Source organism: Salvia splendens, chromosome 6 (assembly GCF_004379255.2).
Source record: "Salvia splendens isolate huo1 chromosome 6, SspV2, whole genome shotgun sequence".
NCBI lineage: Eukaryota > Viridiplantae > Streptophyta > Magnoliopsida > Lamiales > Lamiaceae > Salvia > Salvia splendens.
The window spans coordinates 25,613,780-25,757,958 of NC_056037.1; the positions used below are offsets into that span (position 1 = coordinate 25,613,780).

The 144,179-nt window shown below is 38.7% G+C and overlaps 5 protein-coding genes and 3 long non-coding RNA genes across 8 annotated transcripts; 4 read left to right on the top strand and 4 right to left on the bottom strand.

Annotated features, from left to right (window-relative positions):
* Positions 1 to 45,115: 45,115 nt before the first annotated feature.
* LOC121809019 lies at positions 45,116 to 46,224 on the bottom strand. The gene is made up of 2 exons (XM_042209572.1): positions 46,015 to 46,224; positions 45,116 to 45,961 (listed from the first exon to the last, which is right to left on the bottom strand). The coding sequence occupies exons 1-2, from the start codon at positions 46,222 to 46,224 to the stop codon at positions 45,116 to 45,118; spliced, it is 1,056 nt and encodes a 351-aa protein (XP_042065506.1).
* Positions 46,225 to 67,050: 20,826 nt separating this feature from the next.
* LOC121809020 (pectinesterase inhibitor-like) lies at positions 67,051 to 67,542 on the top strand. The gene has a single exon (XM_042209573.1). The coding sequence runs from the start codon at positions 67,051 to 67,053 to the stop codon at positions 67,540 to 67,542; it is 492 nt and encodes a 163-aa protein (XP_042065507.1).
* Positions 67,543 to 80,987: 13,445 nt separating this feature from the next.
* Positions 80,988 to 81,479, top strand: LOC121809021 (pectinesterase inhibitor-like). The gene has a single exon (XM_042209574.1). It carries the CDS (start codon positions 80,988 to 80,990, stop codon positions 81,477 to 81,479), a length of 492 nt encoding a protein of 163 aa, XP_042065508.1.
* Positions 81,480 to 86,607: 5,128 nt separating this feature from the next.
* On the bottom strand, positions 86,608 to 88,180 carry LOC121808606. The gene is made up of 2 exons (XR_006052229.1): positions 86,963 to 88,180; positions 86,608 to 86,877 (listed from the first exon to the last, which is right to left on the bottom strand). It is a non-coding gene; the product is annotated as an uncharacterized LOC121808606 (long non-coding RNA).
* A 4,621-nt stretch (positions 88,181 to 92,801) lies between these two features.
* Positions 92,802 to 93,370, bottom strand: LOC121807337. Its single transcript, XR_006051804.1, has 2 exons — positions 93,237 to 93,370; positions 92,802 to 93,101 (listed from the first exon to the last, which is right to left on the bottom strand). It is a non-coding gene; the product is annotated as an uncharacterized LOC121807337 (long non-coding RNA).
* Positions 93,371 to 98,355: 4,985 nt separating this feature from the next.
* On the bottom strand, positions 98,356 to 99,176 carry LOC121806983. The gene is made up of 2 exons (XR_006051724.1): positions 98,765 to 99,176; positions 98,356 to 98,629 (listed from the first exon to the last, which is right to left on the bottom strand). It is a non-coding gene; the product is annotated as an uncharacterized LOC121806983 (long non-coding RNA).
* Positions 99,177 to 108,964: 9,788 nt separating this feature from the next.
* Positions 108,965 to 109,456, top strand: LOC121809022 (pectinesterase inhibitor-like). The gene has a single exon (XM_042209575.1). The coding sequence runs from the start codon at positions 108,965 to 108,967 to the stop codon at positions 109,454 to 109,456; it is 492 nt and encodes a 163-aa protein (XP_042065509.1).
* Positions 109,457 to 112,156: 2,700 nt separating this feature from the next.
* LOC121809023 (pectinesterase inhibitor-like) lies at positions 112,157 to 112,648 on the top strand. Its single transcript, XM_042209576.1, has one exon. It carries the CDS (start codon positions 112,157 to 112,159, stop codon positions 112,646 to 112,648), a length of 492 nt encoding a protein of 163 aa, XP_042065510.1.
* The last annotated feature ends 31,531 nt before the right edge of the window (positions 112,649 to 144,179 follow it).

Here is a 144,179-nt window from a genome sequence, read left to right on the forward strand (position 1 = left end):
AGTACTATAATAATACACAGTGGACTCATGCCGAAAACGTTTTCAATAAAAGTATTATTTATCATGCCATACATAAGTAACCATCGGGGTTTTATCTTTAGAAAGGCCCGAGGCACTCAAAATCATTTCCCATTGTAAAAGTCGACTGATCAGTCATTTTCCCATAGACGTTAGCCATATCTGCCAATACATGACTTGGAATGTGGCCACAAACCAAGTCACTAGACCGGCCAGCCCGTACGCTAGAACACGATCTACCATAGGTGTACACTAGTCCAAGTAGGGTTTGCGGCCCTACGAGGACCCAAATTCGATTTAAATAATAATGGCATAAAGCCATATCAGATACGCACGTTAAAATCAAACAAGGCATGATAAACACGGTTTCATTCCCATCGATAAAACATTTAGAACATCGTCCTTATTTAAAAGAAAGCCCACCTCGCTTGTTTAGATAACACAATACACAACTCAAAGCAACCCTCGTTCCTTGTTCTCACGTATGCACGACAACTGGAGGGACTAGGAAAGAGATCGAAAACACGAATAGAATGCGGATCAAGTTATATGGAGTGATAACCGAACCGATTGGATCAGTTAGCAAATGCCGTTGCCACTTAATCAATGCACTCTAGCTCTCACCCTTTCCGCCTTGCCAAAGTAATTTATAACTCCCAATTTTGCACAACTTTAACAGTAAAGCGGCAAGTTCGGGGTCGATCCCACAGGGAAGTTGGTGTGTCGAGTGTGTGAGTAGTGAATAGGGGGGGTTGGCGGCTACCACGCTTTTATTTGGGAGTTTTAACTACTGTTTTAATCTAGACAGAATTTAAACTAGCTAGCTTGATCAACTGAATTCTAACTACTGGGTCAAGTGATATGCAGGAAACAACAGAAAAGTAAATGCGCGGATTTAAAGCGAAAATAGCTTGATTAAACTAAAAACTGATTACATCGTGAAATTAAACTAAGCTAACACTTGGAATCTAAGAAAGCGGTAAACTGAGAAGAATCTCAGCGGGAAACTTAAGTCACGCTAACAGAAATGAGTATTCTGCAGCGCTCCCTTTGGTCGCCCTTCTAACTAAGCTAGAGAATTGAACTAAACTAAGCTAGAGAGCTGGACTACGCTAGATAACTATGCTAAATTAAATTAGGCGGAAAGTAAAAGTGTCTCTCCTTTCTTGTGGTGGTACACCCTCTATTTATAAGCTCGATTCGGCCTCCAGCTGGATAACGATCTTGTTAGGGAATATTCACTCATTCTGAGAATGAGCGACTCATTAATTGCTACGTGCTGTTCTTCTAGAATGTCGACGCTTTTTGGTAACAAATTCGTGACTCAGCTTCGTCCTTGCGTCTCATATTCCAGCACGTGTCCCCTTCTAGAACGTCGTCCTTGATAACAGAATGGTGCGTTGTATCCAGCTCATTTCCTCACGTGCTCTTCGTCCAGAAGCCTGTGGTCCCCTCCTAACTGCTTGATCGCTCCCCTTGATCAACTCCCCCGATTCTGAGCCTTTTATCGCCTTTGTGCTTGCTTGATCAGGTCGGCCTTGAAGCCTTGGTCAAGTGGTAATTCTGCACATTTAACACTTGTTTTGCGCGATAAACCGATCAAGTAGCATGTATTTCACCCTTAAATCGATACATGAAATATGCCCTATCAAACTGCTCACACTTAAAACATACTTGTCCCCAAGTATAAAGAAAAAGAAAAGAAAAAGATAGGGCAAATTTCAGGCATGGTTTATTTATTTTTTAAGTAAAAGAAAAGACGAAAAGAAAAACAAGACCTTAAGATAAAGACACGTATTCACATGTATGCATTAGACCGAATAATTTTCCAACAATCATACCCGATGTCGAGGTCAATCCATTTGTCAGTATCTTGTGTTCATTCTCTTTCGCCTTTGCTTGATCAAGGTGTCAGCTTGTCAAGATTGCTAAATTCAAAAACCACAGTTGGATTCACTCAGTCACTCATTCATCACCTGAGAAGTTAGGACTGTTCACTCGATGTTGCCATAAATTTAATACCTTGAATCGGACTGCATAAGATAGTTCCTTAAGGTCTTTGTTTTAAGTTTGTAACGAGGCTCAAGGTTAGTAATGTATTAGGGTGGGGTCCTAGGGGTTCTAAGTTCAAAAATAAAAAAAATAAAAATAAAAAATTTTAAAGAAAAATCACATGAGTCAAAAAGCCAAAGATTTACCTAGACTCGCTGGATCAGAATTGGGATATTTTGTTTTCTTTGGTGCTCCTTCTTGGTCAGATTTCGACCTTCAGCCTTATATTACTCTTTTGCTTTTGATTTTCTGGGTCAGGTTACAACTATTTCCTGCCCTTTTCTCTTTTTTTTATATGATCAATGATCAACCCGATTGTCTAACTTGATCAACCTGGCTGGCCCTCCTTTTTCTTGCTATCCCCTTTCGTTACCCTTGACAAACTCCATCTCTTTGACCATCTTTCCTCATGTGAGATGAAACTTTGAATTTGGTTTTAAGGCTTCAAAGAAAGGGAAAGAGTGTATAAGCTCGAATTGGCTAACTAGGGGGTGCCTTGACTAATGAGGCGGGTTTGTGGAACGAAGGAAGAACACGGCTCAAATGGTTAAGTCCTAATGCCTTTAGTCATTACTACTTGTGCAATTTTCATCTCAATATTAAAAATCAGCCTCTCATAATTTTTCTTTTGTAAAAATAGTAGAAAGTGTTCTACTTTTGGCTTAAAACTCACATATAGAGAGGCTTCACAGTTGGTTTAGAAATTGAGCGTTTCTATCATACTTGCGTCATTCAAATTGATCAAACTTTTGCAATCAAGTTTTACATGTGAGCATACTAAATCCTTTTTCTAACCCTCCCAAGAAGTAATCAAGTCTTCCATTTATCAAATTTCATGCATATTCCCTATTTTATTACTATGTGGAATCTGTTATTTTTCAAAAAAAATTTTAGCATGTATGATTCTACTGTAATTAACCCGTCCCCCCTCCCCACTGCATATGAACTCGTCCTCGAGGGGCTGGATGTAGTGGAAAGAAGGGTTAGGCACAGGCAACGACATAACAACAATCAAGGAAAACTTCTCACACTTAGACTGGACACTGGGCTAAGTGTGAGATAGTGCCAGCAATCAAAACATGCTAATAACCACATAGAAATAAAACAGATATAGGCAAAACAGAAAACAACTTCCATAAACTTCTCACACTTAGTCCAGACACAGGACTAAGTGTGAGATTGGAGTACACAATTTACACAAAGAAACACGGTTAAGGGTGATAGTACTGCCTTCTAGATAGTTGAATCAGGGGAATGTTGCGCTCCTTCCTTATTGCCTCCATTACACAGGCCTTCCTTATTGACTCTACGGCTTCGTGCTTATCGGAGCTCCTCCTCCTTGGTATTTTTATTCTTTTCTCCTTTGGGGAGGGGAAGCAAAAGAACTGCTGGCAGCTTTAGTAAGCCTCATACCTTAATTGGTATGGTGGCCCATATTAGGGGGAGGAAAGATACTTTCTTCCCCCTTCCTCTTGATCCCTTTCTCTGCTCTCACCTGGTTGCTCTCCACAGTCTTGCTTGCTTCAATGACTGCTCCGGTCTCTTGAATTTCTCCTTATCCACTTGCTGTCTTGAACCCTCAGCTTCAAGAAGCAGCTGGTTCATTACCTGGTGGCGCGTTCTTCTCGGGATGGAGTCTTCTTCTGTGGTCGATGAAAGGTTAAATTCTGTCTCCTTTAGTCGTAAAGGGAGATCACTGGGACGAGGTAGCCCCTTTGTTGGTGGTGGCGAAACAGGGTCCTTAGACCGAGAAATCCTTGGGCGAGCCTTTAGGGCGGTGTGAATTTCCACGGGAAAACTTCTAAGTACGGAGTCCACACGCCTTATGTCAGTCGGATCCACATATTGGAGTGGGCCGATGAATCTAGGAGGCGATAATGGGGTTCTGGTGGTTGGTGGACTCGGTGGTGAAAAGGATCTCTAATTATTACTGTCGAGACCGGCTCCTGAAGAAAACGAGGAAGTATTGGATGTCTCGAGTTTATGGCCCTGCATTTCTTTCCGAATGAAGACAGCACAAAGGTTCTGAAGATATTTGATGGAAAGTGAGATCCGGAAAACCCTCTTTTATACTCAAATTCCGACTGTTGAGATCCCCACTTATTGATATCTCTGCGACCATTCGTGTACCGGCGCTCCTTTTTAGAATGCCAGATGGCAAAGCTTTCCCGATACGCTTCCTTCCTCTCTCCAGAACGTCCTTTCATTTCAACAGTCGGCGCCGTCTGACACCTCTCTACTTACTGCATATGTCTCGTCATCACCTGTTCTTATCAACTCAATCACTGTTCCAATAATTAAATTCAAATTGCACTGATCACGTGAATCATTAAATCTCGATGACAGCTCACATTATTCTACTTGATCAGTTCCTTTCCTCTACTTCCGACTTTTGATTAACGAAAATAAAACTAAACACACTTAATAAAAAAACTATTTACAAGGATTTAATCGGGTTTCCTTGGAATGTTACTAGATCAGATTTAGAGATTTAGAAATTATTGCTTGATCAAGCAGACCATCCATGAATACCCGATCACTCCTTATACCTGTTTACTGGTACAAGCTAGGCATTGGTAGTGAAATGTCGTCCACTACAAACGCCTTCCTTTCGTTCCTTCCGGGTAGCTCGCTTTGCTCCAAACCGTTGGTCCTTCCTGTGAACTTTGCCCTTTTAGGTTTACGTTGCTCCCAGTTTCTCTGTTTACCTTGATCAATCCTCCTTTACTGATGGATCTTTATGTTTTCACATTTTTTTCTGTCAACTGCTTCCCATTCAAACTCCTGTAGAAGGAGTAACCATCTGATCAAATGCGGGTTTGATCCCTTCTTCGACGATAGGTATTTGATGGCCGCCTAGTTTGTATACACCGTCACCTTGGAACCGAGTAGGTGCTGCCTGAACGCCACAAATGCAAAGACTATCGATAACATTTCTTTTTCTGTTACATCATAGTTCCTTTGCGCCTGACCCAATGCTTTTGATTCGTAGAGGAAAACATAACTTTTCCTTGGATTTTCCGACTTAGTGTTGCTCCCACAACACAGTTACTAGTCTCACACATCACCTCAAGGGAATGATTCCAATCAGGACCACGAATTATAGAATAACTCATCAATTGTTCCTTCATGAATGGGAACGTGGCTTTGCAGTCATCAGAAAGTTTAAACTCCATGTCGTCCTAGGAAGCTTTGTCAGGATCTGCGTTCCCCCAGCAAAATCCTTGATACGTCCTCCACGGCCCTTAGCGTGCCTTAACAAGATTCTGATCTTCCCCTGGTTAATAAGGTACAGAAATTTTACCACATGTGTATGTCTTGCCATGACTGTCCCATGTTCCGGCCAGTTTGAATTTTGCTTCTTGGGCATCAGCTGGGGTTGATGTTGGAAGAGTAATTCTTCCTTTTTCTGCAATCGAGGTTTGACTGTCTTGTGATCTTTCTGACTGGACAGGTCCTTGAATGCCATCGGTGATGCTGGTACGGAAAATAGTTGCCTTGTAAACGAGGGATCCTTCTTCAGCATTTCTTTTAATGGAGCGGCTTGGTCAGGTGGTTTCTCGACCCTTCTTGGCTGAGTAATCTCTCTTGCCTCAGCTGGTTGTGACGGCTGGCAAAACACCATAATTGCCCTTCCAATTGCTTTGTCATCCATTGCTTCAGCCATTGTCGTATCATACCATTCTGCTGCCTCTCTCTTCAGTTGTTCGCCTTCAGCAGAACCAGACGGTGGCTCTTTGAGGGATTCCCTTTTTGGATACTCCTTTTTTCGAGTGCTGATAGCGGTTACTGTTTGTATGCTCTCTCTGTCCTGTGGCTCTCTTGCAGCTGCATTAATGCCGACTGTAAGTCGCTCTCCTTTAAACTCCAGATTAATTGTCCCATGGCGGACGTCAATAACTATGTTAGCGGTGGATAGGAAAGGCCTCCCCAAAAGGATTCCAATAGACTCCTCCGCTCCTGGTTCCGTCATTTTTATAACAAAGAAGTCAGCGGGATACATGAATCTGTTCACCTTGACGATTTCATTTTCCAGAACTCCCTCGGGGTAGATGCAAAACCCGTCTGCTAGCTGTATTTCCATATTGGTTTGGACGAGCTTAGCGTTCTCCAGCTTCTTGTATATAGAATACGGCATAATATTGATGGAAGCCCCTGGGTCGGACATTGCGTGCTTCATTTGAACGTTTCTGATAGAAATTGGGAGCGTAAATACTCCTGTGTCAGTTCTCTTTAAGGGAAGATCATCAGGTTGGATCTCACCGGTTACTTCCTCTGCTTCGACCCTCCTTCTCTTTTCAGCACCATGTTCACATATGTTAGACTCTTCTTTCGCTGTGACTTGATCAGGGGCGCTAGATTCAAGGCTTTTACTAACACTTGCCCTGGATGCTGGAAAACTTGCAGTTGAGCTCTGATAAACTCCTTCTGATTTCAGAGTGACTGTGTTAACATTCTCTCGCCCTGCTGGAGGTTGCACAGTAGCCGGAATCTTTCCATCATTACCTCTTAGCTCTCCTAGTGACATGGCGGCCTGAGATAACTGCTTTGTAAGCATTTCTAATGCGGCTCTCTGTTCATTCTGGGCTTCCTGTATTTCCCGCACAGCATCATGAGGCTGATGTGGAACCATCATATCCCCTGGAACTTCATTTTGCTGCCTGTTATTTCTCTGATTAAATCGGCCTCCTCCATGGCCTTGCTGGTAGAAACCGGAAGATCCATATTGCTCTGGTTGGTTCTGGGACAGATGGTTTTGTTGATTTCCTTGGTAGTACTGTAGGTTCCCTTGGGATTGTTGGGTTCCTCTGTGGCACTGCGGGACATAACTCACCATTTGATTACTTGGTTGCCTACCCTGGTTGCCATACTGAGGAGCTTGGTGTTGGTACCCCCATTCTCCTTCTTGTTGTCGGTTTGACCAGTTAGGCTGTCTTCCACTTGACCAGTTCCCTTAAGGTCCACTTGACCATCCTGCCTGACCTCCCTGTATTCTATTTCCTCCCGTGGTTGGTCTATCCAAGATTCGGGCTGGTCAGTTGGACTGCCCGTCTAAGGGTTGTACTTGTTGAGGTGCAGTTAGTTGTGGCTGGCTTTGATTCTGATCAGTCCATCTAAAGTTGGGGTGGTCCATCCACGGAGCATCTCTCTGCTTCCCCTGGATCCAGTTTCCATTTTTGTTCCAGTGGCCTACTGCGTTCACTTGCTCTACCTCAGGGGGAAATTCACAGTAATAGTAATGATGTTCTTCTGGAGGTGGCGGCTGCGGTACGTACTGTGTCTCCTTTGGTGCAGGTGGTGGCGGTGGTCTCGTTTTTTCTACTGCTTCCAGCAGTTTCTTCTCCATCTGCTCGAATCGAGCCTCCAGCTTTTCATCGTTGCGCGCCTCTGCTGCGTGCACTGCTCCTCTCCTGTACTGCCCTCGAGAGGTTTCATACGACCGCTTAGCCTCAATCAGCCTCTCCAAAATATTCTTAGCTTGGCTAAAAAGGGTTTTTGAGAAATCCCCTTGTGCTGTGAGGTTGAGGTCGCTTTTGCTATCCACCATGAGTCCGCCATAGAAAATCGAGTAGATTTCCTTCTCTCCCAATTTGTGGTTAGGGCATGCTTGAAGTAGCCATTGGAACCTATCCCAGTACTGGATGAGGGGCTCGTCGTATTCCTGTCTGGCTTCTGTAATTTCCCTTTTTAGGGCACTTGTTTTTGATGTTGGAAAGAAACGATCGAGGAATATCATGCGAACCTCAGCCCACGTTCTGATGGATCCTTCCGGCAGCCTTGACAGCCAGACACCCACGTCGCCCTTCAAGACAAAAGGAATAGCTTTGAGTCTGTAATCTTCGGATGTGGACCCAGCTGGCACGGGCTGAATATCACAGTACCGGCAGAATTCATCCAGAAAAGCGTACGGACATTCCTTCGAAAGGCCATAGAGAACCTGATTTGATGGCAATGGTCCGCATCCCAGGAGTAGCGGTGATGGCATGCGTGGGCTCTCTCTCATCATGAGCATGTAGAGAACCGATCCCCGAGTCGTCGATGACAACGACCATCTCTACTTCCGTTCGTTCTGGTGGTGGTGGTTTTTTTTTCTGCTCGGTGGCTGCTGCTACTTCTAATGCGGCTCTGCGATGAGTGATGACAACGTCGGCTTCCTGGACTCTCCACTGAGTGTTAGTTCTTCTGTATATCAAGGGATGATTCCAATAATCGCCTTGGTGGTACCTTCTCATCAACAGCAAAAATAAAAATGAGAAACAAAATTATATACACCTACGTACTACGCACAAACATAAAGTAACACCATGCTTCCCTGGCAACGACGCCATTTTGGAGGGACTAAGAAAGAGATCGAAAACACGAATAGAATGCTGATCAAGTTATATGGAGTGATAACCGAATCGATTGGATCAGTTAGCAAATGTCGTTGCCATTTAATCAATGCACTCTAGCTCTCGCCCTTTCCGCCTTGCCAAAGTAATTTATAACTCCCAATTTTGCACAACTTTAACAGTAAAGCGGCAAGTTCGGGGTCGATCCCACAGGGAAGTTGGTGTGTCGAGTGTGTGAGTAGCGAACAGGGGGGGGGTTGGCTGCTGCCACGCTTTAATTTGGGAGTTTTAACTACTGTTTTAATCTAGACAGAATTTAACCTAGCTAGCTTGATCAACTGAATTCTAACTACTGGGTCAAGTGATTTGCAGGAAACAACAGAAAAGTAAATGCGCGGATTTAAAGCGAAAATAACTTGATTAAACTAAAAACTGATTACAACGTGAAATTAAACTAAGCTACCACTTGTAATCTAAGAAAGCGGTAAACTGAGAAGAATCTCAGCGGAAAACTTAAGTTACGCTAACAGAAATGAGTATTCTGCAGCGCTCCCTTTGGTCGCCCTTCTAACTAAGCTATCTAACTAAGCTAGAGAATTGAACTAAACTAAGCTAGAGAGCTGGACTACGCTAGATAACTATGCTAAACTAAACTAGGTGGAAAGTAAAAGTGTCTCTCCTTTCTTGTGGTGGCACACCCTCTATTTATAAGCTCGATTCGGCCTCCAGCTGGATAACGATCTTGTCAGGGAATATTCACTCATTCTGAGAATGAGCGACTCATTGATTGCTACGTGCTGTTCTTCTAGAATGTCGACGCTTTTTGGTAACAAATTCGTGACTCAGCTTCGTCCTTGCGTCTCATATTCCAGCACGTGTCCCCTTCTAGAACGTCGTCCTTGATAACAGAATGGTGCGCTGTATCCAGCTCATTTCCTCACGTGTTCTTCTTCCAGAAGCCCGTGGTCCCCTCCTAACTGCTTGATCACTCCCCTTGATCAACTCTCCCGATTCTGAGCCTTTTATCGCCTTTGTACTTGCTTGATCAGGTCGGCCTTGAAGCCCTGGTCAAGTGGTAATTCTGCACATTTAACACCTGTTTTGCGCGTTAATCCGATCAAGTAGCATGTATTTCACCCATAAACCAATGCATGAAATAGGCCCTATCAACAACCCTTGTCAACACCACAATACAATCAGCCTTTCATCACAAAAAATTATCATGCATGCCCTAACGTTCCTTCCATCGTCTCTTTAATTTACCCATCCCAAACTTTCATCAACACCGGGAAACACACCATAGCTTACATCAACGAACAACACATCACTTCATCATAGAATGGGTTCCTTAACACATATGCATCATGTATATCATTCAAAACTTAACAACATAGATTATTTTTGTATGATAGAAATCTGGCAGAATAGCGCAGTCATATTGTAAAAATCATTAAAAATTCATCCGACCTCCATTGGGGCTGAAATTTTACCAAAATACAGTAGACACATAAAAGATTATCCAGTTAAAACATCACATCAAAATCACATCTTTAGGTCGGTCGAATCAAAAACGAAACTCACTGGACGAGAATACAAATTCTGGCAGAACTGCGCAGTCGACTTCAAAAATTCATTAAAAGTTCATCTTTCGTCCAGAAAGGCTGAAATTTACTCACAACACAGAAGATACCTTGAAGTTTACTCAGTTAAATTTCGCATCGAAATAAGATCGTTTGGTTAGTCAAACACATGTCGAAATCTACTGTCCGAACACCACAGTTGTCATGCTTCCAAATTTCGAATTAGGGTTTATCAAATATTCATCCAAACACATATATTCATGCTTCCAACACATAATCATGTTTCAAAAAGATCTCACCATCATGTTCTCATATATTCACATAGCATTCACAACAAATCATCCATAAGTTCATTCATAAACAACCATAAACGCATATACATATCTTTTTCTCATTCAACCATCAATCCCACCCGATTAAATCTTAGATCTACGATCTCTACACTCATTATATGCATGAAGGAATCAAAATCAAGGTTTCAATGGAGAGGATGAGGAAAATAAATTCAATTATACCTTTCTTGATCGAAACGATCGGTAGAAACAAGGTAAAATCTTGATTCTTCAACAATTCTTGAGGCTTCAACTTAAATTCTTCTAAAAAAGGTGAAGAATTCTTGGAGAGAGATAGAAGAAAAATTGAGAGAGAGTGGGAGAGTGGAGAGTGGCGTGCAGTTAGTGGCTAGGGTTAGGGTTTTCCTCCCTTATTTATAGAGATAATTTCCAAGATTTGATTCTCCATAGTTAATTAAATGAATAATGTGGAGTTAGAGAAAGAGAGGGAGAGTGGCGTGAATTATGGGAGAAGAGTAAGGAGGAATTCAAAATCAAGGCTATTTAATTAGCCTATGATTTAATTTGGTATTTCACGGAGTAGAATAAAATAATAATTTCCACCATTAAAATAGGGAAGTAGGCGATTTTTATTCCTCTCCCACAAGGAATTAAATTCAAATCCTAATTTAAATAGGATATGTCAAGATCTCCTTAGATATGGTAAGATTGCTAGGATATTTGTATTTATTCATGGAAGGAAATAAATAAGGGATCAAATAATATAATAAAGTAATTTCCTTCTCCCATAAATAGCAGATTTTTTAAATCTCCCTTGGAACAAGCATAGGGGTCGAATTCTCATGGAGAAAAATAAGGAATAATCGGGTTTTGGATTTAATTTGGATAAATATCCCAATCAATTAATTAAATCCAAGGAAAAATAGGATTTCTTCTCCAATAATAACAGGGGTCGAAAATGCCAAATGAATACTGATGCTCCTATTTAATCTCACTCATCCCTTAAGAAATAATTCGCCACAATATATTTCACCCCGCATAGATTATTCACACAGCCACGTCACAATTTCAACCATTTTCACTTCCACCACATATTCTCAACACTTTGACCTTTCAATGGCCATGTCATATATTCCACATCTTTGACTATTCAACAGCCATGTCATATGCTCAACGGATTTGACTAATCAAATAAAATCTAAATTCCAAAACGCAATTAGGTCACACAGAAAACATGCAATTAATCCACTCATCATTTAATTCACATACTTCACGGCATTAAAAGCATTAAGTGCAAAAAATTTTATTCTTCGCAAATTAGGGTTCCGAAAGTGGGGCGTTACATTTTGATTCTGGTGTGGGTCAGTGAAGATATGCTAGTTGACATTATGTTCTAGTTTGAATTGATGTTCTGTTGACATGATGTATGTTACCTGTTAAATATTCTATGTAGCTATACTCTTTGTTGATATTTTGTTAACATACAAAATAGTTGTATGCAAAATGCACCCTCCCCTGGCTGAAGAACCCCTGCTGTGGTGTTTGTTGGTGGATGAAGGGGTTATGGGTAGGGTTGAGAGTCCATGATAGGATGTCTGATATGTTGGTGCTGCTTATTTTGAGATTTGGATTCTAGATTCTGGTGTGGGTCAGCTAAGATATGCTAGTTGACATTATCTGTTTTAGGTTGTTGACATATTTTCCCATTATGTTGTAGGATCTGTTATTCTAATTTGCAACGCTGAGTTGAGGCCTTATGAAGGTAAAAAATTTTCTTCACTTGAGGAGGGAATTTCCTTTTATGAAAAGTATGCTCAAGAGGCTTGTTTTGATTGTCGAAGATTTGGAAATAGGTCTAGTGGTGGTGTTATTACTTTTCAGTATGTTGTTTGCAACAGACAAGGTTTTCATACAGTTGATCCGTTGGATGTCGATATAAGTATATCTGAGGATGTGAACGTGTCAGATGATGATGAAGTAACTTCAAAGAAGAAACGTATACGTGGCACAAAAAGGTGTGGATGTGGAGCAAGGATCAATTTCAAGTTTTTTTTTTCTGATTGTGGTGTTAAATATTATCTTGTACATCAATTCATTGAGGAACACAATCATGCTATGGTTGACAAAGATCATAAGCAATTTATGAAAGGAAATCGCAGTATGAATGATGTTCATCACAAGTTTGTTGAAGATTGCACCAAAGCTAACATCGATCCTACTTCAACTTTTAACTTAATAAAGGAGTTTTTGGGTGGTTATGATGTTGTTGGGTGTACGTTGAATGATATTAGGAATTGTTCTCGTGATATTAAAGAGAAACTGAAAGAAGTGGATGTTCAAATGATCCTAAATCAGATGCAAGAGAAGAAGAGAATTTGTGAAGGCTTTTTTTACAAATATCAATTATCACCTGATGATAATAAGTTAGTGAGCTTATTTTGATCTGATGCTGAGTCTCAGAAACATTACCATGTGTTTGGAGATGTTGTAGCATTTGATACAACATATTTGACAAACAAGTAGTTTATTTATTATACTTGTTAATTGACATACATAGTAGTTAGTTGACTTAGCAGTTGACATAGTAGTCAACATAGGATATATCTGTAGCTGACATTGGTTATTATTAAAAATTTATTGATGTTTTGTGTTGATCTATTTGTTCAATAGGTATCGTATGGTGTTTGGTCTATTTACCGGGAAAGACAATCACGAGTGTCCTATTGCATTTGGAGCTGGTTTCGTATCTAGTGAGAATTGTGATGCATTCTCATGGCTTTTCACTGTGTTTGTTGAATGCATGGGTGTTGCTCCACGGATCATAATCACAGACCAAGATTGGGGAATGAGGCTTGCAATTGAGAAGGTTTTATCTGGTACAAGGCATCGTTTGTGTATGTGGCATATTATGAGAAAGTTGTTTGAGAAAATACCTAAATCTTTTTCTGATAGAGAAAAGTTTAGTAAGGAGTTTAAGGCTTGTGTTTGGTCAGAATTGTTAGATCCAGATGAGTTTGACATATTATGGACTTGTATTGTTGAAAAATATGGTATGGAAGATCATAAATGGTTTAAGGACATGTTTGCTATTAGACATTTGTGGATCCCAACCTACTTTAGAGATGTTCCTATGGGTTCTTTAATGAGAACAACATCTTTTTCAGAATCTGAAAACAGTTTTTTTAAGAGGTACTCGAAACCGTTGTTTAATTTTGCTGACTTTACTCTTCAGTATAATAATGCCATTGATGCTCAAAGGAATCAAACTGAAAGGCTTGACTATTATGATCTATAATCTCTCCAAAATATGCCACTGATTTAGCATTTGAGAAGCAATTGGCATCTGTATACACGGATAGGATGTTTAGAGTGGTACAAGAATTGATTTCTGAGGCTGATAAGAGTTGTCGGATGATTAGCATGTCCACTTTGGAGAACATCGAGCTTTTTAAAGTTTATGATGCTAGAAAGAAGACCTTCACAGTTTACACATGAGATAGAGACTGAGTCATTTGATTGTGAGTGTAAACTATTTGAAAGGTGTGGTTATCTATGCAGCCACATTTTCTTCATCCTTAGAAACAAAGATATCAACAATATTCCAGAGAAGTATGTTGGTAACTGGTGGCTGAACAGTGAATTATTGAAGGCAGTTCATGGTCTCACGAGTGATGAAAGTGCGTCTGACAAAGGTATGTGAACTGTTTCCTATAGGTATTTCAGTTTATTTGTTATATGTTGCTCAAACAGGACGACGACATTCTCTGTATCTAACAAAAACACTCATGTTTAGTATATTTCAATTTTTTGTTGACATAAACTATATAGGCTGTTGACATGTTACAAATTTAGTGTTCATATAATTTATATAAGATATTGACATGTTATATGTTTGCAGGTTCTAACGAAGATGACAAGCTACAGATTGGTAACAGGTGTCATGGACGTTACTTTGGTCTATATCAACGCGGTTTTCAGAATAAAAATCATCTGATTGTACTGGATGATTTGCTTGCGGGTATTGGTCCTCAAATTTTTACTGATGACACAACTGGATCTTCATCAGTTGATAAAAATGATTCCATCAAGAACATATATGGTATTGTTGTACCTGAAGAAATAACTGCACATGCTCCAAATGTGGTTAGTACAAAGGGAGGTGCAAGTGACAAGAAAAGCAGGATTAAGTCGAACATAGAGAAAGCAATTGAAAAAGCAAGTAAACTTCATAGGCATTGTGAAAAGTGTCATAAAGTGACTGATCATAATGCCAGGAGTTGTGGCAGAAAGTAGACATAATTGTTACTTTTTAACAAACAAAGTTGTTTTTTAGTTTTAACATATGCTACAAGTTATTGACATTTTCTTATTAGTTGTTGATATTTGATTTTTCACTCTGACTTCTGGCACTGGAATCTCCCAGAATGGAACAACATTCTATTGTCAGTGCAATAAAATTCATGTTAGTTACAATTAAAATTATGTCAAATATATATACTAGCCATGTCAGCAACTAATATAATTATGTCAACTATGGTGCATCTCATGTCAACAGCACATACAAGTCATGTCAACTACCGTACATATCGTGCCAACTACATGTACAAGCCATGTCAACTATGTTACATACTATGTCAACTACACAGGGAACGATGTCAGCTATAATTATAAGTCATGTCAACAACAATCATAAGAAAAAATAGCTGTTGACATTTAATAAGAAAAAATAGCCGTTGACATTTAATTCTAGCTGTTGACATTTGATAACAAAAAATAGTTGTTGACATTTAATTCTAATTGTTGACATTTGATACATTACTATAGACTGGATGGTTTAAAAATCAGTTTGAGATAATTGTTTTACATATCCATTTAAAAAACATGATAAGATCAAATATCCAAACCACTTTTTGTTCAAAATCAGAATAAAACAGTTGTTTACTTCTTGCTTCTACAGCTAAACCATTCCTTGAACTTGTTCTAAAACAAAGGCAATCTTTGTTTGTTTGTTGTCATCCAGTCGTCAGCGACGCGTACTATATCCATACACTTCTTGTTGCTCCCTGATGTAAGCATCGCTTCGTAATATCTTCCTCTGAGTATCTGTAGAATCTTTGTGCCACGTGGAAAAAAGCAAATATTCCATTCCCTTCCCTTTCTGCCAAAGTTTCCATGTGTCTCATCAAATATATACCACTGTCTTCTTTATTGCTGCTTGTGGCCCAATCTAATGGAACAACTTTGTATGGAGACTTCTTTATATTTTCTGATAGCTCTGATATGTTCTTCACTTTGAAGTATGCCTCAAACATATCTTTCTACAAATATATAAAAAAACTAAACTAAACTATTTATACAAAGCATTTCGACAAGATGCATAAATTATGTCAACAAAATGTAAACATAATGTCAATTTTATTGAAAAAAGCATACCAGTATTCCAACATCAAGGTTATACTTTTCCAATGGATCCTTGTCTTTAGGTGGTTTGACACTATCTATTATCTCAATTTTATTGATCTTCATCCAAAATACCACAAGGTAGTAATAACCACTTGTAAAAACTGGGAAGAAGACCTGTATAACACGAGAGAAAATATTAGAGAAAAGAATTTGACAACACCTGTCCAAATTTATGTTGTTGACATTGTGAGATCTCTGTACAAAAATAAATTTGTTACCAAATCAATTTTTCTCCAATCGAAATCTTGTATTCTACTAGTCTCTTGATCAATTCGTGACATAAAGTTGTTCTTGGATTATAATGGATTCCAATGAGGCTCCCGATTTGTTATATTCAAATATTGCATTCAACATTTTTTGTGAGTGAAATATGTCATTCAAATAGTTTTCATATAAATTTAGATTACTCACGCATGGGGATGTTGTTAGAAACATGTGTGGATGTGACGTTTCTGCCCTTTCTTTTTCTCTGAAGTTCAGGTATGTTGCCCATACATCAATTACACCTATACTGATTTATGTATGGGGTTTCAGAGATGAAAACACTCATTTGCTTGCCCAAACAAAGCCATTAGTGTAAGAACGTGTATCACTGAAATGAAAGCGTGCACACAACATTTAAATATCATTCATAGATTCTGTCAACTGCATAAAAATTTAAAAGTTATTCAAAGAATTAAATTATGCATACTCATTTGTTCCTTCAGTTTCTACTATATAGTAGTAGATATCTCTTTCATCCGGGTTCAGGGTTGGTTTCATATGCACAACTCGTATTTCAAATGGTCAACTATATTATACTAACCATATCAATAACTAACATAATTATGTCAACTACGATACATATCGTATCAACTGCACATACAAGTTATGTCAACTACTCTACATGCATTGTCAACTACACATACAAGCCATTTTAACAACTATTACAAGCAATGTCAACAACAATTCAGTCATTTTTTTTAAAATAATAAGGTTAATTTTACTTATTTTACATGGTAGACAGTCATTCTTCTCTCTGCGTTTTTAGAAGTTTTTTTCTTTTTCCTCATGCATCTTCTCTTTCCCTTTATATCCTTGTTTTTGCACGTTCCATTCAGGAGGTGTGTCATCCATTGTTTCAAGACCCTCTTGCATCATATACTCAACAATTGAGCATGCAACTGCATCCTCCCTGTCTTTCTGAAACTCCATATATACAATTTGTATTTACTACTGAAACTCCATGCTATACCATGTCAATTATATATTTATCTATGTCAACTACGATATCCACAATGTCAATAACTTATATAAAATCTATAAAATTTATATACAGAGCTTCTAGAGTTTAAGATAATCATTATAAATTGTACTTGTTCATTTATGATATCAACAATGGTGTTTGTGGCCTTGATTGCTTCTTCATTGTTGTTGATTTCACAGTCACCACATACTTTTGATAATATGTGCAAGGCATCTTGTGTTCTTAACTCTCTATCAGCTTCAACTTCTTCTTGAATTTCCAACTCACTTCCCCTGTTCTTAGATCCTATTAGTGATGTCAGTGTGTTGTCATGCTCTGAAGCATTGACTTCTTGTTGTTGGAGAGATGGGGATGCTGTCCGTGGAGATCCTAGTATGGCTGTCGAGATAAGAGAGTTTGATTCGTTATGGTCATCACAAATCATGTTCTCCTTTCTTTGTTCGTCTTCTTCAACAGACTGCCTGACCTCTTCAGGATCACCAACTGGTGAGGTAAGTAAGTTATTTTTGTTTCTTTGTTCTACAGCCTGTTCAAAAATGAGTTCAACAATGTTACTTTCTAAACTGTAGGAATAATCCAATGTCAACTAAGAGAAACATATATCAACAAAATGATGTATTAATATCATTATAGGTTGTTTGTGTACTTACTTTATAAACTGTAGGAATAATCCAATGTCAACTAAGAGAAACATATATCAACAAAATGATGTATTAATATCATTATAGGTTGTTTGTGTACTTACTTTATCAGGGAAATCTCCCAATCTGAAAGTTGGAAATTCATTCAAATGTTCAATTGTTTCGTTTGCTTTTTCATCATTTCGTATTGAATCAAACACAACTTTCCAGTTATCAACAGCAACATCGTTGTCTATATTATATGACTGCGACAAATGGAGAAAAGTGTCACTCACAGAGGCAACTGGAGACTTTTGGCTTCTAATTGCACTTCTAGAAATATCACGAATAAATCTGAGTAAATCATTATTCTTGATCTGTGACGAAGCTTCTTTGAGGACTCTCACAAGTATGGTCCTGCCATCATTTATCTGCTTGATGAATTTTACTAAATTGGCCACCATATGTGATGGGAGTATGTTCTGAGAAGAAGATCCAACTCCACTTTCATTTACATCAAGGCTTTTTTTCTTCATTCCCTTGCTGCTGCTTCTCCTGTATGAAATCTTTTGGGAGTAGGTTTTGGGAAGACCCAACCGCACAGTCATCAGGAATCTGTTGTTGAGGCATCTGCTCCTCCTCCTCATCCTCCTACTTCTCCTCTTCCTCCTGCTCCAGAGTACGGACATATCTCTTCTTTATACGTCCTAAACCAAAAACTCCTTCACTGGTCTCTCTATCTTCTCTAGCCTGAAGATGCTCACTTTTCCATCATTTCATTAATGGAAATGTGCGAGGAACATGACGCTTGTCTTGTGTAACTCTGTCTAAGTAGCAGAGCTGCATATGTTAAAAAATGCATGTCAATTACTGGTGTGTAGTGTCAACTGAATACACAAGCCACTTAAATAACTAATTCAACTTATGTCAACCATAGTACAAGCTATATCAACTACACATACAAGTCATTTCAATAAGTAATGTAATGCAAAATGTAAAACATACCATGAGGAAGGGAAGTGGTCCTGCAAAGGCGTTCTTCTCTGTCTTCGACCAATTTCCCATAGCAAACTTGAGCACAGAGATTGTATATGAACACCAGTTAATATTTCTCACGTTATCCAAATCATCAATTATCTCTCCAATCTTAGATTTTATCATTCCACATGTTGAAGGCTCAATCAATGCAGATTCTAATAGGACCAAGAACAATCTCTTGAACTGTGGTCCTCCTTCATGATCTGCTAACATAAGCTGTTCAACAGCTTTATGGTTCACGTTTCCTGGTTTCGTATCACACTGTTCTGCTAACTCCCTCATGAAAGGTGCATTACTTTTCCACTTCTCTCTGCAGTAAGTAATGTCACCTTTTGGAAATCCATATACAAGCTCCACTTCCTCTTCCGTGATAAGAATTTTTTTCCCATTATAAAGCTTTATCTTACACTTTTCTTCATCAAAGCTCTTCAACAAAGAAAACGCTAATCTACTAGGAATGTACTCAATTCTGTAATGCAAGACACTGTCAAAACCCATCTTCTTCACAGAATTAATCTGTGCCTCATTCAATTGGCTTATTGCAACAACAAAAAACAAAGGCTTCCTTTTCACTAGAAGCCTTTGACTCTGTTTTCAGCAATCTGACTCTGTTTTTCATCCTCTGTTTTTCATCCTCTACATTTTTCTTTTGTTTTTTCTCAACAATCATTAATTCTTTCTGAGATACCGAGGTACTCCTTTTTCACTTTGATATTTTTCTGTTTTCTGGTTTAAAATGAAACACAATAAATCTATATCAATAATAAGTTTGGGCATTAAGTATACTCAGTTAATAAATCCAAAATGAAACACAATAAATCTATATCAATAACTCTTTCTGGTTCAATCTACAGCCATCCTAACAGCCATTCAAACAAATCCTTAACTGGTTATTATAGCTATGTCTATAGCTATGTCTATAGCTATGTCAATAGGTATGTATGAAATGATCCTTAACTATGTCAATAACTATTATAGCTATGTCAATAGCTATGTCAATAGCCATGTCAAACAAATCATATACTCAGTTCAAACAAGCATATACTCTATTTTATGGCTATGTCAATAGCTATTGTATGAAATGAAACACAATAAATCTATATCAATAACTCTTTCTGGTTCAATCTACAGTCATCCTAATAGGTATTCAAACAAGCATATACTGTTATTATAGCTATGTCAATAGCTATTGTATGAAATGTCAATAATCTTAAAAATTTAAGCAAATCCTTAACTGGAAGGTGATGCTTCCAATTGCGATTCTACCATGGCTAATCAACAAAAAAATTCATCACAAATCGAATTCATAAGAAAACAAATCCAGATTTGTTTTAATACACTAAAATCGAAGCAATATACTTAAAATTTGAATCAATTGCTGAATCTGAAGAAGTCAGAACCACCGCGGAAGAAATCGGAACCACCGCTAATGAGGAACGCCGATTCTCTTCGATCGACGCTTCAACCGATTCAGCTACAATCGGCGCTTCAACCGATTCAGCTACAATCGGCGCTTCAGCCGATTCTCTTTGAAATTGGTCTTCAATCGTCATTGTAGAAATTTATGTTTGAAGGTTTACAATTTGAATTTTGAAGATCAGCAAATTTGTGTTTGCACAATTGTATGAATTATATGAAGATCAGAAGATATTCAGCGAGAGTTTTAGAGAGGGTTTTAGAAAATGATTTCAAATCTAATTTTATTTTTTTCCACCATTTGATTATTGAAATGACACTTATACCTCCGTGTTGACATAATGTGATATCTGTTGACATTTAGTTAATCTTGTGGATTAGTGGCTGATATTGCATCTCATGTCTCAATTTAGCTAAATAATCTCAAGCTAAGAGGACCCTATATATATATATATAGAGGAGTGATCAAGGTCAGTGTATAACTAGAGAACAAATCTCAGCCACATATTATCTTAATCCAATGATTAATAAAAGTACACATTATTAGTTAATAAAAATAGCATAGGGGTATTTTTGGAAATAAACTTCGTTCCCATATTCTCACGTACACATTCCATTCACACATGATCTCTCTCTATTTCTATTATCATTATATCTCTCTCTCTGTGCCGATCTCTGGCCGCCACCGTAATGCATCGGAGGCGCTTCGGCGGAGGAACGTGGAGCTAGAGAGGGACCTCCGGAGCAGCCTGGAGGGAGAGGAGAGGGTGGAGGAGGAGTTGCGGATGACGTGGCAGCACGTACGATTGGTGGAGGAGTGGTTCTGCAGCGAGCTTGACGAGCTGGAGGCAGAGGTTGTCGATCACGCCATGGAATCTAGGGCTCAGATCACGCTTCTTATGGAGAAGCTTTCTGCTTCAAACAAACTTCTTCAATCTCTCTCCCTCAATAATCTCTCACTCAATAATGTTCCCACACTCAATAATCTATCTCTATCATTGTAGTTCTATGCGTGTGATGTAGTTAGAGAATGAACAGATTTACATTTTGTAGTTTCGTTTGGATTTGAAATCATTTGGACTTTTAGGATTTTCCGTGGGATGAATTGTTGTAACGGAGATGCTCTATGTATTGTGGTGTTGTTGATAGAAGATTGAGCACTTTAAAACATAATTAGATCACTTTGAACTCATTTTTAATGTAGTGAGCTATATTTTGTCAAATACGTGTTCATCTGTGAACAAAATATACTTCACTATAAAGCCAATACAATTCACTATACACAAAATATACTTCACTATATTTTTATTATTCTTTCGGTGATCTCCATGCCCGCATTGGTTAAGAAAAATATACTACTATATCATTTCTTTGTTTTGTTTCTGGGCCAAGGATCATCAATCCTTTCCTGTTGACGTGGTGTATGAATCACGTTATTGTTTGCAACTGCAGGAGAAATTTGCGACGATGATTGCAGAAGCTGGTTTTCAAAAGGTTGAATATGAAAACCTTGTGGGAGGCGTCGTTGCCATTCATTTAGGGCTCAAGTTTTGTGATTTGGGGATTTTCTGTCTGTGTATGGTATTGATTACTCCTGTTTTGGCCGTCTGATGAAATAGAATAGCTCGCGAAAGTGGTGCATGAAATGTAGTGAAGAGTAAAGAATAAACGCTGAGGTGGAGATTTAATAAACACGTAAGCATGGATGCATGCGTGCGTGGAGGAAACATGGATCAAATCATCACGCGTTGTAGTCCTTATTTGTTATTCTTAGTTTGTTAGATCTGAGATCGAGTCTGTTATTTGTAATTCACAGCTATATAAGCTGAGGTCTTTCAGTTGTAACGATTATTATTGATTATTAATGCAAGATTCCCCTGTTCCCTCTTCTCTACTAACTCCGCGTAGCTCAATTCGCGTGGGTGCTATTCCGGTCACCGTTCTTACCTCCGGCGACCCCAATACCGCACCAAGTGGTATCAGATTCACTGATCCGGACTCTGTGATGGTGGAGACACGTTACGGCGATCTGCGCCGTCTGGAGGAGCTCTTCACGACCGCCTTGGCGGAATTTTCTGCGAAGTTCGCCGATGCTGATCGACGGCGCGAGGAGAGCGATAAGCTGCGCGATACCTCCGATGGAGCTCGCGATCTGACCCTGAAGGCGCTGCGTGAGGAAATTCTCGCCATTCAGTTGCAGCAGAACGAGATGATGTCTCGCTTTACTCCCACGGCTGCAGGCGCGCCTACTGGTCCGTTCGGGCCGAATGGTGCTTCGCAGCGTCCTCAGTACTTTGCCACTCGTCAATCAAAGGTCGGTTTCCCGATTTTCAATGGTGAGGATCTGGCGGGGTGGCTTTTGCGGTGCAACCACTTCTTCACGGTGGATCTTACACCGGAGGAAGCGAAGGTGCGTCTGGCGGTGATCAACTTTGAGGGCCGCGCCCTTCAATGGTTTCAAAACTGGTCTAAGTATCATGATCGACCAATGTCTGCTCCATGGCCGCTATTCCTTCAGACGTTGGAGGGCAGGTTTCGGCGATCAGCTCCTGGGGGATCCGATGACAGAACTTTTAGCTCTCAAACAAACAGGTTTGTTTGCCGATTATCACGATCATTTTGAACTCCTGCTTGGTCGTGTTTCACTTTCAGAATCCTATGCTATTAGCCATTTCATAAATGGTTTGAAACCATTTGTTCAAAAAGCGGTGCGCATGTTTATGCCGCAAACTCTCGTACATGCGTATGCCTTGGCTCGTTTACAAGATCTGTCCAACCCTCCACGTGAAGGGTATTCTCAGGGTTCTAAACGGTTTGGCCCGATTGATTCTAAGCCCTCCCACGTTTCTAACCCGCTGTTTCCTACACCTACTATGCCGGTTGTGAAAAACAGGAGATTACTGACCGAAGAGGAGATGGCGGATAAGAGAGCTCGGGGGTTATGTTATGGCTGCAATGAGAAGTTTGAAAGGGGGCACCGCTGTGCGAAGAAGCTATTGTACTTATTGGAGATCGACGAGGGTGTGAGGATTATGGAAGCTGATGAGGAGGCTGGTGCAGAGGACTCTGTGGAGGAGGAGAATCCTCTTATTTCCATTCATGCTCTCAATGGTTCTTCCTCTAGGGGATTTCGAACGATGTGAGTTACGGGTAGAGTTGGGAAAAAGGCTGTGCATATACTCATTGATTCGGGTAGCACGCATAATTTTCTGGACGTCCATTTGGCTAAAAAGGTGGGTCTCTACCTCACTCCAGTTAGCCCTGTGATGGTGGATGTAGCGGATGGTAATAGGTTGGAGTGTAACTCGATGTGTAAGGGTATGAAATGGTCTCTGCGTGGCACAACTTTCATCACTGATGTGCTCTTACTGCCCTTAGGGAATTGTGACATGGTGCTCGGTATTCAATGGTTGGAGACTTTGGGTATTATACAATGGGATTTCAAAAATCTCACAATGGACTTTCATTTGGATGGCCGTAGACATATCTTGAGGGGAAGCCAAAGTGAGCACAAGGTGCACACTGTTTCTGAAAAACATATGAATAAATTACTAGCTTATGGTGAGGGTGTTCAGTTGTGTTGCATCAAGGTAAATAATGAAGGTAATGATGACTTATTGGCTGTCAAGAACACTGAGGAACAGTCCAGTGAGCTACCTGCCTCCATTCGCTCCTTCTTGAACTCTCAGACATCTGTTTTTGCCGAGCCTAGCTCTCTGCCTCCAATGCGCTCCCACAACCATAAGATAGTTCTGATGCCTGGGGCTGCTCCAGTAAACTCTAGGCCTTATAGGCATTCAGCTATACATAAAGATGTCATAGAGAAGCAAGTCTCTGATTTACTGCTGCAAGGCTTCATTCAGCCGAGTTCTAGCCCATTTTCCTCTCCCGTCGTCTTGGTGAAGAAGAAGGATGGAACGTGGAGGATGTGTGTGGATTATAGACGGCTGAATAAACTGACCGTGAAGAATAAATACCCCATTCCACTGATTGAGGAACTTCTTGAAGAGTTGAAAGGAGCAACTATTTTTTCGAAGATTGATCTTCGAGCTGGCTACCATCAGATTCGTATGGAGCCTAAGGATATTTCAAAAACAGCATTTCGCACTCACGATGGTCACTATGAATTTGCAGTGATGCCCTTCGGCCTTACCAATGCTCCCGCGACGTTTCAAAGTTTGATGAATGATATTTTTCGGCCATTCTTGAGGAAGTTCGTGCTGGTTTTCTTTGATGACATATTAGTCTATAGTGTGGATGTGGATACTCACTTGAGTCATTTGGAGCTGGTATTTGCTAAACTTAAGGTGCATTCTCTCTTTGCTAAGGAGAGTAAGTGTGATTTTGCTAAGAATAAGATCGAATATCTCGGCCATGTTATCTCGGCTCAAGGTGTTGCTACCGATCCTCAGAAATTGAGGGCCATACAAGACTGGCCGACTCCTACTGATGTCTCCAAATTGCGGGGATTTCTTGGTCTAACGGGATATTACAGGAGGTTTATATGAAACTATGGCATTATATGTCGACCTTTGACGGATCTCCTCAAGAAAGATGCATTTAAGTGGGATAAGGCCGCCGATGCAGCTTTTACTGAGCTCAAACTTGCGATGATCTCCCCTCCGGTTTTGGCCTTGCCGGACTTTTCTGTGCCTTTTATAGTGGAGACTGATGCCTCTAGCTTTGGCATAGGTGCGGTGTTGATGCAAAACCACCATTCCATTGCCTTTATCAGTAAAACGCTCTCTGCTAAACATAGAAGCCTCTCAGTTTACGATAAGGAGTTGTTGGCTATTGTTTTCGCGGTCACCCACTGGAGTCACTACTTGAGCCACCAACCTTTTGAGGTGCGGACGGATCATAAGACTTTAAGTCATTTATTGAATCAGAGGCTAACCACACCTGGCCAGCTTAGTTGGCTATCCAAGTTGATGGCATTCGACTTCGAAATCACTTACAAAAAGGGCGTGGATAATGTAGTAGCGGACGCCCTCTCTAGAGTTCATTCTTCGGATATATTCTGTATGGCAATTACCTCGGTTTCCACTGACATTTATCCTCTGATTGAGGCTACTTGGACCTCCGATCCCACACTAAAATCCACCATATCTGCCTTGCAGCAAAACCCCTCGACTGCATCCAAATTTTCTTGGATAGGCAACCAACTGCGGAGAAAGGGTCGTTTAGTAGTTGGTAGTGATCATGCCTTGCGACTTAAGATTATACACTTGTTCCACAATTCTAGTTCAGGGGGACATTCCGGCATTTTGGCTACGTACAAGCGGCTATCTTCTCTATTTTATTGGCCGAACATGGAAAAGCAAATCCGAAATTACATACGCGAATGTGATATTTGCCAACGATTCAAGTACGATCCTAGTGCGTACCCAGGCCTTCTACAACCACTTCCTATTCCAGAGGAGGCATGGTCACAAGTGAGCATGGACTTCATTGAGGGACTTCCCCTGTCCCATGGGAAATCTTCTATATTGGTTGTGGTCGATCGGCTGACGAAATATGGTCACTTCATCGGTCTTGCACACCCTTACTCCGCTCTTACGGTGGCCCAGGCCTTCCTAGACTATGTCTTCAAGCTTCATGGGTTGCCTACGGTCCTTATTAGTGATAGGGATAAGGTATTTCTTAGTAACTTTTGGTCAGATTTTTTCAAGCTTCAAGGGGTCGAACTTCACATGTCGACGGCCTACCACCCTCAATCCGATGGCCAAACGGAGGTGGTTAATCGTTGTTTGGAGACGTACTTGAGGTGTATGTGTGGTGATCAACCCGATGATTGGAGCAAATGGTTGAGCCTCGCTGAATTCTGGTACAACACATCCTTCCACTCGGCTATTGAGACCACCCCATTCGAGGCTTTGTACGATTATCCACCTCCCCTTCACCTTCCTTATTTTCGGGGGGATTCAACAGTCCATGATGTCAATGAGAGTTTGTTAGCTCGTGAGGCAATGATAGAGGTCCTCAAGCATCATTTGGGTCGGGCACAACACCGCATGAAACAGCAACATGATAAACACCGCTCTGATCGGAAGTTCGCGGTAGGCGATTGGGTTTACTTGAAGTTGCAGCCCTATCGTCAGAACACCTTGAGGGACCGCCAATTCCAGAAGCTCAGTCCTAGATTCTTTGGACCGTTCAAGGTGGTGGATAAGTTTGGGGAGGTTGCTTATAAACTACTTCTTCCCCCTGATTGCAAGATCCATCCAGTCTTTCACGTTTCTCAGCTCAAGAAGAAGATGGGGCCTCTCTCGCAGCTCCACGGTACCCTGCCTACTGCGGGCAACTCCACATTCCTGGAGCCTGCTCAAATTCTCGAGCGTCGGCTGGTTAAACGGGGTAATCGGCCGGCCACTCAAGTCCTTGTCCATTGGGATAATTCCTTCCCGGAGGATGCTACGTGGGAGTTCCTTCATGATATTCACGAAAGGTTTCCACACTTCCAACCTTGAGGTCAAGGTTTCCTTTGAGGGGGGGAGATTTGGTGCATGAAATGTAGTGAAGAGTAAAGAATAAACGCTGAGGTGGAGATTAAATAAACACGTAAGCATGGATGCATGCGTGCGTGGAGGAAACACAGATCAAATCATCACGCGTTGTAGTCCTTATTTGTTATTCTTAGTTTGTTAGATCTGAGATCGAGTCTGTTATTTGTAATTCACAGCTATATAAGCTGAGGTCTTTCAGTTGTAACGATTATTATTGATTATTAATGCAAGATTCCCCTGTTCCCTCTTCTCTACTAACTCCGCGTAGCTCAATTCGCGTGGGTGCTATTCCGGTCACCGTTCTTACCTCCGGCGACCCCAATACCGCACCAGAAAGTTGCGTAGAAACTAAAACGGGACTGTGAATCTAGGGACGAAAGTTTTAAACCTAGTTCAGAAACGACTTGTGTAACAATACCAATAAATATGAAATTAGAATTATTGCCTTTTTTCGATTGATATGATCTTGTTGAGTTGAGGTAGTGGAGGAACCAGTATCTTTGAAAGTGAGTTGCTGATTCAGTTATATGCTAATCATATCGTCAACAAGTTTCACGAATCAAACTAAGATGATAGTAATATTAATAAAACACATAACTATTAACTTGATTTTACTTCATTGTTGTTAACAAAACATATCACTATTAACATGATTTTACTTCACTGTTATTAACAAAACACATCACTATTAGCATGATTTTACTATGCTATTATTAACAAAACACATCACTATGCTTATATATATTGTTTATTTTTTACTGAAGCCATTAGAAATCATCACAAATATCCTCTTGAGACTCTCTGTTCGAAGCATCACAAATATCTTCTTGTGATGTTAGAAATCATCACAAATATCATCACAAAGGAAAAGAGGGAACAAAAAATTATTCATCAGAGTTTCTCTTTGAGGAGAGCAGCTAATCCGGTGACCACCGCTTTATTCCCTCTCTCGAAACTCTTCGGCTTGATCGCCGGCAGCTGCCACGTCATCACCGCCGGAGCTTTCTTTCCCGGCGATGAGGGCTCCTCCTCACCGATGATCAAGTCTAATTCTCCCCTCTCGCGCTCCAAATCCAGCACCTCCTCGCGATCGTCGGCGGCGAGGCGGAGGTGAGGGCTGAGCCACTTCGATTTCATGTAATCGGCTTTCCTCCATGGCGGGATGTGCATGCCTTTCTTCTTCCGGCTCTGCCGCGCCGCCCCTGACTTGATCGCCACAATCTGAATCAGACGGTCGGTTTTTCCGACGAAAATGTAGGGGAGGCTCTGCAGAATCGCCTTGTAACTGCTCGTCGATCGGGCGATCTCGAACTCCGATCAAAAATACACGTCGATTATCACTCTCTCGCCTTCCACCACCACATCGATGTATTCATACTCGCCTACACAATCGACACCAGTTTGATGAGTATTGAATTGAGAAACAAAATCTACTCCGATTTCGAAAATCTAGCGGAATTTAGGGGAAATTGGAATGGTGCGAAGTTCAAATGAGAGCATTTTACTTTCTGCCGTAATTTTGTCTATAAAGTGACCATTATACCCTCGCCTTGTTATAGTGAAATAAATTTGTGATAACAGTGAACTAATTCTCTTTTAAATTTCAAAATCACATGTATTAATACTAGCCCTTGATTTTCTTGATCTTATGGCTGTGATCTGTTCTCTAGTTATGTGCTTAATGGGCACTTGCCCTAGATCACTACTCTATATATATATATAGGTTAGTGATCAAGATATAACTAATTTTAAGTGTATAACTAGAGAACAACTCTCCGCCACACAAATAAATGGAACAAATATTATTTAATTTAATAATATAAAATAGGCCAAGGGTATTTTAAGAAATTACATTATGAAATTTAAATCAATTACGCGGTTTCCTTTCCTTCTCCTTCCAAATCTGCGACCAAATCTCATTCGATTTCCTTCCAAATCTGATCGCTTCATTCATATCACGATGATTGTATTTGCTCCATTTTTCTCCTTCAAAACAGTAAACGTAATTCCATCAATCAAGGTGCATATCCAATCCAAGACAGGTGAAGAAGCACGCTCCACACATTCTTCTGAAGCCATTGATTGAAGGAAACAGAAGGAACTTATGGAGCTGAAATTCCTGAAAGGGCGGATGCCATTTAACAAACTTGGATATGCAGTAGCGCATGCTGTTATCAAAATCAAAACTTGGGCAACCAATTCCTATGGGGAAAGAAGGATTATTGAATATAACCAACCTTACATAGAGGAAATAGATTACATGATTAAGTAGAGCTGTAGGAAAAGATTGAATGAGTGATGCGAGGGGCGAGTTCAAAAGGGGAATGAAGGAAGCATATGCATAACAGGTGATTTTCGTATGGAGCGACGAATCCAGCCTACAACTGCCACCAACAACAAGAGTTGTGGCTCAAAGGTCACTACTGCTTTGATTGATGTAGACAGACTCACAACGAAAATATGAAGTTTTGGACAATTGTATTTCTCTTTTCTCTTTTCCTTCACATTTTGACATGATTTGCTCATCCTTCTCAATCGGTAGAAATGGAGTATATGGCGGAAGGTACCTGTAATATTTATCATTATATCAATATAAAATATTGGTGACTATAATGTCGACTGCTTATATGACGTCATAATATTATAGACTATATTTACTTACGTCCATAAATAATAATTTTAATTTTGGATAATACGAGTTTAATGCAAAATTGATAAGTAAGAGACAGATAAAAAAATGATTAAGGTAATTTTAGTAAATGAGACTTATCTCATTAGAGGGAAAAAAAACATACTACTATTCGTATTTGCTTATAGTGATGTATTTTGTTAACATCAGTGAAATAAAATCATGCATTATTAGCATGATTTTACTTCACTGATGTTAATAAAATACTTCAATATTAGCATGATTTTACTTCACTGGTGTTAATAAAACACATCACTATTAGCATGATTTTACTTCACGGTGTTAACAAAACACATCACTATTAGCATGATTTTAGTTCACTGTTGTTAACAAAACACATCACTATTAGCATGATTTTACTTCACTGTTGTTAACAAAACACATTATAATTAACATGATTTTACTTCACTGGTGTTAATAAAACACATCACTATTAGCATGATTTTACTTCACTGGTGTTAATAAAACACATCACTATTAGCATGATTTTACTTCACTGTTGTTAACAAAACACATCACTATTAGCATGATTTTACTTCACTGTTGTTAACAAAACACATCACTATTAGCATGATTTGTGTGTGATGTTGGCATAATCACACACAAAACAAAATTACATTCTACATTTAACCATCGATTTTCTTAAACGCACACTTAACCATAAAACCCACACACAAAAGCTACAACCCCATCTCAAGATATGACGACCTCGATCGACTTAGATTTCGGCAGCGACGCCAGCTTCTCCACCACCACCTTCAACACTCCGTTCTCGCACTTTGCGCTGATCGCCGACAAGTTGCAGTTATCCGGCATCCGAAACTTCCTAGTAAGCTTCTGCGGCGGCCTCCTCTCCAGCCCTATATACTTGCAACCTTCCTCCTCCCCTTCCTCTCTCTTCCTCTTACCGTTGCTCTTTATCACCAGCGTGTTTTCCTCCTCTGCCGTCCCCTGCAGAAATTCCGCACCAAATTTATAAATAACTTCAGCTCGAGCGAGCTATTTCGCATCAATTTCATGAATTCCTAAAGAAATTTCGTTTCAATCATGCAACTGAGCTTAATTTCTGGTGAATTTCCAGAACAGAGAAGAGGAGAAGAGAGAAGAATAATTGCGGTTCTTTTTCAAATGAATTCAATGTGCCGACATAATCTAATTTTAGCTATGCAATGACTATTATACCCCCGCCTTGTTATTGTGGCGTAAATTTGTGATTGAGGGAACTAATTTCTCCTTAAATTTGAAAATTAAATGTATTAATAATAGCCATTGATTTTCTTGATCTTGTGGCTGCGATTTATTTTCTAGTTATGTAGTTAATGGGCACTTGCCTTAGATTACTACTCTATATATATATATATATATATATATATATATATATATATAGGGTCCTGTTAGGTTGAGATTTTTTAGCTTAATTGAGAATTGAGATGCATTTTCAGCCACTCATTTTGAAATATCAACTGCAAGTAGATTATGTCAACTAAGGGGTATTATCGTCATTTCATTTCAATAGCCAAAATATCAAATGTCAACAACTCGTATTAAAATGTCAACAACTAAAAAAAATGTAATTTTTTTTTATTTTTTTAAAATTTTTTTTAAAATTTTTTAAAATTTTTTAAATTTTTTTAATTATTTTTTTAATTATTTTTAATTTTCGCGCGATGTCAACTACGATGTGTAGCCTGCACATCAAATGTCAATAGCCTGCACATCAAATGTCAATAGCCTGCACATCAAATGTCAACAGCTTATAGTTGACATTATATATGTGTAGTTGACATGAATTGTATATGTAGTTGACATTATATATGTGTAGTTGACATGAATTGTATATGTAGTTGACATGAATTGTATATGTAGTTGACAAAAAAAAATAAAAAAAAAATGAAAAAAATGAAAAAATAAAAAATCGAAAAAAAAAATTAATTTTTTTTAAAAAAATAAAAAAATATTTATTAAATAAAATGTATGATGAAATTACAAATCTGCCCTTTCATAATTAATTAATGTAAAAATATTTTCCATGTGGCAAATTCTGGACCACTCATTTAATAAAAATGAGTGGCTTATAATGCATCTCAATTCTCAATTAGGCTAAAAAATCTCAATTGATCAGAACCCTATATATATATATATAGGTCCATGATCAATTGAGATTTTTTAGGCTAATTGAGAAATGAGATGCAACATCAGCCACTCATTTTTATTAAATGAGTGGTCCAGATTTTGCCACAAAAAAATATTTTTAGATTAATTTATTATGAAAGGGTATAATGGTAAATTTAGTTGAAAACAAATGAAAACTAACTTCTCCCATCCCATTCTTCTTCCCTTACGCCTCCACCTTCTGCTCATCTCCTCTTCCACTCTTTTCCGACCCTTCTCGCTGATGCTCCGCCTCAAATCACGGCAGCGCTCCTCCTCACCCCGTCACCAGCTCCTTCCTCGCCGGAGACGCCGCCGGAGGTGGAATCCCTAGCTCGTCGTCCGACGCCTCGAGCAGATAGCCTAGATCCGGCCGCGATTCGCCGGAATCCGACACCAATTCGACGATTCCTTCCTCAACCTCTCCGGATTCGCCGCAATCCGACGCCGATTCGACGATTCTTTCCTCAGCCGCTCCGGATCCGTGACTGGAAGTGGGAGATGTAGTGTTTTCCTCCTCGAAACTCTTCATGAACGAGTCGAGGCCGTGGATGGAAGTGCAGAGATCGGAATCCTCGTCGATTCCGTCCAACAGATCCTCCCTCAGCCGCTCCACCTCCGGCGAGTCAATCTCCTCCGACTCCGTTTCTGTTTCTGTTATGGAATTATCAATTAAGCTATTGCATAGTTGTATATTATGATGCTTAGAGAAGATTAAGTCAAATAGTTGTTATTTTTTAATTACAATAATGGTTTTTGAGTTGTTGACAATATATACAAGCTTTTGACAAGCTGTTGACATTTGATATACAAGCTGATACATTTTACTATAAGTTGTTAACATTTGATATATAAGCCGGTGACACTATGACAACTATGGTGCATATCGTGTCAACGACACATACATGTCATGTCAACTACGGTACATATCGTGTCAACTACACATACAAGCCATGTCAACTGTGTTACAAGCCACGTCAGTTACACGTACAACCATGTCAACTGCACATAGAAACCATGTAAACAACAATTATAAGTCATGTCAACTAGACATACAAGCCATGTCAACAATCCGACACATTAAAACACGAAATGACACTTATACCCCCGTGTTGACATAATGTGATAGCTGTTGACATTTAGTTAATCTTGTGGATTAGTGGCTGATATTGCATCTCATTTCTCAATTTAGCTAAATAATCTCAACCTAACAGGACCCTATATATATATATATATATATATATATATATATATATATATATATATATATATATAGGGTTGTGATCAATTGAGATTTTTTAGCCTAATTGAGAATTGAGATCCATTATTAGCCACTCATTTTTATTAAATGAGTGGTCCAGAATTTACCACATGGAAAATATTTTTACATTAATTAATTGTGAAAGGGCAGAATGGTAATTTCATCATACATTTGATTTAATAAATATTTTTTATTTTTTAAAAAAAATTAAATTTTTTTTTCAATTTTTTTTTTTTTGTCAACTACATATACAATTCATGTCATCTACACACATATAATGTCAACTACATATACAATTCATGTCAACTGCACATATATAATGTCAACTACATATACGATTCATATCACCTATACACATATAATGTCAACTATAAGCTATTGACATTTGATGTGCAGGCTATTGACATTTGATGTGCAGGGCTATTGACATTTGATGTGCAGGCTAAACATCGTAGTTGACATCGCGTGAAAATTAAAAAAATTTAAAAAAATTTAAAAAAATTTTAAAAAATTTTTAAAAAAAATAAAAAAATAAATTTTTTTTAGTTGTTGACATTTTAATACGAGTTGTTGACATTTGATATTCTGGCTATTGAAATGAAATGACGATAATACCCTTAGTTGATATAATCTACTTGTAGTTGACATTTCAAAATGAGTGGCTGAAAATGCATCTCAATTCTCAATTAAGCTAAAAAATCTCAACCTAACAAGACCCTATATATATATATATATATATATGGGTCATGTTCTAATACTTATAACACCATAATCTAAAACTAAAACTAAATCTATATCCTTGGATTTGAAATGAGTGGATGAGATTAAAGCTCACAAATTTTAATAAATAGTAACAAAATATCAACAAAAGGTCGTTATTATATTATCATATGATAATTTTCGTGGGTGTTTTTTTATATCAACATAGTGCATTACAAATATCAACAATATGACATGAGAATATCAACACAAGTACAAGAAAAATATCAACACAGTTTTATTGATATTTTGATATTTTACCTATGTTATATTAAGATTTTGCATACACTATATTGAGTTTTTGTTGCATTAGTTGATAAAATCAGCTTATCAACATGTACGAAAATTGAAATATAATTTATCAAATTTCATCACCCGAACATCGTCGGAACATATGCAATTGAGATCTCGTTGAAATATTTATAAAATTATCTTTAATTTGATATTTTTTTGTGAAAAAATAATTTAAATCGAGAGAGTTACGTAAATTTAATGTTTTGAGATGATTTGATGAGAGATAATTGACACTAATACCCTTTAAGTTTATTTAATAATTATTTTAATGCAAAATATAAACCACTTGGCATTATTTCAACCACTATATCTCCTAATATAATGGCTAAGATTTGGTCTTAAATTGTGATTGCTAATTAGTTAGCAATTGATCAATCCCCTATATAGGTAGGGGTGCATTACCCTCCTTATCACCCCTAGTATAAAACATAGGACTAATATAATCCATTGGATTTATTAATCTAATGGCTATGATTAAAAGCATCGCCGTACATTATTATACGATTTTCGTACATTAAAGGGAAATTTGGGTATATTACGGTTACATCATTTATATGGATTAACTTAATGTATACATTAATGTGATTTTAATGTATACATTAATGTATACATTAAAATCACATTAATGTAACATTAATGTGTTTTAATGTATATGTCCCTTCTACGTAACGTAGATTATAATTTATTAAATGAGTGGCAAAAGTTATATCCATTCCACAAGGGTTTAGCAATCCATGAGGCTAGGGTGTAGTACCGACTCAGTAACACAACGTTCACTAGGGTAATCTTGTGGATACTTGATGCACTTTTTATTAGCACTATAAATACCTGCAAGTATACAGAGTAGGAATAGTATAGCTAAAGGTTAGTACCAGATATCGATCACGGGGAAAGCAAACACAAATTGTCAATCTTCTACTAAAACTCCATTACTATTTGGAAAACTGGAAAATTGGAAGATTTTTTTAAACAATTAACTTTGAAAACAAAGAAACAACTAATTGCAAATAAATCACAGAGATAAATAATAGAGATAAGGGGAATTCCAGGGATGTGCTTTCACAATTATGTTTATACAAATTCCAACTACAACACCCTAGCACAGTTCTTAGTTTGATAGAACGAGTCACCTAGCTTATGCTCATGCGATGCAAACGTTGATTACGGACATTAGGGTTGTCAATCCTAAATATGTAACTCCTAGAAGCTCCTAAGACCCTTGAAAAGTCCTCACTCTCAATTAACAGCGCCGTATTAAAGGAAGCTAATTGTAGTGTCTATTAAGTGGATCTAACCCGCCAACCTCCTCACACGATTATCTAGCAAGTTGGTCGAGCCGAAATGAGAGTTGCGTATGCGTGGATTGGATCAAGTTATAAGGAAGATAACCGACCAGGTGGATCAGTTAGCAAATGTCGTTGCCACTTGATCAAGGCGTTCTCTCTCGTTTACCTAAATATATTTATAACTCCCAAACTTGCACTACTTTAACAGTAAAGCGGCAAGTACGGGGTCGATCCCACAGAGAAACTGGTGCGTTGAGTGTGTGAATAGTGAACAGGGGTCGACTGCTACCACACTTTAAGTTGGGAGTTTTTAAACTACTGGATTACGTTAGGCGGAATATAAACTAACAACTTGATCAAGGGACTCATCATGCAAACAACAGATAACAGACCAAGTAAACGGCAGACTGGAATAACGACTTAACTACCTAATCATGCTACGAGACTACAAACCATTCTGTCATTCAACATAATGAAGATTCAAAAACTTTATCTGGGATTTCAAAACGAAACTAAGCTGGAACAGTAAACAAGATCCAGAAACAAAATAACTTTGATTTTTATAAAAGATTTCAAACTTGGAACTGGAGAGTACGGAATACAAGCAAGAGTCTTTAACTACGAAACAAAATGAAATTTAACTAAGCTAACAAGTCCAGAAAACAAGAAAGTAGGAAAGCGAATAAAGCCTAGAAGCTCTCGGTCGGAACTTGAGACAACGCCGAACAGATATTGATTTCTCTGTCGCGCTCCCTTCGGTCGCTCTCTTCTAACTAACCATTGCTATTATCTAACTAAGCTATCTTTGGAACTGGGGAAAACTTGGAACTGGAAACTAAACTGAAAAGGAAAGCTAAACTAGAAGCGGAAGGAAGAAGATCTTTTTAATGGTGCTGCATCCTCTATTTATAAGCTCCCCGCAGCAATCTCCAGCTAGGATAACAACTTTGGCACGAATTCTCGTCCTTGCTGGGATTGGGAGCCTCATCGATTGATACGTGCCCTTCTTCTAGAATGCAGCGGTTCTTCAATAACGGAATGGGGATTCGGCTTCGTCCTTGCATCTTACGCATCAACACGTGCCCCCTTCTAGAATCCAGTACTTCATGATCGCCATCCAATGCATCAGTCCCACGTGTCTTTCTTCTGGAATGCAGTGGTCCCCCGTCTAAAGTAAAAGAAAACGAAAATAAAGAAACAAGATTCAAAACAAAAAAAATATTCACATAGATGCATAAAACCGAATAAACTTCCAACAATCATACCCGAAGTCGAGGTCAATGCATTTGCCAGCAGCTTATGTTTCTTCTCTTTCGCGTTCACTTGATCAAGGTGTCAGTTTGTCAAGAAAGCGTAATTTAAACCAACTGTTGGATTCACTCAGTCACTCATTTCTCACCAGAAATGTTAGGACTGTTCACTCAGTAATTGCTAAACATTTAATACCTTGAATCGGACTGCACAAGATAGTTCCTTATGGTCTTGCTTTGGTTGTAATGGGGCGTATAGAAGTAACGTGTTGGGGTAGGGTCCTAGAGGTTCTAAGTTAAAAATTCAAAAATATAAACTGGAAAAAGAAAGAAAGAAAAACATGAGTCAATGGACCAAGATCTGAACCACTCTTCTGGATCAAGCTGGGTTATTATTTTACCACTTGATGTTTCACTAGGTCAAGTTGCGACCCTTAGCCCTTTAACTTTTGTCCTAATTCTCGACTTACTGGGTCAGGTTACAAACTTTTTCCTGCCCTCTCTTTTTCAACTTTTCTCAACTTTTTTTTTCAATATATATATATATATATATATATATATATATATATATATATATATATATATATTTTCAAACTGATCAACTTAACCGATCAACTTGACTGACTAAACTTGCTCAACCTGGCTACCCTTTTATTTCGGCTTTTCTATTGCCATCCCTTTTTTCTTTTGAAACAAAATATCAAAATTTGGTTTTAAGGCTTCAAAAGACGGGTGAAAGTGTATATGGCTCAACGTGGCTTTCTAGGGGGTGCCTTGTTTGATGAGGCGGGTTTGTGAAACGAAGGAAGAAATGACTCAATTGGTTAAGTCCTAATGCCTTTAGTCCTTACTACTTGTGCAATTTTCGTCTAAATATCAAAAAGTAGCCCCTCATATTTTTTCTTTGTAAAAATAGTAGAAAGTGTTCTACTTTGGCTTATAACTCACATTTAGAGAAGCTTCACAGGAGGATTTAAAAATTGAGCATTTCCATCATACTTACGCCATTCAAACTGATCAAGTTAGGCAATCAAGTTTCCACATGTGAACATACTGTTTCCTTTTTCTTACTCTTTCCCAAGCATTCATATCTTTCATTTATCCAATCCATGCATACTGCCCTAATTATTTCTATCTGATTGTTTTGCATTTTTTATAATATGGCATATATGATTCAATTAGGCTAACCCTCCCCCCTCCCACTGCATATTAGCTTGCCCTCGAGTGACTTGATGCAGTGGAAAAAGGTTAGGCAACGATACAGGTAGAACAAACCAAGGAAAACTTCTCACACTTAGACCAGACATTGGGATAAGTGGGAGATAGTGCCAGTAATCAGAGCATGCCGAAAACAGAGAAATAACACGAACAAAAAGACATAGGCAGTTAAGAAAAACAGTGAAGATCCATAAACTTCTCACACTTAGTCCAGGCACTGGACTAAGTGTGAAAACGGATAAAAATATATACAGAACAAAATCCAAAATAAAAAACATAAATTGTTTAAGTTTGAAACGAGCTGAGTAAGGGGGGGTATACTACTTCCGGGGTGGCTGAGCAGGTGGAGCAGAGGATGGCCTGGTGGGAGTGGAGGTACACCGTCTTTGAGGAGATCGTGTAGAGGGAGGTGGTGGGCGCCTTGCGCTGGGTTGTTGCGCCAAGGGGCTAGCTGGATCGCATATCGCTTCCAGCATCCTCTCTCCATCGCCGTCCCAACCCTTTTCATCAGGACCAGTTGGGCGTGGGAGTTCTCCACCAGCTGCGCCATCATTTACTCCATGCGGAGCTTCCATCCATCGCCGCCTTGAGCAGCCTCCTTTTGCTCCGTTCTCTGAGTGGCTCGTTGTGCGTTCAGCCGACCGCTGCCCCTCCTTCTGCTGGCCCTTTTGTTGCTCCCTCTGGCAGGTAGCGTAGAAGCGAAGCTTCCCACCACGCGCCTTCTCAAGTACCTGTATTCTAACAAAGAAATCCAGGTCAAATAGTTCAGGTTTGGGGCATCGGCGGGGGCGCCCTACACTCTCTTGGATCCAGGATCCAGTTTCTCCTCAAGTATTCTCCTAGGAGATGGCAGATGTTTAAGTGGCGGGCAGGTCGGGTAGCAATCTGATTGATGGAGTAGGCCAGCCAAAAGCCCAGATGGACTTTCCTCTGCTCTCTCATGCTCCACATGAAGTAGAGCTCCGCCAGGGTGATGATAGCCATGGTATTGGCTTGACCCAGCAGGTTGTAGCCTAGGTAGACCTGGGCGAGGTGAAGCGCTGGGTCGGCGATGTGATTTCCCCTGGACTTAGAGGCTTTGAAGGTTAGCGCTCTCTCGTGGCTCAGGGCCTTCCAGACGGTTTGTTGATCGAGTCGGGCTTCCTGTGCGGGAGGCCGATATCACGCCTGAACCACTCCCCGTTGGCCACTTGGGCATCTGTATAGAGTCCCATCCTGATGTAGAACTCATTTAAACTTATCTTTTGGCCACGGCCAAACACCCGGAAGGTGATGCTCCTGGCCTCCAGGTTTGTGCGCCGGTAAACCGGAAGGAAGTGAAACATTCCTTGGCTAGGACCTCCAGAACCGGGGACTCATCCACCTCCAGGAGCCATTCGAATCCAATGCCGGTGATGTACTCGGCGAAACTATCCTCGACTTGTATTTTCTTTAGGGAGGGTTGGTGGAGCTTCTTTCCTGCCTTCAGCCTCTTCTGCGTAGTCACCCGCTGGTTGACCTTCTCCTGCCACATAGGATGTCGAACTTTAGCATCTGTTGGAGGAGGCCATTGGTCAAAACCACAGTTTGTTTGGAGTAGTCGGCGGCAGGGGGTGTTACAGGCTTTCCTTGTTGCCTCCTGGACGTCCGGGTCCAGCGGAGCGCATGCCCCTCGGTGTCACTGCCTTCGTCTTCTTCTTGCACCAGTGGGGTGGCAGGCTGGTCGGTGTCTGGGATCACTATGCCCTGGTTGGCAAGGCGGCTTTTCTTAGGAGGAGGGTGAGCAATCTCCTACCCCTTCTTCTTCCTCTCTCCCTGTGTATGGTTGTCATCGGCAGCCTCGTCTTCGTCCACCAGGCGCCGCACGACGTGGGGCCTCTGTTCTGGCTCCTCCTCCCACCTTGGTCTATTGGCCCTCAGGGCCTCCGCTTCCTCCAAAAGCCGGTCCATACTCATACGGCTAGTCCGGCGACGCAACGGTTGCTCCTCCCTCTCCAGTACTGGTTCATCCTCCACATTCGGAATGAAGTTCCATTCCGCCTCCCTTTGTTGTAGTAGAACATCGCTGGGAGGAGGCGGAAAGTCCTCCATATCATCATCATCGATTTCCACCACCTCTATCTGTGGTGGCCCTTGGACAGGGGGAGTTAGAACCACCGTCACTCACTGATGACCCCTTCTTCGTCGGAGTCATCCCCGTTGTACTGTACTAGCGGGAAGATGGGGGTAGGTTTAGGAGCGAGAGGGGGAGATTGTGTTTTGGGAGGGGATTTTGTTTTGGGGGGAGAAGGTGGGGGATTTTAGGATGTGGGAGTTGGAGCTGGATTGTCAGACCAGGAAATTCCTAACTTTAAGGGTGTCGTAAGCCGCCGCGGAATCTGTCCCGGTGGGTATGCTGCGGAGGAGACGCTCTAGTCGCCTCTGGAGAATGGGGTCCACTGTACGGGGTGGAACGCCATCGCTGCGTTGTGGCGGCGGGATCGCCGTGGCTGGCGTGGAAGGTCCACTGCCACTGTTGCTGGCGCCGGGAGCCTCCTCACTGGATGACATGGTGATCTCGGCGATCTTCATTTTTTCTGATATCTGGGAGTTTTCTCTTTCTTTCTTTCCGTGGAAGTGGTGGTGCTTTGGCTAGGGTTCTGAAACTTGAGAGAAATGGAAGAGAGCAAACAAGTGTACTGTAGGCGGTTGGGAGAAAAAGTGAGGTACAGTGCAGAACACTCCCTTTTATAGCCAATGCAGACTGTTGGTATCCGTGCGACTCTTCAAGTACCGACATGCTTTTTCAGAGGGACAACTGGCTTGGCTTCCTTGATACGCTTCTTCCTCTAGTATGACTTTCCAACACAACAGTTTGCCTTCTCAGACGTTTCGTCTTCCGCGCTTTTTCAATTAAGCGCGTCCTTTCATCACCCTGCCTTGATCAATCAAACCACTTCAACCACATAAATTAAATTCAAATTCCAACTGATCAAGCGGACAAGTGATACCAGATGAATACTCAAATATTAACCACTTGATCAGTTTCTTCCTTGTTCCAATTCTTAATTTCCTAAGTTCTTAAAACTAATAATACAAAAAATATTTACACTAACTACCAAGGACTTGACTGAGTGCCCTTATGACGCCACTTGATCAGTTTGTATGTTTAGAATTTAGTTGCTTGATCAAACAGACTACCTAAGAGTACTCAGTCACTCCTTATACCTGCTTTCACTGGAGAGAGTTAGGCATGAGCAGTGGAATGTAGTCCACCACGCAAACCTCGCTTCCATCTCTGTAAGGCTTCACTCTATGCCCATTTACCAAAAAGGAAGGCGAATCAAGGTCGCTCCCTTGGAGTTCGATTGCTCCATTTGCTCATATGGCGATGATGGTATAGGGGCCTATCCACCTTGACCTTAACTTCCCAGGCATCAAACCGAGTCTCGATTGGAAGAGCAGCACCCTTTGGCCCACCTTGAGCTCCTTCTTTCGAAGGTTCTTTTCATGCCACATTTTTGTCCTCTCTTTATACCACATGGCAGAGTCGTAAGCATCAAGGCGGAGCTCCTCAAGCTCTTGCAGCTACAACTTCCTTCCTTCAGCACAAGTCTCAGCACTCATATTCATTTCTTTGATCACACAGAAGGCTTGATGCTCGATTCCCACAGGCAAATGGCACATTTTCCCGAATACCAGACGGTAAGAGGACATTCTGATCGGCTTCTTGAAGGCGGTCCTGTATGCCCAGAGCGCGTCCTCCAGTCGACGGCTCCAATCTTTCCTTGTGGGGTTCACCGTCTTCTCCAAAATCGCCTTGATCTCCCTGTTAGACACCTCAGCTTGGCCATTTGATTGGGGGTGGTAAGGTGTGGACAATCAGTGGTGGACGCCGTATCTTCGCATCAAAGCTTCAATGGCCCAGTTGACGAAGTGAGTCCCTTGATCAAAGATGATGGCTCTTGGTACTCCGTAACGGGTGAAGATATTTGACTTTAAAAACCGTGTCACCTCCTTGGACTCACACGTCCTTGTCGCTTTCGCCTCTATCCATTTGGACACGTAGTCCACTGCCACCATAATATACAGATTTCCTTCAGAAGATGGGAAGGGTCCTATGAAATCCATTCCCCATACATCGAATATCTCGCAAACTATCACGGGGCTTGTGGCATCTCATCTCTCGCCGAAATCCCTCCAGTAAGTTGGCATCGGGGGCATCTCTTGCAGAACTCGTAGGCGTCTTTATGGATTGAGGGCCAGTAAAACCCACTGTCAAGTACCTTCCTTGCTGTCTTCTTTGGACCGAAATGACCACCACAAGCTAGTGTGTGGCAGTGGACCAATATGTCCTCTTGTTCCGACTCTGCTATGCAGCGTCGGATGACTTGATTAGCCCCCATCTTCCACAAATACAGATCATCCCAATAGAAGTATCGGGACTTTCTTTTGAGTTTCTGTTTCTGTGCTCTCGTGGCTTCATCATTTCCGGACAGCTCGCCCCTCACCAGATAGTTGGCCATGTCTGCAAACTATGGCTCCTTCTGCTTGTGGGTTTGTTTTCCTTGGTCAGCTTGATCAAATCTCTCAGCTCGGTTGATCCACTAAAGGCTGTATTTTAACTTGATCAGGTACAAGTGCTCTTCAGGGAATGCGTCAGGAATGGCTTCCCCATTGTCTTCTTGCATGATCCGGCTCAGGTGATCAGCCACTCTATTCTCACTGCCCTTCTTGTCGATTGCCTCCCAGTCAAACTCTTGCAGTAGGAGCACCCACCTAATCTAGCGTGGCTTCGACTCTTTCTTCGCCAGAAGCTATTTGATCGTCGCGTGGTCGGTGTAGACAATAACTTTCTAGCCCAGCAGGTAGGGCCTGTACTTCTCCAAGGCATAGACTACTGACAGCATCTCCTTCTCGGTGGTATCGTAATTCTTCTGCGCTTGATTGATAGTCTTTGAAGCGTAGAAGATAACTGTCACTACCGCACATCCTAAGGATAGAAAGCCGGTTGATCGCGACTAGGGGAGGATGAAAGAAGCGGGAAAGAAAGGGGAAATTGTGGCACAACTGAAGCTTGAACCGAAATAACTCACATAATATATATCAGAGTGCACGATATAAAGAGTGCAAACTCAACTTTTGCACTGCAGCGGAAGAGTCAAGAGCAGATAACGTCGTGTATGGAGACACGTCGCATCCGAGTACTATTCTATCGAAGGATCTTCATCGTCTATGCTCAACACTGCCCGCCGTCATCACTGCTCAACCTCGTTCACTTAAAACTCCTTAACTTGGATTTTCCTGACTCCACCCTTAACTCGCGGAGATAGCCTTGCTTGGTGATTCATTTCGGTTACGGGGCTGCTCCTATCTCGCTGCCTCTCCTTCCTCCCTTGCTACTCCATTGTTCCTTGAACCTTTGGGAGTCAAAAAGTGTGAGGAAGAGGGTGGTGATGGGTGGTATTTATAGCCGAGTCCTTGGCTAGTGAGGGTTGATCCTTGGGAGCTGGATTCTCCAAATCCAGTTAGGGGTTGTCTCCCCTTTCATATTTTCTTAATAGGCTTCCATGCCTAAATTGGTGAAATTCTTGGAAGCTGATCTCATTTTGTATTTTGGGAGAATGTGGTTCCTCTCGTTTGGGTTTGAAGATAAGCTCATCTTTCTTGCTCTACTTGTCACTATTTCCACTTTGGTGAAACTTTGGAAAGGTGGCAAAAATGGCTGATTTCATTCCCTATAATGCAGCCCCTGATTGCCCTATTTCGCCTACCTCATCCCTTTCTAAATTAGCCTTGTGTCTTCTTTTTCTTTAATGTATGTGCTCACTTACTAACCTCACTTTTGTGTATTCTTTGTAGATACATGGCTGCCAACTTTGGAGCCTTATGGGGTGCCAAAACTGAAGGGGGAAGAGAGAAGAGGAATGGGATTTTGTGTGCAGCTAAGAGGTGTAAGGTGGCTTTGAGAATGTGTTGTCCATATCACATATGTAATCATGCACTATTTGTACTTCCATCACTCTTATATATATATATTTTTTTTTCCTTGAAGTGTTCATCTAATAAGCATATCATTTACCTTTCTTCTTGAATAAATTTGCTTGCACTTTAATTCCAAGTGTCTCTTCGTCAAAATTTTTTTTTACTCCAAAATCCGTGCATGAAAACTTGGGGTGTTACAATATCATAGCTCTTCCCATCGATTTAAGACCCAAAACCGCCCCTACTGCATAATCGCTTGCATCGCACATCACCTCGAAGGGGTGACTCCAGTCGGGGGCGCGTATGATCGGAGAGCTGATCAGTCTGTCCTTCAGTAGTTGGAAAGCGGCCTTGCAGGCATTAGAAAACTCGAATTCCATATCATTCTGGAGTAGCCTTGTCAAGGGCTGGTCTATCTTCGCAAAATCCTTGATAAATCGCCTGTAAAAGCCCGCATGACCCATGAATGCTCGGATCTCCTTTTGATTTATCGGGTATTTGGAGCTTCGCTATAACTGCCACCTTGGCTTGATCCACTTCTATCCCTCTGCTTGACACCACGTGGCCCAGGACTATTCCTTCAGTGACTATGAAATGGCATTTTTCAAAATTAAAAACCAAGTCGTTCTGCCGGCACATTTCTTGCACTCTGTTTAGGCTATGTAGCCCTTGATCAAATGTGTCCCCATAGACGGTAAAGGCGTCCATGAAGATCTCTATACAGTCCTCCAACAAATCAGAGAAGATGCTCATCATGCATCTTTGGAAAGTGCCTGGGGCGTTGCAGAGGCCAAACGGCATCCTTCTGTAGGCGTAGGTGCCGAAAGGGCAGGTGAACATGGTCTTTTCTTGGTCCTCTGGATTCACCGCGATATGGAAGTAGCCACTGTACCCATTGAGAAAACTGAAGTATTGCTTCCCAGCCAATTTCTCAAGCATCTGACCAATGAATGGCAACGGGAAGTGATCTTTCTTTGTGGCTGCGTTCAGCTTCCTGTAATCAATACACATACTCCACCCAGTGACTGGTCGTGTAGGAATCAACTCATTCTTCTCGTTCTTTACAGGTTGGATTCCGCCTTTCTTCGGCACCATATGTACTGGACTGACCCAATTACTATCCGGGATGGAGTAGATGATTCCTATGGAGACCAGCTTGACTATCTCCTTGAGTACCTCTTCCCTCATGTTGGGGTTGAGTTTGCGCTGCTTGTCACGATGGGGCTTAGCTCCTTCTTCCAGTCTGATATGGTGCATGCATAAATCTAGGCTCTTGCCCACCAGATCTGTCAGCTTCCATCTGATGGCCTTCTGATTCCGCCTCAGCCCTTCCAGCAATTTATCTTCCTGCCCCTGGGTCAACTGACTGTTGATGATAACTGGCATTGTTTCGTCCTCCCCCAGATAGGCGTACTTGAAATGTGCTGGAAGTGGCTTTAACTCCTTCACGGGTTTCGACACTTCAGTAGGCAGAGGATTCTCTTCCATTTCTCTTCTCAATGGCTTACCTTGATCAGGCAGCTTCTCGAGGCTAGACACTAGAGCGATTCCGCTTGACCCAGCTGGTCGCGGTAGCTCGCAAAAATCCATCACCGTTTCGCAATGGCTTGATCATCCATTTCACCGACATTCATGGCTTCATACCATTCGAAGACTTCTTTCTCAACCTCCTCTCTTGCGGCGGAGTCTGTGAACTGCCTTTATAAGAACTCCTCTTCCAGATACTCCTGCACCAGCGGCTCGGTCACATCCACTGAGTACACATTTTCACTGTCTGCCGGCCTCTTCATTGCTTTGTCGATGTTGAACGTAAACTGTTCTCCGTTGAAATCCAAATTAATCTTCCCATTACGGACGTCGATTATAGTGCTGGCCGTAGACAAGAACGATCTTCCCAACAGGACTCCACTTGACTCCTTCGCCGCAGGCTCTGTCATCTTGATGACGAAGAATTCGGCTGGGTATAGAAAGTCATTCACCTTCACTATTACATCTTCTAGAATTCCCTCCGGGTGAATGCAAGATCTGTCGGCCAGTTGTATCATGATGTCTGTATCGACGAGCTTAGCCTCTCCCAGCTTCTTATAAATAGCATACGGCAGAACGTTGATGGATGCCCCGAAATCGCACATTGCGTGCTCCACTTGAATATCCCCAATTGAAAGCAGGAGTGTAAACATCCATGGGTCGGTCTTCTTTGAGGGGAGGTCGCTCCGCTGGATTACTGCAGAGACATTCTCTTCTGTGATCATTCTCCCGTATTCATTGACCTTCCCCGCCAGGTAGTCCTTGATGAATTTACTGATCGGGGGCATCTTTAATGTCGTCAAGAGTGGTACTTTGACTTCCACATCTTTGAACGTACTGGCCACATTGATTGTGGCATCTTTCTTCCTGGTCACCATTCCGCGGTATGGGTACGGCTTGACCTTCTCGGCTTCTTCTCCTTGACTCTCTCCTGAGGTCTCGCCGCCCACTTTCGCTTTCCCTTTATCTCTTTGTTTGGCTTGATCAGCTCCACTGGACTCTCCTTCTTCTTGGTGGCTCTGTCTAGGTATAGACACTGGGGACACCGCAGGTGGGTTGGGCTCTGTTATACCTTCCCTGACCTCAGGGAGACTTCACTTATGTTCTCCCGCCCAGGCTGCTGCACCGTGGCAGGGATTTTCCCTTCGTTTCCTCTCAGCTCTCCCAGCGACATGGTGACTTGAGATAACTGCTTTGTAAGCATGCCCAACGCTGTCCTTTGCTCCTTCTGAGCCTCCTGAATTTCTCGCATCGCATCATTAGGTTGGTGCGGAACCATCATTTCTCCTGGACCTTCGTTTGGGTGCCAGTTATATCTTTGATTTGATTGCACCCCACCGTGGTTTGGCTGAGCGTAGTCGGACGGCCCGTAGTGGTCTAGTTGATACTAAGGCTGATGGTATTGTTGGATCCCTGGGTTCTGTTGATTTCCCCTCTGATGTGGCCGAACATAGCTCACCACTTGATTGTTCGGTAACCTCCTGGGGCTGCTTGACTGGGGGCCTTGATGTCTGCCTGACCAATTGGGCTGCCCTCCACTGGACCAGTTACCCTGGTGACCGCTTGACCAATTACCTTGTGGTCCACCTGACCAGCTCGCTTGACCACCCTGCATTCTATTCCCTCCGTTGTTTGATCTCTCTTGGTTCCGAGCGGGCCAATTAGGTTGCCCTTCAGAGGGTTGTATCTGCTGTGTCGATGGTTGAGATGGTTGGTTTTGGTTCTAATCACTCCACCTGAAATAGGGATGGTCTCTCCACGGAGCATCCCACTGCTTTCCCTGGATCCAGTTGCCACTTGCGTTCCAATGGCCAATGGCATTCACCTGAGGTTGCGGTTCCACTTCAGGAGGAAACTCGCAATAATAGTAATGGTGCTCCTCCGGTGGTGGTGGTACGTACGGCTTCTCCTTGGGTGCAGGCGGTGGAGGTGCTCTGGACTTTTCTACTGCCTCTAGTAACTTCTTCTCCATTTGCTCAAATCGAGCCTCTAGCTTCTCATCACTTCTTGCCTCCGCTGCGTGCACGGCCCCTCGCCTGTATTGGCCGCGGGAGTTTTCGTATGATTTCTTGGCTTCGATTAGCCTCTCCAGAATACTCTTCGCTTGACTGAATGGGGTTTTTGAGAAATCTCCTTGGGCTGCTAAGTTGAGGTCGTTCTTGCTATCCACTGTGAGTCCGCCATAGAAGGTTGAGTAAATCTCCTTCTCCCCCATCTTGTGGTTGGGCATGCTTGAAGTAGCCCCTGAAATCTATCTCAGTATTAGCCCAGAGGCTCATCATACTCTTGCCTTGCCTCTGTACTCTCTCTTTTCAAAGCACTCGTCTTCGACGCTGGGAAGAAGCGGTCTAAGAATATCATGCAACCTAGACAGCCAGACTCCTGTGTCGCCCTTCAAGACAAAGGGTATAGCCTTGAGCCTATAATCTTCGGATTTGGAACCAAAATTTGACAATACTGCTAGGACCCCTGATTTGATCGCGATCATCCGCATTCCTAGAGTAATAGCGATGGCATGGGTGGGCTCCTTCTCGTCGTGGGCATGTAGGGAGCCAATTCCTGAATCGTTGTCGACGAGGGCCATCTCTGCTTCTGCTTGCTCAAGTGGTGGTGGTTTAGGTGGCGCGTTCTGTTCTCCTTCTTCCTCGCTAGTCAGTTGGTCAGTGGCTGCTGCCTCTAACGCGACTCTGTATCGAGTAGTAACAACACCGGCTTCCTAAGACTCGCCAATGAGCGTTTGTATCTCTGTATATGAGAGGATGATTCCAGTTTCCTCCGCGGTGGTACCTCCTCATGAACGGAAAGAAAAAAAATTAGAAAAGAAAGAAACAAAACTATTTACACCTATGCACTAAACACATCCAAGTAAAAACACCAAGCTTCCCTGGCAACGGCGCCATTTTGGTCGAGCCGAAATGAGAGTTGCGTACGAGTGGATTGGATCAAGTTATATGGAAGATAACTGACCAGGTGGATCAGTTAGCAAATGTCGTTGCCACTTGATCAAGGCGTTCTCTCTCGTTCATCCAAATATATTTATAACTTCCAAACTTGCACTACTTTAACAGTAAAGCGGCAAGTACGGGGTCGATCCCACATAGAAACTGGTGCGTTGAATGTGTGAATAGTGAACAAGGGTCGGCTGCTGCCACGCTTTAAGTTGGGAGTTTTTAAACTACTGGATTACGCTAGGCATAATATAAACTAACTACTTGATCAAGGGACTCATCATGCAAACAACAGATAACGGACCAAGTAAACGTCAGTCTGGAATAACGACTTAACTACCTAATCATGCTACGAGACTACAAACCATTCTGTCATTCAACATAATGAAGATTCAAAAACTTGATCTGGGATTTCAAAACGAAACTAAGCTGGAACAGTAAACAAGATCCGGAAACAAAATAACTTCGATTTTTATAAAAGATTTCAAATTTGGAACTGGAGAGTGCGGAATACAAGCAAGAGTCTTTAACTACGAAACAAAATGAAATTTAACTAAGCTAACAAGTTCAGAAAACAAGAAAGTAGGAAAACGAATAAAGCCGAGAAGCTCTCGGTCGGAACTTGAGACAACGCCGAACAAATATTGATTTCTCTGTCGCGCTCCCTTCGGTCTCTCTCTTCTAACTAACCATTGCTATTATCTAACTAAGCTATCTTTGGAACTGGGGAAAACTTGGAACTGGAAACTAAACAGAAAAGGAAAGCTAAACTAGAAGCGGAAGGAAGAAGATCTTTTTAATGGTGCTGCATCCTCTATTTATAAGCTCCCCGCAGCAATCTCCAGCTAGGATAACAACTTTGGCACGAATTCTCGTCCTTGCTGGGATTGGGAGCCTCATCGATTGATACGTGCCCTTCTTCTAGAATGCAGCGGTTCTTCAATAACGGAATGAGGATTCGGCTTCGTCCTTGCGTCTTACGCATCAACACGTGCCCCCTTCTAGAATCCAGTACTTGATGATCGATATCCTGCGTATCAGCCCCACGTGTCTTTCTTCTGGAATGCAGTGGTCCCCCGTCAAACTGCTTGATCACCCCTTTGATCAACCCACCCGATTTTTGGCCTTTTTTGCCTTCTGCGCCAGCTTGATCATCTTGGCCTTATTGTCTTTGTTCAAGCGGCATTCCTGCACAATTAACACTTATTTTGCGCGATAAACTGATCAAGTAGCATACATTTTACCCCCCAAACTGATGCATGAAATAGGCCTTATCACAAGTTATATTAAATCATCACTGAATGTGTCACTCAAGCGTGAAATATTACGGAATAACTTAAGGAAGAAACAAAGTAAGAACAAATGGATGTTAAATAAAAATAGGAATTGTATAAACCAATAAAAGTTACTAACACATCCCTAGAATCCTATGAGTTTAGTTACACATGATTGAATAAGCTAAAAACATAGATTGAAGGGAAGACAATGAAAACATAAGAACTAAAGCAATTAAACCCACAGGTTGAATCTTAGATGATCTTGAATCCATCCTCAACTCCTTGCACAATGAAGTACTCTAACTTTTTGAACTCTGGAAGTATTTTGCAAAGAGAGGAACTTATTTTTGATAAAGCTTTGGGGGCTATTTATACGGAAGAAATTGCCCTTTCTCAAATAAGGAAAAAGGTTGCAAAATATGGTAAATCTTGGAGACAAAGTAGGGAAAATTCGCTCGCCGCTTTTTCCTGGCGGGCAGCTGCACCTTGGGCAGCGGTCGCCATGAGTTGATCCAAGGCTTCTGACCTTTGGCTGGCGGTCGCTGCACTTGTTTCAGCGGTCACCATCCATCATCCCGTAACTCTCTGGACTCTCGGTAGCGGTCGCCACGCATACTCCAACGGTCGTAGGGCGTGTCTTGACTTCATGCACAACTTTCCCGGAGCGTTGGACTCCAGATTTCCAACTTGCTTAGAGGCCGTTGGACTCCAGATTTCCAACTTCGCGTTTTGACTCCCTTTTTATGCTCAAATATACACATTTCTCACAAAACATGTCAAAATACCAAAATAGACAAAATATGCAAATAATGGACATGTAATGCGACTTTGACATTAAAAACGGACCAAAAGATAGTCTTAAAACCGTGCAAAATCCGAGCGTATCAATACTATACCATAGCCCTATGGATAAGTTAACCCTAGGGGCCTAGATTTAACTTCCTCCGGTTAGTGAACGTTATGTTAATATGATCGTACTACACCCTAGCCACATGAACTGCTAAACCCTTGATGAATGATGTTAACTTTCGGCTCTAAGGGAATTAATACGATGCTATATTACTGGATAAGCGATGTACGATATACCCATGATAATGAACACATTATCATGGGTATATCGTACATTATTATTCGACTCATTCTTTTGTGAATTTGTGGATGCTATATAGTACATTCATGTGTGAGACTCGTACATTAAAATACCATTTTCATACATTAACATCATGTACTAATAGTACATGATGTACAAATATAACTAGTAGCAAAGTCATGTACAATTACCATTTTTACCCATTTCGATTATTTTATTAATTTTTAAATTCCAAGTGGCTTCAATATCAATCATCAGATCACACCTAGTCAATGGATGAAATTAGTTTTCCTTTTTAACAGTTTTTTTACATATTAATCTCCATTTGGATCCATTCACCGGCATTTTGCAGGTAGAAGGGCGTACATCTGGCCAGCTGGATCAGTTTGATAGTCCAACTTGAGTAGTTCGCAACGACAATCAAGAAGCAATAGCAAAGAGTGAGAGTTCAAAAGCGCTTCAAATGGAGATTCAGACTGATCAACCTGACAGGATCTGACTTGAGTGAGAGTTCAAAAGCGCTTTCAAAACCCTAACCCACAATACTATTAACTAGTATAGGGAATTAGATGTGTTTAACATTGGTTGCGGACACAAATGGGATGGCTGCTACCATGCTTCACTACGGTGGGTAAAGTTGAGATTCTTCACTCGAGATATTAAACTAACTAAACTGAGCAACTTACTAAAGCTTAACTAAAATCTACTTGATCAACTCATATTGAAACTTTCCTGAAATGGACAGACAGTGCAAAGCGGACGACTATCAGTCTTCTGCAAAACGTACGATAAAGTAAAACTTTTCCAACAACTTCATCTTCTTCACAGAATCAATCATAAAAAAAATAGAGTAAAAGCAGATCTGAACAATTATGAACAACGAAACATCATGATAACTTGTAACTTAGATCTACTTTTAAGAACTAAACTATACCCATGTGAACAAGAAACTAAACCATTATCATGCAGAAACAAAACATTCAACTACTAGATCTAAACATCATGAACAACTTATCCATAATTTCCTTCACAACTACACAGAAGCATAAATCGAAAGCTCAGATCCAAACAAATTGAAACGCAACAAATAATTTTAGCTAAGACCTGCATCATAGGACTGAAATCAAAAGAAGAACAGAGATATCATGCATGGTAAGCAACCATTTCAACACAGATCGAAATCAAACACTAATTTACCAAATCAAAAGCATCAAGTTGCAACAGTGATTGTAAACTGAAAATAGACAGTCGAAAACAAAGATTGTTTCATCGTCTCTTCTCGAAGCAAAATAACGGAACTTGATGATTAAAATGACAAAACCAACACCAAACACCTTCTAAACTAAACTAAAAAAGGAACCAAGCATGTATGCAGCGGAATTTAGGAGTGTGGAGTGTTGGGAGCTCCCATTTCAGCTCTGGAAGAGAGCTGAAAACTAATGATGTCACTGGCTGGAAGTTGCCTCCTTCCCTCTTCTCTATTTTCATTTATAGGAAGGCGTGAGGTCTTGATCCTTAGGGCATTTATTTCTCTGAAAAGTCTACTTTACCCTTTACCCTTGGGGATCTTTCTTGTGTGACGCATCAGTCTTCTAATTGGGTGCTCCCGCTGCATGCCATTTGATTCAACTTGATCCGTTTGCGTAGCAAATTTGACTCCTTTCTTGATCCATTCGTCCGCCTAGTTCATCAACTCGTTTTCTGAAAATGACGGACTTTCATACACACCTGGCTCAAAATTATACGTTAGTTCACAGAATTTGATGTAGTTTTATGATAGAACACATGCGTGAAATGAGCCTTATCAAGGACATTATCAAACCAGACTCACCAGGCGCGCTATTCAACATAATAGCAATCCTAACACCGCTAGATATTAATTACAACCACCCAATATATCAGGATTATTGGGTTGCAAAAAACCAACACCATTTGATAAGTCAAAGTAATGCACAATCAATAACGTATGCTTAATGCACAATCAAGACCTAGTCTTCTAGTAGATAGCATGAAGACATGTCATGCTGTTAGATCCGTTCAGAGCTATACCACACCAATGTCATCTTATTTCAGTAAGACTTAGAAATATCGGACTGCCATTGCAACCTTTCATGATATGTAGCCAAAGCTTATCTAGGTTGTGAAATTCTTGTTTTTCTTTGTTCGGAACTGACCGTGTTACCTTAAAGTGGACGACGCCCACAACTGGTCTACTAAAACAAAGACTTAGACTTTGTTTGCTTTTTATACATTTAAATGTTTGTAAAACATCTTATAAATGCACAAGCATACACAATGTAATAATATTAGTGATTCTATTCGTGCGAAATTGCTCGAATAATACTGAATCGGGTTAAAAGTGGATTGTAGAGTTTTTCGTATACATGCAAGATTCTATTCGTGTTTGAAACATGCTTTTCAGTATACCAAACCTAACATTTAGATGTTGGAGTCCTGACTTAGTTTTATTATTGTTATGCTATTTAAGCTTATTTTTGTATATATTTATACCAATGGCTATAAAATAGTTTTAATTGATTTATACCTTATTGTTTGTAAACTTCTGTCAAAAATTCTATTTCAACGAAGAAAATCCATTCCAATCTTATCCTCTAGTATTTACTGAGTCTCAAGTAGCAACAACTATGACTGGAAATATCAAGTGAGTTAAATTGGGACACTATTTAGTTCGTCCACCCACATTCTCTATAATATTTTAGTTCTATTTTTGAATACCGGTATTTGAACTAATTTTTCTAATTATATTTCTTATTTTACCCTTGTTGAATAAACTCGTGCCATATATATAAGGATTACTTATGTGGACAGTGGGAATGTCACGACCACATTTTGCTAAGGATAGCGATAATGGGTAATTCGTGACTAATAGGGGGGATTATAGAAACGGGGAAAGAAAGGGATAGAATTCAAGGAACTTGCCGAAAGGCCAATCGATTAATACCATGGAATAGAAGCCAAGTATTTGATTACAAGGTCTCGGAAATAGAATAATTCATCACATCAACTAAATCAGAGTTCGAAGGTGAGATTTGAAATTTTCACTTAACAAAAATACAGCGGAATAAGTCCTTACTAAAGACTTCGCGTATGAAGACACGAATCGTCGAGAAATCCACTTGATTATTTAATATCATCGAATCTGATCATTGCTCCTTTCTCTTGACGTTCAACCTGCACATTTATAATTACATGCAGGGCTAAGTACAGGAGTACTCAGTGGACACGTGCCAAAAACAAAACATACATTATATAGTTGTCATCCATCAACAGTATCACACGAGATTTTTCTTAAAAGGCCCGAGCATACTAAATTCTTTGGTGATCTTAAAAGTCCGACTGCAGTCTAAGTTCTTTAAATTCATACCATGTCTGAAAAGTCGTGTACCGAGGAGGTGGCCACCTCCAACGGACACCATGGCCAGCCAACCTCTCTAGGATGGCTCACGGCTCTTGTGCTGTCACGACCGCACTTCCTAAGGATAGAAAGTACAGTGGGTCGCGACTAATGAGGGAATAAATAAGCGGGGAAGAAAGGGGAAAACAATCAAGGGGAACGATATGTAGATCAAAAGATGAACTTTATTACCCAATTATAGTCTGAAATAACGAAGCAACAAAGTTCGTAGGAAAAATAGTCCAACAAAATAAATATAACATCAGAGTCCTAAAACTTGACGTAGCGGAAGTATTTGAGAGTTAGCTACTACTATGTATGAAGACACAATAGCAACCGTAACGTTTATTGAATATGGTCTCGGTCCAATGCTCAACATTCTCCGTCTCCCGTCCACGCTCAACCTGCACATAGGGAAAACATATGCAGGGGCTGAGTACTTGATGCACTCAGTGAACTAATGCCCAAAAATACATTTTATGAATAAAGTTATGTCAAGCCCTCGTTGAGTGAAACTCGGTTTTACTTTAAAATGCCGAGAAATACTAAAATCATTTCCATCGTAAAACATGGCTGTACAGCCTATCATCATCATCGTCCCCCATCATGTACCATATCTGAACTATCATGTGAAATGAGAATGTGGCCACAAACTCAATCACTGGACCGGCCGACCACAAAGGACAGCTCACGATCCCCATCAGTGCACTAGTCTGAGTAGGGACTCACTCCCTAGTCAGACCCGAATTCGTTAACCATCAAAGTCTAGTAGGACATTATCCTATTAGACTGATAAGTCGTATTCTAGGCCTTGGTTACTGGTCAGTATAATGTGCATAATTGGAATATATCTGCAAAACAGTTGCTAAAGTGTGCAGGGAAGTGTTCCAGCCAGTATGGGAATGTTAGGAGAATTCAGGTGAAAAGGGCGTCAGGATGTTGCTATCCTGACCAGTATGCATGCTAAAAAGGCTCGAGATGGAGAAGAAGGATAGCTGGGAAGATTAGCCGCAAGCAAGGGGGCAAAAGAGTCACTTCATGTTTGAAGTCTACCTTAAAAATCAAGGGCAGGCCTCCCTATAAAAGGAAGCCACTTGGAGAGAGAATCATCATCAATTAGTTCATGAACTCCTACGCTTAGTTAGCAATCTCTCTTCGGTAGATCAATCCTTCAGCATTATCCTTCATATTCTCATTCCTCGCCGACAGCCATGGTCACCTGAAGCTCATCAGTTCGCCGGAGTTCAGCATTATCTCGTTCCAGCCAGCGTGTTTCGTAGAGTTAGCAGTTTCATCGCCTGGAGTGGCAAACAATCTTTAATTGCTTTCTTAGTTAATCTTTACGTGTTTCCTTACGTTGGACCTGTTGCACTTTCAATTTCCGTTTGCTTTTGAAGAATTTCGTTTAGATCCAAACACCTTTTATGCAATGAAGTTGTCTTTGAGCATCGTTTTCTGTTGAATCTGTTTCATTCTGCCTAGGTAGCTTAAATCCAGTAGTTACGGTAATTTCCAGTGTTGAATCGCATGTTTTCATTTCTGTAGTTAATCTGCCTGAGTTTGCAAGTCTAGATAGCTGTTAGATTTTAGATCTGAAATGGTTAAATGTGAAAGCTTAGTTTACGTAGTTTCTGCCACCTTGCATGTCACCCAGTAAGCATGATTTCAGTTTCGCTAGATTAATCTTTTGATTTGGAGTTTTTAATTTTGGATCTGAGCTGTGAAGTTTGTTAATATGTGTTTCTCGTTCATGAAATCTGAGATTGTTGATCTGAGTTTATTCATGTTGAAGAAGAAAACATCCACATCCAAGTTTGAGACCACTTTTACTTTTTAGTTACTTTTTGCTTTTGTCCTTTACTTTTTCTACCTTTTCAGCTGGTACCCTACAGATCTGTCAGTCTAGTCACCTAACTACCTCTTTTCCTCTGATATTCCGTTTAGCGTTTTATAGTAATCCCGTACCTTACACATATTTTGAGAGACATAATGTCCCCTACTCTCACGTACACAGTTGCTTATCAAACGTCTCTCACACCTCCTAATCAGTAGAGTAACATCTTAACTTCCAGCCTAGATAAAGTCTCAACCCAAAGCGTGGTAACTAACCAAACCTCTCCAGAATTTCACCACAATTCCCAAAGCGCATTCATCTCTGTGGGATTCGACCCTTACGTCCACTAAACTAGTCAGTAGAAGAGGGTTGAGGAATTATTGATACCAGGTTCAGGCATAGCTGGGGTTCCATCCTGATCAGTAGGATACATCATGTGCTCGATACGACACCTGACACAAACCTGCTCTTTCAAAGACAATCAGATAGGCAATTCAAAACATAAAATACGGCATGACATAACATTTAAACCACCCTTATCTCACCAAATACATATCATTGCAAATAAAAGAGTTTAAGTAATAGAGCCCACCTCGAAAGCTTAGAATATCCTTAAATAGCTTCTCGTTCCGACTTTAGCGGGCATGCGAACCACCTTTTCGGAAAAAAATACATAAAGTACACATCAATCTCCATAACGAAGACATTTAGAATGCATGCACTCTAATTAACGTCTTTTATTTCATTTTCTTGGTTTTCGTACATTTTCGATTATTCGGTGGCCGCCTAAGGGTCGCGGGCGACGCCGGTCGGCCGTTTACGCTTATAACTCCTTCGTTGACTCCTCATAAATTTCCTCTAGAACGTAGGATTTAATTAAGCGCGTAACTCACTTTCACCAATTACTTTCCCTCGAATTAATTATTGGCCCAAAGATTTAATTAGAAAGGCCCAAGACTTATTTCCCCACCTTAGACCTCCAATTAATATTTTAAAGCCCAACAATCCAAACATCTCATTTTAATTAATAGGCCCACTTTAAAAAAACAAGTAGAGGCCCAATCTTATTTCCTTCCTCCTTCACACCTCTCTCTCTCCCTATTCTCCTCTCTCTCTTCGACAGAAACTACACCACTCTCTTCCTCCCTATCTCCCTATTCTCTCTCTCTCTGTAAATTAGGGACCTTCCCAGAATCCCGTCGTAGCCTCCAATACCGCCGTCGTCTACGATCCGTCGCTGTACCGAACGCGCCGCCTGGAGTCAGCCGCCGCCGCTGCTCGCTGCGTTACTCGCCGGAGTCGCCGGCCACTACATCGCCACTGCTGCTCGCTGACGGTTGCTGCTACTGTGGGGGGGTGTGCCGCTGTTGTCACCGGCCGCTCGCTGCTAGAGTCGCCGGGCGCTGCTGCCTGCCGCTGCTGGCACCTCCCTCCTCTGCCGGCAGCTTCCTCCTCCCCGGAAACACTCTGAACAACCCCGATTCAACCCGCAAGTTACGTTCTCAATACAAGGTTAAGTTCTTTCGTGTGTTCGATGAGGTACGGCGATGTTCGATTAGTTCTTTGTTGTTAAATTGTTTGAATTTCTTATGAGAGTGAAAGTATGAAATTAGCTACTAAAATTTCATGCTTTGGGATTGGAAAGGGATTATACCTCAAGAATTTGAACTTGGTTGTGGTTGAAACAAAATGGAAACAACAACTCCTTCTACTTCTTCTCCTCTCGGCTCCTCCATCTCTCTCAATTTGCTTGTTGCAAAGTGTGTATTGTGAGAAGTTAGGGAAGAGGTTACATGAAGAAGTAATGGGTGACCTTTGGTTTGTAGGATTAATGGTGGAAGATGGAGAGTGGAGAAGTTGAAAGATGGGGAGTCTCCATTTGAAGAACCGTCGACCATGAAGAGAAGAAAAAGAAGATATTTGGGCTTGCTCCCATATTTTGGAAAAAGTATTGGGTTCAACATAATTTATTTAAATTGATTTGGGATCATTTAGTTGAAAGCCCAAGTTTGAATAACATTATCAATGGGTTGGATTTTTTTTAAAGGTTATGGCCCAAAGCCATTTATATATATATATACATTTGGTCTCTAATTTAATTTGAGAAGCCCAAATGTATACATACTTTGCATTCTCGCATTTCTTTCAAATAATTAAAATTCGGGGAAACTTTAAATAATTTCGTTGTTTCGTCTCCAACGACGATTAAATTCGCCCATCGTAACCATTTATATCTGGTGTTGTTCCAAATATAAAAACATCGACCGCTCCTCGATTTATGCGCGTCATCAACCATAACATCCATCTCAAACATCTCATCTGTTATGCTAAGCATAACAAAATCGTCATCATTATTTCAACGAGACTTTCAACATGTCTCCCAAAGTTCCACAATTTAATAAAAAGTACGTCCCTTTTCACATCAAACACATAAACACGACACTCCATTCCAAAGCACATTAACGAGAAGCATACTATCCGAAATAATTTTATTATTATTATTTATTTATTTGTTATTATTATATTTTTTTTCATGACATATATTAATTTAGTACTTCAAAAGTACGAGTGTTACATGTGCACATTATTCCGAACAGGATTTGCGATCCTATTGGGAACCGAATTCGTTACTTAGTTTTGGCATCGCCAAAACCCTCGGCATATAGCCCCAACAGACAGGCCTCGAAAACAAACATTTTATGGCATGACAACAACTTTAAAATAATCACAGCTCCATTTTGAGAAAAGATGATATTTCATAATTTCACAAGTATTTGCTTTATATCCACACTATAGTGTTGGATATTAAAAGAAAGCCCACCTGATACGCTTATCTCCAAATAACAACCCTCGTCTGGCCTCACTTGCCCTTGAATAATTTATCCTTTGAAAATAAATAGCGTAGCACGCTAATTAGTACTTGAACCGATTTTCTTGAGAAAAGAATGCATGCATCATATAGGATAGCACCTACATCTTAGTCTCAACTTTTATAGGATTTTTCTTATCCTATCTCGGGCTTCACTGCTCTGCAGAGTTTATTTATTCATTTTACTGACTTTGGAGAAACTCTATTTTCTCTAAAATAAATATTTGGACACTTATTTAATAAAATATGGATTCTTGAAAATTCCCTTCTTAAATCCTTTTCTTCGGATTTTGCTTAAGGCCGCCCATGGCGTCGCAGGGCGACGCCGGTCGGCTTTCGCGTCTCCCACTTCATCACTTTCCATCCTTGGGAAATTAATAATTTATTCAGAAATTAATTAATCAAGCTCCAACTCGACTCTTAAATTAATCCCAATCTCTCATAATTAAATCTTGACCCCATTGATTACAACCTTGGCCCATACTAATTAAATTTCTCAACTTCCTTCTTCTATCCACAAAACATTGGCCCACTTCCTAATTTAATTAAATGGGACTAGCCCAAATAATTAAGTAGTAATATACCATCACTCCATTTAAAATTATTTAGGCCTACATTGAATTAAATTGTTGGCCATCAATTAAGCAAGGAAGCATAAAAAGTCTCCGGGCTTAACTCAGTTGGTTCCTGGGTGGTAGATTGTCCCTAAACAGACAGGATCGAATGCTGGCAGCCGCAGTGTGGGAGTTTCACCACTGTGGTGGCTCCTTGTGTGCTGGTTACCAGTGTAAGTTCCTCCCACCTAATGGGCCGCTGAGGTACCGTGTTTGAACCCCTCCATAGCGATGTCGGGCCGGGTTATGGGGGCGACTGGGGTGAGCGAATCACCTTTTGTCCCTAAGCATAAAAAAAAAGCCGGCCCACTTCATTTCTAACCCTTTGAGCCCCAACTAATTAAATTGGAATCAACCCAATTATATACTCCTTCATGGCTTCATCCGTCGGTCTCTCTCCCCCTTTCTTCCTCACTCCCTTTCTTTTTCTTCATTCCAAAATCCCCAATTGGAGTCAAAGAGGCAGCGACGCATCCTCCCTTCCATCTCCCTCCTTCTCCGGCGAGTTCGCCGCCGCTCCAGCGTTGGCTATCTCTCTCTCTCTTCCTCTGTTCCACAAATTAAACTTCCCCTTCCAAAATTTGAAATTCCTAAATTGGAATCGGAGAACAGCGGCGCCTTTCCTCTTCGGCGAAATCGCCACCATCTCGACGGGATCACGGAGTCCCGCTGGCACGTAATCCCTCCGTCACGCTCCTTCACTCCATCGAGACCTCTCTCCATCGAGTTCTCCGTCAGGTGCATCACGCGGCGGAGCTGTCGATTCGGGGGAAGAACAAAAGGCATCGCCTTCCTTTCGTGAGCTAGCCGTTCTCGGCGCTGCATGGGAAGGCTCCGGGTTGCCGCCGCGCTCACGCCGTCAGCCTCGGCGAGTGAAGCCGCTGACCACCCCGCCTCCGCTGCGTCGGCCCTCGCTCGTCGCCGGACAGCCCCTCATTCACCAGCTGAGTCACCCTTTCTCCTTTCCCTTCTACTCGATTCCTCGAATCGTGACAGTGGCGTGAAATTGTTTCCATTATTCTTTTGGGGATTGACTGATCTTAAGGTGCCGATTAGTGATTGTCGGAGATGGGCTTGCTATCTTTGTTCCCTGATTAAGTTTTTGTTGCTTGTTTCGTGAGGCCTATGTGGTTCATGTACTGTATTTGTTCGTCGAGTACTGATCGTCTCTATGCTTTACCCTATCTCATGAGAATCCTATAGCAAGTCTAAGTCCTTGAGTATATATATATAAGGTGTTGAGGTGATTACCTCGCTTGGTGAATCCTCTCGGCTTGCCCTTCTCACTGCCGCCGCCTTGCGCCACCGCTTCGCACCCCTTGCCTTGCGAAAATCTGATAGAATGTAGGTGTGGAGTGGGGAGGGGACGGCTTATCTAAAAGCCATTCTCTTGTCTTCTTGTGGCAGTTCATGGGGCATTGGGTTCCTATTGTTGGCTATAAGCTTAGCTCCCTTTTGAGCTTTATGTTTATGTTATTCTTACTACTTTGGTGTATGTGTGGGCTGTCTCTCTTGGCTGCCTCTTCCGCCTCGGACGATGGGGAAAAGGTCCGGTTGTTGCCTCTAAAAAGCCATAGGGATGAGCTCACTCCTTGCTCATTCTTATCCCTTTCCTTAATTGGAAGATTGAGGAGTATCCTACTCTTTGTCCATACTTGAGACCATTGGCTGGATGGTGATGTAGTGAACACAATGTTATGGATGGCGTATGGCGGCTTACGGCGGTGAGCCCAAAAACCGCCACAGGGATATGGCGTATCAGTATGGCGGGATATGGCGGTCGATAAATAATTAATAAAATATTAGTAATATATGTATATATAAATTCAAAAAATTAGAAAATAATAAAAAATTGTAATATATCAAGTTATCAACTATTAAAACAATAAATAAAGCATAAAGTCATAAGCAATTATATAATATGCCTACCATAATACGTCTTAGTTCAACAATCAAAATATAAAGTCATCATCACAAATTCATAATACATATCAAATCTAAATTAAAACCATCCTCAATCATCACCATCCCCAACATAGTTATCCTCCACAAGATAGTTATCCTCATCCTCATCGATATCATCGTCCTCCAACGAAGTAGATCCTTCTTCTTCATCCCCAACTTCTTCATCTTCCAATTCTTCATCCACAAGCTCTCTTTCTTCAACCACTGTCGCCAATCTGCCTTTCCCTAATTGGCCTTTCCCTTTTCTAGATGTGGTTGTGGTTCTTGAGGCTTTCCGAGAACTTGATGATGTAGAAGCTTCTTTTCTTTTCTTAGACCTAGTATATGTGATAGGCTCTCCAATCCCGGACGACTCGTAGACAGTGGTATTAGAAAGGTGCAAAGATAAGAAAAAAGGTATTAGAAAGTATCTTTACTTGACAAAAGGAGAAAATGCCAAACTATGATTGATGCATGAGAGACATAATTTTTGCTCTGTTGAGTCAAGAGAAACATGAGCGCATATAATAAAGTACCTAACAAAAAGAAAATGCTAGTGCAAAAAATTAAATAAAATAGGAGCACAAATTCTTAACGTGTTGCCACTGGATTCCATTTTTTTTATAAACGAGTACTAAAAATAGTACTAATATTTTGTTATTTTTTATACAGTTGTGTCCCTTGTTCCCACTTTCATGTATCGTTCTTAGTTGAGGTTGCAAAAAATTGTTTTATTCCGTAAGAAATTTTTTTAAATACATACTTTACGTGATCATTATGCATAATCATTGCTCTGGTTTAGTCCATGTTACTATCGTTTTTTTTTATTTTGCACATATATTTTCATTCTAATATCTAGAAAGTGTCTTTGCCATCATGTTTATGGGGGTTCATGTTGTGAGGATTCTTCTGCCTTTATAATTGAAATTTTAGTGACCTCGTATGCCTTAGTAATTGCAATTTTAGTGCTATCCACGGAGGATCAAATCTTAAGAAAAATATTGTGCATAAATCAAGGAGGGAGTAATGAAATTAAAGGAAAAACAATAAAGTTAAAACAGTTTGCAGGTGTATCGCACAACTGCATGACACATTCGTGCACCACTCGCACTGTGAATGCCAAAGCGTGATAAGACTAATTTTACATGTATTTAGATGTTCGAGTCCTGACTTAGTTTTACTATTGTTTTGCTATTTGAGCATATTTTTGAATATATTTATATCAATGGCTATAAAATAGTTTTAATTGATTTATACCTTATTGTTTGTAAACTTCTGTCAAAAATTCTATTTCAACGAAGAAAATCCATTCCAATCTTATCGTGTAGTATTTACCGAGTCTCAAGTAGCAATAACTATGACTGAAAATATCAAGTGAGTTAAATTGGGACACTATTTTTTATAATAATATCAGTCACTGTCTGAAAAAAAGACTATTTTTTCATTTAGTTCGTCCACCCAAATTCTCTATAATATTTTAGTTCTATTTTTGAATACCGGTATTTGAATTAATTTTTCTTCTTATATATCTTATTTTACCCTTGTTGAATAAACTCGTGCCATATATATAAGGACTACTTATATGGACAGTGGGAGAATCCTCTTTCAAATGATCACGAAATAACATATTTGTCTCATGCAAATTCAATACATGATTTCTACAATAATCTTTACTATAAAAAGGATCAAACAAAATTAAACAAGAAGAATGTTGATCTTATATTATTATTTATGAAAATTTCAATGATTAATTTCTACAGTATTCTTTACCTATAAAATGATATATCCATATACATCAAACAATGTAATGTCTTTTTATGTTATGATATAAATTACAATAAATTATTTCTATAATAGTATTCTTGACTATAGAAGGATTTTCTGATAATTTGATATCAAACCACTATAAACACAATGGCAAACACACACTTTTTAGATATTAGAATGAAAATAAATGTGCAAAATAAAATAAAAATAGTAACATGGAGTTAACAAGAACAAAGATTATGCATAATGATCACATAAAGTATGTATTTAGATATTTTTCTTACAATAAAATAATTTTTTGCAACCTCAATTAACAACGGCATATGCAAGTGGGAACAAGGGATACAACTGTACAATAAAAACACAAAACATTCTTATTTTCAGTACTCGTTTATATAAAGAATTGAAATACACTGACAACACATTAAGAATTTGTGCTCCTATTATTTTTGTACATGCATTTTCTTTCTGTTAGGTATTTAATTATTTGCGCTCATGTTTTTTTTCCTAGATAATAGATCATTTATGTGCTGTTACGTGCCACGTGGAAACACAAGGTTGGAAGTACGTTGTGACTCTAATTGAGGATACACCCCAGTGCTCCCCCATTATATTAATTATATCTTTTTGTAATTATTTTCATTATTAACCAAAATATTTATATTTGATAAGTTTCTTATGCCGGGTTTGACATTGGATGCAAATCCCATATCACCTTATAGTAGTAATTATTTTTATTAGAATATATTGTGCAAATAATGATAATAGTAAGAGAGTGAAAATTTGTTGAATTGGAAAGAGTACGTGCATTATGCTCGCACCATTTTCACAAAAACCATTCCTTTATTTGTGAATCATTCTGCCTAGCTATTTCTATTTTTCAGTGAAAAACTCAATAAATTTCCTTTGACGATATCTACATTTATGCAATACATTCCCTATAAATATATTTCAGTGTAAAGCGCCATAATATTTCATTTCATTAAGAAGGATCTCATTACCATATATCGAATATAGTACTAGCATTTATGTAAATTTGAAATATACGCCATTTATTGTGTCAATTTTTCGATTATAAATAGACCCATTCAAATCAAATAATACACAAAAATCGAAACTCACTTACAAAAGAGCAATAACAAAGAGCCAAAAAAAGATGTCTTATTCTACCATAATATTTTTGTCTCTCGCCTTGTTAAGCCAATGCCATGCTGATTTGATAGCTGATTTGTGCACCAAATCCAACAATCCCTCCCTATGCAACCAAGCATTGAGATCTGACCCTCGATCAAAGGGTGCAGATGCTCGAGGCTTGGCTAGGATCGCGCTTGACAATTCCTTGTCCGCCACTCAAGCCTCCATCAACGTAGCGAAGTCCATGTCCAGCCCTGGCAACAAAGATAAAATCGATACATGTATCGAGAACTTTGATGATGCAGTGGGCAACTTGCAAGAGGCCAAGCCCTTGATACCGAAGCTAGACAGGCCTAACATCAGCACACTCCAGACCAAAGGTTCGACAGCTCTAACCGATGTGAGAACTTGCAGCGAGGAATTTGGAGCAAGCGAACCAACTAAATTGAAGCAAGCTACTAATAAAGCATACACATTTATTCAGTTGCTCCTGATTATTGCTAATACTTTGTAATTAGCAAATAATTAGAATTATAATAATGTATGTGATAGTATAACCCACTTTTTTATTCTGTTTGATATTATACTACAATGAATAAGTGATTTTAATTTAATATGCAATATACACTATTGCTCGAGTAATGTTTACCTTTCTCACATGACTATTCTAATAGAGATAATACCAAAAGAATTTGATTTTGAACCGTATGATATTTTGTATAACCAACCTTTTATTCTATAAGAATAAATGGAAAAAATTGATGCATGAGAGACATAATTTTTGCTTAGTTGAGTCAAGAGAAACATGAGCGCATATAATTAAGTACCTAACAAAAAGAAAATGCTAGTGCAAAAAATTAAATAAAATAGGAGCACAAATTCTTAACGTGTTACCACTGGATTCCAATTATTTGTATAAACGAGTACTAAAAATAGTACTAATATTTTGTTATTTTTTATACAGTTGTGTCCTTTGTTCCCACTTTCATGTATCATTCTTAGTTGAGGTTGCAAAAAATTGTTTTATTCTGTAAGAAATTTTTTTAAATACGTACTTTACGTGATCATTATGCATAATCATTGCTCTGGTTTAGTCCACATTACTATCGTTTTTTTTTATTTTGCACATATATTTTCATTCTAATATCTAGAAGGTGTGTCTTTGCCATCATGTTTATGGGGGTTCATGTTGTGAGGATTCTTCTGCCTTTATAATTGCAATTTTAGTGACCTCGTATGCCTTTCCAATTGCAATTTTAGTGCTATCCACGGAGGATCAAATCTTAAGAAAAATAGTGTGCATAAATCAAGGAGGTAGTAATGAAATTAAAGGAAAAACAATAAAGTTAAAAGAGTTTGCAGGTGTATCGCACAACTGCATGACACGTTCGTGCACCACTCGCACTGTGAACGCCAAAGCGTGATAAGACTAATTTTACATGTATTTAGATGTTCGAGTCATGACTTAGGTTTACTATTGTTATGCTATTTGAGCATATTTTGGTATACATTTATATCAATGGCTATAAAATAGTTTTAATTGATTTATACCTTATTGTTTGTAAACTTCTGTCAAAAATTCTATTTCAACGAAAAAAATCCATTCCAATATTATCGTCTAGTATTTACCGAGTCTCAAGTAGCAATAACTATGACTGAAAATATCAAGTGAGTTAAATTGGGACACTATTTTTATAATAATATCAATCACTGTCCGAAAAAAAAGACTATTTTTTCATTTAGTTCGTCCACCCAAATTCTCTACAATATTTTAGTTCTATTTTTGAATACCGGTATTTGAATTAATTTTTCTTCTTATATTTCTTATTTTACCCTTGTTGAATGAACTCGTGCCATATATATAAGGACTACTTATATGGACAGTGGGAGAATCCTCTTTCAAATGATCACGAAATGACATATTTGTCTCATGCAAATTCAATATATGATTTCTACAACAATCTTTACTATAAAAAAGGATCAAACAAAATCAAACAAGAAGAATGTTGATCTTATATTGTTATTTATGAAAATTTCAATGATTAATTTCTACGGTATTCTTTACCTATAAAATGATATATCCATATACATCAAACAATGTAATGTCTTTTTTTGTTATGATATAAATTACAATAAATTATTTCTATAATAGTATTCTTGACTATAGAAGGATTTTCTGATAATTTGATATCAAACCACTATAAACACGATGGCAAACACACACTTTCTAGATATTAGAATGAAAATATATGTGCAAAATAAAATAAAAATAGTAACATGGACTAAACGAGAACAATGATTATGATAATGATCACATAAATTATGTATTTAAACATTTTTCTTACAATAAAATAATTGTTTGCAACCTCAATTAACAACGGCATATGCAAGTGGGAACAAGGGATACAACTGTACAATAAAAACGCAAAACATTCTAATTTTCAGTACTCATTTATATAAAGAATTGGAATACACTGACAACACATTAAGAATTTGTGCTCCTATTATTTTTGTACATGCATTTTCTTTCTGTTAGGTACTTAATTATTTGCGCTCATGTTTTTTTGCCTAGATAATAGGCCGTTTATGTGCTGTTACGTGCCACGTGGAAACACTGGGTTGGAAGTACGTTGTGACTCTAATTGAGGATATACCCTAGTGCTCCCCCATTATATTAATTATATCTTTTTGTAATTATTTTCATTATTAACCAAAATATTTATATTTGATAAGTTTCTTATGCAGGGTTTGACATTGGATGCAAATCCCATATCACCTTATAGTAGTATTTATTTTTATTAGAATATATTGTGCAAATAATGATAATAGTAAGAGAGTGAAAATTTGTTAAATTGGAAAGAGTACGTGCATTATGCTCGCACCATTTTCACAAAAAGCATTCCTTTATTTCTGAATCATTCTGCCTAGATATTTCCATTTTTCAGTGAAAAACTCAATAAATTTCCTTTGACGATCTCTACATTTATGCAATAGATTCCCTATAAATATATTTCAGTTAAAGCGCAATAATATTTCATTTCATTAAGAAGGATCTCATTTCCATATATCGAATATAGTACTAGCATTTATGTAAATTTGAAATATACGCCATTTATTGTGTCGATTTTTCGATTATAAATAGACCTATTCCAATCAAATAATACACAAAAATCGAAACTCACATACAAAAGAGCAATAGTAAAGAGCCAAAAAAAGATGTCTTATTCTACCATAATATTTTTGTATCTCGCCTTGTTAAGCCAATGCCATGCTGATTTGATAGCTGATTTGTGCACCAAATCCAACAATCCCTCCCTATGCAACCAAGCATTAAGATCTGACCCTCGATCAAAGGGTGTTGATGCTCGAGGCTTGGCTAGGATCGCACTTGACAATTCCTTATCCGCCACACAAGCCTCCATCAACGTAGCGAGGTCCATGTCCAGCCCTGGCAACAAAGATAAAATCGATACATGTATCGAGAACTTTGATGATGCAGTGGGCAACTTGCAAGAGGCCAAGCCCTTGATACCGAAACTAGACAGGCCTAACATCAGCACACTCCAAACCAAAGGTTCGACAGCTCTAACCGATGTGAGACCTTGCAGCGAGGAATTTGGAGCAAGCGAACCAACTAAATTGAAGCAAGCTACTAATAAAGCATACACATTTATTCAGTTGCTCCTGATTATTGCTAATACTTTGTAATTAGCAAATAATTGGAATTATAATAATGTATGTGATAGTATAACCCACTTTTTTATTCTGTTTGATATTATACTACAATGAATAAGTGATTTTAATTTAATAGGCAATATACACTATCGCTTGAGTAATGTTTACCTTTCTCAAATGACTATTCTAATAGAGATAATGCCAAAAGAATTTGATTTTGAACCGTATGATATTTTGTATAACCAACCTTTTATTCTATAAGAATAAATGGAAAAAATTGATGCATGAGAGACATAATATTTGCTTTGTTGAGTCAAGAGAAACATGAGCGCATATAATTAAGTACCGAACAAAAAGAAAATGCTAGTGCAAAAAATTAAATAAAATAGGAGCACAAATTCTTAACGTGTTTCCACTGGATTCCAATTTTTTGTATAAACGAGTACTAAAAATAGTACTAATATTTTGTTATTTTTTATACAGTTGTGTCTCTTGTTCCCACTTTCATGTATCATTCTTAGTTGAGGTTGCAAAAAATTATTTTATTCTGTAAGAAATTTTTTAAATACATACTTTTACGTGATCATTATGCATTATCATTGCTCTAGTTTAATCCATGTTACTATCGTTTTTTTTTTATTTTGCACATATATTTTCATTCTAATATCTAGAAAGTGTGTCTTTGCCATCATGTTTATGGGGGTTCATGTTGTGAGGATTCTTCTGCCTTTATAATTGCAATTTTAGTGACCTCTTATGCTTTTCCAATTGCAATTTTAGTGCTATCCACGGAGGATCAAATCTTAAGAAAAATAGCGTGCATAAATCAAGGAGGGAGTACTGAAATTAAAGGAAAAATAATAAAGTTAAAACAGTTTGCAGGTGTATCGTACAACTGCATGACACGTTCGTGCACCACTCACACTGTGAACGCAAAAGCGTGATAACACTAATTTTACATGTATTTAGATGTTCGAGTCCTGACTTAGTTTAACTATTGTTTTGCTATTTGAGCATATTTTTTAATATATTTATATCAATGGCTATAAAATAGTTTTAATTGATTTATACCTTATTGTTTGTAAACTTCTGTCAAAAATTCTATTTCAATGAAGAAAATCCATTCCAATCTTATTCTCTAATATACTGAGTCTCAAGTAGCTATAACTATGACTGGAAATATCAAGTGAGTAAAATTGGGACACTATTTTTATAATAATATCAGTCACTGTCCGAAAAAAGACTATTTTTTCATTTAGTTCGTCCACCCAAATTCTCTATAATATTTTAGTTCTATTTTTGAATACCGGTATTTGAATTAATTTTTCTTCTTATATTTCTTATGTTACCCTTGTTGAATAAACTCGTTCCATATATATAAGGACTACTTATATGGACAGTGGGAGAATCCTCTTTCAAATAATCACAAAATGACATATTTGTCTCATGCAAATTCAGTATATGATTTCTACAACAATCTTTACTATAAAAAGGATCAAACAAAATCAAACAAGAAGAATGTTGATCTTATATTGTTATTTATGAAAATTTCAATGATTAATTTCTACGGTATTCTTTACCTATAAAATGATATATCCATTTACATCAAACAATGTAATGTCTTTTTTTGTTATGATATAAATTACAATGAATTATATTTATAATAGTATTTTTTACTATAGAAGGATTTTCCGATAATTTGATATCAAACCACTATAAACACGATGGCAAACACACACTTTCTAGATATTAGAATGAAAATAAATGTGCAAAATAAAACAAAAATAGTAACATGGACTAAACGAGAACAATGATTATGCATAATGATCACATAAAGTATATATTTAAATATTTTTCTTACAATAAAATATGTTTTTGCAACTTCAATTAACAACGGCTTATGCAAGAGGGAACAAGGGATACAACTGTACAATAAAAATACAAAACATTCTTTTATTCAGTACTCGTTTATATAAAGAATTGGAATACACTGACAACACATTAAGAATTTGTGCTCCTATTATTTTTGTACATGCATTTTCTTTCTGTTAGGTACTTAATTATTTGCGCTCATGTTTTTTTACCTAGATAATAGGCCGTTTACGTGCTGTTACGAGCCACGTGGAAACATAGGGTTGGAAGTACGTTGTGACTCTAATTGAGGATGCGCCCTAGTTCTCCCCCGTTATATTAATTATAACCTTTTGTAATTATTTTCATTATTAACCAAAATATTTTTATTTGATAAGTTTCTTATGCAGGGTTTGACGTTGGATGCAAATCCCATATCACCTTATAGTAGTATATATTTTTTTTTAGAATATATTGTTCAAATAATGATAATAGTACGAGACGAACATTTGTTAAATTGGAAAGAGTACGTGCATTATGCTCGCACCATTTTCATAAAAAGCATTCCTTTATTTGTAAATCATTCTGCCTAGCTATTTCTATTTTTCAATGAAAAACTCAATAAATTTCCTTTGACGATCTCTTGTCACGGCCGCCCTTACTAAGGATAGCAAGAACGGGGAAATCACGACCAAGAGGGGGGGGGGGGAACTAAGAAGCGGGGAAGAAATGGGGGACACACTAAAGTTGACACCTAATGCAAAAATCTAATTAACTCCCAAAAGAACAAAATTATTTAGTCTACAAAAAAAAACATTTTTGTTTATCGAAATAAGCAGCGGATTAATGTCTCAAAGTATTTGACATAATAAAGGACGACATTTAATATGAAAAACCCAATTAACTTCGAAAAGAAATATTTTAGTTTATTGAACCGTTAAGCAACGGATTTTAGTCTCAAGATACTTAATGTTATAAAACAGTATTAAATAGTGCAGAAGACTTCTAGAAATTTATTTCAAACATGGCAGCGGAAAAACAGGTATCAAAGAGAGTCATGGGATGACGCCCATGTATGAAGATACGACGCATCCGGGAATCCCTAAAACTCACTCAACATCCGCTGCAACATCTCGCTCAACCTGCACATAGGGAAAACATATGCAGGACTGAGTACTTGTTGTACTCAATGGGCTCATGCCGAAAACATTTTATAACAGTTATGTCATCCATACCAGTGAACTCGAGTTTTACATGTAGTTAAGAAATATCATCGAGAACACAAAAACATTTCATAGCCTGGCCAGGCAAACAATCTCCCCACTTTCTCAACAATCCAACAATCACATCATCTTTCCACAGTACGATGAAAGTGTGGCCACACTATTCGCCCACGAGACCGGCCGACTAGCAAGGACGGCTCCAGATCCCACCAGTGTACACAGCCTGATAGGGTTTGCGGCCCTACTTAGACCCGAATTCGTTTCACACATAGCCATATAGCCTAACGGAGTAAACTCAGACAAACTAGGCATCAGGCACACAATCTCAATCAAAACAATTCATGGCATGACATAACACTTTAAACCACCCTTATAGCTCCACAATCATACATTGGAAAAATAAAAGAGTTTAGTTAAAGAAAGCCCACCTCGCTTGCTTAGACAACACAATACACAACTCAAAAGCAACCCTCTTTCTTTGTGCTCATGTACGCACAACAACCCATGTCAACACCACAACACAATCAGCCTTCCATCAATACAATTTATCATGCATGTTCAATCGTTCCTTTCATCGTTTTCTTAAATTACCCATCCCAACCAACATAAGGAAACACACCATAGTATACCTCAACGTATGACACATAACCATGCCATAAGATGCGTTCCTTAATCACACATGCATCATGTAATTCATTCAAACTTGACAACAAGTATTATTTTAACATGACAGAAATCTGGCAGAACTGAGCAGTCGTTTTGTAAAAATTATTAAAAATCCATCCGGCCTCCGTTAGAGCCTAAATTTTACCACAACACAGTATACACATCAAAGATCATCCAGTTAAAATTTCACATCAAAATCACATCTTTAGATTAGTAAAATGAAAAACGAAACTCACTGGACGAGAATACAATTTCTGACAGAACTGCGTAGTTAACTTTAACAATTCATTAAAATTTCATCTTTCGTCCAAAGAGGCTGAGATTTATACAAAACACAGAAGACATCTCAAAACTTACTCAGTAAAAAATTCGTGCTAAAATAAGATCGTTTGGTCGGTCAAACACACGTCAGAATCTACTGTCCGGAGCACCACAGTTTTCATGCTTCACAAATTCGAATTAGGGTTTATCTATTCATTTATCCAAACACATATATTCATGCTTCCAACACATAATCTGCTTGAAAGATCTCACAACCATGTTCTCATATATTCACATATCAATCACCAACGAATCATCCACATCAATAAATGCATACACATATATTTTTTCATGTAACCCTCAATCCCAACCGATTAACTTCGAGATCTATGATATCTACACTCACTATATCCATGAGGGAATTAAGAACAAGGATTCAGTGGAAAGGGTGAGGAAAAGAATTCAATTATACCTTTCTTGATCAAAACAAACGGTAAAAATGATAATTGATGCGATTCTTTGGTGAATCTTGAAGTTCCAACTCCAAATTGATGCAAGAACAAAGGATTGATCAAGGATTTTTGGAGAGGATGAAGAGAGGGAGAAAGAGCGTGTGGTATGAAGAGAAGAGAGGGGAGGCGTGAGTTTTTGGTGGCTATGGTTAGGTTATTTTAAATTTATAGTCTAGGTTTAGTCCTACACTCAAATAAAATAATTAAATTGTGGTGCTAATAAAATAAAATCCCACAATTAAAATGAAAGTAGGTGTGTGTTTTGAGGGGAGGGAAATTTCAAAAATTGGTATTTAATTAGCAAGGAATTGATTTGCTATTTACTTGGAGAGAAATATATTCACAACTTAGGTAATAAAACAATGAGTATTTCATAAGCAAGAGAACAAAATAAATTAAATCTCCAAGTAGGAAATAAAAAGGGGGCGTGTATTTTTGAAGCGTGGAAGGAAAAATAATTAAATCCTCAATTAAATGGGAATAGGATTTAAATTTAGTAATTTTTTGGTTTTATAGGAAAAGACTCCTTTAAAATAGGTAACAAATAAATTAATTTTCACATGGCAAATAAAGGCATATGGGCGTGTAGGATGGAGAACAAAATAAAAGGAAAATATTCACATCCCCATTGGATTAGACATAGGTATTTATTTGGCACTTATTTGAATAGAAGAAATTCCACAAAATAGGAAACAAATATATTTTTCTCCACAATAAGGGAGGGCCGAAAATTGGCTTTAATCTCTACACGGAAATAATTCAAATCTTAATTTAATTAGGGTGAGGAAACAAAATGTGGCATGATTTAATTGGATTTGAAATAAAAGAAGGGAATCAACAAGACACCAATTAAATCAAAGAAAAATTCATCCTCCTAATTAGAATAGGGGATTTTCGAAAATCACAAGATTAGGCTATGATTCGAATTTCAGGTAGCACAAATTAGGGATAATTCGATTTGGATTTAATTTGAATAAATATCCCAAAACAATTAATTAAATCCAAGAAGAAAATATTTATTCCAATAATTTAAGGGGCCGAAAATTCTCAATGAATTTGGCTAGAACAAAATGCATGATCTCATTTAATTATTTCCCCACATTGGAAAATATAAAGTATATAACATTTGATTCCACATCACTCAAGACAATTTATTTCACATAATCAACTCAATCACATAGGAACAAATAAATTCTAGAAAGAAAAAAATTTCCACTCGACATCCATATTAAAACAAAAAGTGGCAGGAATTTTTGGGATGCTACATCCTTCCCCTCTTAACAGAAATTTCGGCCCGAAATTTGATTGTCTCACATAAACAACTCGGGGTACTTTTCTTTCATTTTAACTTCTAACTCCCACGTGGCTTCCTCGGAGCCATGGTGTTTCCACAACACCTTCACGGATGCTATCGACTAGTTTCGCAACTCTTGCACCTTTCGATCTAGGATTGCTTCGGGTCTCTCCTCGTAGCTCATGTCGGGGGTCAGGATCACTTCCTCTCGATGAATCACATGCTTGAGGTCGAACACGCAGTTGCGCAACTGCGACACATGGAACACGTTGTGTTCTATCGTTCCTTTCATCGTTTTCTTAAATTACCCATCCCAAACGTTCACCAACATAAGGAAACGATCCATAGTATACCTCAACGTATGACACATAACCACGCCATAAGATGCGTTCCTTAATCACACATGCATCATGTAATTCATTCAAACTTGACAACAAGTATTATTTTAATATGACAGAAATCTGGCAGAAATGAGAAGTCGTTTTGTAAAAATCATTAAAAATCCATCCGACCTCCGTTAGAGCCTAAATTTTACCACAACACAGTATACACATCAAAGATCATCCAGTAAAAATTTCACATCAAAATCACATCTTTAGATCAGTAAAATGAAAAACGAAACTCACTGGATGAGAATACAATTTCTGACAGAACTGCGCAGTTAATTTTAACAATTCATTAAAAATTCATCTTTCGTCCAAAGAGGCTGAGATTTATACACAACACAGAAGACATCTCAAAACTTACTTAGTAAAAAATTCGTGCTAAAATAAGATCGTTTGGTCTGTCAAACACACGTCGGAATCTACTTTCCGAACACCACAGTTTTCATGCTTCACAAATTCGAATTAGGATTTATCTATTCATTCATCCAAACACATATATTCATGCTTCCAGCACATAATCTGCTTCAAAAAGATCTCACAACCATGTTCTCATATATTCACATATCATTCACCAACGAATCATCCACATCAATAAACGCATACACATATATTTTTTCATGTAACCCTCAATCCCAACCGATTAACTTTGAGATCTATGATATCTACACTCACTATATGCATGAGGGAATTAAGAACAAGGATTCAATGGAAAGGATAAGGAAAAGAATTCAATTATACCTTTCTTGATCAAAACAAACGGTAAAAATGATAATTGATGCGATTCTTCGGTAAATCTTGAAGTTCCAACTCTAAATTGATGCAAGAACAAAGGATTGATGAAGGATTTTTGGAGAGGATGAAGAGAGGGAGAAAGAGCGTGTGATATGAAGAGAAGATAGGGGAGGTGTGAGTTTTTGGTGGCTAGGGTTAGGTTATTTTAAATTTATAGTCTAGGTTTAATCCTACACTCAAATAAAATAATTAAATTGTGGGGGAAATAAAATAAAATCCCACAATTAAAATGAAAGTAGGTGTGTGCTTTGAGGAGAGGGAAATTTCGAAAATTGCTATTTAATTAGCAAGGAATTGATTTGCTATTTACTTGGAGAGAAATATATTCACAACTTAGGTAATAAAACAATGAGTATTTCATAAGCAAGAGAACAAAATAAATTAAATCTCCAAGTAGGAAATAAAAAGGGGACGTGTATTTTTGAAGCATGGAAGGAAAAATAATTAAATCCTCAATTAAATGGGAATAGGATTTAAATTTGGTAATTTTTTTTGTTTTATAGGAGAAGACTCCCTTAAAATAGGTAACAAATAAATTAATTTTCATATGGCAAATAAAGGCATATGGGCGTGTAGGATGGAGAACAAAATAAAAGGAAAATATTCACATCCCCAATGGATTAGACATAGGTATTAATTTGGCACTTATTTGAATAGAAGGAATTCCACAAAATAGGAAACAAATATATTTTTTTCCCCAAGGAAATAATTCAAATCTTAATTTAATTAGGGTGAGGAAAGAAAATGTGACATGATTTAATTGGATTTGAAATAAAAGAAGGGAATCAACAAGACACCAATTAAATCAAAGAAAAGAATTCATCCTCCTAATTAGAATAGGGGATTTTCGAAAACTCACAAGATTAGGCTATGATTCGAAAGTGGCAAGAATTTTTGGGATGCTACATCCTTCCCCTCTTAACAGAAATTTCGGCCCGAAATTTGATTGTCTCACATAAACAACTCGGGGTACTTTTCTTTCATTTTAACTTCTAACTCCCATGTGGCTTCCTCGGAGCCATGGTGTTTCCACAACACCTTCACGGATGCTATCGACTTGTTTCGCAACTCTTGCACCTTTCGATCTAGGATTGCTTCGGGTCTCTCCTCGTAGCCTATGTCGGGGGTCAGGATCACTTCCTCTCGATGAATCACATGCTTGAGGTCGAACACGCAGTTGCGCAACTGCGACACATGGAACACGTTGTGTTCTATCGTTCCTTTCATCGTTTTCTTAAATTACCCATCCCAAACGTTCACCAACATAAGGAAACACACCATAGTATACCTCAACGTATGACACATAACCACGCCATAAGATATGTTCCTTAATCACACATGCATCATGTAATTCATTTAAACTTGACAACAAGTATTATTTTAACATGACAGAAATCTGGCAGAACTGCGCAGTCATTTTATAAAAATCATTACAAATCCATCCAACCTCCATTGGGGCTGAAATTTTACCACAACATAATAGACACATCACAAATCATCCAGTTAAAATTTCACATCAAAATCATATATTTAGGTCAGTCAAATAAAAAATGAAACTCACTGGACGAGAATACAATTTCTCTTAGAACTGCGCAGTTAACTTTAAAATTCATTAAAGATTTATATTTCATCAAAAGAGGCTGAGATTTATACACAATACAGAAGACATCTCAAATTTTACTCAGTTAAAAATTCGTGCCAAAATAAGATCGTTTGATCGGTCAAACATACGTCGGAATCTACTGTCCGAACACCACAGTTTTCATGCTTCACAAATTCGAATTAGAGTTTATCTATTCATTCATCCAAACACATATATTCATGCTTCCAACACATAATCATGCTTCAAAAAGATCTCACAACTATGTTCTCATATATTCGCATATCATTCACCAACGAATCATCCACAAGTCCATTCATCCACATCAATAAACGCATACACATATATTTTCTCATGTAACCCTCAATCCCAACCGATTAACTTTGAGATCTATGATCTCTACACTCACTATATGCATGAGGGAATCAAGAATAAGGATTCAATGGAAAGGATGAGGAAAAAAATTCAATTATACCTTTCTTGATCAAAACAAACGGTAGAAATAATAATTGACGCGATTCTTCGGTGAATCTTGAAGTTCCAACTCCAAATTGATGCAAGAACAAAGGATTGATGAAGGATTTTTGGAGAGGATGAAGAGAGGGAGAAGGAGCGTGTGGTATGAAGAGAAGAGAGGGGAGGCGTGAGTTTTTGGTGGCTAGGGTTAGGTTATTTTAAATTTATAGTCTAGGTTTAATCCTACACTCAAATAAATTAATTAAATTGTGGGGGAAATAAAATAAAATCCCACAATTAAAATGAAAGTAGGCGTGTGTTTTGAGGGGAGGGAAATTTCAAAAATTGCGATTTAATTAGCAAGGAATTGATTTGGTATTTACTTGGAGAGAAATATATTCACAACTTAGGTAATAAAACAATGAGTATTTCATAAGTAAGGGAACAAAATAAATTAAATCTCCAAGTAGGAAATAAAATGGGGGTTTGTATTTTTGAAGCATGGAAGGAAAAATATTTAAATCCTCAATTAAATGGGAATAGGATTTAAATTTGGTATTTTTTTTTGTTTTATAGGAAAAGAAAATAAGTAACAAATAAATTAATATCCACAAGGCAAATAAAGGCATATGGGCGTGTAGGATGGAGAACAAAATAAAAGGAAAATATTCACATCCCCAATGGATTAGGCATAGGTATTAATTTGTCACTTATTTGAATAGAAGGAATTCCACAAAATAGGAAACAAATATATTTTCCTCCCCAAGGAAATAATTCAAATCTTAATTTAATTAGGTGAGGAAAGAAAATGTGACATGATTTAATTGGATTTGAAATAAAAGAAGGGAATCAACAAGACACCAATTAAATCAAAGAAAAGAATTCATCCTCCTAATTAGAATAGGGGATTTTCGAAAACTCACAAGATTAGGCTATGATTCGAATTTCAGGTAGCACAAATTAGGGATAATTCGATTTGTATTTAATTTGGATAAATATCCCAAAACAATTAATTAAATCCAAGAAGAAAATATTTATTTTAATAATTGAAGGGGCCGAAAATTCCCAATGTATTTGGCTAGAACAAAATGCATGATCTCATTTAATTATTTCCCCACTTTGGAAAATATAAAGTATATAACATTTCATTCCACATCACTCAAGACAATTTATTTCACATAATCAACTCAATCACATAGGAACAAATAAATTCCACAAAGAAAAAAATTTCCACTCGACATCCATATTAAAACAAAAAGTCGCAGGAATTTTTGGGATGCTACATCTCTACATTTATGCAATAGATTCCCTATAAATATATTTCAATGTAAAGCGCCATAATATTAAGAAGGATCTCATTACCATATATCGAATATAGTACTAGCATTTATGTAAATTTGAAATATACGCCATTTATTGTGTCTATTTTTCGATTATAAATAGACCCATTCAAATAAAATAATACACAAAAATCGAAAATCACATACAAAAGAGCAATAGTAAAGAGCCAAAAAAAGATGTCTTATTCTACCATAATATTTTTGTCTCTCGCCTTGTTAAGCCAATGCCATGCTGATTCGATAGCTGATTTGTGCACCAAATCCAACAATCCCTCTGCCTATGCAACCAAGCACTGAGATCTAACCCACGATCAAAGGGTGCTGATGCTCGAGGCTTGGCTAGGATCGCGCTTGACAATTCCTTGTCCGCCACACAAGCCTCCATCAACATAGCGAAGTCAGTGTCCAGCCCTAGCAACAAAGATAAAATTGATACATGTATCGAGAACTTTGATGATGCAGTGGGAAACTTGCAAGAGGCCAAGCCCTTGATACCGAAGCTAGACAGGCCTAACATCAGCACACTCCAAACCAAAGGTTCGACAACTCTAACCGATGTGAGAACTTGCAGCGAGGAATTTGGAGCAAGCGAACCAACTAAATTGAAGCAAGCTACTAATAAAGCATATACATTTATTCAGTGCTCCTGATTATTGTTAATACTTTGTAATTAGCAAATAATTAGAATTATAATAATGTATGTGATAGTATAACCCACTTTTTTATTCTGTTTGATATTATACTACAATGAATAAGTGATTTTAATTTAATATACAATATACACTATCGCTTGAGTAATGTTTACCTTTCTCACATGACTATTCTAATAGAGATAATACCAAAAGAATTTGATTTTGAACTGTATGATATTTTGTATAACCAACCTTTTATTCTATAAGAATAAATGGAAAAAATTGATGCATGAGAGACATAATTTTTGCTATGTTGAGTCAAGAGAAACATGAGCGCATATAATTAAGTACCTAACAAAAACAAAATGCTAGTGCAAAAATTTAAATAAAATAGGAGCACAAATTCTTAACGTGTTGCCAATGGATTCCAATTTTTTGTATAAACGAGTACTAAAAATAGTACTAATATTTTGTTATTTTTTATACAGTTGTGTCCCTTGTTCCCACTTTCATGTATCATTCTTAGTTGAGGTTGCAAAAAATTGTTTTATTCTATAAGAAATTTTTTTAAATACGTACTTTACGTGATCATTATGCATTATCATTGCTCTAGTTTAGTTCATGTTACTATCGTTTTTTTTATTTTGCACATATATTTTCATTCTAATATCTAGAAAGTGTGTCTTTGCCATCATGTTTATGGGGGTTTATGTTGTGAGGATTCTTCTGCCTTTATAATTGCAATTTTAGTGACCTCTTATGCCTTTCCAATTGCAATTTTAGTGCTATCCACAGAGGATCAAATCTTAAGAAAAATAGTGTGCATAAATCAAGGAGGGAGTATTGAAATTAAAGGAAAAATAATAAAGTTAAAACAGTTTGCAGGTGTGTCGCACAACTGCATGACACGTTCGTGCACCACTCACACTATGAACGCAAAAGCGTGATAACACTAATTTTACATGTATTTAGATGTTCGAGTCCTGACTTAGTTTTACTATTGTTATGCTATTTGAGCATATTTTTGTATATATTTATATCAATGGCTATACAATAGTTTTAATTGATTTATACCATATTATTTGTAAACTTCTGTCAAAAATTCTATTTCAACGAAAAAAATCCATTCCAATCTTATCCTCTAGTATACTGAGTCTCAAGTAGCAATAACTATGACTGGAAATATCAAGTGAGTTAAACTGGGACACTATTTTTATAATAATACCAGTCACTGTCTGAAAAAAAGACTATTTTTTGCATTTAGTTCGTCCACCCAAATTCTCTATAATATTTTAGTTCTATTTTCGAATAACGGTATTTGAATTAATTTTTTTCTTATATTTCTTATTTTACACTTGTTGAATAAACTCATGCCATATATATAAGGACTACTTATATGGACAGTGGGAGAATCCTCTTTCAAATGATCACGAAATGACATATTTGTCTCATGCAAATTCAATATATGATTTCTACAACAATCTTTACTATAAAAAGGATCAAACAAAATCAAACAAGAAGAATGTTGATCTTATATTGTTATTTATGAAAATTTCAATGATTAATTTCTACGGTATTCTTTACCTATAAAATGATATATCCATATACATCAAACAATGTAATATCTTTTTTTGTTATGATATAAATTACAATAAATTATTTCTATAATAGTATCCTTGATTATAGAAGGATTTTCTGATAATTTGATATCAAACCACTATAAACACGATGGCAAACACACACTTTCTAGATATTAGAATGAATATAAATGTGCAAAATAAAACAAAAATAGCAACATGGAATAAACGAGAACAATGATTATGCATAATGATCACATAAAGTATGTATTTAAACATTTTTCTTACAATAAAATAATTTTTTGCAACCTCAATTAACAACAGCATATGCCAGTGGGAACAAGGGATACAACTGTACCATAAAAACACAAAACATTCTTATTTTCAGTACTCGTTTATATAAATAATTGGAATACACTGACAACACATTAAGGATTTGAGCTCCTATTATTTTTGTACATGCATTTTCTTTCTGTTAGGTACTTAATGATAATGATAATACTAAGAGAATGAAAATTTGTTAAATCGGAAAGAGTACGTGCATTATGCTCGCACCATTTTCACAAAAAGCATTCCTTTATTTGTGAATCATTCTGCCTAGCTATTTCCATTTTTCAGTGAAAAACTCAATAAATTTCCTTGGACGATCTCTACATTTATGCAATAGATTCACTATAAATATATTTCAATGTAAAGCGCAATAATATTTCATTTCATTAAGAAGGATCTCATTACCATATATCGAATATAGCTAGCATTTATGTAAATTTGAAATATACGCCATTTATTGTGTCAAATTTTCGATTATAAATAGACCCATTCAAATCAAATAATACACAAAAATCGAAACTCACATACAAAAGAGCAATAGTAAAGAGACAAAAAAAGATGTCTTATTCTACCATAATATTTTTGTCTCTCGCCTTGTTAAGCCAATGCCATGCTGATTTAATAGCTGATTTGTGCACCAAATCCAACAATCCCTCCCTATGCAACCAAGCACTGAGATCTGACCCTCGATCAAAGGGTGCTGATGCTCGAGACTTGGCTAGGATAGCGCTTGACAATTCCTTGTCCGCCACACAAGCCTCCATCAACGTAGCAAAGTCAGTGTCCAGCCCTGGCAACAAAGATAAAATCGATACATGTATCGAGAACTTTGATGATGCAGTGGGCAACTTGCAAGAGGCCAAGCCCTTGATACCGAAGCTAGACAGGCCTAACATCAGCACACTCCAAACCAAAGGTTCGACAGCTCTAACCGATGTGAGAACTTGCAGCGAGGAATTTGGAGCAAGCGAACCAACTAAATTGAAGCAAGCTACTAATAAAGCATACACATTTATTCAGTTGCTCCTGATTATTGCTAATACTTTGTAATTAGCAAATAATTGGAATTATAATAATGCATATGATAGTATAACCCACTTTTTTATTTTGTTTGATATTATACCACAATGAATAAGTGATTTTAATTTAATATACAATATACACTATCGCTTGAGTAATGTTTACCTTTCTCAAATGACTATTCTGATAGAGATAATACCAAAAGAATTTGATTTTGAACCGTATGATATTTTGTATAACCAACCTTTTATTCTATAAGAATAAATGGAAAAAATTGATGCATGAGAGACATAATTTTTGCTCTGTTGAGTCAAGAGAAACATGAGCGCATATAATTAAGTACCTAACAAAAAGAAAATGCTAGTGCAAAAAATTAAATAAAATAGGAGCACAAATTCTTAACGTGTTGCCACTGGATTCCAATTTTTGTATAAACGAGTACTAAAAATAGTACTAATATTTTGTTATATTTTATACAGTTGTATCCCTTGTTCCCACTTTCATGTATCATTCTTAGTTGAGGTTGCAAAAAATTGTTTTATTATGTAAGAATTGTTTTACATACATACTTTGCGTGATCATTATGCATTATCATTGCTCTAGTTTAATCCATGTTACTATCGTTTTATTTTATTTTGCACATATATTTTCATTCTAATATCTAGAAAGTGTGTCTTTGCCATCATGTTTATGGGGGTTCATGTTGTGAGGATTCTTCTACCTTTATAATTGCAATTTTAGTGACCTCTTATGCTTTTCCAATTCCAATTTTAGTGCTATCCACGGAGGATCAAATCTTAAGAAAAATAGAGTGCATAAATCAAGGAGGGAGTACTGAAATTAAAGGAAAAACAATAAAGTTAAAACAGTTTGCAGGTGTATCGCACAACTGCATGACACGTTCGTGCACCACTCACACTGTGAACGCAAAAGCGTGATAACACTAATTTTACATGTATTTAGATGTTTGAGTCCTGACTTAGTTTTACTATTGTTATGCTATTTGAGCATATTTTTGAATATATTTATATCAATGGCTATAAAATAGTTTTAATTTATTTATACCTTATTGTTTGTAAACTTCTGTCAAAAATTCTATTTCAACGAAGAAAATCCATTCCAATCTTATCCTCTAGTATACTGAGTCTCAAGTAGAAATAACTATGACTGGAAATATCAAGTGAGTTAAATTGGGACACTATTTTTTATAATAATATCAGTCACTGTCCGTAAAAAAAAGACTATTTTTTCATTTAGTTCGTCCACCCAAATTCTCTATAATATTTTAGTTCTATTTTTGAATACCGGTATTTGAATTAATTTTTCTTCTTATATTTCTTATTTTACCCTTGTTGAATAAACTCGTGCCATATATATAAGGACTACTTATTTGGACAGTGGGAGAATCCTCTTTCAAATGATCACGAAATGACATATTTGTCACATGCAAATTCATTATATGATTTCTATAACAATCTTTACTATAAAAAGGATCAAACAAAATCAAACAAGAAGAATGTTGATCTTATATTGTTATTTATGAAAATTTCAATGATTAATTTCTACGGTATTCTTGTAATACCCATTTTTTTTTCTTTCTATCTTTTAAGCTAAGATTTTTGTTTTGAGACGATTGGTTGTGAACGGAAATAGTGAATGCTTGAGTTATTGTTGATTAATTGTGTGGTGTAAGTTGTCGACGAGATTGAGGTGAGATTCGTCGATGGGAAATTTTGGGCGTTCGTACGAGTACTTGGAATAACACCAAGTACTAAAAATAAAATACCACAATTTAATTAATACTCTAAATAAAATATTTCGGCCTATCATTTTTTCTCTATTGTTCTAGCCTTTTATTTCTTTTTAGTTAACCAAATTTGGAGAAGCCCAAAATATTTATTAATTATTGTATTCCTTCTGCAGTCAAATTTTAGTCAAATAAATTTCTCCCAATCCCATTACTATACGGGTTCCTCGATATCTCATTCTCTCCTTAAGAATCTCCAACCAAATAACCCCCCTATTGACGCCACATATATCTTCCCTTTAATCTCAGCAAATTACCATCTTCCGTTCTGCAATTCTTCTCCTCCTCCATTAAGGTAATTTTCTCCTCCTTCAGTTGAATTCGAAAACCTCCATATTTGTTGATTCCATAACCAAAAATCTCAAACATCACAATGTAAAGGAGAAACTGGGAGAGCTATTATTATCTTCTGTGAGCAAACTTTTCTTCTTTCCAAAGGTATACCCATAAATCTCTGAACCCTCTGCATTCCTGCTCATACTTCACGATTCATACACTCATTGTAGTTCACGGAATTGAATTTCATAAACTGTTGAAGGAGACATTCTTGATAAAGCTTGGATCTTTAGTGCTTTAGTAGCCTTGTTTTCTTCAAATTCCCAAATTCATAAAATCCCTATCTGCCCATGAATATTTGAAACGAACAACTGAGAAATTTAATGAATGATTTAAATTCTGGAACAAGGAAGAGGGAGGAAGAATAGAGAGGGATTTGAGAGAGAGAGTTGTTTTGGGTTGATGAAGATGACGTGTTTGGAGGCTGGGAGTTTTAATAAAATTTATGGGTTCTTTTTTGAGATAAAGAGAGAGAGAGAGAGTGATATTTAGAGGGAGACAGAGAGTAATAAGAAAGAATCTGAGAAGTAGGGAGAGAAAGAGTTGCTGTTGGGTTTTGAAGAAGACGAATTGTGGCTAGGAGTATACGTTTAATATTTCCCCTTTCTTTTGCAAATGTGGAGTATGGAATATAATAATATTAGGTACTGTGTTGTGAAAGGAGTATATACACGCAGCGGCGGATCTAGACGGGGTCGGGCGGGGTCGGCCGACCCCTCCGCCAGCCGTGGAGAATTGCCGGGAGACGCCCTCCATCGCCCGCCGACCCCATAGTCTCCGCACCTTCGACCCCATCCTCAACACCCATCCGACGACGGCCTGCTTCTTGCTGTGAACTGGAGTTTAATTTCTTATTAATTTTCTATTAGTTGGGCTTTATAAACTGGATCATCTTATTTTATTACTGATTAAGTTATAGCCTAACCCATTTTTCACCTTGTATTTTAACAGAAATTCCAACATTAATTCAAGGTTTCATAATAATTGAAGTTGAACAAAAACCGTGTATAAGTTTCAAGTTTCAACACTAATATTGATAACCTTTAACTCACTTTTCTATAATGAGACTATTATTATTTTCATTTTTTTCTCTTTGGGGGTTTCAGTTTGCAAGATTGTATTCGGGATTAAATTTCGTGTGTTTGATTCAAGAGATTCAATCTCACAACTCAATCCTGGATTAATAATCATGGAATAATTAGTCTTAGCTAACCCCATATGACTAAAATAATCTCACAACTCGATCCTATATTATATCTTGGTACTATTTTATCTTGGAAACCAAACACCACCATTGTGGACTAATCAATAATTATTATAATCCGTATTCCATATTTTGTTTTCTTAGTCTTAATTTTTTTTCTCTAATTTAATTATTTTTGCTTTTGATTATTCATTTTATTATACTCCCTCCGTCTCCTAGAAATAGAAACTTTTGAAACGGCATGATAGTCTTAATGCAAAATTGATAAAGTAAGAAAAGATAAAAAGAAAAGTGTGTTAAAAATTCTTAATATAAAAAGTTATATTTTTAGGTGATGTAGGAAGTAGTAATATTTATCCTATAGACCACATTAATAAGTGATATATGAAAAGATTGCATATATCTCGACTATTAGTAATCTTGTTAAATCTATTCAAACAATCGCGAATAATTTTTAATGAAATAATTTCAAGTCATTTTGTTGGAGTCAACTTTCGTGTATATATAACATAGTTTTATTTAAAATTTAATATTTACATTAATAAAATCATATTTAAATATTATATTACTGTCTTGTTTGATCCGACCCCACGAATATAAATTCCTGGATCCGCCATTGTATACACGTGGGTTTTGGTTGGGAGTATAAGCTACAGCTCTTTTTTTTTTTTGGGAGTTACGGTTGGAACTTGGGAGTATATTAAGTTACACAGTTTCTTTCTCATTCTTTAATTTTGTTTAATTGGGTTGGTATAGTTTATTAACAAATTGAATTTAGTGTATTGGAATTTTACATACCGCCTAATTTCGGTGATGACCGAGAGTTTTCTATGTTGGGAACTTTGGTGTTTAATTGATAAATCCGTTTGATTATATGTGAACGAAGGATAAATTGAGCACACACTTAGGATGCATGCATTGTTAAATTATTATTTTGCAAAGTCTAATTTTTGCATATCATGATATTTCAAAAAGGGTGAACTTGTGCACGTTGTTGCGGTTGGAACAGAAAGTGATTGGGGAGTTAAGCTGTTAAGGTGGACTTTCTTTTTAAATAAGGACTATGTCCTAAATACTTTTTATGTGAAAGGAGGTGGAAAGTGTTTGTCTTGCCATGTTTTGTTTTTGAATGAACCTATCTGAAGTGGCTATGCCATGTATGGTTAATCGAATTCGGGTTCCAGTAGGGCCGCAAACCCTGCTCGGACTAGTGTACACCCCGTATATCGTGTGCTATCTCTTTGGAGTTGGCCGGTCTAGTGACTTGGTTCGTGGCCACCTTCCTTGTCATGTATGTTCAGATATGGTGATGGTGAATGTGGATGGAAAATGGTTGGCCAACCGAACTTGTGAAATATATATTTTCGTGTACTTGGGTTCTTTTAATTAAAACCCCCAAGGTCACTTGATTATGGCTTGATAAACTATGTTTTGGCATGTGTCCACTGAGTGCATCAAGTACTCAGCCCTGCATATTGTTTTTCTTACTGTGCAGATTGAGCGGCGATGGACGTGGATGATGTTGAGCAGAGTTCATGGATTGTTTTGTCATGACTAATAATTGTTGGATTTGTCGTGTCTTCATACTCAGCATTTTCCGTGTCTTGAACGCTTCCGCTAAGAGTCCTTTTTTTTAGAATTGTTTATTCGTGGAGAGTCTAACTCATCTGAAAATTGTTTATTTTCCATTCTTAATGTAATAGCCGAGACCTAGATTCTCGAGAACTCTTAAGAAATAAATACCAGCTTTTACTTTTTGCAATATGAACGAAAGAATATTCGTTATTCCTTGAGTATTCAAAAGACACACATTAGAACTTCCGTTAAGACACGGAAGCAAAAGGGGTCGTGTATTTCTTAAGTAACGCGATGAAGTATACACCCCGAGCTAAGTCAATAATCTACAGTTTTACAACGAGAGCAAAAGGAAATGAAATAGACACTAGTTAACCATTACAAAATAAGAAGAAAAGAGAAAACTAGTTTTGGGCCTTCTCCTTAGCTTGTTTTAGCCCAGGTTTCCGACGGCCCGTTGGGCCGAGTCGACGGGACAGCAGTCGGAGGGAGCCAGCCTCTTGTCCCTACCAGAAACAACAAGATAAACAAGAAGTTACATAGGCCACTAAAGTTTTTAGTTGGCAAAATAAGCAAGGATAAGGAACAAACCTACTTTAAGCTTTGAAGACCAAAACTTACTGAAAAAGGAAGGTAAGAGGCTGCTTTATCCCTGCACTCCACGGCTCACACCAGCCCAACCAGCAGCCACCTGCACTCCAGCCAATACCTGCGAGAGGAGTACACATTTGCAGTTAAAGTGTGCAGCAAATAATACAAGAAATAGGCACAACTTTCGGTTATGGTATCAGGGCACAACCAGAAGCCAAAGGCTCATCCAACTCACGAGTACACCCTGCGATTTTATTGCAGAGGGAACAACTACTGCCCAGCCAACAATTACAGCCAAGTACGCCAGCCTTTTCAGGCTTTCAGTTAAGCCATAAGCATAAATAGGGCTCAGCCTCTTCCTCCCTCCTTATCACCAGGCAACATCCAGTTAAAGAAAGAAAAGAACCGAGGCAGAGGAGAAACGAGGCCAGCAGTAAGAAAGAGCAGCACGAGTTCAGTGAAGGTAACCTCAATCCCCTTCAGACTCAGTTAACCAAATTATAGCATCATGTAGACATCACAAGCATGCTAGAAGAACCCCATAGTTTCAGAAACTTAAGCATGAAAATGACATTAGGAGAACATGTAGGACGATAGCAGCACCATATGATAGTATTCTCACAAGTCACCGACTAAACCATGTCGAGAGCACGCTAGACTATATTTGAGAAACAGGGATATAGTAGGAGTCCTTCATCTGGACTCAAGTAATCAGAGATACCCTACTGAGCTTACAACTTTAAATCACTAAGAGGAACCAAACAAATAAACGAAAGAGAAACTTAGCTTGCGCTAGGTCGTTTGACGACGGAGCCGGAAGTTGACCGCAAGGCAGCCGTGACACGCGATGGCTCGTCGCTGAGGAAGATCGGCACCGGCGGCGTGAGTCTCGGACCAGCAGCGAATCAGCGGCGACGGCGGAAGCCTCGCAAGGCGACGGTGAGCACTGCTGACTCCGACAGCTGCTGTACGAGCGCCGGAGATGCGATGACGTCGACGCTGAGTCGCCGGAGAATGTCGAGGCTGCCTCGCGAAGGGGCAGCGTAGACGGCGCCTGCTAGGCTGATTTCGACCCACTGGAGTTGTCGGTGGTGGTGACGGCTCGTCGCTGGCCGGAAATTGAGTAGTGGGTGGCTGAATTACCGCCGAGGGAAAAAGAGAGAGATGTAGGCGATTAGGGTTCTGATTCTCACAATTTGGGGATGTTGAATGAGGGAGCTGGCCGATGCTGATGGGAGAGGAGAGTTCTCTTGTAAGGTAATCCTATTTGGGCCATTATTTGGGCCATGAGAGATTTTTAAGCAATTGGGCCAGATTCAACAGAAATTAAAATGGGCCACTGCCCCTTCTTTAATTAGTTTGGACCACAAAGCTTATTTTGGTTGGACCCATTATCTTAGATTATTTCAAAAGCATAACGGAAATAAATCCCTAACCCACGGAAGAAGAGAAATTATTAAGCCGTGTTGAAATAGTTTTCGATAAAATAATTAAAGCGGACTTTAATAGTCACAGTTTTAGTTAAAGAATTTAGATCTCTAATTTTTGAAAGAAAGAGATAAAATAAAAGAGCACACGCTTAGGCATGCATTCATGCAAGATAAGCAATTTTTTTTAAAGCCTAATTTAAGTATATTAAATTTTATAAAGGAACGTCGTCGCTCGACACGTAATCTCAGGAAAGGAAAGCACCCGTTTTGCAAGAGTTTAAGCAATTGAGGTGGGCTTCCTTCTCTTCTTTCTTTTAAAGCGTGTTTATGTGAAAACATGATTATTTGAATGAGTTGTCATGACATGTTTTATTTTGTGGTTGCCTATCTGTTAAATCGAATTCGGGTCCCAGTAGGTCAGTAAATCCTACTCGGACTAGTGTACACATAGGGACCGTGAGCTAGCGCCAGGTTGGCCGGTTCGTGGGTCGTGAGCTAGCGCCAGGTTGGCCGGCCCAGTGGTCGGGAATGTGGCCACATTCCCGATTCACGCAGCTGATATGGCATATCATCAAAAGTTTAAATGACTGCAGTCTATTTCAGAAAGAAATAACAGATTTTAGTGGTCGGGACTTGTTTTCAGAAAAAGCCCGCGTTCACTCAGCTTGGCTGACAACTAAAAGAAAACAATTTTTGGCATGAGCCCACTGAGTGCATCAAGTACTCAGCCCTGCATATTGTTTTCCTTAATGTGCAGGTTGATCGTTGTCGAAGCCGAGGAGGTGTTGGGACAGGAGACTAAATAAGTAGAAGGATAGCTGGTGTAGTATGTCTTCATACATATTGCATCTGTCTTAGTACTCTTCCGTTGCGCAAATTTTAAAACTTGCTTTTAGCAAAGACAATTGTTCCATAACTACTCTGATTCAGTATGATTTGTACCCTCAACACATTTCAGACAATGTTTCCTTTGATTTAAGCATCTTATGATGAGTTGAGACAGCTTCAGTAAGTTTTAGTCGCGATATAGCTACACTTTCTTTGACTAAGGAGATGTGGTCGTGACACTTAATTTACTTAGAGTTGGTATTATTGTTAGGATAATATTATGACGTTTTCAAAGTTAATCCAGTTATTAAATTTTTGGTCAAATGTGTTTGTTTTTTTCCCTTTCTTCCCCGCTTCTTTAATCCTCCCCTAGTCGCGATCAACCGTGTTTTCTATCCTTAGAAAATGTGGGCGTGACAGAGTGATATCAGAGCGACTTTCTTTCCGCTCTGGACCCAAGAGTCTTCTTTCCTTCTTGATCTAGATTAGTATCCCTAGATAAAAAAAATTTAATTTAAAAGTGTCAAAGGCTCAACATCCGACAATCGCGCTCAACCTGAAAAGAGGTAACCAAAATTTTTGTTAGTGATTTTGAGGTACGTATTTTGGGAATGGAAATGATTAGTTGTTCATGGTGGAATTAGATTGGCGAAAAAAGAATTATGTTGAGGAAACTTGTGAAAATTTTTGGAAATATTTGAACTCTAAGTGAAAGCATGCTAGTTCTTTTCCTATTGAGATTTTGAGGAACATGATGTTGCTATGTGTTGAGACGTCTAGTGATAATTGTTTGTGTATGCTCGATTATGTGTCCTTTACGTGATGATTTGAGTCATGACTCGTAGATACTAAAGTATGATATTATGAATTCCTTGTGTGATTGCGGACTGTTTTGGATGAACGTTTGACCTTACATTATCAATTCTAGTAATATGTAGCAACTCAATTATTGATCCTCCGAGCAAATTAAATGAACGTGGAACAGCGAACCACAGTAAATCTCTAAAACCGAAAGGATAAAAGAAAAATAATAAGTATAAACGTTCGGAAGGTGTGAATGGAAGTTTGAGTGATGATAGCTAGTGTTACATGCGCATACGTAGCTTGTTTTATTATACGTATTCTATAATCGTTATATATGAAAGGTTGCGTGAGATGTTTTGATAAGAGAATGTAGTGATTAATAATTGGAGCGACCATATTAATCTATGCATTTTGAATCAGAATGCCACCGAGATGTGGACGTAGACCTAGGCGTGGACGTGGAGAGGATGACCCTGTGGACCCTCAGAATGTAGAGGGAGAGCAACCACCACCGCCTCCCCCGCCTCAACCCAAACAATACATTGATACCTTTTTGAGGCAAAAACCCCCACAGTTTGATGGACTGGGAGAGCCGTCTAAGGCAGAGACTTGGGTACGCGCCCTCGAGCGCATATTTGATTTTATGGAGTGCACCGACAAGGAACGCCTCGCTTGTGTGGCTTTTCAATTAACGGGGCCCGCAGATTTTTGGTGGGATACCAAGCTAAGGACAATGAACCCTGAACGCCGTGAAGCGCTTACTTGGGAGATATTCAAGGAAGAAGTGTACAATAAGTACGTCCCCATGAGCTATAGGCGAGCAAAAGTAGTTGAATTCCATACTTTGAAGCAAGGGAATATGACGGTGACAGAGTACGATCGTGCACTGTGTGAAATGACTCGATATGCTCCCGAGTTGGTGGATACAAATGAGAAAATGGCAGAAAAGTTCCGTGCTGGTCTCAAGCACAAAATAAGAGTAGCAGTGGCAAGTCGCAGAGGACTTTCATATTCTGAGATTTTGGCTTGTGCATTAGATGTGGAAGAAGCGTTGTCTAAGGAGATGACAGTAGCAAATACTACACTAGTGCCACTTCAACAACATAATTTCAGAGATAAGAGAGGAAATAGGATGGAGATCAGACTCCATATGATAACAAGAGGCAGCAACCCATCAGAAACCCACCGCAGTACGGAGGTAGGCAGAGTGCTCTCTATCAGAGGGGTGACATCCGGCCTAGAGCCCCCCAGTGTGCTAAGTGCTTTAAGAACCATTTTGGGGAGTGCAGAGAAAAGAGCAATAAATGTTACACTTGTGGTGGAAATGGCCACTTCTCAAGAGAATGCCCGAGTAAGATTATGGGGATGGGAGCAGGACAGAACAATCAAGGGTTATGTCCGCAAGTGCGGGCATTACAAGCCGAACCGAGGGGATACTTACACGCACCACAGCAGCAACAACAACAACGTCGTCAAGGACTTCCCACTCAGGCAAGGGCATATGCTTTAAAAGGGAAACAATCGACGAACCAGCAAGGGAATCAAGAGCAAGGAAACTTGGCAGGTATGGGCACGCTCCTCGACATGCCTATTGTTATTTTGTTTGATACGGGTGCATCACATTCTTTTATATCAGCATCATGTGTGAATACTTTAGAACTGCCTATCAATAGAACTGAACAAAGAATGAGTGTGACTTAACCCGTAGGAGGAACTATAGATATTTCACAAATTTGCTCGAATGTAGAATTTACTATGGGAGAACTTAAGCTAGTTGCACACAAATTACAAGTTATGTCGATGGGGAGTGTAGATATAATTTTGGGAATGGATTGGTTGGCCGAGAATCGTGTTACCATTCGCTGCAAAGAGAGAGAGATCTCTTTTCAAACCCCAGGAAAGGAGCCGACTATATTTTATGGGATTTCTATGAATCGACGCAACTCCATAATTTCTGCACTTCAAGCGACGACTATGATGAGGAAGGGATGCCTAACGTATCTCGTCTATCTAAATGGAGAGGAGAAGAAAGAAAGAAGCATAGAGGATGTGGCAGTAGTGAATGAATTTCCAGATGTTTTTCCCAACGCCTTTCCAGGACCACCACCCGATAGACAGTTGGAGTTTACAATTGATTTGGAGCCAGGATCAGCACCGATATCTAAGGCACCGTACCGTATGGCGCCTAAGGAATTGGAAGAGCTTAAGATACAACTACAAGATTTGCTAGACTTGGGTTTCATTAGACCCAGTGTGCCGCCGTGGGGAGCACCAGTGTTGTTCGTGAAGAAGAAGGATGGAACATTGAGGATGTGCATAGATTATCGAGAGCTGAACAAGTTGACACTCAAGAACAAATATCCACTGCCGAGGATAGATGATTTGTTTGATCAACTCCGTGGAGCCGAGTATTCTCGAAAATGGATTTGAGATCGGGATACCATCAACTAAGAGTCCGACGAGAAGATGTACTCAAGACGGCTTTCCGAACTAGATACGACCATTATGAGTTTATAGTGATGCCTTTCGGATTGACAAATGCCCTGGCTATATTTATGGACCTTATGAATCGTGTGTTCCATCCATACTTGGACAAGTTTATCTTAGTCTTCATAGACGACGTCCTTATCTACTCAAATAATGAGAAGGAACATGAAGAACATTTGAGAACTACCTTGGAGACGTTAAGGGCCGAGAAACTCTACGCCAAGTTCAGTAAGTGTGAGTTTTGGCTCAAAGAAATGAATTTCCTTGGGCACATAGTGTAACACCCGTACTTTTTAAGTACTAATTTAAATATATGTCGTGAAATAATTAATAAAATTTGAAGTCCAAATGTTTATATAAAAATGGCTTTGGGCCATAACAATCAAAAAGTCTAACAAATAAAGAATGATACAAATTTGGGCCTTACAACCAAATGAGCCCAAAACAATTTAATTAAAGTGTTGGAGTCCAATTCTTTTCAAAAAATGGGAGCAAGCCCAAAATCCTTTCTTCTTCCTTCTCCCTCTTGGCCGATACCCCTTCTATGGAGACTCTCCAATTTCAAACTTCTTCATCTTCCATCTTTAATTCTACAATCAAAGGTCACAAGTTAAATATCAGTTTTCCACATACACTTTTACACCGTCATCTCTAGCAAAGACAAAGTGAGAGAGAGAGCCAAGAGAGAAGGAGAGTAGAAGAGCTTTTGGTTTCCCAGTGTCTACCACTACAAGTCACGGATTCACGACAGAAAGCGAGAATTTGAAGAGCTGCCAAATTCTCAATTCAATTCCAGACGTGAAATTTAATCTGCCAAGTTCAAGGAGTCTCCCTTTTCAGTCTACAAACCTCACGGTCAAGTTCATAGCATAGAAGGTATACATCCCTTCCCTTGTGATCTTTGTTATACATAGCATATCATCAACACATCAATCTCCCACACAAGTAACACCGATCAAACAAATCAATCATTCTCAAACAATCCAACACCCCTTCCCCGGTAATTAAATGAAATGCGAAAGAATGTAACGAAATGTAAAGAACTTATCTTATCGGGACTGTTCGGGGCCATTTCGAGGCTGTCCGAGAGAAAATGGAATGAGGTGAAGGGAGAGAGACGTGGGGGCGTATGGGAGTTAAAAAAAAAACTGGGCTTTCTTTTTAAAAAAATTGGGCAATGGTTTGTTTTAAAAGAATTGGGCCTCTCAATTTAAAATTTGAAGTGTTGTTGAGTTTTTTTTTTGGGGCTTTAAAATTTAATTGGAGAAATAAGATGGACTAAGAAAATAATTAATCTTGGGCCAATAATTTAATTTTGGGAAATTATTAAATTAATTTCTTATTCAAAGAACGAGGATTTCTATCCTAAGTCCGAAATGAATATATATTGGCGAAGAGAAATAGTGCGGTAATTTAATTATACGCTTAAATAAATTTTAAGAAATTTATTTCGACGTCGTGGAAAAATGCGAGGAGCCAACGGAGGAAAGAATGGGCGTAAGCGGCCGACCGGCGCCGCAAGCGACGCCTTGGGCGGCCGCCGAATAATCGAAAATGCACGAAAACCGAGGAAACGAATTAAAAGATTTTAATTAGAGTGCATGCATTCTAAAATGTCTTCGTTACCGAGTTTGATGTGAACTTTATGTACTGAAAAGGTGGTTCGCATGCACGCTAAAGTCGGAACGAGGAACTTTTTACAGAAATCCTAAGCTTTTGAGGTGGGCTTTATTACTTAAACTCTTTTATTTGAAATGATATGTTATGGTGAAATAAGGGCGGTTTAAAATAGTATGTCATGCCGTATTTTATGTTTTGAATTGCCTATCTGATTGTCTACTGGGATAATATCCTACTAGACTTTTATAGTTAACGAATTCGGGTCTGACTAGGGAGTGAGTCCCTACTCGGACTAGTGCACTGATAGGGATCGAGAGCCGTCCCCTAGGTCGGCCGGTCCAGTGATCGAGATTGTGGTCACATTCTCGTTTCACATGATAGCTCAGATATGGTACATGATGGGGGATGATGATTGCCTGCAGGCACTATTTTTATTAAATGAATGATTTAGTGTTTCTCAGCCTTTTTAAAGTAAAACCCGAGATTCACTCGATGATGGCTTGACATGTCTTAAATGATAAATGTATTTCGGGCATGAGTTCACTAAGTGCATCAAGTACTCAGCCCCTGCATATGTTTTCCCTATGTGCAGGTTGAGCGTGGACGGGGGACGGAGGATGTTGAGCATTGGACAGAGACAGTATTCAATAAATGATCCGGTTACTATTGTGTCTTCATACATAGTAGTAGCTAACTCTCAAATGCTTCCGCTATGTCAAGTTTTAGAACTCTGATGTTATCTTTATTCTGTTGGACTACTTTTCCTACGAATTTTGTTGCTTCGTTATTTCAGACTATAATCTATACATATATAAAAGTTGAGTTTTGGGGGCATTTTGGGAATTTAAAATTTTGGTTTGGGATTAAAACAATTTTAGTTAGTGAATAGGTCTATACTATAGTCCGTCTCTACGTTTTACAAAATTAATTATATACTAATAATTAATAATCAATTAAGAGAATGTAATTAATATAATTATACCATTAATTTCTCTAAACGTTATAAGTTTTGGATACTATTGTAATTACCTAGAATCTATAATTATATAATAAGTGTAATCATATGACCATCTAAATATTCTAAGCGTTTTTTATAAAACGGTTGGCTAAGATATTGAGGTCATGTTAATTAATTAATACTAATTAATTATGAGAATGAATACTCCTGCACCATTGCTAATTAATTATGAATTAATTGTGAAAAATAAGAGTACTAATTATATACTAATAGTTGTGTATAACCGACCATTTCATTGTTGAGGCCATGATATGTCAATAATTATATACTCCTACCTCCTACGTTTCATATTATTGTAAATGAATTCACGTGATTAATGATTTCTTAATGTGGTCAAATTAATTTCAAAATGATTAAATTAATATGCAATTGATTATCATAATTTTATCATAAATAGTGAACTTGAAAAGTTTTTAAAGAGCCTTATGGTTATTTTTTTAGCCTATAAATATGACATTTGGAGGCCTACTATCCACACATACCTACTTATCTTATACAGTACTCCTAAAACTCACTAGGAAGAAAGGTTGACACCATGGAACCATTCCATATCTTGCTGAATGGTCTGGAGTTTCCTCAGTTTATTCGGTTATCAAAAATAGTCGCATTCATATTTGTAAGGCTAACACTCATGGAGCCAAAATCAATATCATCGTTTAGAGTGTGGTTTTCATGATCATGCGATATGTTGTTATGCGGTATTGTTTTGTGCATCGTTTAAAATTTGTATGCAAATTATATGTGTTTTGTTTTGTAAATATGCGTTTCTCGACAACAAACTGTGTCAGAGATGAGGGTAGATGGACTGGCCATGGATGAAGGCCAATGATGTGGTAGTATTTATGTGTAGCATCATCGCCAGCATACTCCAGTCCGGTTTGCAAGTTTGGATTTAGTCTTTTCATGTAATTATTATTAGTTTGATTAATTGTAAATTCATTCATATTTCTTTTCATAACTTAACCAATTGATGTTGTTTCAGATGATCCTCATTCACGTATTTGAATTAGAGTGTGATAAATTTTTATATTTTGTTATTAATTTATTTTGAGTTTAATATATTTTAGTCAATGATTCATGGTTAGTAAATACATTTTTTATTTACAATTTTATATAATTATATTATTTCCAATTACATTTAATTAATTTCTAATTTAAATTAATATTTTGAAATATCTTACATTATAGAAAGTTTACATATCCAGTAATTCGTAAGATGTTATAATCCTTAATCTTATATAATATTTTAAATTATTAAGATATCTTTATTTTAGCAATAAATAATGTTGTAGTTATTATAATTGGAATCTTATTTCACAGGTGATGTGAGTGGATTCATTTTCTATTTCTCAGAAATTAGTCAAATCAAGTTGTTTCATATGATTCTCACTCATATATTGTGAATCAGATAGCTCCAAATCTTTATAATTTGTTATTAATTATTTCGAGTTTAATAAGTATGTTTTAGTTGTATAATTCATAATTAACATTACATTTTTTTACAATTTTTATATAATGGTATTATTTCTGATTCCATTCAAGTTAATTTATAATTTAAAATTAATATTTTAAAATATCCTAATCTGCGCATTCATTTTTCAAAATTTGATAACATTTACGTAACGCTTAGTTTTTAATATTTGGGAAATTAAAAGGTTTAAAATTTTTTAATAATAGGTGAAGAAAGTGAAAATTTTGAGGAGTTATCTTCTATTTTTTGGACTATAAATATATGACATTAGGTAATTTATCCACTCACATATTTTTTTCATCACGTTTTTCACTCCCTCCATATTTTCCAATACTCTTCATATTGTTTAACATGAAGTTATGATATTCTTTTTATTTTTTTCTATTATTAAAGTTTGTTTTAAAGTGATTAACAAAGTAAATTTGAACTGGGACGGTGGGAGGATTTTATTTATATTTGGCTCAATTATTGGTCATGATGATTATATTTTAACGTTAAGGGTTTATGATTTAGGTTTCAAGGTTTGGGTTTTTAGCGTATTAGGGTCACTATATTGCAATGTAATGAAGCTCGGCTATGATAAAGTATAGTACTAATTTAAATGGATACAGAATACAAAAAAAATTACACACAATTTTGTGACAATATTATTCTGCGTCGGCGCTTTTATACTTCAAAATATAATTTTAAAACCGTTTTGAGGTTTGAAAAGCTATCGTCCAATTTTAAAACTTGCAATACTACCAATTTGTTTTCGGAATCAAAACTTAATCTTGTGTTAATCAATTAACAATTTAAAATCGTATGATAAAAAATATTTCGCCGTGCATCGCACGTGGGTTAAAACTAGTTTGGTAATAAAGTTCATCTTTTGATCTACATATCGTACCCCTTGATTGTTTTCCCCTTTCTTCCCCGCTTCTTAATTCCTCCACTAGTCGCGATCCACCGTGCTTTCTATCCTTAGGAAGTGCGGTCGTGACAGAATGGTATCAGAGCAACTTTTCCTTCCGCTCTGGACCGAGAGTCTCTTATTCAATCTAGTCTAGACTCGTTTCGCTAGACTAAAAGAGTATTCATTGAAGGCTCAACATTCCGTCTCGCCGTGCTCAACGAAAGAGAAGGTAAAATGTTTTGAAATGAGAAATGTTTATGCAATTGATGTTGGACGTGATAATGAATGGAGTATGATTGATAATATTATGAGATGTAGACTTCAAAGGCCTTAGATGTAGGCTAATTATACGCGCAGACTATGCTTTCTTTTAAGGCAATATATTTATCGATGGAACGAATGTGGCATAGAAAAGAGAGAATTCCAAGGGGTGATGAGACGACGAGATAATGGCAACCCTGTGAAGAGCGACTTGTTCTAGTTCGAAAGATTGACGAGATTGCAAGTTACTACGTTTCTTCATACCAGGGCGAGATGCTCGAACAAAAATAACGCACGAAACATCTATCCTTAGATGATAACTTTAAAAGAAAGAATCATTTGGGTGAATGCAGAATTGGGACTAGTATGTGCTACAAATGTGGTGGAGTTGGACACCTTACCAAAGAGAGCCCGAGCAACAATGCTGGTTATGAGGAGACTACATGGGAACTCGATGATAAAATAAAAGATAAGTACCCAGAGCTATTTGTTAGAGATGAGCAAATTTCGGGACGAAATTTTTATTAAGGTGGATAGAATGTAACACCCGTACTTTTTAAGTACTAATTTAAATATATGTCGTGAAATAATTAATAAAATTTGAAGTCCAAATGTGTATATAAAAATGGCTTTGGGCCATAACAATCAAAAAGTCTAACAAATAAAGAATAATACAAATTTGGGCCTTACAACCAAATGAGCCCAAAACAATTTAATTAAAGTGTGGGAGTCCAATTCTTTTCAAAAAATGGGAGCAAGCCCAAAATCCTTTCTTCTTCCTTCTCCCTCTTGGCCGATACCCCTTCTATGGAGACTCTCCAATTTCAAACTTCTTCATCTTCCATCTTTAATTCTACAATCAAAGGTCACAAGTTAAATATCAGTTTTCCACATACACTTTCACACCGTCATCTCTAGCAAAGACAAAGTGAGAGAGAGAGCCAAGAGAGAAGGAGAGTAGAAGAGCTTTTGGTTTCCAAGTGTCTACCACTACAAGTCACGGATTCACGACAGAAAGCGAGAATTTGAAGAGCTGCCAAATTCTCAATTCAATTCCAGACGTGAAATTTAATCTGCCAAGTTCAAGGAGTCTCCCTTTTCAGTCTACAAACCTCACGGTCAAGTTCATAGCATAGAAGGTATAAATCCCTTCCCTTGTGATCTTTGTTATACATAGCATATCATCAACACATCAATCTCCCACACAAGTAACACCGATCAAACAAATCAATCATTCTCAAACAATCCAACACCCCTTCCCCGGTAATTAAATGAAATGCGAAAGAATGTAACGAAATGTAAAGAACTTATCTTATCGGGACTGTTCGGGGCCATTTCGAGGCTGTCCGAGAGAAAATGGAATGAGGTGAAGGGAGAGAGACGTGGGGGCGTATGGGAGTTAAAAAAAAAACTGGGCTTTCTTTTTAAAAAAATTGGGCAATGGTTTGTTTTAAAAGAATTGGGCCTCTCAATTTAAAATTTGAAGTGTTGTTGAGTTTTTTTTTTTGGGGCTTTAAAATTTAATTGGAGAAATAAGATGGACTAAGAAAATAATTAATCTTGGGCCAATAATTTAATTTTGGGAAATTATTAAATTAATTTCTTATTCAAAGAACGAGGATTTCTATCCTAAGTCCGAAATGAATATATATTGGCGAAGAGAAATAGTACGGTAATTTAATTATACGCTTAAATAAATTTTAAGAAATTTATTTCGACGTCGTGGAAAAATGCGAGGAGCCAACGGAGGAAAGAATGGGCGTAAGCGGCCGACCGGCGCCGCAAGCGACGCCTTGGGCGGCCGCCGAATAATCGAAAATGCACGAAAACCGAGGAAACGAATTAAAAGATTTTAATTAGAGTGCATGCATTCTAAAATGTCTTCGTTACCGAGTTTGATGTGAACTTTATGTATTTACTGAAAAGGTGGTTCGCATGCACGCTAAAGTCGGAACGAGGAACTTTTTACGGAAATCCTAAGCTTTTGAGGTGGGCTTTATTACTTAAACTCTTTTATTTGAAATGATATGTTATGGTGAAATAAGAGCGGTTTAAAATAGTATGTCATGCCGTATTTTATGTTTTGAATTGCCTATCTGATTGTCTACTGGGATAATATCCTACTATACTTTTATAGTTAACGAATTCGGGTCTGACTAGGAAGTGAGTCCCTACTCGGACTAGTGCACTGATAGGGATCGTGAGCCGTCCCCTAGGTCGGCCGGTCCAGTGATCGAGATTGTGGCCACATTCTCGTTTCACATGATAGCTCAGATATGGTACATGATTGGGGTTGATGATTGCCTGCAGGCACTATTTTTATTAAAGGAATGATTTAGTGTTTCTCGGCCTTTTTAAAGTAAAACACGAGATTCACTCGATGATGGCTTGACATGTTTTAAATGATAAATGTATTTCGGGCATGAGTTCACTGAGTGCATCAAGTACTCAGCCCCTGCATATGTTTTCCCTATGTGCAGGTTGAGCGTGGACGGGGGACGGAGGATGTTGAGCATTGGACAGAGACAATATTCAATAAATGATCCGGTTACTATTGTGTCTTCATACATAGTAGTAGCTAACTCTCAAATGCTTCCGCTATGTCAAGTTTTAGAACTCTGATGTTATCTTTATTCTGTTGGACTACTTTTCCTACGAATTTTGTTGCTTCGTTATTTCAGACTATAATTTGGTAATAGAGTTCATCTTTTGATCTACATATCGTACCCCTTGATTGTTTTCCCCTTTCTTCCCCGCTTCTTAATTCCTCCACTAGTCGTGATCCACCGTGCTTTCTATCTTTAGGAAGTGCGGTCGTGACACATAGTGAGCGCAGATGGAATTCGAGTAGACCCCGCAAAGGTGGAAGCGGTACAGAAATGGAAATCACCAACCACACCTAATGAAATTCGGATTTTTCTAGGACTGGCGGGATATTATCAGAGATTCATCGAGGGATTTTCTATGATAGCAAGGCCAATGACTCAACAACTAAAGAAGGGGGTCAAAGTGAATTGGACACCGGAGTGTGAGGCCAGTTTTCAGTAACTAAAAGAGAAGTTGACCACTGCACCAATTCTCGTTGTGCCAGAGCCAGACACTAACTACGTGGTGTATACCGATGCATCAAAAGTTGGACTCGGATGTGTACTTATGCAGAATGGAAAATTGATTGCGTATGCATCAAGGCAGTTGCGGCCACATGAGTTGAACTATCCGACGCATGACTTGGAGTTGGCAGCAGTTGTACATGCTTTGAAGATTTGGAGACACCATCTTTATGGAGTTCGATGAGAGATATATACGGACCATAAAAGCCTCAAGTACTTCTTTGAACAAAAGGATTTGAACATGCGCCAGCGTAGATAGCTTGAGTTGGTGAAGGATTATGAATGCAATATAAACTGTCACCCAGGAAAGGCGAATGTAGTGGCTGATGCCCTAAGTAGAAAGTCTCAACCTCTATTGGACACTTTTCTCACGAACGAAGAGAACTTGATACGAGAGTTCTATAAAATGCGATCGGAGGTAGTGAGAGCACCCGAGACAGTGGAAGGAAGGATCGCCACCTTGGTATTGGAACCCGACCTAAGGGCTAGAATCGTGGAAGCTCAAAGACGTGATACTTTACTTGAGAAAATCCGTTCAGAAGTGAGGACAGAGGAGCAAGAATATTTTCACGAGGAGGCGGATAATGCCCTCACATTCAAGGGCAGGTTATGCGTGCCTAGAGACGAAGGGCTTAGGAATGAAATAATGAGGGAAGCACAAGAAACACCATATACTGCTCACCCGGGGAGTACCAAGATGTATCGAGATATGAAGAGACAGTTTTGGTGGAATGGCATGAAAAAGCATGTAGCGGCATTTGTGGAGAGGTGTCTAGCATGTCAGCAAGTGAAAGCTCTACATCAACGACCATATGGGAGACTACAACCACTTGAGATACCGGAGTGGAAATGGGAGCACATTGCAATGGACTTCGTGACCGTATTACCAAGATCCCAACGAGGAAACACTGTTATTTGGGTGATTATTGATCGTCTCACAAAATCTGCTCACTTTGTGCCGATTCCTGATACCTATGGAGCCAATAAGTTGTCTAAGATGTATGTGAAAGAGATCATATGTTTACATGGAGTACCAGTGACTATTACATGTGATCGTGATGTGAAGTTTACCTCTAGATTTTGGATGAGCCTACAACGAGAGTTAGGCACTAAGTTTACCTCTAAGATGTATGTGAAAGAGATCATATGTTTACCTCTAGATTTGAGGATGCTACGTGGGAATTGGAAGACAAGATGAGAGAGAAGTACCCAGAATTGTTTGAATGATCTAAGCAAATTTCGGGACGAAATTTTTGTGAAGATGGGTAGATTGTAATACCCGCTTTTTTTCTTTCTATCTTTTAAGCTAATATTTTTGTTTTGAGACAATTGGTTGTGAACGGAAATCGTGAATGCTTGAGTTATTGTTGATTAATTGTGTGGTGTAAGTTGTCGACGAGATTGAGGTGAGATTCGTCGATGGGAAATTTTGGGCGTCCGTACGAGTACTTGGAATAACACCAAGTACTAAAAATAAAATACCACAATTTAATTAATACTCTAAATCAAATATTTGGGCCAATCATTTTTTCTCTATTGTTCTAGCCTTTTATTTCTTTTTAGTTAACCAAATTTGGAGAAGCCCAAAATATTTATTAATTATTGTACTCCTCCTGCAGCCAAATTTTAGTCAAATAAATTTCTCCCAATCCCATGACTATACGGTTTCCTCCATATCTCATTCTCTCCTTAAGAATCTCCAACCAAATAACCCCCTATTGACGCCACATATATATTCCCTTTAATCTCAGCAAATTACCATCTTCCGTTCTGCAATTCTTCTCCTCCTCCGTTAAGGTAATTTTCTCCTCCTTCAATTGAATTCGAAAACCTCCATATTTGTTGATTCCATAACCAAAAATCTCAAACATCACAGTGTAAAGGAGAAACTGGGAGAGCTGTTATTACCTTCTGTGTGCAAACTTTTCTTCTTTCCAAAGGTATACCCATAAATCTCTGAACCCTCTGCATTCCAGTTCATACTTCACGATTCATACACTCACTGTAGTTCACGGAATTGAATTTCATAAACTGTTGAAGGAGACATTCTTGATAAAGCTTGGATCTTTAGTGCTTTAGTAGCCTTGTTTTCTTCAAATTCTCAAATTCATAAAATCCCTATCTGCCCATGAATATTTGAAACGAACAACTGAGAAATTTAATGAAAGATTTAAATTCTGGAACAAGGAAGAGAGAGGAAGAACAGAGAGGGATTTGAGGGAGAGGGAGTTGTTTTGGGTTGATGAAGATGACGTGTTTGGAGGCTGGGAGTTTTAATAAAATTTATGGGTTCTTTTTTGAGATAAAAAGAGAGAGAGAGAGTGATATTTAGAGGGAGACAGAGAGTAATAAGAAAGAATTTGAGAAGTAGGGAGAGAAAGAGTTGTTGTTGGGTTTTTGAAGAAGACGAATTGTGGCTACAGGTATACTTTTAATATTTCCCCTTCCTTTTGCAAATGTGGAGTATGGAATATAATAATATTAGGTACTGTGGTGAAAGGAGTATATATACGTGGGTTTTGGTTGGGAGTATAAGCTGCAGCTCTTTTTTTTTGGGGGGGTTACGGTTGGGACTTGGGAGTATATTAAGCTACACAGTTTCTTTCTCATTCTTTAATTTTGTTTAATTGGGTTGGTATAGTTTATTAGCAAATTGAATTTATTGTATTGGAATTTTACATACCGCCTAATTTCGGTGATGACCGAGAGTTTTCTATGTTGGGAACTTTGGTGTTTAATTGATAAATCCGTTTGATTATATGTGAACGAAGGATAAATCGAGCACACACTTAGGATGCATGCATTGTTAAATTTATTATTTTGCAAAGTCTAATTTTTGCATATCATGATATTTTAAAAATGGTGAACTTGTGCACGTTGTTGCGGTTGGAACAGAAAGAGATTAGGGAGTTAAGCTGTTGAGGTGGACTTTCTTTTTATATAAGGACTATGTCCTAAATACTTTTTATGTGAAAGGAGGTGGAAAGTGTTTGTCTTGCCATGTTTTGTTTTTGAATGAACCTATCTGAAGTGGCTTTGCCATATATGGTTAATCAAATTCGGGTCCCAGTAGGGCCGCAAACCCTGCTCGGACTAGTGTACACCCTGTAGATCGTGTGCTATCTCTTTGGAGTTGGCCGGTCTAGTGACTTGGTTCGTGGCCACATTCCTTGTCATGTATGTTCAGATATGGTGATGGTGAATGTGGATGGAAAATGGTTGGCCAACCGAACTTGTGAAATATATGTTTTTGTGTACTTGAGTTCTTTTAATTAAAACCCCCAAGGTCACTTGATTATGGCTTGGCAAACTATGTTTTAGCATGTGTCCACTGAGTGCATCAAGTACTCAGCCCTGCATATTGTTTTTCTTACTGTGCAGATTGAGCGGCGATGGACGTGGAGGATGTTGAGCAGAGTTCATGGATTGTTTTGTCATGATTAATAATTGTTGGATTTATCGTGTCTTCATACTCAGCACTTTCCGTGTCTTGAACGCTTCCGCTAAGAGTCCTTTTCTTTAAAATTGTTTATTCGTGGAGAGTATAACTCATCTGAAAATTGTTTATTTTCCATTCTTAATTTACTTAGAGTTGGTATTATTGTTAGGATAATATTATGACGTTTTCAAAGTTAATCCAGTTATTAAATTTTTGGTCAAATGTGTATGTTTTTTTTCCTTTCTTCCCCGCTTCTTTAATCCTCCCATAGTCGCGATCAACCGTGTTTTCTATCCTTACAAAATGTGGGCGTGACAATTCTTTACCTATAAAATGATATATCCATATACATCAAACAATGTAATGTCTTTTTTTGTCATGATATAAATTACAATAAATTATTTCTATAATAGTATCCTTGACTATAGAAGAATTTTCTGATAATTTGATATTAAACCACTATAAATACGATGGCAAACACACACTTTCTAGATATTAGAATGAAAATAAATGTGCAAAATAAAACAAAAATAGTAACATGGACTAAACGAGAACAATGATCATGCATAATGATAACATAAAGTATGTATGTATTTAAACATTTTTCTTACAATAAAATATATTTTGCAATCTCAATTAACAACGACATATGCAAGTGGGAACAAGGGATACAATAAAAACACAAAAGATTCTTATTTTCAGTACTCGTTTATATAAAGAATTGGAATACACTGACAACACATTAAGAATTTGTGCTCCTTTTATTTTTGTACATGCATTTTCTTTCTGTTAGGTACTTAATTATTTGCGCTCATATTTTTTTTCCTAGATAATAAGCCGTTTACGTGCTGTTACGTGCCACGTGGAAACACAGGGTTGAAAGTATGTTGTGACTCTAATTGAGGATGCGACCTAGTGCTCCCCCGTTATATTGATTATATCTTTTCGTAATTATTTTCATTATTAACCAGAATATTTATATTTGATAAATTTCTTATGCAGGGTTTTACATTGGATGCAAATCCCATATCACCTTATAGTAGTATTTATTTTTATTAGAATATATTGTGCAAATAATGATAATAGTAAGAGAGTGAAAATTTGTTAAATTGGAAAGAGTACGTGCATTATGCTCGCACCATTTTCACAAAAAGCATTCCTTTATTTGTGAATCATTCTGCCTAGCTATTTCCATTTTTCAGTGAAAAACTCAATGAATTTCCTTTGACGATCTCTACATTTATGCAATAGATTCCCAATAAATATATTTCAATTTAAAGCGTAATAATATTTCATTTCATTAAGAAGGATCTCATTACCATATATCGAATATAGTACTAGCATTTATGTAAAGGATTTCGATTATAAATAGACCCATTCAAATCAAATAATACACAAAAATCGAAACTCACGTACAAAAGAGCAATAGTAAAGAGCCAAAAAAAGATGTCTTATTCTACCATAATATTTTTGTCTCTTGCCTTGTTAAGCCAATGCCATGCTGATTTGATAGCTGATTTGTGCACCAAATCCAACAATCCCTCCATATGCAACCAAGCACTGAGATCTGACCCTCGATCAAAGGGTGCTGATGCTCGAGGCTTGGCTAGGATCGCGCTTGACAATTCCTTGTCCGCCACACAAACCTCCATCAACGTAGCGAAGTCAGTGTCCAGCCCTAGCAACAAAGATAAAATCGATACATGTATCGAGAACTTTGATGATGCAGTGGGCAACTTGCAAGAGGCCAAGCCCTTGATACCGAAGCTAGACAGGCCTAACATCAGCACACTCCAAACCAAAGGTTCGACAGCTCTAACCGATGTGAGACTTGCAGCGAGGAATTTGGAGCAAGCGAACCAACTAAATTGAAGCAAGCTACTAATAAAGCATATACATTTATTCAGTTGCTCCTGATTATTGCTAATACTTTGTAATTAGCAAATAATTGGAATTATAATAATGTATGTGATAGTATAACCCACTTTTTTATTCTGTTTGATAGTATACTACAATGAATAAGTGGTTTTAATTTAATATGCAATATACACTATCGCTTGAGTAATGTTTACCTTTCTCACATGACTATTCTAATAGAGATAATACCAAAAGAATTTGATTTTGAACCGTATGATATTTTGTATAACCAACCTTTTATTCTATAAGAATAAATGGAAAAAATTGATGCATGAGCGACATAATTTTTGCTCTGTTGAGTCAAGAGAAACATGAGCGCATATAATAAAGTACCTAACAAAAAGAAAATGCTAGTGCAAAAAATTAAATAAAATAGGAGCACAAATTCTTAACGTGTTGCCACTGGATTCCAATTTTTTGTATAAACGAGTACTAAAAATAGTACTAATATTTTGTTATTTTTTATACAGTTGTGTCCCTTGTTTCCACTTTCATGTATCGTTCTTAGTTGAGGTTGCAAAAAATTGTTTTATTCTGTAAGAAATTTTTTTAAATACATACTTTACGTGATCATTATGCATTATCATTACTCTAGTTTAGTCCATGTTACTATCATTTTTTTTATTTTGCACATATATTTTCATTCTAATATCTAGAAAGTGTGTCTTTGCCATCATGTTTATGGGGGCTAATGTTGTGAGGATTCTTCTGCCTTTATAATTGCAATTTTAGTGACCTCTTATGCCTTTCCAATTGCAACTTTAGTGCTATCCACGGAGGATCAAATCTTAAGAAAAATAGCGTGCATAAATCAAGGAGGGAGTACTGAAATTAAAGGAAAAACAATTAAGTTAAAACAGTTTGCAGGTGTATCGCACAACTGCATGACACGTTCGTGCACCACTCACACTGTGAACGCAAAAGCGTGATAACACTAATTTTACATGTATTTAGATGTTCGAGTCCTGACTTGGTTTTACTATTATTATGCTATTTGAGCATATTTTTGTATATGTTTATATCAATGTCTATAAAATAGTTTTAATTGATTTATACCTTACTATTTGTAAACTTCTGTCAAAAATTCTATTTCAACGAAGAAAATCTATTCCAATCTTATCCTCTAGTATTTACTGAGTCTCAAGTAGCAATAACTATGATTGGAAATATCAAGTGGGTTAAATTGGGACACTATTTTTATAATAATATCAATCACTGTCCGAAAAAAAAAACTATATTCTCATTTAGTTCGTCCACCCAAATTCTCTATAATATTTTAGTTCTATTTTTAAATAGCAGTATTTGAATTAATTTTTCTTCTTATATTTCTTGTTTTACCCTTGTTGAAGAAACTCGTGCCATATATATAAGGACTACTTATATGGACAGTGGGAGAATCCTCTTTCAAATAATCACGAAATGACATATTTGTCTCATGCAAATTCAATATATGATTCCTACAACAATCTTTACTATAAAAATGATCAATCAATATCAAACAAGAAGAATGTTGATCTTATATTGTTATTTATGAAAATTTCAATGATTAATTTCTACGGTATTCTTTACCTATAAAATGATATATCCATATACATCAAACAATGTAATGTCTTTTTTTTTGTTATGATATAAATTACAATAAATTATTTCTATAATAGTATTCTTGACTATAGAAGGATTTTCAGATAATTTGATATCAATCCACTATAAACATGATGGCAAACACACACTCTCTAGATATTAGAGTGAAAATAAATGTGCAAAATAAAATAAAAATAGTAACATGGACTAAACGAGAACAATGATTATGCATAATGATCACATAAAGTATGTATTTAAACATTTTTCTTAAAATAAAATAATTTTTTGCAAACTCAATTAACAACGGCATATGCAAGTGGGAACATGTGATACAACTGTACAATAAAAACACAAAACATTCTTATTTTCAGTACTCGTTTATATAAAGAATTGGAATACACTGACAACACATTAAGAATTTGTGCTCCTATTATTTTTGTACATGCATTTTCTTTCTGCTAGGTACTTAATTATTTGCGCTTATATTTTTTTCCTAGATAATAGGCCGTTTACGCGCTGTTACGTGCCACGTGGAAACACGGGGTTGGAAGTACGTTGTGACTCTAATTGAGGATGTGCCCTAGTGCCCCCCGTTATATTAATTATATCTTTTTGTAATTATTTTCATTATTAACCAAAATATTTATATTTGATAAGTTTCTTATGCAGGGTTTGACATTGGATGCAAATCCCATATCACCTTATAGTAGTATTTATTTTTATTAGAATATATTGTGAAAATAATGATAATAGTAAGATATTGAAAATTTGTAAAATTGGAAAGAGTACGTGCATTATGCTCGCACCATTTTCACAAAAAGCATTCCTTTATTTGTGAATCATTCTGCCTAGCTATTTCCATTTTTCAGTGAAAAACTCAATAAATTTCCTTTGACGATCTCTACATTTATGCAATAGATTCCCTATAAATATATTTCAAGGTAAAGCGCAATAATATTTCATTTCATTAAGAAGGATCTCATTACCATATATCGAATATAGTACTAGCATTTATGTAAATTTGAAATATACGCCATTTATTGTGTTGATTTTTCGATTATAAATAGACCCATTCAAATCAAATAATACACAAAAATCGAAACTCACGTACAAAAGAGCAATAGTAAAGAGCCAAAAAAAGATGTCTTATTCTACCATAATATTTTTGTCTCTTGCCTTGTTAAGCCAATGCCATGCTGATTTGATAGCTGATTTGTGCACCAAATACAACAATCCCTCCATATGCAACCAAGCACTGAGATCTGACCCTCGATCAAAGGGTGCTGATGCTCGAGGCTTGGCTAGGATCGCGCTTGACAATTCCTTGTCCGCCACACAAACCTCCATCAACGTAGCGAAGTCAGTGTCCAGCCCTAGCAACAAAGATAAAATCGATACATGTATCGAGAACTTTGATGATGCAGTGGGCAACTTGCAAGAGGCCAAGCCCTTGATACCGAAGCTAGACAGGCCTAACATCAGCACACTCCAAACCAAAGGTTCGACAGCTCTAACCGATGTGAGAACTTGCAGCGAGGAATTTGGAGCAAGCGAACCAACTAAATTGAAGCAAGCTACTAATAAAGCATATACATTTATTCAATTGCTCCTGATTATTGCTAATACTTTGTAATTAGCAAATAATTGGAATTATAATAATGTATGTGATAGTATAACCCACTTTTTTATTCTGTTTGATATTATACTACAATGAATAAGTGGTTTTAATTTAATATGCAATATACACTATCGCTTGAGTAATGTTTACCTTTCTCACATGACTATTCTAATAGAGATAATACCAAAAGAATTTGATTTTGAACCGTATGATATTTTGTATAACCAACCTTCTATTCTATAAGAATAAATGGAAAAAATTGATGCATGAGCGACATAATTTTTGCTTTGTTGAGTCAAGATAAACATGAGCGCATATAATAAAGTACCTAACAAAAAGAAAATACTAGTGCAAAAAATTAAATAAAATAGGAGCACAAATTCTTATCGTGTTGCCACTGGATTCCAATTTTTTGTATAAACGAGTACTAAAAATAGTACTAATATTTTGTTATTTTTTATACAGTTGTGTCCCTTGTTTCCACTTTCATGTATCGTTCTTAGTTGAGGTTGCAAAAAATTGTTTTATTCTGTAAGAAATTTTTTTAAATACATACTTTACGTGATCATTATGCATTATCATTACTCTAGTTTAGTCCATGTTACTATCATTTTTTTTATTTTGCACATATATTTTCATTCTAATATCTAGAAAGTGTGTCTTTGCCATCATGTTTATGGGGGCTAATGTTGTGAGGATTCTTCTGCCTTTATAATTGCAATTTTAGTGACCTCTTATGCCTTTCCAATTGCAACTTTAGTGCTATCCACGGAGGATCAAATCTTAAGAAAAATAGCGTGCATAAATCAAGGAGGGAGTACTGAAATTAAAGGAAAAACAATAAAGTTAAAACAGTTTGCAGGTGTATCGCACAACTGCATGACACGTTCGTGCACCACTCACACTGTGAACGCAAAAGCGTGATAACACTAATTTTACATGTATTTAGATGTTCGAGTCCTGACTTGGTTTTACTATTGTTATGCTATTTGAGCATATTTTTGTATATGTTTATATCAATGTCTATAAAATAGTTTTAATTGAATTATACCTTACTGTTTGTAAACTTCTATCAAAAATTCTATTTCAACGAAGAAAATCTATTCCAATCTTATCCTCTAGTATTTACTGAGTCTCAAGTAGCAATAACTATGATTGGAAATATCAAGTGGGTTAAATTGGGACACTATTTTTATAATAATATCAATCACTGTCCGAAAAAAAAACTATATTCTCATTTAGTTCGTCCACCCAAATTCTCTATAATATTTTAGTTCTATTTTTAAATAGCAGTATTTGAATTAATTTTTCTTCTTATATTTCTTGTTTTACCCTTGTTGAAGAAACTCGTGCCATATATATAAGGACTACTTATATGGACAGTGGGAGAATCCTCTTTCAAATGATCACGAAATGACATATTTGTCTCATGCAAATTCAATATATGATTCCTACAACAATCTTTACTATAAAAAGGATCAATCAATATCAAACAAGAAGAATGTTGATCTTATATTGTTATTTATGAAAATTTCAATGATTAATTTCTACGGTATTCTTTACCTATAAAATGATATATCCATATACATCAAACAATGTAATGTCTTTTTTTTGTTATGATATAAATTACAATAAATTATTTCTATAATAGTATTCTTGACTATAGAAGGATTTTCAGATAATTTGATATCAATCCACTATAAACATGATGGCAAACACACACTCTGTAGATATTAGAATGAAAATAAATGTGCAAAATAAAACAAAAATAGTAACATGGACTAAACGAGAACAATGATTATGCATAATGATCACATAAAGTATGTATTTAAACATTTTTCTTACAATAAAATAATTTTTTGCAACCTCAATTAACAACGGCATATGCTAGTGGGAACATGTGATACAACTGTACAATAAAAACACAAAACATTCTTATTTTCAGTACTCGTTTATATAAAGAATTGGAATACACTGACAACACATTAAGAATTTGTGCTCCTATTATTTTTTTACATGCATTTTCTTTCTGTTAGGTACTTAATTATTTGCGCTTATATTTATTTCCTAGATATTAGGCCGTTTACGTGCTGTTACGTGCCATGTGGAAACACGGGGTTGGAAGTACGTTGTGACTCTAATTGAGGATGTGCCCTAGTGCCCCCCGTTATATTAATTATATCTTTTTGTAATTATTTTCATTATTAACCAAAATATTTATATTTGATAAGTTTCTTATGCAGGGTTTGACATTGGATGCAAATCCCATATCACCTTATAGTAGTATTTATTTTTATTAGAATATATTGTGAAAATAATGATAATAGTAAGATATTGAAAATTTGTAAAATTGGAAAGAGTACGTGCATTATGCTCGCACCATTTTCACAAAAAGCATTCCTTTATTTGTGAATCATTCTGCCTAGCTATTTCTATTTTTCAGTGAAAAACTCAATAAATTTCCTTTGACGATCTCTACATTTATGCAATAGATTCCCTATAAATATATTTCAAGGTAAAGCGCAATAATATTTCATTTCATTAAGAAGGATCTCATTACCATATATCGAATATAGTACTAGCATTTATGTAAATTTGAAATATACGCCATTTATTGTGTCGATTTTTCGATTATAAAAAGACCCATTCAAATCAAATAATACACAAAAATCGAAACTCACGTACAAAAGAGCAATAGTAAAGAACCAAAAAAAGATGTCTTATTCTACCATAATATTTTTGTCTCTCGCCTTGTTAAGCCAATGCCATGCTGATTTGATAGCTGATTTGTGCACCAAATCCAACAATCCCTCCATATGCAACCAAGCACTGAGATCTGACCCTCGATCAAAGGGTGCTGATGCTCGAGGCTTGGCTAGGATCGCGCTTGACAATTCCTTGTCCGCCACACAAACCTCCATCAACGTAGCGAAGTCAGTGTCCAGCCATAGCAACAAAGATAAAATCGATACATGTATCGAGAACTTTGATGATGCAGTGGGCAACTTGCAAGAGGCCAAGCCCTTGATACCGAAGCTAGACAGGCCTAACATCAGCACACTCCAAACCAAAGGTTCGACAGCTCTAACCGATGTGAGAACTTGCAGCGAGGAATTTGGAGCAAGCGAACCAACTAAATTGAAGCAAGCTACTAATAAAGCATATACATTTATTCAGTTGCTCCTGATTATTGCTAATACTTTGTAATTAGCAAATAATTAGAATTATAATAATGTATGTGATAGTATAACCCACTTTTTTATTCTGTTTGATATTATACTACAATGAATAAGTGATTTTAATTTAATATCCAATATACACTATCGCTTGAGTAATGTTTACCTTTCTCACATGACTATTCTAATAGAGATAATACCAAAAGAATTTGATTTTGAACCGTAAGATATTTTGTGTAACTAACCTATTATTCTATAAGAATAAATGGAAATAATTGATGCATGAGAAACATAATTTTTGCTCTGTTGAGTTAAGAGAAACATAAGAGCATATAATTAAGTACCTAATAAAAAGAAAATGCTAGTGCAAAAAATAAAATAAAATAGGAGCACAAATTCTTAACGTGCTGCCACTGGACTCCAATTTTTTATATAAACGAGTACTAAAAATAGTAATATTTTGTTATTTTTTATACAGTTGTATCCTTTGTTCCCACTTTCATGTATCGTTCTTAGTTGAGGTTGCAAAAAATTGTTTTATTCTATAAGAATTTTTTTAAATACATACTTTACGTGATCATTATGCGTAATCATTGCTCTAGTTTAGTCCATGTTACTATGGTTTTTTTTATTTTGCACGTATATTTTCATTCTAATATCTAGAAAGTGTGTCTTTGCCATCATGTTTATGGGGGCTAATGTTGTGAGGATTCTTCTGCCTTTATAATTGCAATTTTAGTGACCTCTTATGCCTTTCCAATTGCAACTTTAGTGCTATCCACGGAGGATCAAATCTTAAGAAAAATAGCGTGCATAAATAAAGGAGGGAGTACTGAAATTAAAGGAAAAACAATAAAGTTAAAACAGTTTGCAGGTGTATCGCACAACTGCATGACACGCTCGTGCACCACACACATTGTGAACGCAAAAGCATGATAACACTAATTTTACATGTATTTAGATGTTGGAGTCCTGACTTAGTTTTATTATTGTTATGCTGTTTGAGCATATTTTTGTATATATTTATATCAATGGCTATAAAATAGTTTTAATTGATTTATACCTTATTGTTTGTAAACTTTTGTCAAAAATTCTATTTTAATGAAGAAAATCCATTCCAATCTTGTCCTCTAGTATTAACTGAGTCTCCAGTAGCAACAACTATGACTGGAACTAATTTATTTCGTCCACCCAAATTCTCTATAATATTTTAGTTCTATTTTTGAATACCGGTATTTGAACTAATTTTTCTTCTTATATTTCTTATTTTACCCTTGTTGAATAAACTCGTGCCATATATATAAGGACTACTTATGTGGACAGTGTTAGAATCCTCTTCCAAATGATCACGAAATGACATATTTGTCTCGTGCAAATTCAATATATGATTTCTACAATAATCTTTACTATAAAAAGGATCAAACAAAATCAAACAAGAAGAATGTTGATCTTATATTGTATTTATGCAAATTTCAATAATTAATTTCTATGGTATTCTTTACCTATAAAATGATATATCCACATACATCAAACAATGTAATGTCTTTTTTTGTTATGATATAAATTACAATAAATTATTTCTGTAATAGTATTCTTGACTATAGAAGGATTTTTTTGATAATTTGATATCAAACCACTGTAAACATGATGGCAGACACACACTTTCTAGATATTAGAATGAAAATAAATGTGCAAAATAAAACAAAAATAGTAACATGGACTAAACGAGAACAATGATTATGCATAATGATCACATAAAGTATGTATTTAAACGTTTGTCTTACGGAATAAAATAATTTTTTGCAACCTCAATTAACAACGACATATGCAAGTGGGAACCAGGGATACAATTGTACAATAAAAACGCAAAACATTCTTAATTTCAGTACTCATTTATATAAAGAACTGGAATACACTGACAACACATTATGAATTTGTGCTCCTATTTTTTGGCGTACATGCATTTTCTTAGGTATTTAATTATTTGCGCTCATGTTTTTTTCCTAGATAATAGGCCATTTATATTCATTAGTTTTACATATTATATTCTATTAATTCCAAATCTTGAAAAAAAACTAATTTTAAAGTCACAATGTACTTTAAACCTTTTGCTGTCACGAGGCACATAACATGCAACATTATAAATACTATAATACAATATATATTTGTGGAAGCTGTGGATGGATTTCCCAGATTGTATGGTAGTTATAGGCATATGGCGTTATACATTGTTAAGTTTTGCATTGTCGACATAGACTGTTTAATTTGCAATATACACCTCGATATATTCCATTTGTATACGGTTTATTATTCATTGTAGATAATTTATGTTTATAACTCAAAAGTCAATAATATAATGTAATCACTCTATAACTATAATACAATCTACGGAAACACATCTACAACTTCCATTTATGTATATTGCATGATAGTGTTTATAATGTTGCATGTTACGTGCTGCTACGTGCCACGTGGAAACACAGGGTTGAAAGTACGTTGTGACTCTAATTGAGGATGCGCTCTAGTGCTCTCCCGTTATTTTATTTATATCTTTTCGTAATTATGTTCATTACTAACCAAAATATTTATATTTGATAAGTTTCGGGCTTGACATTGGATGCAAATCCCATATCACCTTCCTTGTAGTCGTATTTATATTTATTAAAATATATTGTGCAAATAATGATAATAGTAAGAGAGTGAAAATTTGTTAAATCGGAAAGAGTACGTGCATTATGCTCGCACCATTTTCACACAAAACATTCCTTTATTTGGAATCATTCTGCCTAGCTATTTCCATTTTTCAATGACAAACTCAATAAATTTCCTTTGACAGTCTCTACATTTATGCAATAGATTCCCTAATATATTTCAATGTAAAGCGCAATAATATTTCATTTCATTAAGAAGGATCTCATTACCATATATCGAATACAATACTAGCATTTATGTAAATTTGAAATATACGCCATTTATTGTGCAAATTTTTCGATTATAAATAGACCCATTTGATAAGGCTCATTTCATGCATCGATTTAAGGGTAAAATGTACGCTGCTTGATCGGTTTATCGCGCAAAACAAGTGTTAAATGTGCAGGAATGCCACTGGACCAAGGCAGCAAGGCCAAACTGATCAAGCAAGTACAAAAGGCGATTAAAGGCCAAGAATCGGGGGAGTTGATCAAGGGGAGTGATCAAGCAGTTAGGCGGGGACCGCTGGCTTCTAGAAGAAGAACACGTGAGGAAATGAACTGGATGTGGCGCACCATTCTGTTATCAAGGACAACGTTCTAGAAGGGGACACGTGCTAGCTTATGAGACGCAAGGACGTACCTGAGTCATGAATCTGTTACTCAAAAGCGTCGTCATTCTAGAAGGAAGGCACGTAGCAATCAATGAGTCGCTCATTCTCAGCATGAGCGAATATTCCCTGTCAGGATCGTTATCCAGCTGGAGGCCGAATCGAGCTTATAAATAGAGGGTGTGCCATCACAAGAAAGAGGAGATCGTTTACTTTCCGTCTAGTTTAGCTTAGTCCAGTTCTCTAAAATAGCTTAGCTCAGATAAAGTAATGCGTAGTTAGAAAGGGGAATTAAAGAAGCGCTGCAGAATACTTATTTTCTGTCGGCGTATTCCTAAATTACCCGCCGAGATTCTTCTCGGTTTTACTTGCTTTCTTATTTTTCGAAGTATTAGCTTAGTTTAATTTCACGTTGTATTGCTCTCAGTTTAGTTTAATCAAAGTTATTTCGTTTTCATCCTCGCATTTACTTTTCCGTTGTTACCTGCAATTTACTTGACCCAGTAGTTAAATCTTCGTTGATCAAGCTAGCTAGTTTAATTTTGCCTAAAGTAAAGTTAAAGCGTGGCAGCAGCCAACCCCCCCTGTTCACTACTCACACACTCAACACACCAACTTCTCTGTGGGATCGACCCCGAACTTGCCGCTTTACTGTTAAAGTTGTGCAAAATTGGGAGTTTACAAATTACTTTGATAAGGAAGAAAGAGCGAGAGCAAGACTGCATTGATTAAGTGGCAACGACATTTGCTAACTGATCCGACCGGTTCGGTTATCATTCCATATAACTTGATCCGCATTCTAATCGCGTTTTCGTCTCTTTCCAAGTCCCTCCACCATTCAAATCAAATAATACACAAAAATCGAAACTCACATACAAAAGAGCAATAATAAAGAGCCAAAAAAAGATGTCTTATTCTACCATAATATCTTTGTCTCTCGCCATGTTAAGCCAATGCATGCTGCCTGATTTGTGCAACAAATCCAACAATCCCTCCCTATGCAACCATCCTTGCACATTTAAATCATTTAGTACGTCGCATGTACATTAAAGGCTAATTTTCGTACATTATTTACTGTATGAAATCCAAAACACATAAAAAAACAAAACTCAATGCATGTGGTGGTACTATACCCTAGCTCAATGTATTGCTAAACCCCAAGGGGAATGAATTAAACTCCATACCCTTGGTGATGGTTTCATTTGTGAGTGGGTACTACATCCTAGCCCCATGAATTGATAAACCCAAAGGGTATGGATTCAACTGTTGCCATATATTAAATCTTTAAACAGGTACATCATTTAATATTACGCGTGTACATTGGATGTCACTTTTTTACATTATTTACTATACGATTGATGAGCAATAATTTGAATGGAAAATATATTGGAATATCTTGTCATAATGAGTGAATATTGTTGCCTAGCTATCCAGCACATGATAATTCATATGAATAAAACGCCAAAATAATATATTCAAATATAAAATTATACATATTTTTGGGCAAGGATTTTACAATAGGAGCACAAATTCTTAACGTGTTTCCACTGGACTCCAATTTTTTATATAAACGAGTACTAAAAATAGTAATATTTTGTTTTTTTATACAGTTATAACCCTGGTTCCCACTTGCATATGTCGTTCTTAGTTGAGGTTGCAAAAAAATGTTTTATCTTGCAAGAAAAATGTTTAAATATATACTTTATCCGATCATTATGCATAATCATTGCTCTAGTTTAGTCCATGTCACTATCGTTTTTTTTTCATTTTGCACATTTATTTTCATTCTAATATCTACAAAGTGTGTCTTGGCCATCATGTTTATGTGGTTCATGTTGTGTGGATTCTCCTACCTTTATAATTGCAATTTTAGTGACCTCTTTTGCCTTTCCAACTTAAATTTTAGTGCTACAAACGGAGGATCAAATCTTAAAAAAAGTGTGCATAAATGAAGGAGGGAGTATTAAAATTAAAGGAAAAACAACAAGAGAAGCAATAAAGTTAAAACAGTTTGCAGGTGTATCATACAGCTGCATGACATGCTCGTGCACCACTTGCATTGTGAGCGCAAAAGCGTGATAACACTAACTTTACATGTATTTAGTGCTGTGGTTTGGTGCCCCTTGCACAGCGGGAGACTTGTACATAATAAATAAATCAGACCAGGATCTATTTGACCGATTATGCGATTAATCAATTTACATGTTAAACATATAATTGCATGCTAGAACGCAAATAATTCATGCTTAAAGAAAGTAAATCCTAAACATGAATACTACGGTATAGAGTTACCGATTTGATTCTCCAAAGAATCATTGATTGCTTGCGCCTTCTCCACGTGATGATCTTCAATACTAGACCACAGATCTTCTAACTGGTTCCCGAACTGTATGCCGATATCAGGGTGGGCTGATCTCACCAGAAACTAGGACTCGAATAAAGAAGACAGAACTTTCTCACGGAGGAGGAGCTGAAAATCTCACGGAGGAGAGCTGAAAATTTCGACTCCTTCTATAGAGAGAGGGGGCGAAAATTTCATGTAGAGAAAATAATAATGATTCTGTCTCCTTTATTCTCCTATTTATATTAAGTTACATATTGGTCCCAGTTAGTGATCTATGGAAGGTTTTGATATGGTCTCCCCCAATTAGCTTTTAACTAATTAAATTGAACCAACAATTTAATACAAGATTATATTGGAATATTACGAGCAGCCACTACAGAAGTAATATTGCACTGCCCATCCAAATCCAAAATTATAAGTAGTCCGAGCTTCCGTTTGTTTGTCGTTTATTTCCCGCGCTTAAGATAGAAATGTACATTAGTTAATTAGTGTCTGCTATAGACTTAATTAATTAAATTCTTTTAATTCCAAGAGTGGACTTAGCAAAAAATACTTATTTATTATTTATGGAATAATTAAATTCCAACTGGTCAGTTTCCGAATAATAAAACATTGTTCGAGCTCCTCTTTAGGACATCATCAAACCAGACTCACCAGGCGCACGATTCAACATAATAGCAATCCTGACACCGCTAGATATTAATTACCACAACCCCAATATATCATGATTATTAGGTTGCGAAAAAACCAGCACCATTTGATAAGTCAAAGTATTGCATAATTAATAACGTATGCTCAATGCTAACCTATGTTGATTAAGAAATAGTTGTTTATCAAGACCTAGTCTTCCAGTAGATAGCATGAAGACATGTCTTGCTGTTAGATCCGTTCAGTGCTATACCACACCAATGTCATCTTATTTTAGTAAGGCTTAGAAATATCGGACTGACATTGCAACCTTTCATGATAGGTAGCTGATAGAGCTTCACATTCAGGTGTCATGTAAAGCAAGGATGTATCCTACTGATCAGGATAGAAACCCCAGCTAAGCCTGAACCTAGCTATCAAAAAATTTCCTCAACCCACTTCTACTGATTAGTATAGTGGTGGTAAGGGTCAAATCCCACAAAGATGAATGCGCTTTGGAAATTGTGGTGATATTCTGGAAGGGTTGATTAGCTACCACGCTTTGGGTTGAGATCCTATCTAGGCGGGAATTTAAGGTGGTACTCTACTGACTATTAAGTGTAAAAATGATCGACGTGTGGCTGTGTACGTGAGAGTGGGGAACAAAGTGTTTCAGAGACGTGTGGAAAGTAGGTGGTTACTATAAAAGGCTAAACGAAATATCAGAGAATAAGTGGTAGTTAGGTAACTAGACTGACAGATCTATAGGGTACCAGCAGAAAAAGTAAGGATAAAACAAAAAGCAACTAAAAAGGAAAAGTGGTCCCAAACTTGGATGTGGATGTTGTCTTCTTCAACAAGCACGAACAAAATCAAACAAACTCAGATTCCATAGATGAAATTACAGATTAACAACTCTACAATTCAGATCCACAAATTAACTCACTAAAATTCAAAGATTAAACAAGAGAAATCGAGAACTACACATACTGGACGACATGCAAGGTGGCAGAATCACGTAAACTCAGATTTCGCACTTAATCACTTCAGAAATTAAATCTAAACAACAACTTAACTAACACTCATGGATCGAGCAACTCCGAATGAAATCATGCTTTCAACCCTTAGAAATTACCGCAACAACTAGATCTAAGCTACCTAGGCAGAATGAAACAGATTCAAACAGAAAGAGATGCATAAAAACAACTTCATTGCATAAAACGTTTGGATCTAAACGAAGTATTTCAAAAGCTAACAAGTATTGAAATTGCAACAGATCCAACGTAAGGAAAACAAGTAAAGATTAACTAGGAAAGCAAATAAAGATTGTTTTGCCACTCCGGGCGAGGAAACTGCTATGACTATGAAATGAACTGGCTGGAACGGTGGAAGGCGAATTTCCGGCGGACTTATGGAAACTTCAGGTGATCATGGCTGTGGCGAGGAATGAGAACATGTAGGATAATGCTGAAGGAAACTGATCTACCGAGAGAAAATATTCTAACTAAGAATGGAGTGTGTTCTTCTTTCTCTCTCCAAGTGGCTTGCTTTTATAGGGAGGCCTGCCCTTGATTTTTAGGGTAGACTCTCTTCGTGAAATGACTCTTTTACCCTTGTTTGTGGTTGATCCTTCCCATCAATCCTTCTTCTCCAACTCGAGCCTTTTCTGGTATGCATCCTGGTCAGTATTGCACCCTTCTGGCGCTCTTTATCACCTGAGTTGTCTGAACCTTTTCATACTGACTAGAACCCTTTCCCTGCACACTTTAGCAATTGTTTTGCAGATATAATCCAATTAAGCACGTTATACTGACCAGTAACCAAGGCTTAGAATGCGACTTATCAAACTGCTCACACTTACCACATGCTTGTCCTCAAGTGTGAAGAACAAACAAAAAGAAATAAGTCGAATTCTAGTCTGGTTACACCCCTGACCGACTTTATCCTAAGCTAGACTCTAAACTTGACGCAAATAAAACACATGAAAGACACATAAACACAATCACACGAAACACTGAAACACATTGATTGGGCTATATTTTCAACCATCCCTCCCCTCGGGATCAGGTGCAATCCGGCCTTAGACAGCCTAGAACTTCTGCCGCCCCCCCTTTCCTTCCCAGTTAGTATATCTGCTTGTCAAGATCACCCAAACTCGCGGCCAAATACCGGATTCGCTCAGTCACTCATTCCTCATCGGGGATGTTAGGACTGTTTTCTTCCTTTCCTCCTCATAGGCTTTAGCATCCACATTAACTTGCTGTACTGCCCAGTATGCTCGATGTTCGATCCCCACTGGTAAGTGGCACATCTTTCCAAAAATGATCCTGTATGGGGACATTCCTATGGGAGTTTTGTAGGCTGTCCGATACGCCCACAGAGCATTCTCTAACCTCACACTCCAGTCCTTCCTAGAAGGATTGACGATTTTTTCCAGAATCTTCTTTATCTCTCGGTTAGAGATCTGTGCTTGATCGTTCGCTTGCGGGTGGTAGGGGCTAGATAATCTGTGGTGCACACCGTACTTCTTCATCATGACTTTGATGGTGCGGTTACAGAAGTAGGTTCCCTGATCGGATATGATGGCCCTTGGTTCTCCGAACCTACTGAAGATATTGCTCTTGAGGAATTTGGCCACCTCATTCGCTTCACACGTGTTTGTGGCCTTGGCTTCTACCCACTTAGAGACGTAGTCAACTGCAACTAAAATATACAAGTTTCCATAAGACGAGGGAAAAGGACCTATGAAGTCCATTCCCCATATGTCGAACAGCTCACAAACAATAACCGGTACTTTTGGAATTTCATCTCGTGCAGATATCCCACCGGTCAGTTGACAATACTCACAACTTGTACAGAATTCATAGGCATCTTTGTTGAGGGTTGGCCAATAAAATCCGCTATCAAGAATTTTTCTTGCCGTTTTCTTGGGACCGAAGTGCCCTCCACATGCTAAGGAGTGGCAATGTGTCAATACATCCCTCTGCTCCCAGTCAGGAACGCATCTTCTTATCACTTGATCTGCTCCTACCTTCCAAAGGTATGGGTCGTCCCAAAAGTAGTATTTTGCTTCACTCTTGATCTTCATTCTTTGAGCTTTGGTTATGTTTGGTACTTCTGGAAGCTCCCCTGAAACTAGGTAGTTGGCTAAGTCCGCAAACCATGGTTCCTGCCCTACTTTTTCCTTCCCTTTTACTGTTTCATTCTGGCCAGTAAGCTTCATCACTTCTTCCTAATCAATTTTTCTAGCGGCAAAAATTACTTCACATAAGTGTTCCTCTGGAAATCGGTCGTGTACCTCCACGCTGCTCCCATCTTGCACTATCCTGCTCAAATGATCCGCGACTTTATTCTCGACCCCTTTCTTGTCTTCCACCTCCCAATCGAACTCTTGTAACAGGACTACCCATCAGATTAAGCGGGGTTTTGACTTTTTCTTGGTAATCAGGTACTTAATGGCCGCATGTCAGTATAGACGATGACCTTGGATCCTAACAAGTACTGCCGAAACTTTTCAAATGAGTACACCACGGCTAGCATCTCCTTCTCAGTGGTGTCATAATTCCTTTGAGCTTGATTCAATGTTTTAGATGCATAGAAGATCACATACCTTTTTCCCTCGATCTTCTGACCCAGAACAACTCCCACTGCATAATCGCTGGCATCACACATCACTTCGAAAGGATGGTCCCAGTCAGGAGCCGAGATGATCGGTGCGGATATCAGTTTTTCCTTGAGAAGGTTGAAAGCAGCTTTGCATTGTTCATAAAAAATGAATTGTACTTCGTTTTGAAGGAGTCTGGTAAGGGGTTGGGCGATTTTGGTGAAGTCCTTAATAAATCATCGATAAAATCCTGCATGCCCCAGAAAACCCCCTATCTCCTTCTGGTCAGTAGGGAAGGGTAGTTTGGAAATGACGTCCACTTTGGCTTGATCCACCTGGATACCTCTCTCTGACACCACATGGCCTAGGACGATCCCTTCCGTGACCATGAAATGACACTTCTCAAAATTCAAGACCAGGCTCTTTGCTTGACACCTCTTCAGAACTACGTTCAAGTGATGAAGGCACGAGTCGAACGAGTCTCCGTAGACTGTGAAGTCATCCATGAATATCTCTATACACTCCTCGATCAAATCGGAAAATATGCTCATCATGCATCGTTGAAATGTACCCGGAGCATTGTACAGACCGAATGGCATGCGTCTGTACGCGTAAGTTCCAAATGGGCAGGTGAAGGTGGTTTTGTCCTAGTCTTCAGGGTCCACGTAGATTTGAAAATATCAGCTGTAGCCATCTAAAAAATAAAAGTATTTCTTCCCAGCCAGTCGCCCCAATATCTGGTCTATGAACGGTAGGGGGAAGTGGTCTTTCCTGGTTGCGGCGTGCAGTTTGCGGTAGTCTATGCACATCCGCCAACCAGTAACTAGCCTTGTTGGTATCAGCTCATTCCTCTCATTTTGAACAACTTGGATCCCTGACTTCTTTGGGACCATGTGGACGGGGCTGACCCACTCGCTATTGAGCACCGAATAAATAATTCCCAACGATAGCAGCTTCAAGATTTCCTTCAGTATCTCCTCACGCATGTTAGGGTTCACCTTCCTTTGCGAGTCTCGATGTGCTTTTGCTCCTTTTTTCAGCCTGATGTGATGCATGCAGACATCGGGGCTTATTCCTACCAGATCTGTAAGGCTCCATCCTATTGCTTCCTTGTTCCTGCTAAGCACAGCCAGTAGTTTCGCCTCTTGCTCTTTCGTAAGGCTGCTACTAATTATCACCGGGTACGAGTTCTCATTCCCTAAGAAAGCATACTTCAGGGTTGCTGGCAGTTTCTTCAATTCAACTTGTGGGGGAAGCGTGTCTGCAGGTAGAAGGTTCCTTGCAGAAATCCTTAATTTCTCCTTCTATCTCTTCATCTGTTAACCCTTGGCTACTGATCAGTTTGCACCATGCAGCCGCCTCTACATCAGCCTGTTCGTACACATCCAACGCTTGGAGCCTTTCCTGCAATAATTTGGTCTCAAGAAAATCTTAGACTAGGGGGTCAATTACATCAACGTAGCATAGATTTTCAGAATCGATAGGCTTTTTCATGGCCTCATTGATATCAAATGTAAATTTCTCCCCATGAAAATCAATGCAAATTGTCCCTTCAGCCATGTCCACGATTGTCTTAGCTGTTCAAAAAAACGGTCTCCCTAGCAATATACCACTGGACTCCCTAGCTTCAGACTCGCTCATCTTTATCACATTAAAGTCAGCAGGATAAGTAAAATCATGCACTCTCACCAGCACAATTTCTAACACACCTTCAGGATTTATGCACGACCTATCAGCCAGTTGGATTAATACCCTAGTGCTCGATAACGTTACTCCCTTCAACCGATTATAAACTGACAATGGCATAATATTTATAGAAGCTCCCAGATCACGCATTGCATGCTCGATTTTTACATCTCCTATAGTTATAGGCAAAGTGAACATACTGGGATCGGCTCTCTTGGGCGGTAGCTTTTCCTGCACAATTGCTTACGCTATCCCTTCCACCATGATCTTTCCATCCTTCTGGGCCTTCCCGGCTATGAACTCTTTGATAAATTTTCCAAGCGGGGGTAGCTTCACGGCTTGGAGGAATGGTATGGCGACATCCAGCTTCCCAATAATCGACATGTAATCCACTGGGGTTTCCTTCTTCCTCTTGGTCACGAAACGGTAAGGGAACGGTTTTTTTCCTTTCTCCTCTTCAATCGGTTCCCCGACAGCCTTTCCGGAGTCTTTCTTGGGCACATTCTGGGCTGGAGCTTCTTTCATGGATTCTGCGTCTTTAGGCTGGCCTTCCCTGGGTTGGTTGCCCTTGGTTTCATCCTTTTCCACTGGTGTTTCGTCCAAGAAAAATGGATTCTGCATCTGGGGCAGTTCCGAGACGACGTCTTTCAGTATATTCATCCCACTAGGCTCTCCGTTGGGGTTCTTCGGTTGGGGTCCCTCATAGGTAGTGCCGGATCGCAATGTGACCTTGCTCACGTTTGCCTTTTCGGGTACGTGGACTGTAGATGAGAATTTCCCTGAATTCACTTTCAATTCAGCCATCGAATTTGCCAGCTGAGCCAATTGCCTATTCATCATATCTATGTTCGCCTTATGCTTCTTCTGGGCACTCTGCATCCCTTGCACTACTTCATTATTGGACTGCAACTCACCCTTGATACTCTGCTGCGAAGCGAGCAGTTCTCCTATCATATCCTCCATAGATCTCCTTGACCTGTTAGGATATTGGGACTGATTCGGACCTTGGTGCTGGTTATGCCGGGGGTTTTGGTTGGGCTGGTAATTTGGAAATTTTGCTGGTTGTGGTTAGGTGGGTATCAGTTATATTGGGCAGGAGGGTTGTACCGGTGTTGGTGATAAGGAAACTGGTTCTGGTTCTGCTGGTGTTGGGGACCTTTATTATGCTGATTCTGGTAATTTTGGAAGTTTCTCTGGTGGGGTGGTACATAAACAGGGTTTGAGTTTTGGTTATGTGGGTTTTGGTTATGGGGTTGTTGGTTCCTTCCTGACCAGTTGGACTGGTGGTCGGGATTTGCTGGGCCACGGTTGGGATTCTGGTTCGGGTGGGGGTTGTATTGGTTCTGACCTTGACCTTGGTTCTGATTTTGGTTTCCATCTCCCCATCGAAAATTTGGATGGTACATCCATGGTGTGTCCCGTTGTCTCCCCGGGATCCAATTCCCACTAGAATTATAGTACCCTGCAGCATTGACTTGCTCCATATTAACGAAGTCATTTCGCTGATCGTAGGTTGGCCCTTGACTTCCCTGCTCTACATCCTTATGGTTCCCAGTTGGGGAAGGTGATGGAGTGTTCTTCTCGATTGCGCTCAGGAGCGCCTTTTCAGCTCTTCCATCTTCAAGTCCATTTTTTGCTCTATCTTCTGCTCCTGATCAGTAGACGAAGTACTCGCAATCCGTTCTCTGCTGTACCCATCTCTTGAATTGTCGTACTCCTTATTCGCGCTCAGAAGCTTCCCTATGACCTTTTTCGCTTCACTAACCCTCAGTCGCGTGAAGCTTCCTCCCGACGACGAGTTTTCCAGATCTTTTGTTGCCTTATTCATCCCCTCATAAAAGGTATGATGTATCTCTATATCTGCCATCACTCAAGGGTTCATCATAACCTTGCTTCACACTGGTTATCTCTCTCTTCAGCGCACTCATCTTTGATGACGGAAAAAATTCGCCTAAGAAGGCTGACTTGAAATCGGCCCAACTCTTGATGGAGTCGGGTGGCAGGTGCATGAACCATGTGTTGGCCTCCCCCTTTAGGACGAACGGCAAGGCCTTCGATCTGTAGTCATCCTCAGTTGCTCCCGCTGGCCTTCTCTGAGCCTTACTAATCTTACAGAACTCATGAAGGAATTCGTAGGGGCCTTCATAGTCTTCCCATAGTACGTGGGTAGAATTGCGATAACATAGGGCTTCACATCACAGGCTGTCTGTCCTGGGGTGACAACTATAGCTTGCGGCGGTTCTCTTTCGGTATGCGCATTCAGCGATCCGATCTCCGGATCATCATTTAGTTGGGCAACCATCCTCCTTAGATTTCCTTCCAATTGTAGCACCGGTTCTGGTATTCCTCCTTCTATGGTGTCCTGTTCTTCGTCACTACTCGTACCTAGGTCAGACAGGGCTGTCGACAAGCCAGAACGAGTGGTCACAAGTATAGTCCCTCGTTGGAGTATCTTCGGTCTCCAATGGTCAGGAGCCAAGCTGCTTCTCATAAACTGAAATAAAAAAGAAAAAAAAGAATTATGCACAATATATACGCCAAAGTATCACACACAATAACAGTTAATAACGCCATTCATCCCCGGCAACGGCGCCATTTGATAGAGCTTCATTTTCAGGTGTCGTGTAAAGCAAGGATATATCCTACTGATCAGGATAGAAACCCCAGCTAAGCCTGAACCTGGCTATCAAAGAAATTCCTCAACCCACTTCTACTGATTAGTATTGTGGTGGTAAGGGTTGAATCCCACAGAGATGAATGCGCTTTGGAAATTGTGGTGATATTCTGGAAGGGTTGGTTAGCTACCATGCTTTGGGTTGAGATCCTATCTTGGCGGGAATTTAAGGTGGTACTCTACTGAGTAGTAGGTGTGAAAATGATCGACGTGCGGCTGTGTACGTGAGAGTGGGGAACAAAGTGTTTCAGAGACATGTGGAAAGTAGGTGGTTACTATAAAAGACTAAATGGAATATCAGAGAATAAGTGGTAGTTAGGTAACTAGACTGACAAATCTGTAGGGTACCAGCAGAAAAAGTAAGGATAAAAAAAAAGCAACTAACAAGCAAAAGTGGTCCCAAACTTGGATGTGGATGTTGTCTTCTTCAACAAGCACGAACAAAATCAAACAAACTCAGATTCCATAGATGAAATTACAGATTAACAACTCCACAATTCAGATCCACAAATTAACTCACTAAAATTTAAAGATTAAACAAGCAAAATCGAGAACTACACATACTGGACGACATGCAAGGTGGCAGAATCACGTAAACTCAGATTTCGCGCTTAATCACTTCATAAATTAAAGCTAAACAACAACTTAACTAACAGTCACAGATCGAGTAACTCCAAATGAAATCATGCTTTCAACCCTTATAAATTACCGCAACAACTAGATCTAAGCTACCTAGGCAGAATGAAACAGATTCAAATAGAAAGAGATGCATAAAAACAACTTCATTGCATAAAACGTTTGGATCTAAACGAAGTACTTCAAAATCTAACAAGTATTGAAATTGCAACAGATCCAACGTAAGGAAAACAAGTAAAGATTAACTAGGAAAGCAAATAAAGATTGTTTTGCCACTCCATGCAAGGAAACTACTATGACTACGAAATGAACTGGCTGGAACGGTGGAAGGCGAATCTCCGGCGGACTTCTGGAAACTTCAGGTGATCATGGCTGTGGCGAGGAATGAGAAGATGTAGGACAATGCTGAAGGAAACTGATCTACCGAGAGAAAATATTCTAACTTAGAATGGAGTGTGTTCCTCTTTCTCTCTCCAAGTGGCTTGCTTTTATAGGGAGGCTTGCCCTTGATTTTTAGGGTAGACTCTCTTCGTGAAATGACTCTTTTCCCTTGTTTGTGGTTGATCCTTCCTAGCAATCCTTTTTCTCCAACTCGAGCCTTTTCTGGCATGCATCCTGGTCAGTATTGCACCCTTCTGACGCTCTTTTTCACCTGAGTTGTCCGAACCTTTTCATACTGACTAGAACCCTTTCCCTGCACACTTTTTAAACTGTTTTGCAGATATAATCCAATTAAGCACGCTATACTGACCAGTAACCAAGGCCTAGAATGCGACTTATCAGTAGCCAAAGCCTATATAGGTTGTGAAATTCTTGTTTTTTTCCGTTCAGAATTGACCGTGTTACCTTAAAGTGGACGACGCCCACAACTGGTCTACTAAAACAAAAACTTAGACTTTGTTTGCTTCATATACATTTAAATGTTTGTAAAACATCTTATAAATGCACAAGCAAACACAATGTAATAATATTAGTGATTCTATTCGTGCGAAACTGATCGAATAATACAGAATCGGGTTAAAAGTGGATTGTAGAGTTTTTCGTATAAAAGCAATAATCTATTCGTGCTCGAAACATGGTTTTCAGTATACCAAACCTAACAATCTCCCACTTGTACTCAAAACATGCTTTCGAGTATACCCACTTCCAGAAACTCTCCCACTTATACTCAAAGCAGGTCTTGGTGCTAGATACATCGAACCACCGTTCATTTCACACCATGTATGAAACATGTTGCCACAAAGGTATTTTCTGTGAAAAATCTGCTTGGTTGTTCTGTGATCATATCTTTGCCACCATAATGTCTTTGCTGCGTATTTGATATTTAATTATATCATCTCTCTATGTGATTCCTTAGCTTATGATCTCGTGTGTCCCTTGAGTTAGCCTTCGCTAGAGTAATTAAAAATAATACTCATAGGCATACTCAAACTTACGATTAAAGCTACTAGGAAGATACTCATAAGGTAAACACATATTATGAGAATGACTTACACGATCACTGATTAGTCATAAAACTTTGTCAATGTAACCTCAAGGACATTACATGAATGGCTGGTAAACTAGAATATAACGATTAGTATTTCTCAAGTACTATGGTATATTCTTTACCTCAATCAAAGTCTTTTGCCATGGTTAATATTATATACACTTGCTATGCAAAAACATAGCTAATATCAAACTTAGTAGACATCATAGCATATATGAGACATCTATCTCTAAAAACAGTCTCATAATTCTTGATCTCACTAAGTGCCAATCGACACTTGACTAGAGACAAGACAATTCCATCTTGAATGATAAAACCCTTTTCATGTAATTTATAATGCTAAAATGTTCAAAGCAATGTATAGATATAGGATTCCTAAGGGAATCTCAACACTCTTTCTAGCGATCTTGAAACACTTAGATGCTCAGAATATAATTGGTTTCTCTCAAATCCTTTATCTTAAACTGGGTAGACAACCAGCTTCCTACGCTAGATGCTAATCTTAGTTGTTTGCAACTTTGTAGATTTCATCATCGTAGAGTACCATTAATACCATATTTAATGCATTTTCAACTTCTTTGTGTTTATAGCACTCTTAAGGGAACAAGTCAAATTTCAAACATTTGACAATTTTATCAAAAACAATATACTTTGATTTAGATGCTCGCCTAAGACCACTCTTAAGGGCACTCTTAATGGCACAAGTCAAATTTCAAACATTTGACATTTTGAACTTCGTTGTGTTTATAGCACTGTTAAGGGCACAAGGTCTCTGATGAGGCTCGTTTCATGAATGTGTTTTATCAGAAAATTACATTAAAGTCGGTAAACTAACATCCAATTTTGAGCCAGGTGTGTGTCAAGTCCGCCATTTCTCAGAAGAATGAGTTGATCAACTGGGCGGACGAATGGATCAAGAGAATGAGTCAAATGGAAGCAAATGACACGCAGCGGAGCACCCAATGAGAAGACTAATGCGTCGCACAAGAAAAATCCTCGAGGGCAAAGGTTAAAGATGACCTTTCAAAGAACAAATGCCCTAAGGATCCAAACCTCACGCCTTCATGTAAATGGACATAGAGAAGGGCGAAGGGGAGAGCTTTGATCGGTGTCACTCATTAGTTTTCAGCTCTCTTCTAGAGTTGGAATTGGGAGCTCTAAACACTTCATCTTCCTGTTTTCGCACACACACTTGGTCTTGTTCTAGTTTAGTCTAGTTTAGTTGTCTTTTAGTGGTAGTTTTCTACACTGTTATCGTTTTGTTCTTGCTATTCCACTTCGAGATGAAGTGATGAAACAATCTACTGCTTTCGTTGTTTGTTTTCAGTTTACTTTTGGATGTTATTGACTTTTGATGTTTTGATTTAGTAGATTTGAAGTTATGCTTTCATTTCTAGCTGATGTGTTCTGTTTCATGCATGATATTTCTGATCTGCCTTCGATTTCTATTTTCCGACGCATGCCTTAGCTAAGAATGTTTCGTTGTGCTTTGATTGAGTCAGATCTGATGTTTTATATCTGAGTTTCCTTAGGATGTTTAGATCTAGTAGCTACTGTTTTATTTCTTCATGATTATGGGTTAGTTTCTTTTTTATGCAGTTGCAGTTTAGATCCTAGGAGTGGATTCAATTCTATGAGTTGTTTGATGTTTCATCTTCCGTAGCATTTTCAGATTTGTTCTTTGCTCTGATTTCCATGTTGATTCTGTGAAGAAGATGAAGTTGTTAAAAAGTTTTTACTTTATCGTATACTTTGCAGGGGACTGACAGTCCCCATTTATTCTGTTTGTCCATTTCCCATTCCCATTACTGTGGGAAGTTGTAAAGCGTGGCAGCAGCCATTCCCATTTCGTGTCTCGCAAGCAAATGTTGAACACATCATCTCTGTGGGATCGATCCTTACTTCCCTATACTAATTAATAGTATTGTGGGTTAAAGTTTTGAAAGCACGGTTTCAAGTTCTCACTTTCATCTCACTCGAGTAGGAGTAGGTTGAGTTGACCAGGCCAAATCTTTAACTGGATCCACTAACTTGTTCTCACATGTAGAAGGGCACACAATTGGCCAGCCAGATCAGTTCGACTGTCCAACTTGAGCAAGCCACAACGATAACAATAGAGAGAGAAGAGATGCGAGAGTCGAGGCTCAAGTCCTTTCAAATGGCGTCGTTGCCGGGGATGATGACGTTTACCCTACATTTGCTGTAAGACACTTTGGGTGTAAATATTGTTAATATTTTCAATTTCTTGTTTTTGATTTAAGTTAAGAGATAGCTCAGAGAAACAGAGAATAATCAACATCCTGATCTATGTCGATCAAGTGTTTTTCCTACTGGTGTGAGCCAAGGGGACTGCTGAAGTAAGGGAACACATATATGGGCGGAGAGTCTAAGGTTTTTCATAAGAATATTAGTTTAAAATTTGTAAATAAGCTTTTTGTTGTTTTCTGTTTACCAGTGTTGGAGAACACCGAGCCCAGGAGGCGAACATAGGAAGAAGAAGAAGTGCAGCCAACCACTGTCCAAGATAGGGGTGTCGAAACGGGTACCCGCACCCGATTTTGGCCGAAAAGTTAGTCCCGATACCCGTCTCGCAGTTAGTCGGGTATTACCCGACCCGAAACATTTTTTTTTGGAAATCTTCTTTTTTTAAATATTATTTGTATATTTTAGATGTTTTTTTAAAAATACTACTTGATGAATGTAATAGTCTCACTTGAAACTTTTTATTATTATTTAATTTTATTGAGAATTGAGATCAAGCCATGTAATCTTTGAAATATCTGCTTTAAATAATCATATGAGCTGCACAAATACCACCCGTAAAGTAAATATGTAATCCAAATTCAATTACAATGCCAAAAAATCCAAACTCCAAATTACCATTCAAAAATCTAAATATGAAGAGCAAGTATTAAAATAAAAAATAAAAAATCATAAAATATCAATATATATATCGGGTATTTTCAGGACTATCAGGATTACCCGGTCGGGTATCGGGATACCCGATACCCGCAAAACCCAAAATTATTATACCCGACCCCGCCCTGTTTCCCGATTCCGTCGGGTAACGGGTACCCGATACCCGACGGGTAACGGGTCGGGTTCGGGATTACCCGTTACCCGCTACCCGTTTCGACACCCCTAGTCCAAGACGAATCACTTCCCACTTCACTAATCGACTCAGGTGTCAACTGTTAGGAAAGTGAGGACATCACCTTCGTGAGTCCGCGTGAATCAATAGCCACCTCCGACAAGGAGGAAACCCAAGAACAACCCACCATGGTTTGTGACCAAGGAGCTGATCTAGAGATAGGCTCACTTTATGCCCACTCAGTAGACGAACGAACATCTGCCATATCTACCACTCAGGGCAGGAAGCGGTGTATGTGAACCTAGAAGTACTTACCATCTTACCCACCTTTTTGGGAACTAGTGTTGAGACTCCAATTGAATTCCTTCGTGAGTTCAACAAAATTTGCAGAGTGAAGAAAAGGCCAAAGTGGTCAAGTGAGGAGGATTTCAAACTGAGAACTATTCCCCTCTCTTTGAAAGGCGAAGCAGATGCTTGGTATAGAGGATTGGAGTCCAACAGCATCAGCACATGGTCAGATTTCAAAGGGGAGTTCCTGAATTAATTCTTCCCAACAGCAAAAGCAAATGTACTCAGAAAGAAAATCAGAGAAGGTACTCAAGGGTGTGGAGAAAGCCTGGGCAAATATTGGCACAGATACAAAGGTCTTCGGGATGCATGCCCAACCCACAATCTGAAGGAAGTGGAGGTCTACTCAAGATTCAACGATGGGATGAACGCAAAGAGCAAGGACTTACTGAACCTTTCAAGCGGAGGAAGTTTCTACAAACTCAGGTCGAGTAAAGCCAAGATTGTCATGAAAAGGCTTCTAAATGCAAAAGGGGAGTACGACGATACGTCAGTCATAGCCCAACCAGAGAAAGTGAAGAGTACTCCCTCAGCAGACGATGACAATCTACTGAAGAGCCAAATTGAGAAGCTAGAGGAAACACTCCAGTCAGTGATCGAGTCAAGCCAACCTAAAGTCTACCCACTTCGGCGGAATACAGGGGAGATATGGAGTTCAATTAGTATTTGGAACCCTAGAGGTCAAGCAGAGGTGTACCAACAGGAGTACCCACACCTTAGAGAATGGAGCCGGACAGAGGAGTACCTACCTTTCCCATACCATACAGAGCCATATCCGATCGCTACCTAAACTCCCACTTGGCAAATAGGACATCCACATTACCAACCTTACCCTGAACTTCAAATCCATGAGTACAGCCCACCAACATACCCCCCTGACTATTCCAGTTATTACCCTTCATTCCCAAGTCATCCTCATTAAACCTACCCTCCCGAGGTAGGGGATCACTGTTCGACATGGTCAAATGAGGATTGGCAAACTCAAGATACTCATTATTACCAAGACCAAACTTATCGTGACCAAACTTATCGTGACCAACATCAATACCCACCTCAACCTCCTCAGAGTTTTGAACCCTTGAATAAAAATAAATATGCAAACTCTCCAGAGGGGAAGATTAAGGGATTGAACGCTTCACAGCAGAACATTAGGAGCTGCATGAGGTCAAATGATGGATTGGTGATAGAAATGCACTGCACTTACAGTGAGAAGAAATCCAATATGGATGAAATGATCAGACAGGCAGCTCTACTAACTGATATGATGAAAGACATACAAGAGGAGATTGCAAGGTCTGAGGTGAATAAGGAGAAAGGGAAAGAAGAAGGTGTAAGTGAGCTAGCAGAAGAAGAGTCTCAAACTGAAAAAGAGTCTACCGCTATACTTCTTGAGAACGAGAAGTCACAGAACATTCCAGAGGAACCAAAAGAAGAGCCTCAAGGGATGGAAGGAGAAATCACCTAGCGTTGTGAGGGACCAGACACTGTATTGTTCTATCTCCAGACAAGAAAGGTGCATGTGCTTGATGAGGATGTGGGAGAATCCACATTTGGAGAAGAATGAGAAAATGCACTGACAGAGAGATCACCTCCAGTGATTGACAAAACCGATGGGTGTTGCTTTGAAGAAGAAGGGCCAAAGCTGAAGAGAGAGAGAACTAAAGGAAAGGCTGCAAGATTCATCTCCTGGATGCAGCTATAAACATGGCCAGAACCGCTTAAAATGGAGAAGCCCCCTAACCCTAGACTGTGTCCCAAGGAAAATAAGAAAGTGCAGGGGACGTACAGGAATCCAAGAAAAAGTGGGGTATCATGTTGGTGATGTACCCCAGAAAAATCGGTGGATAGCAAGAAGGGGAGTTAATTCAGGATCCCCAGTTGATGACCATGCCCATGACAATTGGTCTGCTTTTGAGTTGATCAAGTTGGAAAGCAACTTAAAACCACTTGATCAAGTAAATAGCAAAGGTGGCAATGGAAATAAGAGGATAGAAGCTATGATGAGGAAAAGAAACTGCCAAACCATGAGCACAGAGATGCAGAGATGACCAACTAGGCAAAAAGTAATACTCCTTAAGTTTTGGTGGGAATCGAAGCGAGTCAAATTCAGTAAAGCACGTGCAAACTTGCAAATCAATTGATCAACCACAATTTCAGGTAGTTTCCTTCTTCATAACTTTCTCTTTCTTAATCCTCATAAACAGGATAATGGTAAATAAATTGGCAGCATCTGTAGCTAGGGAAATCTCACTACACGTACTTAGCCTGATTAGGATCGTTGGACAATTCTCGGAGGTCCATTTACTCAGCTATGTACATGAGCACTTGATCAAGTGGATTCCGAGAATTAACCGCGACTATGAATAAATATTTTTATTTTTACTTTTTGTTTTAAAGAAAATTTCCAAAACAAATTAATTTTAGGAAAATTGTAAACATATTTTTGGATGTAGCTGGAAGGAATTTTTAATGAACTCAATCTGGAAGATTTTCTATTAGTATTTCACGAATCCTTCTAGTATTTTACCTTATTTTAAGCACAGTTTTAGCACATAAGTAAAAAAGAAATATTATAAATCCTTTAACTGGGAGAAAGGTAAAAAAGAAAAAAAGATAAAAGGAATATTATAAATCCTCGACATTTTGAATTTTGGCGCAGGAAGACAAACAGGTGCTAACGTCACGGAGATAGTTTCACCTTCCTCCATTGATATCTATACGTACTTCCTCCCGTGTTTTCATATCTTCAGCAAAAATTAGACCGCCTACTCTCAAAGAAAAAAAAGGGGAACCCCGAACCCTAATCCCCTCACTCTCAAACCTCTGAAAACGACTTTTTCAATCAGAAATGGATAATCCCTCTACATCAGGCCAGCCATAATAACCTTTCACCGAACGCCGTGTTCGGTTGATTCCCTAACCCCCAGATCAGAGGGTGTGGTGATTCCAGCCACACAACCTACAACAATTCCGAATGTGGGTACATCTCAGCCACCGGAGACGTCCGCGGGCAACCTGTACTTAGATATCAATGACCAAACTGAGGTGTTATGGAATCGCTGCAGAAGAGACTAGCTCCAGTAAGAGTTCGAGTAGAGCTGCAACTCAATCGGGCACCAAGACCAGCCCGACATCGTCGTCCTCACTCCAGTTCAGTTCGAGTAGAGCTGCAACTCAATCGGGCACCAAGACCAGCCCGACATCGTCGTCCTCACTCCAGTTCAGCAACGTTCAGACATTTGAGGAAATTGCATCTGAGGTGATTCGAAAGATGCGTGAAAAAGAGAGGGAAGGGATATCCAAAGAAACGCAAGAATTGGGAGAGCCACTCCAAATTCCTGCAAAGGCGGCTGACAGGGAGCCCCAAGAAAATCCCATTAGAGAGATTTATGATCTGACGGAGATGGACGATGAGAAAGCAGCTACATCTGATGACTGGAAAAGTAGAATGGAGGAAACGGTGGATATGTTGGTAATAGAGAATGTGGAGCAAAAAGCTATGCTGAAGGCTCAAAGGGAGCAAATCACCAAGCTGGTTGACATTGTCGACAAGATGATCTCCTGTATGGAAGGGGATCCCAAGCCTCTCATCAACCCTTGCTGGCAAGTTCAGTTGCAAGTCAGAAAAAACCACCCATAGAATGTCTCATATATCAACCTGGTGGGAACCTCAAGGAAAGGAAAGCCAACCACCGCTACCAACCAACCACCCCCTGCAGATCTTGCCTCATCTGTGACCACGAGAACAAGGCACTTTGGCTCTTGCAGGAGCCAAAAAAGGGATTAAATTAACAGAACCAAGTAAACTTTACTTTTGGTTCATTTTACTACTATCCAACCTGAGCATGACCCTTTCTGCCTGTGTATGCATGTTAGTTGATGATTTTTTGTGTTCTTCTCCCACTTGGCCCATTGTGTGGTCTAAGTGTGAGAAGTTTATATGGAACAATGGTGGTCTGTACTTCATGTTGATGATGTCTACCTATGCTTCTGCTAACAGGCTCGCATACGCCTGTTTTTATGTCTTTTTCCTTTGTTCATATGCTTGTTTTTTGTTATGCGTTCTTCCGACACTTAGCCCACTGTATGGTCTAAGTGTGAGAAGTTTTGTTCAAAGTTTGTTTTATGGTTTGTTGGTTTCCTGTTTGTTCTTGTCACACTTAGCCCACTTCTTGGTCTAAGTGTGAGAAGTTTCTATGTTTTCCCTGGTTTTTATGTCCTTGTTTTGGTTTGTTCTGTTTTACTTCTCCCACTTTCGTTTCCTTTCTTCTTGGTATCTGTCCTCATCACGATTATCCTCGTCTTCCGGTTTCTTCTCAGCTTGTGTTGAAGGCTCATCCTGGGCAGTAGGGTTGGTCTCTACGCGGATGCGGGTACTTTCCTCTCTTGGCTCGTCGTGACCGACTGGTGCAGATGCGAGGTCGTGCCCCTCAGCCATCTGCTCAGTCTCTTCGCCCTGGTCACTCGGCGTTAGGGAGACCACTTCGGTTGCCATCGCAGTATCCTCCAAGTCAGTAGCAGATAAGGACTCCTCCCCAGGTTTTGTAAGAGTGGTCCGTTCCTTTTCACTTAAAACCTCCACTGGATCTGTTGCCGTGTTCGCCTTTGCCTTGCTCGATGCCCACCTTCCTAGACATCTTTGCGATACCCGTTCCGGCTTCAGCCGTTCCGCCCTAGGGTCGCTCTTCAACACCAACTTCCGCTTTACGGCCTTCGGTTTTATCACTGGAGGTGCCACTGGTTCTGGTACCTCCGTTCTTGCTACTGTCTCCTCCTTTTCAATGTGCGCATCACTCTCCCCTGCTTCTGGCTGGGGGGTCACTGACTTTGGTTCTTCGGCTCTAGTCTGCCCTTCTTCCACCTGGTCTACTAGCTGGTTAGATAGGCCTTCTGGATCGTTCCTTGTACTAGCTTCTCCACCCTCTCCTACTGCCCCTGATGCGAGGTCCAGACCCTCAGTCATCGTGGCAGTGTCATCGTCCATCCGAGTCACTTCGCTCAAAAGCGCTTCAAATTCCTCATCGGTCATAAGGCCTTGCTTTCTGGCCGTTTCATTCAGATCTATTTCTTCTCTCGCCATTTCTTGGGGGATAGTTTCCGCTACCGGCGTCCTTTCTGGTTCATCTCCTCCCTCTCGGCTCTTCTGCTCCTTCCTTCTCCTCTCTGCAAGTTCCACTGGGTCAGAGTCGTAATAGGCGGAGATGGGGTCACCATCCATCGAGTCGCTTTGTTCTGATTGTGCGGTCGCCGAGGGAGATTCCCTTTCTGGTGGAATTGCTGAGGAAATCAGAATAGAAGTGGGTGGTTGTACTGTGGGTTGCACATTCGATTCTGTTGTAGGTGCTGCTGGGGCTTCTCCGGTCATGCTTGCTCCACCTCCGATTTGGCTAAACCCTGCCAACGCAGCCGCCCAATCCTTGTTCGGGTCCTGCTGTCTGAGGAACTCTGTTAGTGCATTCAAAGAGACCATCGCCAGAGCCTGAGGATTCGGCTCCTGTGGTTGCGGGTTCGGCGACCGCTCACCCAGTGGCGGATGCGAATCTGGGGTTTCTTCCCTGCGGGTTGAAGGGGTTTTTTCACCGGTTTGTTTCTTTGCCCATTTCTTTCTTCCCATGGCTTAAATCGACGATTTCGGGTGGTAATATGGCTGTTGGTTTCTGTAGATGACGGAGAAAATTTTTGGAAGAGAGAAATTGCAGGTGAGGGTTTGTGAGATGAAAGGGGGAAAATGGTTTGGATATGAGAGAATAGAATGGGTAGTTGAGGGTTTGTAACCGGCTATGAGCGGTTTCCAGGTTGGCGTTGATTCGTGCGGGAGACGGTTGAGAGCGCTGCCTCCTGATTGGACGTCGCATGTCCTTTTCTGCACACGCGCCCTCGCAGTCACTGTCCGCCTGCAAAGCTGCAACAACCCCAATTCAAATTTCGTCCCTTAATGATTTCCCCCTATATTTTCCCAGATTAGTAACAAAGTAAAAAGGACCCTTAAATAAAATTGAGAGTTTCACCAAAATGGCATTCTGGTGGTCAGTACGTACTCCAAATTAAATTTAAGGACCGAAAAATATTTTTGGATTTTAATTTTAATTTCATGCAGAGATTTAATTAACTACCACGTATTTACAATATTTACATCTTCCCTTAGGCAATTTGGAATTCTACTTGGCCAGTATGTGCAAACTTCACTCAAAAGAGACTAGCCTAGTGGAACTCCAAATTCCTATCCTTCTGGTCAGTATGCGACCTTAGTATGTGGTTGCAGTGGGATCTCATCCACTACACCCTCATCACTATTCTCCCTAAACACTTTCAGCCTATGTCCATTTACGATAAAAGGTTCAGAGTTAGGAAGACTCCCTGGAATCTCCATTGCACCATTAGAACGCAGTGCGGTTATGACATACGGCCCTGTCCACTTCGCCTTGAGCTTTCCAGGCATTAGCTTCAATCTCGACTGGAAGAGTATTACTTTCTGGCCGACATGGAGGTCTTTGGTCCTCAGATTTCTGTCATGCCACAGTTTAGTTCTCTCCTTATACCACATGGCGGAATCAAATGACTCCAATCTGAGTTCTTCTAACTCCTGTAGCTTCAGCTTCCGTTCCTCTTTACAGGCCTTAGCATCCATATTTACTTGTTGTACTGCCCAGTATGCTCGGTGTTCGATCCCCTCTGGTAAGTGGCACATCTTTCCAAAAATGATTTTGTACGGGGACATTCCTATGGGAGTTTTGTAGGCTGTCCGATACGCCCACAGAGCATCCTCTAACCTCACACTCCAGTCTTTCCTAGAAGGATTGACGGTTTTTTCTAGAATCTTCTTTATCTCTCGGTTAGTGATTTCCGCTTGACCGTTCGCTTGCGGGTGGTAGGGGCTAGATAATCTGTGGTGTACACCGCACTTCTTCATCAAGGCTTCAATAGTACGGTTACAGAAGTGTGTTCCGTGGTTGGATATGATGGCCCTTGGTACTCCGAACCGACTGAAAATGTTACTTTTGAGGAACTTGGCTACCTCCCTTGCTTCACACGTACTTGTGGCCTTGGCTTCTACCCACTTGGAGACGTAGTCAACTGCAACTAGGATATACAAGTTTCCATAAGATGAAGGAAATTGACCCATGAAGTCCCTCCCCCATATGTCGAACTGCTCGCAAACAATTACCGATACTTGTGGCATTTCATCTCGTGCAGAGATCCCACCTGTTAGTTGACAACGCTCACAACTTCTACAGAATTCATAGGCATCTCTGTTGAGGGTTGGCCAATAAAACCCGCTATCCAATATCTTCCTTGCCGTTTTCTTGGGACCGAAGTGTCCTCCACAGGCCAAGGAGTGGCCATGTATTAGTACGTCCCTTTCCTCCCAGTCAGGAACGCATCTTCTTATCACTTGATCTGCTCCTACTTTCCAAAGATATGGGTCGTCCCAAAAGTAGTATTTTGCTTCACTCTTGATCTTCATTCTTTGAGCTATGGTGATGTTTGGCACTTCTGGAAGCTCTCCCGAAACTATGTAGTTGGCTAGGTCCGCATACCATGGCTCCTGCCTACTTTTTCTTTCGCATTCTGGCCAGTAAGCTTCATCACTTCCTCCCAAACAATTTTTCAAACAACAAAAATCACTTCACATAGGTGTTCTTCCGGAAATCGGTCATGTACCTCCTCACTGCTCCCATCGTGCACTATCCTGCTCAAATGATCTGCGACCTTGTTCTCGACCCCTTTCTTGTCCTCCACCTCCCAATCGAACTCTTGTAACAGGAGTACCTAACGGATCAAGCGGGGTTTGGATTCCTTCTTGGTAACCAGATACTTAATGGCTGCATGGTCAGTATAGACAAAGACCTTGGATCCCAACAAGTACTGTCGAAACTTCTCGAATGAATACACCACGACCAGCATCTCCTTCTCCGTGGTGTCATAATTCCTTTGGGCCTGATTCAATGTCTTATATGCATAAAAAATCACATACCTTTTCCCTTCAATCTTCTGGCCTAGAACAGCGACCACTGCGTAATCACTGACGTCGGACATAATTTCGAAAGGATGCTCCCAGTCAGGAGCCCGGATAATTGGTGCAGATACCAACTTTTCCTTGAGAAGGTTGAAAGTTGCCTTGCACTGTTCATCAAAATTGAACTCCACCTCGTTTTGAAGAAGTCTGGTAAGAGGTTGGGCGATTTTGGCGAAGTCCTTTATAAATCGTCTATAAAATCCTGCATGCCCCAGAAAACCTCTTATTTCCTTCTGGTCAGTAGGGAAAGGTAGTTTGGAAATGACGTCCACTTTGGCTTGATCCACCTAGATACCTCTCTCTGACACCACATGCCCTAGGACGATACCTTCTGTGACCATGAAATGACACTTCTCAAAATTCAAGACTAGGCTCTTCGCTCGACATCTCTCCAAGACTATATCAAAATGATGAAGGCATGAGTCGAAAGAGTCTCCGTAGACTGTGAACTCATCCATGAATATCTCTATGCATTCCTCAATTAGATCGAAAATATGCTCATCATGCATCACTGAAATGTTTCCAGAGCGTTGCAAAGACCGAACGGCATGCGTCTGTACGCGTAGGTTCCAAATGGGCAAGTGAAGGTGGTCTTATCCTGATTTTCAGGGTCCACGTAGATTTGAAAATACCCGCTGTACCCATCCAAAAAACAAAAGTACTTCTTCCCAACCAGTCGCTCCAACATCTGATCGATGAATGGTAGGGGGAAGTGGTCTTTCCTGGTTGCGGCGCTCAGGTTGCGGTAGTCTATGCACATCCGCCAACCAGTGACTAGCCTTGTTGGTATCAGCTCATTCCTCTCATTTTGAACCACTTGAATCCCTGACTTCTTGGGAAACATGTGGACAGGGCTGACCCACTCGCTATCGGGCACCGAGTAGATAATCCCTAATGACAGCAACTTTACGATTTCCTTCAATATTTCCTCCCGCATGTTGGGGTTCACCTTCCTCTGCGAGTCTCGATGTGCTTTCGCCCCCTCGTCTGGCCTGATATGATGCATGCAGACGTCGGGGCTTATTCCCACCAAATCTGTAAGGCTCCATCCAATTGTTTTTTTGTTCTTGCCTAGAACGGTTAGTAGCCTTGCCTCTTGTTCTTTCGTCAAGCTGCTGCTGATAATCACTGGGTATGAGTTTTCCTTCCCTAAGAAAGCATACTTCAGTGTTGCTGGTAATTTCGTCAACTCAACTTGTGGGGGAAGTGTGTCTGCTGGTAGAGAGTTCCTTGCAGCATCCCCTTCCTTCTCTAACTCTCCATCTGAAAATTCATCTGTACAGACTGGTAGCTTAGCCCCTGCGGCTCCAATAAATTCTGATTTCTGGCAGAAGTCCTTAATTGCTCCTTCCATCTCTTCGTCAGTTTACCCTTGGCTACTGATCAGATCACACCATGCAGCTGCCTCTACATCAGCCTGTCCATACACATCCAATGCTTGTAGCTTTTCCTGCAATAATTCGGTCTCAAGAAAATCTTGGACTAGGGGGTCAATTACATCAACGTAGCATAGATTTTCAGAATCGATAGGCTTTTTCATGGCCTCATTGATATCAAAGGTAAATTTTTCCCCATGGAAATCTATGCAAATCGTTCCCTCAGCCATGTCCACGATTGTCTTAGCTTTTCCTAAAAAACGGTCTCCCTAACAATATACCGCTAGACTCCCTAGCTTCAGACTCACTCATCTTGATCACATAAAAGTCAGCAGGATAAGTAAAATCATGCACTCTCACCAACATATTTTCTAACACACCCTCAGGATTTATGCATGACCTATCAGCCAGTTGGATTAATGCCCTAGCGCTTGATAACGTTACTCCCTTCAAACGATTATAAACTGACAATGGCATAACATTTATAGAAGCTCCCAGGTCACACATTGCATGCTCGATTTTTACATCTCCTATAGTAATAGGCAAAGTGAACATACCTGGATCGACTCTCTTGGGCGGTAGCTTTTCTTGCACAATTGCTGACGCTATCCCTTCCACCATGATCTTTCCATCCCCCTGGGCTTTTTGGGCTATGAATTCCTTTATGAATTTCCCAAGTGGGGGTAGTTTCACGGCCTGGAGGAATGGTATGGTAACATCCAGCTTCCCAAAAATTGACAAGTAATCCACTGGGTTCTCCTTCTTTCTCTTAGTCACGAAACGGTAAGGGAACGGTTTCTTTCCTTTCGCCTCGTCCATCGGTCCTTCTACAGCCTTCCCGGAGTTTTCCTTGGGTACATTCTGGGCTGGAGTCTCCTTCGTTGGTCCTTTTTCCTTAGGCGAGTCTACCTCGGGCTGCATGCCCTTGGTTTCACCTTTTCCCAATGGTTCCTCATCCAAGAAAAATGGATCCTGCATTTGAGGCAGAGGTCTGCGTAGCTCCTCTTCCGAGACAACGTCTCTCAGTATCTTTGTCCCACTAGGCTCCCCACTGGGCTTCCTCGGTTGGGGTCCTTCATAGGTAGTACCGGAACGCAATGTGACCTTGCTTACGTTTGCCTTTTTAGGTACATGGACTGTAGATGGGAGTTTCCCTGAATTCCCTTTCATCTCACCCATCGAACTTGCCAGCTAGGCCATTTGCCCATTCATCATATCAATGTTCGCCTTATGCTCCTTCTGGGCATTCTGCATCCCCTGCACTACTTCATTATTGGATTGCAACTAACCCTTGATACTCTGCTGCGAAGCGAGCAGTTCTCCCATCATGTCCTCCATAGATCGCCTCGACCTATTAGGGTATTGGGACTGACTTGGCCCTTGGTGCTGGTTATACTGGGGGTTTTGGTTGGGTGGGTAATTTTGGAAGTTTTGCTGGTTCTGGTTAGGTGGGTAGTGGTTATACTGGCCAGGAGGGTTGTACTGGTCTTGGTGATATTGATTCTGGTTCTGGCCTTGGAAATGGTTCTGGTTTTGGAACTGGTTCTGGTTCTGCTGATATTGTGGACCCTGGTTGGGTTTTTTTTTTTTTTTTTTTAAAAATTAACTTCATATATTTATATCATATATATGAAGGAGGAAATTACAAATCAACTCCTATAACAAGGAGGAAAGACAAATTACGCCACCCAGGGTTCGAACTCGAGACCTCCAGGATGGACGCGGTATCCAGCACCCTTTACCGCTAGGCCAAGGGGCTTGGATGTGGACCCTGGTTGGGTTGATTCTTGTAATTTTAGAAGTTTCTTTGGTGTGGTGGTACATAAACAGGGTTCGAGTTCTGGTTTTGTGGCTTTTGGTTGTGGTGTTGTTGGTTGTGGGGTTGTTGGTTTCTTCCTGACCAGTTGGATTGGTGGTCGGGATTTGCTGGGCCACGGTTGGAATTCTGGTTCGGGTGGGGGTTGTATAGTTCTGACCTTGACCTTATTTCTGATTTTGGTTCCCATCTCCCCATCGAAAATTAGGATGCTCCCTCCATGGTGCGTCCCGCTGTCTCCTTGGATCCAATTCCCACTAGAGTTATAGTACCCTGCAGCATTGACTTGCTCCATGTTGACGAAGTCATTAGGCTGATCATAGCCCGGTCCTTGATTTCCCTGCTCTACACCCTTGTAGCTCCCAGTTGGAGAAGATGGTGGTGCGTTCTTCTCGATAGCGCTTAGGAGCGTCTTCTCGGGCTCTTCCATTTTCAAGTCCATTTTCTGCTCTATCTTCTGCTCCTGATCAATAGACAAAGCACTCACAATTCTTTCTCTGTTGTAGCCATCCCTTGAATTTTCGTACTCCTTCTTTGCGCTCAAAAGCTTCCC

Excerpts from the sequence above, each read along its gene's own strand:
- LOC121809020 (XM_042209573.1), top strand. The coding sequence starts at position 67,051 with ATGTCTTATTCTACCATAATATTTTTGTATCTCGCCTTGTTAAGCCAA.
- LOC121809019 (XM_042209572.1), bottom strand. The coding sequence starts at position 46,224 with ATGATGGTTCCGCACCAACCTAATGATGCGATGCGAGAAATTCAGGAG. Across the intron at positions 45,962-46,014 it reads TCTCCCTGAGGTCAGGGAAG|AGCCACCAAGAAGAAGGAGA; the intron begins GTATAACAGAGC and ends ATACCTAGACAG.
- LOC121809023 (XM_042209576.1), top strand. The coding sequence starts at position 112,157 with ATGTCTTATTCTACCATAATATTTTTGTCTCTCGCCTTGTTAAGCCAA.
- LOC121809021 (XM_042209574.1), top strand. The coding sequence starts at position 80,988 with ATGTCTTATTCTACCATAATATTTTTGTCTCTCGCCTTGTTAAGCCAA.
- LOC121809022 (XM_042209575.1), top strand. The coding sequence starts at position 108,965 with ATGTCTTATTCTACCATAATATTTTTGTCTCTTGCCTTGTTAAGCCAA.